This window comes from Serinus canaria, chromosome 3, assembly GCF_022539315.1.
Source record: "Serinus canaria isolate serCan28SL12 chromosome 3, serCan2020, whole genome shotgun sequence".
Lineage (NCBI taxonomy): Eukaryota > Metazoa > Chordata > Aves > Passeriformes > Fringillidae > Serinus > Serinus canaria.
Window position 1 is genome coordinate 71,353,730 of NC_066316.1, and position 144,179 is coordinate 71,497,908.

General features: G+C 38.2%; 1 protein-coding gene across 1 annotated transcript; it reads right to left on the reverse strand.

Annotated features, from left to right (window-relative positions):
• Positions 1–12,601: 12,601 nt before the first annotated feature.
• Positions 12,602–61,806, reverse strand: LOC127059345 (basic proline-rich protein-like). The gene is made up of 4 exons (XM_050971890.1): positions 61,683–61,806; positions 33,198–35,936; positions 20,196–20,332; positions 12,602–12,643 (listed from the first exon to the last, which is right to left on the reverse strand). The coding sequence occupies exons 1-4, from the start codon at positions 61,804–61,806 to the stop codon at positions 12,602–12,604; spliced, it is 3,042 nt and encodes a 1,013-aa protein (XP_050827847.1).
• Between the last annotated feature and the right edge of the window lie 82,373 nt (positions 61,807–144,179).

A 144,179-nucleotide genomic window follows, 5' to 3' on the forward strand; every position in this document is an offset into this window, starting at 1 on the left:
TATTGAGGCCTTAACTCACAGTCCCTTCAATAAACTTTGTTAGTTGATTCTATGAAGCAATTACTCTGATGTAAGCAGATATAATTTATATGCATGTTATTTTGGTTCTTTAGTCCAAAGACATCACCAGAATCCCAATCCTATGTTAGAAAACATGACTCAGATAACCCTTGGAAGACTCCAGGAATATTCCTAATAAAAAATGTTAGATTTCTAGCTAAACACAAATATATCACGCTATGCTTATTCAATAAATACACACCAATTTCCAGTTATTATAATTCTTTTACTTCTAGCTGCAGACCTGAGGGTTTTTTAGGGATTAATGACTTCATTCCAATTCTAAAAGAACTGCTGGTCAAAATGTTCATTTTTGGTAGCAGGGAAAGAAAAGTTTATTTGAAATAGTAATAGATTTGTTTATTGATACATAGAAGCATGGCAATAGGAATCACTTCTTAGATTTTGACTTCCTGAGCACATACTTATCTTGGATATATGTATTCACACCTGGGGGTAATTTTGATGATGCATTACTAGTAGTTTCTATATCTAAGAAAATATCTGACACCTCATGAAAGGACTCTTGATTAGAAGTTTTAAGTGCTGCATTCTGGATTGTCTACCTTCATTTTCACCTGATTATGCGTTCAACCACTTGAAACTTTTTGGTTTTTTGCTTGTTTCCTTTGTGTCTTCTGTTGGTTATTTTGTTGTTGGCTCTAGAGACAGAGAACCTTAGACAACTTACATGACAGAGGGCTTTACACAGAGTTAGAAACTCATGTACAGAAAACCTGTTATCATTACAGGTTAAGTATAATTGCAGAAAATAAAAGGGACTTTGAAAAAGGACTTTGACAACTTTGCAATGCTTTAAAACCTCCTCTTAAGACTGTCTCCAATTATTTGAGAGTTTCTTCAGCTAAAGGAAAATCCTTTAAATTGTGATTCTTATTTGTCTACCACATTGTTCCCAAATAAGGCTTAACTAGCTTGGGTTCACTCCAGCTTACTTCAGCCTTCTAACCAAAGTAGATTATTTGAGAACATATTTAATTAAAACACCTTTTACTTTCAGTAGAGGCAGGCACCTGTGTTATCCTCTGTTTACCAGTTGTAAAGGAAATCAAGAGTAACTTTTGAATCAGCAAATGCCATTTACTGGCTAAGATAATAGAAGTTTATTTCGGCCCTAGATTGTCAATGGCTTAGGTGAAGGTCTGGGAGAGTAGAATTCTATTGTCTTAGTAAACAGTTCAATGAAACAGTTGAATATTCACCAAGAAACTTTTATTTTGTAGTATTGCCTGATCCCCTGCTCAGGTACCCAATAGCTGTGGGAGTGCTTCTGGAGACCATCTTCCGTGTTAACTTGTGCTGAAGAGAATCCAGTTCACATATTCACCCTGGCTGCTACAGAGAAAATATAGGTAGATACAAGTTGAATCACAATAAATGTGATTTATTACCATTCTAGGACTCTGATTCACATTGTGTATGCTGAAATCAAATTCTCAGTAGTTTCCTGACTTAGGCACATACACAGAGAGAATTAATTTTAACTTTCTATCCACAAAAAATAAAATTGCTTTAAGCATATCAGAGGTGCACTCTAGATCACACTGTAAGGCACAAAAAATGGGAGGCAATTTCCAATGGAAAAAAACAAGGCCCTCCCTGAAAAAATTCTGCCTCTCCACAATGGGAGTTGAAAAAAACCCCAATATCCTTCTCGCTAAATTTATAGTGTAGATGTATACAGAGAAGAGTTTATGATGCAAATCTAAGCGCAGGAAGTAGGGATGATCAAGATATCCCCTTCAAAAGATTAACAGTGATTTGAGTTTAAAGAGTAAGGTACATAGCTTTAAATGAGCAAAAACATCTGTCAGAAGGATTGCAGGGCAGCTTTTTAGAAACAGAGCAAACAGAAGAAAAGTGTCAGAAAAGAGCTGAAAGTGAAAGAGCAACTTGAGATGGAAATGAAACAGACCTTTTGTACTTGAAGTATGCAGTAGCATGAAGCATCATCTCATTCTGAGTTTAGAATTGAGCCAGTGCTTCTCCAGAACAGTAATATTTTCGATCCTATGAAGTCACACTGACAAATCTATATCACAGATAGCTTATAAGGCTGTGGCTTAGATAAACAAAACAGAATAAATAGCCTCCTTCAAATCATCTGCAGTGTTTCAAGTTGAGCTTATTGGGACTTAAGCTTATCGGATAAATACAAGTCCATGTTGTTATTACATTTTTGGAGTTGTAAAACAGGTTAATACAATTCAGTTTAAACTAACAAACTGAAAGGAAAATATTTTGAGTGGGAACCAGCAGCTTGTTGTAGCTGCTAGTAATCAGGCTTTGTTGCCTCGGCCACCTTCTTATTTGACTTTGCAAATTTCATTTGAATACCAACTGTTACAAAACATATGGACTGCTACAGTAATCCCATATGCTGGATGATAACTTGCAATTATCTGTGCAGGATTCAGAAAATGATGAGATTACAGAATATTTTAAACTCTGTATCTAGTTTAATGGGCATTTCTGGATGGGAATTTTAAAGGCCAACAGTAGAAGTTTTACTACCTTAAATGCGTCTACTCCTTCTTGTGCTTTCAATTTGGAAACTTCTGTTTTCATACACAGCTCAGGTCTTAACAGATGTGGAAAAGTTCTCTTACAATACAATTTAGGTAGGAAATTGAAGAGGACTTTATGGAGTGGTAACAGTTTCACCTTTTTTCAAGGACAAATATGAGTGCTGGACTCTCATTCAGCATATACATATACACAGTAACAATAAGTTGCCCTGTGAAATATTTTGACCACAAAGAAGAGAAAATGAACTTGGAGGTTCATCATGTCCATGACTATAGATCAGCTGTACAGTTATGTTAGATATTTCCATTTTAACTCTCTAAGTTTTCTTTTTTTAACACAATGCAGCGCCATGCAGACTAACATCTTAGTCTAATATTAAAAAAACCTAATATTATGTTAGTACATTATTGTTGTTAGCAATCAAATTTTAAGAGGCACACTGAGCAAATAGGATATTTGTTTATAATCTGAATACTTATCACAAGTAAATCCTGACTTTTCCACATTTTCCACTCAGGGATAAGCTTCAAAACCAAAATCATAGACATAATCACAAATTATCCTTAATACCAACACATTTATATGGTCCTATTTTGCATTTGTCTCTTTTATTCTGTGTTTTAGGAAACGTACAAAATAGACAAAAGTGATAAGCACCCTGAAACACCCAAAATGTGCTTCATAGAACAGAATATTTCCAACTTACCCAAATTTCTAGGAAGAGACAGACCTCTCTAATTTAGAATGACAAATTCGAGAAGATGTCTATGTTTTATACCAAGACATCAGGTTTCTACATAAATTGAAACAAATTAAAACCAACCAAATAACCCCCACCCAAAAAATGCCAAAACCAAAACTAATTACTAAAAATTTATTTGCCAATGACTTTTTGAAGTCATAATATAAGTTTTAAAAAAATGTTCTTCTCTATTCATCTTCTTTGGAGAAAACAACTAAACACTTCAATTCAAATTGGAAAATAAAGGATTTTGTAAAGAAATCTTCTCTCAGACTCTTTTAGCAGAATTCTGGAGAGTGTTTAAAAACCTATGCTACAGGAAAGGTTCCTGATTACTATGGGATTTGTGTTTTCATATGATAAGTCTTATTGTTCAAAAATATTGGCAATGATAATGTTGTGTTGAGACATGACTTCCTAAATATTCTACTTTAATGTAAAGTTTGTATTCCACACCTCTAGTGATACCCAAATGCTGAAATCAACTGCTCACAGGATTAACCAATCAGCTGAAGTAAGACTTGAGACATCAAAGGAGCACAGATAGGAGTAATCAAATAAAGTGTGACATTTTATTTTAGTATCCTGAGTTTTTATGGAGCTGGAAAACAACAGCATAATTTCAGGGAATTAAGCTCTAAAAAAATCCTGTATGTAAGTAAAATAAATAGTATCAAGTCATGTGTAAAAATACTGAAATTTAAAAAGTGTGCATACGTTGAATGTTAGAACAATCCTCAGCATATCTTTGGGCCAGGCTAAATAGTGCTCTTCCAAGGACAGTGTGGGAACAAGGCACGGAGCAGGTATCCTTCCATACCAATGGTTTTCATGTGAGAACTGTCATGGATGCGAAAGCACATTTAAATGTAACCCACAGAATATAGTCAGTGTGTGCAGCTATGCCCAGGGCTAGAGAGCAAGCCACAAGCAAGTGCTAATAACTTAGATGTCTCCAGAGCTTTCCTGTGAGCAGAACAGGGGCAGGAGGTGACACAGTGAAAGAGCAAGGTACTGCAAAATCCTCTCTCCCCTCATGTTCATTGTTGCCTCTGCATCGAGTTTCTTCTGTTCTGTGCTACAGACAAACAGCTCACGGTACCCTTATACAAATGCTTAGACACTTGAGACAGGAAACTTTAAAATAAAATAGTAGAAGCAGAGTAGAACAGATGAGTCTTAGTGACTTAGTGTGTAGTGGTTATGATCTTTATTATTTTATTTTCTCAAAACAAGTGGTATCATAATTTTGCATGAAGTAGCAAGAATTACTGATGTTATACCTGCTGATAATCATCACAGAGAACAAACTGATTCTAGTCTTCTGTAAACCTTTGTTCATCCAATGTATTTTCTGGATTATTAAAAAAATACAGATTGGTTTAGATCAGGACAAGGCATATGTTTTAAATTTGATAGATTCTAGCATGATCAATTTTTATTTCATATCACATGAGGAGATATTGCTCCATATCTAATGGGTCTGCTTGTGTTATTTATTTCAGCAGTGTATCAGATCAGTGAGAAATATAGGATAGAGATGAACTTAAAGTGTACTTAAAAAACCAAAGCAAAACAAACAAAAAAAGCCCACACAACTAAAAAACCCAAACCAAATCAAATTATTAAAAATTAAAATGTTGATAAATTTCTGAATGTGCACCAAATAATAAATGTGACAAATAAATATACAAATTCTTATTAACTTAAAGTCTGTATGGTAAATTTAGTAAATTTCTTTATTGTAACCTACAGAAAATGTGATCCAACACATGGAAATTTATACTTCCTAAAGTGAGAGACAATCATACTGCAGAAGCACATTAATGGATTGTAAATGTGAAAGTATTTATAGCTGATACCTAGAGAAACACTGTAGAGAAGCAGAATAGGTATCCTAAGCTACATACATATAGACACCAAGCAGATCATTATGATCAATCTTTTAATAAATTAAATCCAAGAATATTCCAAAGTTGTTTTTATACATAAGTGTTACACATTTGTGTCTCTAAAATTCTTCTAGAAAAAAGCTGAGTGGTATTACATTGAACTCAAAAACATCTGATAAAATGAGGTGATCAAATACCCAAGAACATATACATTTTAACTTATTAAATCAAATTCATCATAAAGCCAAAAAAAGTACTAGGATGTAATAAAATTTGCATTCAGAACTACTTTGAAAAATATTTCTCTTTATGAAATTGTGTTTTGGCTGATGGAATCTCACTTAGCATTTTGCTATAGCACTGAGCAGATTCTTCAGCACTCAAGGTGAAACCAAAACCCCAGATTATAACACCTTCTGTAAAATAAGAACAGCTAAATAACTTCTGTCTGAACTTTATCCCTTTAAGTAGCTTATCCCTTCAATTAATGTAGGTTATGCATATTTTGTGTCATTGACTGTTTGCCAGTAATGAATACAGCAGACAAACTTGATTAGCTCAGTGTTCTAGTTTTACCAGAATTAGCTGAGCATTACTTTAATTCAGAATGGATTGAAATAGATTAAAGTGGTTTATTAATTTGTCAAAGACACATAATTAACTGTCAGTGGCCTGTACACTACAGATCAATATCAACAGGGCAACAAATAATGAGTTCCATGCAGACCTCCTAAAAAGGCCAAGAAGGTTACGCTCACAAATGTGCAAACACAGACATGGGCACACACACAGCCCTGCTCTGCTTGACTTCAGAAGGGATTTGTGGCCTCTCTGGGTGGGACCATGCCCTGCTACCTGCTCTGTCTCCCTCTGCTAAAAGTCATCATATATTTCTTCTGTGCTTTTCAAGCTTGTGTTTTTTGTGGTTTTGTAAATCCCTTTTTCTTTCAAGATTTGATGTCCAGTGATATACAGTGATAGTGTGTCTGTGTATCTTTTCGAGGAGCAGCTGAATTTAAAGAATCCAATAGCATTCATTTGATCAGTCTGTTATACTGATGAATTTTCCCATAATAATTTTATAATTATTTTCCTCTTTATGGTAGTTTTTTTCAATGGGTTGCAATTCTGTCTGGTTATATAATACCAATCAGGCAACTTCATTAGAATTTCCAAATTTTGTCTTCATTTAGAAAATATATTAGATTATATTTTGTTAGCTGTCGTAGAAGTATGGACTACATGTATGATAATTTTTTTTTTAAACACACATCATGTTATGTTTTACATAATTAGAAACTCCTGATGTGCTGTTTTCAACTTTGCTAAAACTAACACAAAGCAGAAACTTTCATCCTAACTGCATGTATGTGTTTTTGCAAGAGGGATTTTATGTACTCATATCTATTTTGCTGGCAATTTTATTCATTATAGAATAATTTATGATAATTTAATAAAAGTAGTTTTGAGGAACCTGGTCTAACAGTATTATCACCAATATTCAAATGGTCTTGGGCTCTCCCACTCCCATTGAAGGAAAAAGAGAGCATTTATGTTGTTAGAGTAGCTTGTGTTAGAATTCACAGCTGGTGACAAACTTCCTGATTCCGTGACTTATCATCGTCCAGTGCTCCCAAGGTGTTAATCACCTTGCATCATGATAGATGGTTGCCATTTTGACTTCTAATCCCCTACTTCTAATCTTTTCTTCTAGGGTCCTTTGTCAGTCAGTGGAAAGGTTTCTACAGACATTAAATCATCCAAAGACTTTTCATAAGTGTGTTTATAATGAGTTGATTTATTTTTTGAGATAGTATTTTTTTTCTCCCTATAATTAGTTTAAAACACAGACTTTTATGAGTGGGATGAACCCTTATTTTCTATACAAAGTTCTGGAGGGTTTGTGAAACAAGATATGCGTGAACAATGCATGCGAGAGTATAGGAACTGACACATTTCAATGACCCTGAAATAGAAGTATGGAATACAAACCAATTTTTCAGTAAATACTAAAGGCAATCAGCTTTTTGTGGATGTTGAAAAACCTGTAATGCTTTCTCTGCATGAAATTCATGATGACTCAATATCCATTACCTAGCAAGTATGGTGAATGATTGAGATATGCCAGACTAACAGTCTACAAATCACTGTACTCCCTTGCCTTGATTGTCTGTGCTGTCCAGGGGTGGCCAATCACCAGGTAAACAACTGTTAAACCCAATTGCTCCTCTCCAATCAGGCAATTGTTCTTCATAAACCTGGGACTTGGGTCACAGACAGATGAGCATTATAAAACAGGTTGCATAGGTTGCGACATCATGGACAGTCAGATTTGCATATTTGAAAGTCCATTAGCTGACATTGCAGAGCTTTCACTACTGAGAAACACAAGTCACTCTCCTCATTCCCCCCAGGCATGACCTTTTTACCTGTTTTTTCCAGGAGATACAATTTACTGTGATATCTGTCTGCCTGAGATGGTACTGCTGGAAAATGGCACAACTAGGAACACATCTCTACCTCTGCTAGTCAGTGGAGGCCACTGGATGACTACTTCAGGATTGAGGGGTTTGAGTTCTACATGGTAGAGCAGATACTTCTCCTGGTTGTTCTTCTCAAGCATTTTTCAAGCAAAAATAGGTAACACACTCTTCAAGTTCAGTTTGCATCTTAATTGCCAAGTAGAAATATGGTAATAGCCACAGTTAGTTCCAACTGTCTACAGTTACAGCAAATTTTGAAGGGAACCTTTCAATATTTAACAATTTTAGAACATAATACTAAGATACACATATCTGAAAAAAATGAAGCAAACAAAATCCCTATAAAAGATTAAGATGTTAGAAAGATAAAGGGTGTCCCAACTCCTAAAGTTTCTTTACTTACAGTTAAAAAGAAAAAATTACAAACAATCCTGAAGCATTTAAGAGTGATTGAGACTTTTAAATTTTACAACACAGAAGTCAGTCTCTTAAATAGATTAACTTTTCCTGAGATAGCTGAAAATTCTGTATGAAAAAAATTGTAAGCTAAAGTTAGTGTAAATCTATCTTATTCATAAGCAGCTATGCATTCATCTTCATTCAGTGCTGTGCAGTCTCAATTTCAATGTGCAGCTTTGGACCTCACAATTTAAGACTGTTCAAGTCCTTGAATGCAACCAGAGGAGGGCAGCAAGAACACTGTGGGAGGAAGAGGAGGTGATCCCATTGTTCTACATCTTCCTTAGGAGGGGAAGCAGAGAGGGAGGTACTGAACATTTTTCCCTACAATTCAGGGATGAGACATGTAGGAATGGTTCAAAGCTGTGTCAGGGGAGGTTCAGACTGCACATTAGAAATAATTTCTTTATCAAGAGGGTGTTCAAACATCCTGGAAGAGGCTTCCTAGAGAGGTGGTAAATGGCCCAGGCCTGTCAAAGTTTTCAGAGGCATTTGAACAGTGTCCTTACAACATGTGCTGACCTGATCAGCCCTGAATTGATAAGGCAGTTGGATGATTGTTGTAGGTCCCTTTCAACAGAAATGTTCTATTCTATTCTATTCTATTCTATTCTATTCTATTCTATTCTATTCTATTCTATTCTATTCTATTCTATTCTATTCTATTCTATTCTAATGTAATATGTCAGAATATTTCTGCTTCTATCTACCTAGAAAAAGTATATGCTAAGCTTTTGCTTAAGAGTTAGATTAAAAAAAAAATATGGTCCTGATGATGTGTTGCATCAGTAAGCTGCAAAAGTAGATATTATAAATAAATGCAATTTTGCAAAATTAGTGCAGTGAGAATATCTACCGGTAACACATCTCCCAGTAAAGAGTGTCACAACACCAAGACTTCTTATGTATTGAATACAATAGTGAAGGCTGCTGGAATAAATAAGTTTTAAAGGGTGTGAATAGAGGCAAAATTTCAATCTAGTCTACAAACTGATAAAACTCTCAGAGGCAATTTAGGAATTGATATTCATAAAAACACTTGTTTCTGCTTCTGCTCTGATCCTTGTAGGTTTTATAAGCATGCTCTGCTGACTTTTCATAATTGCCATGCTATATACTCACCTTGATGAGAAGACAGTCAAATGTTTCCCTCAACTTTAAAGTCTTTAATACCTAATTTTTATTTTTCTACATCTCCCTCTCTGGTCTTCCTAATGTTCTTATTTCCAATTACTTGCATAATGTAGAACAACTTCAACAGAAGTTTAATTGTGAAACTATAAAAAAGAATTAAATCAAGTGGGGGAAGGCAAGAAGGCCAATGAAACAAATTGCTTTGGTCTTCTCCTGTCATTAAGACAGATAGATTCTGAACAGAAGTTATTATTTTTACTATTTTCCAACAGAAAAATTCTGTATTGTATATGTCACTATATTTGTGAACTGCCCTGGATACTTAATAATTCCAGGAATTCGGTGAAAATGTTTCTATGCTACACACTATATATCACTTATTCTCTGCAGAATAACATGGTTTTCTGAACAGCATGATTTCAGTCATGATAAATGTGATAAAACCAGGGATAAAACCTGGAAATACAGTGCCACAGATTGTTGTGAAGAAAGAAAATTTTAAATGTGGATATAAGGGTTGAGTTGTTATAAATTCAAAATGCTCCTTTTTGTTCCTGACACTCAGTCTTATTTTTGCAAAATTGTTATCTTTTTCATCCCACTGCAAAGATATGTAATTTCACAGTTAGTGTGTGGACATGCTTGCTTGACTTTATAGACCAAGTTGTTGTGGGATGGATTATCATCTATTTCCTAATTTTCAAACCAACTAGTTCTGATTGTAACACAACTGGAAAACTCTGCCTCTATTCTCTTTGAGTTGCATTTCAGATCATTTATTTGATGAAACAATGTGCCTTTAAAAATCTTTAGACCTAAGAGTGTGAACATTACATAGCTATCATGTTTATAAGGAAACACAAACACTGGTTCTGGATCCATTTTACAATCACTGTATCAAAAACAAAAATGTTTCCCTGGTCATGAATGTTAAATATAGAACTGATGAGAAAGACAACTTTTTCTCTGCTTAGTCTAGTATCCTATGTGTTTGGGGTTTTTTCCTTACATTAAGCTGAATGGCAAAAGTACCTTAAATGGCTCTAAACATTCCTAACCAGTGGTTTCCAACATGCTGATCTTCTACTTCATTCTGACTATTCCTATTTAATGAGTACTCAGCATGAATGAAAATTATATTATTTTCTTAGTTGTCTGAAAAAGGATATAAGAGACTAATTCTGACACTTTCTAAAAAAGAAAGTTTAATTGCTTTGTTTAGTCAAACATTTTAATGTAGGGAAATATGTTTTAAGGGGAAATTTTAGAAAAACACTTCTAAAAAGTTTGTTGATCATTATGAAGTTTTTTTTTTTTTGGTTTTTATTCAACCTACATGTTTTTACATTGATTTTTTTCAAAACTAGAAATTCTTGAAATTTGTAGTTATACTTTGTTACATCCAAAATAAACTCCTCTGTTTTATTTCAGTTGTATTGTCTTTGAAAGCCAAAATACAATACACTGACTATCCCTACATCCAGTACCAAGATATACAAGGTTTACAGAGGGAAAAATATCCAAATATCGTATCCCACAAATGTTCTTTCTGGTCCTAAATTCATTGTCTAAAATACCCCTTAGTATTTAAATCTCTCATGACCAAATGAGACACTAAACTTGCAAATATCATGTGATAGTCTTTGTTTTGTTGCCATATCATGGTTGTATTTGTAGTGGCATAACATGACTTTAAAATAGCTTTAAAGACAGCCCAAATTAAAACATTTATTCCCATTTTTTTAAAATAGCATATTGAATATCTCATTGATTAATACCTAACACTGATTTTCTGTGGAACAACATATAATACTGGTCTTTATTCAGACATTTCTCTAGGGCTTGTACAGAATATTAACTTTTTAAATGGTATATTCTTTTACAAAATATCAAGGCACATAAATTCTGGTACTAATAGTCATTATGGTGTTTTATGCATTTCACTTGTCTCATGATGATAGCCTTTAAGCATTTTCATAAGTTAACCTAGAAAAATCTTAAAAACTGAGTCAAAGTCCTCTTGTTAAGGAGTTTCTTGAAAGATTGATGCAAATGCAGACAGTGTTGTCCTTTTGATGATTTATGTCAAGGATTTGCTGAAGTTCAAGAATGAGCTGTGTGGCTGAAAGATGAAAAGTTTAATGAAGGAGTGTGTATTGCAAGTAAGAGCATCAAGTATGAGAGTTTAGAGGACAGTGCTTCCTGATAAATGTATTTTTATCTGTCACAGTAAAAGGCAAAAGAGGTTAATGCCTTTCACTTTGCTAATAGGTTTTCTTTATTAGATCTATGACCCAAGTTAGATGTATGGGAAAACCTAGGCAAATGTATTTGGAATATTGTAACTCGTTGATTTTATTTGATTGAATTTTTTCATCCTTTTTGCTTTAAATATGGTTGTCTGATTTAGGAAATGATATAGGGATTCATCACATACATAAGAACAATCCAGATATCACATACATAAGAACGATCCAAGCTTTGTTAGTGCTCAGCCAAAAGGGAAAATATCTATTTCTGAGGTGGTAAAATACATGTCTTTTCAATTACTACACTGAAACGTGGTTTTAGCATGCAGAAGGACATAACTCAAAAGCCCTTTTATTTTTCTTTGATGATTACAAAGCTTTTGAGCATTTTCAAACTTTTTTACAGGGTTGACAAATAGCTCACTAGAGCTTATGGCACATCTTCAACAATTTTTTTTTCCTTTGCTCTGAAGTCTTTGTATTTCTCTTCAGTTTGGAGAAGTCTCCCTCTTGCACATTTTGCTGCACAAGGCAGACACAGAGCAGAATTTTATTCTTATTGATCTATTATTTGCAGTAATTGCCTAACACCCAACTTGGTCTATCATTTTTGAATTTTCTATTATATTCAGTATTGAGAGAGAATCTCTAACAACTCTCTTGCATTGAAATTATTGCCATGGCATGCTAGAAATCAAACCTTACTTCTTAATATTAATTCCTAAAATTTGACTCATTCTCTCCTAAATCTGAAGGAACAAACTGGTTCTCCATTTAAAAAAAAAAAACAAACAAAACATCACATGCAATATAAAAATGCCTACAAGCTACTAGGTATGAAAAAGTAACTGTCTTTTGGTCAATATTCATAGTCACTAAGACTAAAATGTTCAAAACTGCCTTACCACACAGTATATTTTAGAGCTAACAAGTAAAATTATACTTTTGGAGAATTTCAAGGCCCTTTTGCTTCCATCTCAAAAATAATAAAATCATGGATCTTTGAAAAGTATTGTTGTTCATATGTATAGTTCAATCATTTTCACATGGTGATTTTACAGATAAAGTTGCATCCTGTATACAAAAAAAAAAATTGAAACAAACACAAAACAAAGAGAAGGCCATAGCTGAGGGAAAGAGACAGAAGAAATAATAAGGAAGAAGAAGGGCACTCTCACTTGTGGGTTTTTTTCCTCCCAGATCTTGTGAGGAAAGGATGGGAATATATTTAGTTTTCTTTTTAAAGTGAAGCTGGACAAACACATTTAGTGTACTAGGCCTGTAATTCCCAATCATTAATCTGTTTTACTGTCACGTTTTAAATGTTCAGCCTTTTGAGTGATTTATGTTTGAAATGTTACGTTAGGTCTTTCTAAATCAATAAAAATATATTTATAAAGCTATTTCAATGCTTCCCATCCGGTTTTGTTATTTGTTTCTTTTCTCCTTAGCTATCTGTGCTTTCTTTCTTGTAATTTTCATCCTAAGTATTCCTGACATTACCTATTTTTAGGGGAACTAGAGATCAAAATATGGAACTTTTTCCCTCATTTATATTCTTAACCTAGAAGCTGAACAGTCCAAAATTGTTACAATGATTTTATAAATTTAAACTCTACTTATTTTCTGTGTCTTTAATGATGCAACAACCCAAACTGTGTACATAATTTCACAGAATTGCAGAACTGGGAAGGCTGGAATGAACCACTGGAAGTCATGTAGTCCAAATTTCCTGCTCAAGCAGGGCCCCCTAGAGCATGGATCACATGATAGCAAAGACATTTTTGAATTATGAGAACTCAGTGAAAAAGAAAATTTGCCCGAAACAACATTTTTTGGTGAGTAAAAAAATAAAACAACTAATTTGTTGCAACACAGGGCAAAGTTTGACATTTGATGTGTCCAAGTAAATGCTGTGAATTCCGAAGAGATAGAGTGCTGTGCAGGTAAACGAAATGTTTTGCTAATCTGATTGGCACCTCTTAGCTGTTTCTCTAGGGATATCGTCAGCATAACTTACCAATAGGATGCATCATTTTAAGATGATATTTATTCTCTTTTGAAAGCTGTAATTATCGAATCAACTAACAGCTTATTTTTTTTCTTATGCAGACCTGATTAGTTTCCTTATTTAAAAACTCTAGCATTTGCTCAAAATAAGACACCATTGAAAACCAGAATAGTTTCGATGAAGTCTGTTGATGGATGTTGACATAATCATCAAGAGTCATTTAATTAAATAGAAAACTGAAATCAATAAATTGAAGCTTGCCAGAAGCTAAATAAATGAGATGAGAAATCCTTTACTAAAAATTAATCTTTAAAAATAACAAAATATATTTTTAGGTAGAAATAAAGATCACACATTCATCCTGATTGAGTAGATTTACAATTCTTTTTTTATTCTATAAGTAGCTAATAGTGTGATGACATTCTAAAAATTTTATTGTACAGAAAATAATGCATAAGATTTAAATTGGAATAAAAATATTTAGGTACTAAATACCAAATTCGATACAGGAAAAAGTTAAGAATAGACTTTGATCTTATGTTTTTTTACAATAATCATGTGCAACTGGAAGTATGAATGTGTGAAGCTACTGTCTCTAAGCTAGCCATGACCACAGCCATAATCTTCATATGCCATTGTCTTTGGAGCCCATGAAAATTATGGTCACTGATCTCTGTGCCAGTCCATCAACATCCTGAATTCACCATCTGATAGATGCTTTGTGGATTACACAAAGCTTAAGTGTGCATGTGTGTTTGCTTTCACTGAAGGAGATAGTATTAAGGAAACTGCTGGCACAATTTCAAAATTTAGGTTAAAAATTGAAAAAGTAAGTCTCATTGGCATTAAAGTATAAATTTGAATTACAGAGCTTACCTTAAAAATGAGAATAATAGGTAAACAGTATCAGATTTTGCTTTAAGAAAGTATTGTATGATGCTGTCATCTCCCAATGGATCTCCCTTTGCTATAAACCTTAAGGTTTGATGCTTTGGGTACTTGAACATTTTTCTGCTATTTCTTAAAGGTTTTCTGTTCATACTTGATGAAAATTATATAAATAGGGAACATTTGAAGGACCCATACTCCAGATTCAAGCTTATAAAGAAATTCTGCTACTCCTAATGAACTGGCACATAAATTCTGTTCCACTGAAATGACTGTATTGTGCCACAAAAAACCAAGATTCTTTGAGATATTACAGGCAGCTTCATAATGGCACAGTTTATTGAGATTAGGTTAAGGGGACATATCATTACTCAATAATTTGAAATTGTTTAGAGTTATAAAAGAAAAAAAAAAAAGAATGTCAGAATGCAAGCTAGAACTGAACAACTTTTCCCGCTCAGTATCCAGTATATCTTCCTGTTGTGTCACATGTTACTTTTTGCTTCTTCGAATTTCTCTTTTGCATTCTGACATTTCTTATGTTATCAAATTGAACTGTACTCTAAAATACAGTTTGTGTAGCCTCTCATCCAGTAGGGAATTTTCAAAATTAATATGGATAACAGTGTTTAGGCAACAGAAATACCCATGGCCTGTTTACAAAAAAAAAAAAAAAAAAAACCAAAAACCAAAAAACCCCCAACCAATTAAGAGTATTAATTGCTTTCCTGAACAGCAGAAAGAACGAAAACAAACCAAGTGGTTATGATTTTATTTGTGCTTTCAAATCTTAATGTGTTTAGATGTTTTTCAAAGTGTTTTGATGAGTCCACTCAATACAGGCTTTACAAAATGAATCATCAAATGAGTATACTTGTCACTACAAGATTAAAATGCTTTGCATTAAATTCCCCTTCTGTTTGCTTTAGAGGCTTCTGAAGAACACTTGCTCTTCCTTTAAGTTCCACATATATTAGTTCTGGGACATCACTTAGCATATTTACTTTACTATAATGTATTGCTTGAAAGACTCAGAGGAGAAAAAGGAAGTAACTTTAAGGATGAAATTAGAAAGAAATAGAAGAACTATTACTAAATAGATTAAATGAATAGTAGAAATACTAAAACTTCATACTATCCTTTAGTTTCCCCAATGCCAATTCTACACATTCAAGTATTGATTGCCATATCAAAATATTTTTATTAGCACCATAATGCAGGAAGACACTTTTATTTATTACATATGACACAGCGACATCAAAAGCAATTTTTTAAAATTAATACAGCTTGTCTTCTCTATGAAAAATATTCCAGTTCTGTTTTTGTCTAGTTCAAGATGTGTTGCCTGAATCACCTGAACAATTTGATTTTGGGAAGAAAATATTTTTAAAAAGTCCTAAAAATGCAGAAGGACAGAGGTCACTGAAAGATAATTTTTGTCCAATATGGATTGTCTTTTACTAGTCACTGACGTTAGTGAGATGGTGAATCCTTCATGGGTATACAAATGGATTGAGAATATGGTAGTTATTTGAGGTGGTTATAAAAAAAGTTTCTCTGGTGAGGATTGCAGATTGGCTTGCTAAAATCAAAATTGTTTTAATGAGTTCATAGTCATTAAGAAGATTTAACATAATGTTAGGGTAGGAATGATTTCCCTTAATCAGTCAGAGAGAAACGACAGTAGAGATACTGCCATAGAAGTAGTGGCAACTATTAAATCAAAGAATAAGATCAAAATTGCCTCCTAAAAACATTAAAAAGGAATTTCTCTCTATTATATCACTCAGAATAGGGACTAAATTAAAAAAAAACCCCAGCACTTTGTTCTTAAGATACTGTTCTATATAGATGTAACACAAGGACATTAAAAGTGAGGTTTTGGCTAAAATGAGGAGAGCCTATCTACAAAATCTATTAAAGAAGCTGCTGGGACCTTTTAGAAGGCTCTTCTTTGGTAAAGTAACAAAAGTATGAAAACTATTAGTTTTCAGCAGCTTCCTCTGTTTTCAAAGAGAAAGGTAATAGTTGTAAAAATGCGTATCTAAGTAGTGGTGGAACTCTCTTGAATAAGAAGTATTAGCTCCATAGTAATCACTGAGCATTTTTAACATACTAATTATTTTTTAACAGTATTGGTTCATATTTGAAATAAAATGTCTTTACTGGAAAAAGGAAAGTTATTCCAGGAAAATTTCAAACAGTGTATCATGGATAATTTCCCTGGATAGGAGAAAATTATTTAAAAACTACCTATGAGCAGAAATTGTTAAGTAAATACCTTGTGTGATGTCTATTAGTTGGTATTTCAGGAGCTCTTTCTCTTTTTACTTCAGTCCATAAAATTATTGTATCTGGAACCCAGATAATTTGATAACTCAATTGTTATAATACTTTTATATATGCATATTTATGGTATAGAAACTTTCTGCTTCAGTAGATATTTTCTATTGTCTACACATGACACAATAAGGTACATGAGTCATAATTCAAGGTTTCCAAAATCATTGGGAGTAAAATAACATCATAATCATTATCTGTCCTTGGAACCAAGCTAGTATAGTGTGTTTTACAGCACTGCACATGGAATTGTAATTATGTAAGACAGTGATAATTGAATTAGTTCAGTGACAATACATCCTCTGTAACTTTTCAGAAAATCTTGACTATATATCAGAGGCAGAAAGTAGTTTCTGTGGTATATGTGTCTGAATAACTGACAGCCTTTTCTCTTAGTTTACTTCAATTTTTTGGATTGTCATAGTGTTTTCACTATCTCTAGGATATGGAAAAAAAACATCAATAAGAAAATAGTAGGACTGTAATCCATCTATGGCTTTTTTCTAAATAAAAATCTGGAGCTATTGATTCCTGGTTTTAGCTATTTGTCTTGGTTACTATTTAGATATTTGAAGAATACACTGAATGAATACCATCCCAGAGAACACCTTTGCTTGTAAATATAAATACCTGTGTGTTACAAAAATTGTACATGCCCCTGTTGGGAATATGGAGGAGCTTCTTAATTCAAATAATTTTTGTGAATTTGCCGCCATCAAGTTTTTCGTATACTACAATCTATCTGCCTCAGGCAAAGAAGAGAAGAGGAGACTTTCCAACAACTATTAGTATTTTCCATCTCTTCCTGGGAAAAAAACAGGTCCAGTTGTTGACATGTAGACCACTAGAACTGGCAAATTATTAAAGAGAAAAAAAAGAGAAGTGCAGAAGTGCTAATTTTAAAAACCAATAAACACACAAGGGAAAAAATAAAAAGAAAAAAAAAAGAACCTGATTTGAAACTCACAATATTGGCACAAGATCATGGAAAAGTATCTGAACAAGCTACATGTAGATGCTCAGGGAATCTGGCTGGCAGTCATTTTAAAATAAAATTCATAGTTGTTGAAAGCAAATATATATTTATCATTTTTGATTTTTAATTGCAGGTCTTCAGTTTCAACTGAAAGAAATGTTTATTATGCATTTTCTCCTGGTAGAATGATAAATATTTTATTTTAATTGTTGAATATCCAGATTTTTAATTTTTTAAAAAATTAAAATAGTTTACTGTCAGACAAAAAGATTTGGATGTAGCACCTAGCTGAGGAGGTAAATAGAAAAACCTCTACAGAGCTGTATAACCAAATTTTAACCCTCATTACATCAAAGGACAACATTGAAATATATGGAGAAACACACCCAAAAGCTTTTTAGAACTTTTCAATCATCATGATGAAATTTGTTTTATTTTTATTTGATAGACTTGTGTCCTGGTTTAGGGCAAATTTGGAGAGAATCCCCAAAAAGAGCTTCTCCAAAAGCAAACCCACAGGCCCCTTCCCCAATTGGTTCAGGAAGAATTCCTCGGAGAGAGGTGGAAAGAACCTGTTTATTTGACAAGCACAGCACCCCCCAGCACACACAATGAACAATACCGGATGACACCACTCTTCCACTGCTCTGAGAAAGATGACAAATTCAGAAAAGTCTCTCCTGGGGGTTTGCTGTTGTCAGTCCCTCCGGTGTTGAGGCAGCTGCTGCAGCCACAAGGTGTAACCTCTCTCTCTCGGTGTTCTGAATCCCAGTCCGGAGCAGTCAGCAGGTCCAACGGGGGGGGGGGGGGGGGGGGGAGAACAGTCCAGAAAGGAATTTGGACTGTTTAGCTAAGGTAACTAATGAGAAGGGGGGAAAGAAGCAAGAGCAAGCAAAGCAGAAGCGAAGCAGAAGCAAGAGCGAGAGCAAAAAGCAGGGCAAAAAGCAGAGAAGCCGCAACATGCTCTGGTGCTATCTGTATGTCCCGCCGAGTAGCTGATAGGAGGCCCAAAACAAAACTCTCACTCTGCCAGTCTTAAAGGCACAGAACATAATATCCAGCATAAATTACATACACACGAATGGGGATAACAGTCACCCTAGGACATTCCACCCCTTATCCCCATATCGTCAAACAATTTCATTCTCACCCCACAATCAGGTCTCCCTGAGGTACACATCGTGTTGTTCCATCTCTCTGCATCACCCACCATGTGCATCCTGGTCCCTGAGCAAAAACAACCCCACGGATGGGTTTGTCTGTACTTGAGGCAGAATTGATCCACACTGTCCTCCCTAACAAACCTTTGACATGTACCACTGGGACTTTATCTCCATCTATTATATTCAGGGACTCAGACTGGGCAGGACCTGCTCGGTTAGTGGAACCTCGAGTGTTAACTAACCAGGTAGCCTTTGCTAAGTGCTGCTCCCAATTTTTGAAGGATCCCCCACCCAAGGCTTTCAGTTGGGTTTTTAGTAGCCCATTGTACCTCTCTACCTTCCCTGCAGCAGGTGCATGGTAGGGGATATGGTACACCCACTCAATACCATGTTCCCTAGCCCAGGTGTTGATGAGGCTGTTCTTGAAATGAGTCCCATTGTCTGACTCAATCCTCTCAGGAGTACCATGCCTCCAAAGGACCTGCTTTTCAAGGCCTAGGATGGTGTTACGGGCAGTGGCATGAGACACAGGGTAGGTTTCCAACCATCCCGTGGTGGCTTCTACCATGGTCAGCACGTAGCGCTTGCCTTGGCGTGTCTGGGGCAGTGTGATGTAGTCGATCTGCCAGGCCTCCCCATACTTGTACTTGGACCACCGCCCACCGTACCACAGGGCTTCACTCGCTTGGCCTGTTTGATGGCAGCACACGTCTCACAGTCATGGATAACCTGAGAAATACTGTCCATGGTTAGATCCACCCCTCGGTCTCGTGCCCACTTATAGGTGGCATCTCTACCCTGGTGACCTGAGGCATCATGGGCCCACCGAGCTAGGAATAACTCTCCCTTGTGTTCCCAATCTAGGTCTATCTTTGACACCCCTATCTTTGCAGCTCGGTCTACTTGCTCATTGTGTTGATGCTCCTCATTGGCTCTACTCTTGGGGACATGGGCATCTACATGGCGGACCTTGACAGGTAGCTTCCCTACCCTAGCAGCGATGTCTTTCCACTCATCAGCAGCCCAAATTGGTTTTCCCCTACGCTGCCAATTGGCCTCTCTCCACCTCTCCAGCCATCCCCACAGAGCATTAGCTACCATCCATGAATCAGTGTAAAGGTAGAGCCTTGGCCATTTCTCTCTCTCAGCAATGTCCAGGGCCAGCTGAACAGCTTTGAGTTCAGCAAGTTGACTTGATCCACCTTCTCCTTCGGTAGCTTGAGCGACCTGTCGTGTGGGGCTCCATACGGCTGCTTTCCACTTCCGGTTCATCCCTACAATGCGACAGGAACCGTCTGTGAAAAGAGCGTAGCGTGTTTCCTCTGGTGGCAGCTGGTTATATGGAGGGGCCTCTTCAGCCCGTGTCACTGGGTCTGGTTCTTCATCTGTGACACCAAAATTTTCACCTTCGGGCCAAGTTGTAATCACCTCCAAAATCCCAGGGCGATTCAGTTTACCTATACGGGCGCGCTGAGTGATAAGGGCAATCCACTTGCTCCATGTAGTGTCAGTGGCATGATGAGTGGAAGGAACCTTGCCTTTGAACATCCACCCCAGCACCGGCAGTCGGGGTGCCAGGAGGAGTTGTGCTTCTGTGCCAATCACCTCTGAGGCAGCTTGGACTCCTTCATAGGCAGCCAAGATTTCTTTCTCCATTGGAGTATAGTTGGCTTCAGAGCCTCTGTAGCTTCGACTCCAAATCCTAGTGGCCGACCCCGAGTCTCCCCAGGCACTTTCTGCTAAAGGCTCTAGGACAAGCTATGGTTCTTGGTTGCAGAGTAGAGCATGTTTTTCACATTTGGTTCTGTCTTGACTGGACTAAGGGCTACTGCATGAGCAATCTCTTGCTTGATCTGGGCAAAAGCTTGTTGTTGCTCAGGGCCTCAGTAGAAATTGTTCTTCTTGCGGGTGACTAGGTAAAGAGGGTTCACGATCTGACTGTATTCAGGAATGTGCATTCTCTAAAAGCTTATGGCACTTAGGAAAGTTTGTGTTTCTTTCTTATTGGTTGGTGGGGACATAGCTGTGATTTTGTTAATGACATCTGTAGGGATTTGACGCCGTCCATCTTGTCACTTCACTCTTAGGAATTGAATCTCACGAGCTGGTCCCTTTACTTTGCTCTTTTTAATGGCGAAACCAGCTCCCAGGAGGATTTGGATGATTTTCTTCCCTTTCTCAAACACTTCCGCAGCTGTGTTCCCCCACACAATGATGTCATCAATATACTGGAGGTGTTCTGGAGCCTCACCCTTTTCCAGTGCAGTCTGGATCAGTCCATGGCAGATGGTGGGACTGTGCTTCCACCCCGGGGGCAGTCGGTTCCAGGTGTACTGCACTCCCCTCCAGGTGAAAGCAAACTGAGGCCTGCATTCTGCTGCCAGAGGAATGGAGAAAAATGCATTGGCAATGTCAATAGTGGCATACCACTTTGCTACCTTGGACTCTAGCTCATACTGGAGCTCTAATATGTCCGGCACAGCAGCGCTCAGCGGCGGAGTCACTTCATTCAATGCACGGTAGTCCACCGTCAATCTCCATTCCCCCTCCGATTTACGCACAGGCCAAATGGGGCTGTTGAAGGGTGAGTGGGTCTTGCTGACCACCCCTTGGCTCTCCAGCTCTCGGATCATCTTATGGATGGGGATCACAGCATCTCGAGTGGTTCTATACTGCGGCGATGCACTTGGAAGTGGCAATTGGCACCTGTTGCTCTTCTCCCTTCAGAAGTCCTACTGCAGATGGGTTTTCGGACAGCCCAGGCAAAGTGTTCAATTGCTGGATGCCCTCAGTCACTACAGCTGCTATCCCAAATGCCCACCTGAGTCCTTTTGGGTCCTTGAAATACCCACTTCGAAGGTAATCTATGCCCAAAATACATGGGGCCTCCGGGCCAGTCACAATGGGGTGTTTCTTCCACTCATTTCCCGTCAGGCTCACATCCGCTTCCACCAAGGTGAAATCCTGGGATCCCCTGTCACACCGGCAATAGACACAGACTCTGTCCCCACATGTCTCGATGGGATTAATGTGCACTGCGCACCAGTGTCAACCAAAGCTTTGTATTCTTGTGGTTCAGATGTGCCAGGCCAACGAATCCACACAGTCCAAAAAACACGGTTTTCCCTAGCCTCTACCTGGCTAGAGGCAGGGCCCTCTAAGCCTGGTCATCCTTCTTTCCCTGGGCATATGTCTTGGATGTTCCTTCAAGGGGATCAGACATATCATCATCATATCTGGCAGTTCGGCTATGGGCAACTGGAGCTGCTTCCCTCTTGGTGGAACTCCCTCTCTGAGTCCTGCCTTCCTTCAATTCACGTACCCGTCGTGCCAGAGCAGCAGTAGATTTCCCATCCCATCTCCTCATGTTCTCTCCACTATCACGCAGGAAGAACCACAGCTCAGCTCGTGGGGTGTACCTTCTCTCTCCATCTGGGGAACGTCTGTATTGGGCACTAGGACGTCTGATCTGTACTGCTGAGATTTGGAGAAGGTCTTCCTTAATTTCCTCCCTGAGCTTCTTGTGATTTTCCTCTATCTTATCCTCTAACTTCTGCAGACGTGTTTCCACTGCTGCGATCCTGGCATGTGTTGGGCCATGCACAGCGTCTGCATATGCTCGGAGCTTCTTCGCCATATCCAGCACGGTCTCATCCCTCTCATCCCGCTTCATTATGGCTAAGGCAGAAGCATATTCGTGTGGCCCGAGTCGTACAAGTTTCCGCCACATCACAGACGTGCATGGTACCAAGTCTGGTTCCTAGTTGTTATGTCATCTGAGAAGATAATCTCTGCCACTGCCATTTCTCTCAAGCGTTGGATCCCTTGCTCTATGGTCTTCCACTGAGTCTGCTGCATATAAAGATCATCTGCACACAGGTATCTTTGTGCAACACTGTCCAAGACCCGTGCCCAGAGGCTGTGAGGATTAACCCCCCTCATCATTCCTTGGTCGATGACAGGATCATGTGACAGGGATCCCAAATGCCTGGCTTCAGTGCCATCCAGGATTGTGGCCTCACCTGCAGCATCCAGAGACGGACTAACCAACTAATTATGGATTCATCGGGTCGCCGGTGTGTAATCCTTCCTTAGGCCACGGAGGTCCTTCAGGGAAAGGACTCCATATGGGCTTCTGGTCTGGCACCTGCTGCTTTGACTTCTGATTTTACATCAGGAGGCGCTGAGGGTCCTTCTCCTGCATCATCATCCTCATCATCATCCACTGGTCGATTGGTCTTGCCCGTGCATTTCCCACTTCTAGTGCTGGTAGCTACAGCCATTGGTTTAGCTGCTGGCTTAGGCTCACTATCTAGCTTGGCTGCTTTGTCTCCCTGCCCCGCTGCCTCTGTCTGCTGGCCAACCGTATCTAGCAATGTGCGATAAGCATATGCCAAGGCCCAGCTCAGTGCAATGATCTTTTTCTCTTTAGGGTCATCCTGGTACTTCTCTTTCAGATATTTCCCACCTCAACTGGGTTCTGAATTTGATCATGGGGAAAGTCCCAGACTATAGGGTCAGAGAATTCCTTCAGGATTTGGCCCATATTCTCCCATTTCCCACACCACTTAGGATTTTCCACACCTGGGTCTATCCTGAGTCAGGGATCTCATCAGCCCGGCTAGAAATCTCAGCCCTCATTCTAGAGATGCAGCAGACATATAGAGCAAGCTTACCAGATTGAGTACTAGAAAGATGGTCTCTTTAACATTCAGGGGAAACTGAACATTCTCCAAAAGCGATGCAACAGATTCAGAGGAGAAGAAGGAAAGCAAAGGCTGAAAAGCCTCACCCCCTGCTCTTCCTCTAACAATCTGGATGCATAACCATAGCCATGAACCATTCACACCTGGAGCAGACCCAGCATGTTTACAAACTTCTTGCAAGCTATACCACCAAGCCCAGCAGGATAGCTACTCTGGTCACTGCCCCTCTGCTGTAAAAGCTACGTATTAGAGACAATACAAGAGCTATTTCTGGATAAGAAAACAAACCAAGGGACCATAGAGGTATTAAGATCTCAAAAAAACCTTAGGGACCAGAAATGCATGCAAGCCTTCCCCCCAATAGACATTATGAATTCAAAAAGCATGTCTATTAACTGCTTTACACTGAAACAGAATAATGGTAACCAAAATGCACTCAAAACAGGGTCTCTCCACTCTCTCTCGAGCCTCACATTGGGCGCCAATATTTGTCCTGGTTTAGGGCAAATTTGGAGAGAATCCCCAAAAAGGGCTTCTCCAAAAGCAAACCCACAGGCCCCTTCCCCAATTGGTTCAGGAAGAATTCCTCGGAGAGAGGTGGAAAGAACCTGTTTATTTGACAAGCACAGCACCCCCCAGCACACACAATGAACAATACCGGATGACACCACTCTTCCACTGCTCTGAGAAAGATGACAAATTCAGAAAAGTCTCTCCTGGGGGTTTGCTGTTGTCAGTCCCTCCGGTGCTGAGGCAGCTGCTGCAGCCACAAGGTGTAACCTCTCTCTCTCGGTGTTCTGAATCCAGTCCGGAGCAGTCAGCAGGTCCAACGGGGTGGGGGGGGGGGGAGAACAGTCCAGAAAGGAATTTGGACTGTTTAGCTAAGGTAACTAATGAGAAGGGGGGAAAGAAGCAAGAGCAAGCAAAGCAGAAAGCGAAGCAGAAGCAAGAGCGAGAGCAAAAAGCAGGGCAAAAAGCAGAGAAGCCGCAACATGCTCTGGTGCTATCTGTATGTCCCGCCGAGTAGCTGATAGGAGGCCCAAAACAAAACTCTCACTCTGCCAGTCTTAAAGGCACAGAACATAATATCCAGCATAAATTACATACACACGAATGGGGATAACAGTCACCCCTAGGACAACTTGAAAGGGAGAATACATGAAAAGCATGATCAAAAGGAATGCAAATTTTTTCTTAAAAGATGTCTTTTTCCTAAAAGATGTCCTTTTTTTTCTTACCTAATATAAAAGGTACTTGAATGCATCCTGATGAGGACAAGAAAGCTGGTGTCAGTGATGGTAGGAATGTTCCCTGGAGAGTGGCTAGGGATTTTGGATTTGTCTGGCTCAGAGACCAGGAGGCTGGGGAACGTTGTCGCTGCTCTCTACATCTTCCTGAGGAGCAGAGGTGTGAGAGGGAGGTGCTGAGCTCTTCTCCTTGGTATCCAGTGATAGGACACATGGAAGTGGTTCATAGCTGCACCACAAGAAGTTCAGACTGCACATTACGAAGCATTTCTTTGCCAAGAAGGTGGTTCATCATTGGAACAGACCTTCTAGAGAGGTGGTTAATGACCCAAAACAGTCCATGTCTAGAGGGATTTGGACAATGTCCTTAAAAGCACACTTATGTTTTGGTCAGTCCTGAGCTTGTCAGGCAGCTGGGTGATAACATATGGTCCCATTCCAACGAATTCTTTTCTCTCTTCTCTTTATCTCCGGGAGATTGGAGAGGAGAGGAGGGAGAGGAGAGGAGAGAGGAAGCGGAGAGGGAAGAGGAGGCATATTCGTAGTGGCTCCGAGTGTCCAAGTTTCGCCACATCACAGACGTGAATTGTACCAAGTCTGGGTCTAGTTGGTATGTCATTGAGAAGATAATCTCTGCCACGCCATTTCTCCAGCGTTGGATCCTTGCCTTATGTGGTCTTCCACTGAGTCGGATGGCATAATAAAGATAATCTGCACCACAGGTATCTTGTGCAACTATGTCCATAGACCCGTGCCAGAGGCTGTGAGGATTACCACCCCCTCATCATTCACTTGGTCGATGACGGATCATGTGACAGGGTATTCCCAAATGCCTGGCTCGTGCCAGCCAGGATTGTGGCCTCACCCTGCAGCATCCAGAGAGGTACTAACAACAATTATGGAGTCATCGGGTCGCCGGGTGTGTAATCCTCGTAGGCCCCGGCGGTCCTTCAGGGGAAAGGACTCCTATGGCTCTGTGGAACCTGTGCTTGACTTCTGATTTTTTTTAAATCCGGAGGCGCTGAGGGTAATCTCCTGGCATCATCTCAATCATCTCCACTGGTCGAGTGTCTTGCCCGTGCATTTCCACTTCTAGTGCTGGTAGCTACAGACATTGGTTTAGCTGCTGTGTCTAGGCTCTTGATCTGATGGTTGCTTTGGTCTCCAGACCCGCATGCCTCATGTCTGCTGGCCACACGTATCTAGCAATGTGCGATAAGCATTGCCAGGCCCGTCAGGTGCTGCAATGATCTTTTTCTCTTTAGGGTAATCTGGTACTTCTATTTCGATATTTCACCCAACTGGGTTCTGAATTTGATAAGGGGAAAGTCCAGACTATAAGGGTCAGAGCATCCTAAGGGATTTGGCCCATATTCTCCATTTCCCACACCACTTAGGGATTTTCCAACCGGGTCATGGAGTCAGGGATCTCATCAGCTGACGGCTAGAATCTCAGCCCTATTCTAGAGATGTTCGCAGACATTATAGAGCAAAGTTACCAGAACTTGAGTACTGAAAGATGGTTCTTTAACATGCAGGGGAAACTGCACATTCTCCAAAAGTCGATGCAACCGAATTCAGGCGGAGAAGAAGGAGCAAACGCTGGACAAGCCTCACCCCCTGCTCTTCCTCTAACAATCTGGATGCATAACAAGCCATGAACCCATTCACACCTGGAGCCCAGGACTCCCGCATGGTTTACACAACTTCTTGCCAGCGCTACCACCCAGCTTTCAGCGGAAGTAATCTGGTCACTGCCCTCGGCTGTAAAAGGCTACGTATTAGAGACAAATACAAGAGCTATTTCTGGATAAGAAAACAAACCAAGGGACATAGAGGTATTAAGATCATCAAAACTTCGGGACCAGAAATGCATGCACGCTTCGCCCCCCAATAGACATTAGAATTCAAAAGCAGTCTATTAACTGCTTGACAATGAAACAGGATAAGGAAACAAAAATGCACTCAAAAACAGGGTCCTCCAATCTCTCTCGAGCCTCAACATTGGGCGCCAATATTGTCTGGTTTAGGGCAAATTTGGAGAGAATCCCCAAAAAGGGCTTGCTCCAAAAGCAAACCCACAGGCCCCTTCCCCCATTGGTTCAAGGAAGAATTCCTCGGAGAGAGGTGGAGGTGAAAGAACTGTTTCTTTGACAAGCACAGCACCCCCCAGCACAACAATGAACAATACCGGATTGACACCACTCTTCCACTGCTCTGAGAAAGATGACAAATTCAGAAAAAGTCTCTCCTGGGGGTTTGGTTTGTCAGTCCCTCCGGTGTGAGGCAGCTGCTGCAGCCACAAGGTGTAACCTCTCTCTCTCGGTGTTCTGAATCCAGTCCGGAGCAGTCAGCAGGTCCAAACGGGGGGGGGGGGGGGGGAGGGGGGGGGGAGGGAACAGTCCAGAAAGGAATTTGGACTGTTTAGCTAAGGTTAACTAATGAGAAGGGGGGGAACAGAAGCAAAAGAGCAAGCAAAGCAGAAGCGAAGAGAGAAGCAAGAGCGAGGCAAAAGCAGGGCAAAAAGCAGAGAAAGCCGCAACATGCTCTGGTGCTATCTGTATGTCCCCGAGTAGCTGATAGGAGGCCCAAAAACAAAACTCTCACTCTGCCAGTCTTAAAGGCACAGAACATAATATCCAGCATAAATTACATTACACACGAATGGGAGCTAACAGTCACACCTAGGACAACTTGAAAGGGAGAATACATGAAAAGCATGATCAAAAGGAATGCAAATTTTTTCTTAAAAGATGTCTTTTTCCTAAAAGATGTCCTTTTTTTTCTTACCTAATATAAAAGGTACTTGAATGCATCCTGATGAGGACAAGAAAGCTGGTGTCAGTGATGGTAGGACTGTTCCCTGGAGAGTGGCTAGGGATTTTGGATTTGTCTGGCTCAGAGACAAGGGAGGCTGGGGAACGTTGTCGCTTCGACTCTCTACATCTTCCTGAGGAGCCGAGGTGGAGAATAGAGGGAGGTGCCTGAGTCTTCTTCTCCTTGGTATCCAGTGATAGGACACATGGAAGTGGTTCATAGCTGCACCACAAAGAAGTTCAGACTGCACATTACGAAGCATTTCTTATGCCAAGAAGGTGCGTTCATCATTGGAACAGACCGTCTAGAGAGGTGGTTAATGACCCAAAACAGTCCATGTTCTAAGAGGGATTTGGACAATGTCCTGAAACGCACACTTATGTTTTGGTTCCAGTCCTGAGCTTGTCAGGCAGCTGGGTGATAACATATGGTCCCATTCCAACGAATTCTTTTCTCTCTTCTCTTTATCTCCGGGAGATTGGAGAGGAGAGGAGGGAGAGGAGAGGAGAGAGGAAGCGGAGAGGGAAGAGGAGCGGAGAGGAGGGGGAAGAGGAGAGGAGGGCGGGAGGAGAGAGCAGAGGAGAGGAGAGGCAGGAGGAGCGGAGCGGCGGGTGAGGCGCGGATAGGCTAGGAGCGGGAGAGCGAGGCGAGCCGAGAGAGGAGGGCGCGGCGCGGATAGGCTAGGCTTAGCGGAGAGTAGATGAGAGGAGCGGCGAGTAGGGAGCGGAGCGGGAGAGGTAGTGAGAGGAGAGGATGAGTTCGCGAGAGTAGCGTGCTAGTTCTCGGAGCGGTCTTCTCTTCTCGTCTCTTTCTTATCCTTCTCTTCTTCGGCTCTTTCTCTTCTCTTCTATTCTCTTCTTTCTCTTCAAAAAAAATATTAAGAGGGAAAACAAGCCCCAAAATGAAACACCACCAGTTTAACAATAATCCCACATGGAATCCATGAAGTGGAACAAGGTAAAGTATGGTAATATTATTTGTGTCAGTTTGGGTTATGAGAAATAAAAACACCATTCAAAACTGAAAATTCTGGATATCTAGATTAGTGTAGGGAGGAGCAGAAAAGAGGGTTGTTTTCAAGAGGAAGGCAGACACTAGTTCAGGCCACAATAACTGAGCCATGGTGTTGTGGTAGTTGTTGTAGTGCCGAAGAGCAAAGGCAGAGGAGTGTGGAACCAAGCTGGTGGTAGCAAGGAGGGACACAAAAAAAAAAATAACAGTGCAGGAACCATAGTTAGGCAAGGTGACGAAGTTGCGTTCAGGTCATTCCAACATCTCAGCATGAGCAGGAAAGGAAGAATCTGAACCAGGTATAGGTGCAGCACATCTCAGCACCAGGGAAAGGAGAGGCAAGACTGACCAGGAATAGGCTCTTCACCCGTGTGGAGGGAAAGGGAAGGGGTCAAGGAAAGTGGAGGACCATATTCACAATCTACTAGGAATTCAGGGACCTAATTAGTGTTAGTGCATAACATCGTTAGTGTTCTCTTTCTCAAAAGATGATAGAATGAGTTGATAAATTTGTTTAGCAGTGCTCGGTGTGTTTGTATATGTTTTCGTTCTCAAAATTTCTACCGACAATAAAAATTTACTATGCACAGTCATTTACTAATTAAAACAGCTGATCTCCTCATTTGTTCAGCACATTCCATTGTTCCACTCTTTTGTGCTGTGTTTTTAAGCTGATGTAGAAAATATTTCTTCAGAAAAAGAATAGCTCAGAATCACCTGGGGAATGGAAAGCAATTTTGAGTACATGCTTATCCCTCCACCCTAAGAACTAACCACGTATTACACCCACAAACTTTCTTAACTTAATTCCATAACATCCGGTAGTCCCAAAGGTATTCTCTTTCTGTCAGAATGTTTTGACACATGAGGGTAAAGGACATGGTGCATGATCTGAATAATAGTTTAACAGCAGAAAACTGAATAACTGCAGTGGGTTTGGTGTTGCATTAAAAAAGGTTTCTTGAGATTATGGTCTGTGACATTGAGAGAATAATAAATAGGTTTCTCTCCAGAAGATGATAACCTATTGCTTAGCGTTAACAGAAAAATCTTTCTTCCAAGAGGAGAGAATTGAGCTACTCCTGAATATTTAATGACAAAAGTCAGAGATTTTATTTTGTTTTTTTCAGCATTGCAAAATTGGAACTAATAAACACTTTCTTTACAGAGTCCTGGACATGCTGATTGAGATATTTGATCAGCCTAGGTGAAAAGATTTTGGATAAAAAAATACATGGTCATTATAAGCCTTTTGATTTCTCAGTTAGGTGGTTTTAAAACCACTGACACATTGCAACTGAAATTTTGAAACTTGCCGTGAAATTGTGTTAATTACAGGCTGCAGAATGTTTCAGGGATTTTTATTTGGGTTTTTTGAGTGGGTTTTTGTTTTTTTTTTTTTTGGTTTTTTTTTTTTTTTTTTTCAGAAAGATTGGTTGGTTTGGGGGGTTTGGTTTGGTGGTGATTTTGAATTTTTTAGTGTGATTTGGTTGGTTCATTTTTGTTTTTCATACAGATGCATGAAACACGAGGCCTAAATTTGTAGAAATAAACAGATGTTTCTCAAAACGAAAAAGTACCTAAAAGAGTGGCTGAATTTTAGAAACATTGTCCTTTCATTGAAATTATCATTTGTGATGAGTTTTCATCCCCACTGACAGAAGAGTGATTTTTTTTTCTTCTATAAAGACCTCAGTACTGAGAGTGAAACCAATTCTATCAGGAATCTTTCTTGGAAAAAAGTTTGCAATACAGGAATTTCTAAACTTAGTTCTTGGTACCCGGTGAGCAGCAGGGTGTAGGTGGAACACCTGTTTAAGAAAAGAAGTTTTCTTCCAGTCCTGGCCACAACAGAAGCATGTGTGTATAAGCTAACTTTTAATGTCTCATTCTGTTCTTTCCACTTAAAACATTCATAAGGACATGCTCTTTTACCCGCATCTGGCATCATGGGCAGAATACCAATGGTAATAAAGACTTGACATATATTCCAAAATGCTGGCTATTTTGAAGCCAAATGTGCAATTGTCTTGATAGCTCAGGGCAAGTAAGTTATGCTCTCTAGCAGGTTTTTTTTTTTTTTCTCTCTAGAAAATCAAAGATAAATTTAATAGGAATTTCACAACTGAATCAGCTGACTTAGGAACTGAAGTGTGAACTCCAAAAGAATCTGTTCTTTGCCACATATTGTATAGTCTCACAATTCTCATGCATCAAAATCTCTTCACCAGGGACAAACCATAAACCTCACAATTTTTTTTTCCTACTGGTCACTATAGAAAGCTTTCTCTATTGCTTCTGTTGATAACAGTCCGGATGGATATTGCATGTTTCAGCATTAATGATGGGCTTAATCCTGCTGTGATAGGGGACAGGGACTCCTTTTGAATACAGCAATTAGTTCATGGCCAAGTGACTGTGTGTGAAAACATGTTCACCAGAAAAGCTATTAAGTCAAAACTTTTTATGAAATATTTATGCTCACTGGGTGTGTCTAGACATAATCAACCAACTTTTTAATGAATGCTTCAGCATAGAAGCAGTCTAATTTATGAGCAAGCAAGAGTGCACAACACACTAAGAAATCCAAATGCCTTGATGAATGAAATACACGTTACAGCACCAGACTAAACCTACTAACTAAAACTAAGCAGTTGGTAAAACCACTTCATCAGCTGGAAATGAAGAGGAGCTGATATCACTGTCAGGTTCCAGACAGAAAAATAAAAGTAAGTGCTCATGGATTGGTGTTGTCAGTCAAATACAAATTTTGATTAGGTCTCTAAACTGCAGGAACTTACTGCCAGTTTAAAATTCTAATGAGGGGAGGCTAAGAATATTACTGACATAGTGGTTTTTTTTTGAAAAAGATGGATTGGTGTCCAAAAATCATTTGAACTAATCGTGTTTATTAAGTTAAGATTTGTCTGTGGCTGAGGTATCACTTCTTACTGGTTAAAAAAATACGCAGTTTTTTCTTTGCAAAAAGTATAAGAACTGCCCAATCTACGTCCTGACTCCAAGGAGTGTGTATTCTCCTAGTGGTGAATGGGGAGAAGAACCCCTGCTTTTCTTTCCTGGAAACATTAATGTTGAAAAGAGAGAAGTGAGGAACACAAGTTATCTGTCTTTTGATTAGAAAGTGAAATATAATACAAAGACAGTAGTTTTATTTGCATATTCTTGATTGCAAAAAATGACAGTATAGTGAATTGTCATGATGATCTGTTCTCTCATTTTGACTATATGAGTATGAAAAAGAATAAAGAGTAGGGAAAAAAAGTTTTTATGTTTAAGCCGATGATACTTGAAGATCTCTTCATGTTCACTGATTTACCTGAGTAGTGGGATGGTCTCTGCTGAACTTGCGAAAAGGGGGGAAAATTCAATAGAGCAATACCTGTTCTTGAAGAATATGGGCAATAGGCAATGAGCTAGGGATTTATATAAATCTGCTTTTTATAACCCCATTCAGTGCTGAGCTACTGTCATGACTAGAATTTCTTAAACAAAAATTGAAGATCTTGCTGAAATCTGTTCCAATATTTCTTGCTCAATGTCACTATGAAAACCAGAAGGCTGGTTGAGAAGATTAATCAGAATAATGATCGTCAAATGAATACTAGAACTGTTCTCAATGTGACATGATTATGTATGCTCTCAGTTATATTCAGCTTGTATTTTCCACATTACATTATATCACATCAAAGATTTATGGTACAAATGATGCCAATGGTATCAATTGAGGTGTGAAGTGTGGATAACACCGAATTAACTAAAGAACATATCTAAACTAATGTGCTATAAAAAGAAGTTTTTTATTTGGACTTACATGTTGTAATGTATAAAAACTGACCAGAAATCCAGTAGTGGAATGTAAATATTACTTACAGGATAGTTGTAGCTTTAATCTCCTTGTTTTGGAGGAAAAGTAAAAATGTTCGGAAAGAAAAAAAAGAGAAGCAACGGAGAGCGTGCAGTGTGAGAGAGATAAGTCGGAATTTGATGAAAATAGACTGTTAAGTAAATCTCAACAGGAGAACTGGTTTGGATTCTGCATTCCCTAAGGAAAAAAAAGACTTAAAGTAAGTAAATTATAAAATTGATATGCTGGCTTTTGTTGCAAAAATATTTATTTACATAAAATTTTCTGGAATAAGTAAAATAAAAAAGTATAGTGAGGAAAAATGGTTAATTTAAATAAACCACATAACATAGTTGGTGATCAGAAAACTCTGCACACTGTTTCACTACCAGACAACCACTTTTCCCGCTGCTGGAAAACGGGTGTGAAATTTGAATAAGAAGTTCTATGAAATGGGGGGGGTGGGGGGGGGGGGGGGGGGGTGGGTTGGTGGGGGTGAGCGGGGGGGGGGGGGGGTGGGTGGGGGGGGGGGTGGGGGGGGGGTGTTTCGTCGGGGGGGGGGTGGGGGGGGGGGGGGGGGGGAGGGGGGGGGGGGGTGTGGGGGGTGGGGGGGGGGGGGGGGGGGGGGGGGGGGGGGGGGGGGGGGGGGGGGGGGGGGGGGGGGGGGGGGGGGGGGGGGGGGGGGGGGGGGGGGGGGGGGGGGGGGGGGGGGGGGGGGGGGGGTGGGGGGGGGGGGGGGGGGGGGGGGGGGGGGGGGGGGGGGGGGGGGGGGGGGGGGGGGGGGGGGGGGGGGGGGGGGGGGGGGGGGGGGGGGGGGGGGGGGGGGGGGGGGGGGGGGGGGGGGGGTGGGGGGGGGGGGGGGGGGGGGGGGGGGGGGGGGGGGGGGGGGGGGGGGGGGGGGGGGGGGGGGGGGGGGGGGGGGGGGGGGGGGGGGGGGGGGGGGGGGGGGGGGGGGGGGGGGGGGGGGGGGGGGGGGGGGGGTGGGGGGGGGGGGGGGGGGGGGGGGGGGGGGGGGGGGGGGGGGGGGGGGGGGGGGGGGGGGGGGGGGGGGGGGGGGGGGGGGGGGGGGGGGGGGGGGGGGGGGGGGGGGGGGGGGGGGGGGGGGGGGGGGGGGGGGGGGGGGGGGGGGGGGGGGGGGGGGGGGGGGGGGGGGGGGGGGGGGGGGGGGGGGGGGGGGGGGGGGGGGGGGGGGGGGGGGGGGGGGGGGGGGGGGGGGGGGGGGGGGGGGGGGGGGGGGGGGGGGGGTGGGGGGGGGGGGGGGGGGGGGGGGGGGGGGGGGGGGGGGGGGGGGGGGGGGGGGGGGGGGGGGGGGGGGGGGGGGGGGGGGGGGGGGGGGGGGGGGGGGGGGGGGGGGGGGGGGGGGGGGGGGTGGGGGGGGGGGGGGGGGGGGGGGGGGGGGGGGGGGGGGGGGGGGGGGGGGGGGGGGGGGGGGGGGGGGGGGGGGGGGGGGGGGGGGGGGGGGGGGGGGGGGGGGGGGGGGGGGGGGGGGGGGGGGGGGGGGGGGGGGGGGGGGGGGGGGGGGGGGGGGGGGGGGGGGGGGGGGGGGGGGGGGGGGGGGGGGGGGGGGGGGGGGGGGGGGGGGGGGGGGGGGGGGGGGGGGGGGGGGGGGTGGGGGGGGGGGGGGGGGGGGGGGGGGGGGGGGGGGGGGGGGGGGGGGGGGGGGGGGGGGGGGGGGGGGGGGGGGGGGGGGGGGGGGGGGGGGGGGGGGGGGGGGGGGGGGGGGGGGGGGGGGGGGGGGGGGGGGGGGGGGGGGGGGGGGGGGGGGGGGGGGGTGGGGGGGGGGGGGGGGGGGGGGGGGGGGGGGGGGGGGGTGGGGGGGGGGGGGGGGGGGGGGGGGGGGGGGGGGGGGGGGGGGGGGGGGGGGGGGGGGGGGGGGGGGGGGGGGGGGGGGGGGGGGGGGGGGGGGGGGGGGGGGGGGGGGGGGGGGGGGGGGGGGGGGGGGGGGGGGGGGGGGGGGGGGGGGGGGGGGGGGGGGGGGGGGGGGGGGGTGGGGGGGGGGGGGGGGGGGGGGGGGGGGGTGGGGGGGGGGGGGGGGGGGGGGGGGGGGGGGGGGGGGGGGGGGGGGGGGGGGGGGGGGGGGGGGGGGGGGGGGGGGGGGGGGGGGGGGGGGGGGGGGGGGGGGGGGGGGGGGGGGGGGGGGGGGTGGGGGGGGGGGGGGGGGGGGGGGGGGGGGGGGGGGGGGGGGGGGGGGGGGGGGGGGGGGGGGGGGGGGGGGGGGGGGGGGGTGGGGGGGGGGGGGGGGGGGGGGGGGGGGGGGGGGGGGGGGGGGGGGGGGGGGGGGGGGGGGGGGGGGGGGGGGGGGGGGGGGGGGGGGGGGGGGGGGGGGGGGGGGGGGGGGGGGGGGGGGGGGGGGGGGGGGGGGGGGGGGGGGGGGGGGGGGGGGGGTGGGGGGGGGGGGGGGGGGGGGGGGGGGGGGGGGGGGGGGGGGGGGGGGGGGGGGGGGGGGGGGGGGGGGGGGGGGGGGGGGGGGGGGGGGGGGGGGGGGGGGGGGGGGGGGGGGGGGGGGGGGGGGGGGGGGGGGGGGGGGGGGGGGGGTGGGGGGGGGGGGGGGGGGGGGGGGGGGGGGGGGGGGGGGGGGGGGGGGGGGGGGGGGGGGGGGGGGGGGGGGGGGGGGGGGGGGGGGGGGGGGGGGGGGGGGGGGGGGGGGGGGGGGGGGGGGGGGGGGGGGGGGGGGGGGGGGGGGGGGGGGGGGGGGGGGGGGTGGGGGGGGGGGGGGGGGGGGGGGGGGGGGGGGGGGGGGGGGGGGGGGGGGGGGGGGGGTGGGGGGGGGGGGGGGGGGGGGGGGGGGGGGGGGGGGGGGGGGGGGGGGGGGGGGGGGGGGGGGGGGGGGGGGGGGGGGGGGGGGGGGGGGGGGGGGGGGGGGGGGGGGGGGGGGGGGGGGGGGGGGGGGGGGGGGGGGGGGGGGGGGGGGGGGGGGGGGGGGGGGGGGGGGGGGGGGGGGGGGGGGGGGGGGGGGGGGGGGGGGGGGGGGGGGGGGGGGGGGGGGGGGGGGGGGGGGGGGGGGGGGGGGGGGGGGGGGGGGGGGGGGGGGGGGGGGGGGGTGGGGGGGGGGGGGGGGGGGGGGGGGGGGGGGGGGGGGGGGGGGGGGGGGGGGGGGGGGGGGGGGGGGGGGGGGGGGGGGGGGGGGGGGGGGGGGGGGGGGGGGGGGGGGGGGGGGGGGGGGGGGGGGGGGGGGGGGGGGGGGGGGGGGGGGGGGGTGGGGGGGGGGGGGGGGGGGGGGGGGGGTGGGGGGGGGGGGGGGGGGGGGGGGGGGGGGGGGGGGGGGGGGGGGGGGGGGGGGGGGGGGGGGGGGGGGGGGGGGGGGGGGGGGGGGGGGGGGGGGGGGGGGGGGGGGGGGGGGGGGGGGGGGGGGGGGGGGGGGGGGGGGGGGGGGGGGGGGGGGGGGGGGGGGGGGGGGGGGGGGGGGGGGGGGGGGGGGGGGGGGGGGGGGGGGGGGGGGGGGGGGGGGGGGGGGGGGGGGGGGGGGGGGGGGGGGGGGGGGGGGGGGGGGGGGGGGGGGGGGGGGGGGGGGGGGGGGGGGGGGGGGGGGGGGGGGGGGGGGGGGGGGGGGGGGGGGGGGGGGGGGGGGGGGTGGGGGGGGGGGGGGGGGGGGGGGGGGGGGGGGGGGGGGGGGGGGGGGGGGGGGGGGTGGGGGGGGGGGGGGGGGGGGGGGGGGGGGGGGGGGGGGTGGGGGGGGGGGGGGGGGGGGGGGGGGGGGGGGGGGGGGGGGGGGGGGGGGGGGGGGGGGGGGGGGGGGGGGGGGGGGGGGGGGGGTGGGGGGGGGGGGGGGGGGGGGGGGGGGGGGGGGGGGGGGGGGGGGGGGGGGGGGGGGGGGGGGGGGGGGGGGGGGGGGGGGGGGGGGGGGGGGGGGGGGGGGGGGGGGGGGGGGGGGGGGGGGGGGGGGGGGGGGGGGGGGGGGGGGGGGGGGGGGGGGGGGGGGGGGGGGGGGGGGGGGGGGGGGGGGGGGGGGGGGGGGGGGGGGGGGGGGGGGGGGGGGGGGGGGGGGGGGGGGGGGGGGGGGGGGGGGGGGGGGGGGGGGGGGGGGGGGGGGGGGGGGGGGGGGGTGGGGGGGGGGGGGGGGGGGGGGGGGGGGGGGGGGGGGGGGGGGGGGGGGGGGGGGGGGGGGGGGGGGGGGGGGGGGGGGGGGGGTGGGGGGGGGGGGGGGGGGGGGGGGGGGGGGGGGGGGGGGGGGGGGGGGGGGGGGGGGGGGGGGGGGGGGGGGGGGGGGGGGGGGGGGGGGGGGGGGGGGGGGGGGGGGGGGGGGGGGGGGGGGGGGGGGGGGGGGGGGGGGGGGGGGGGGGGGGGGGGGGGGGGGGGGGGGGGGGGGGGGGGGGGGGGGGGGGGGGGGGGGGGGGGGGGGGGGGGGGGGGGGGGGGGGGGGGGGGGGGGGGGGGGGGGGGGGGGGGGGGGGGGGGGGGGGGGGGGGGGGGGGGGGGGGGGGGGGGGGGGGGGGGGGGGGGGGGGGGGGGGGGGGGGGGGGGGGGGGGGGGGGGGGGGGGGGGGGGGGGGGGGGGGGGGGGGGGGGGGGGGGGTGGGGGGGGGGGGGGGGGGGGGGGGGGGGGGGGGGGGGGGGGGGGGGGGGGGGGGGGGGGGGGGGGGGGGGGGGGGGGGGGGGGGGGGGGGGGGGGGGGGGGGGGGGGGGGGGGGGGGGGGGGGGGGGGGGGGGGGGGGGGGGGGGGGGGGGGGGGGGGGGGGGGGGGGTGGGGGGGGGGGGGGGGGGGGGGGGGGGGGGGGGGGGGGGGGGGGGGGGGGGGGGGGGGGGGGGGGGGGGGGGGGGGGGGGGGGGGGGGGGGGGGGGGGGGGGGGGGGGGGGGGGGGGGGGGGGGGGGGGTGGGGGGGGGGGGGGGGGGGGGGGGGGGGGGGGGGGGGGGGGGGGGGGGGGGGGGGGGGGGGGGGGGGGGGGGTGGGGGGGGGGGGGGGGGGGGGGGGGGGGGGGGGGGGGGGGGGGGGGGGGGGGGGGGGGGGGGGGGGGGGGGGGGGGGGGGGGGGGGGGGGGGGGGGGGGGGGGGGGGGGGGGGGGGGGGGGGGTGGGGGGGGGGGGGGGGGGGGGGGGGGGGGGGGGGGGGGGGGGGGGGGGGGGGGGGGGGGGGGGGGGGGGGGGGGGGGGGGGGGGGGGGGGTGGGGGGGGGGGGGGGGGGGGGGGGGGGGGGGGGGGGGGGGGGGGGGGGGGGGGGGGGGGGGGGGGGGGGGGGGGGGGGGGGGGGGGGGGGGGGGGGGGGGGGGGGGGGGGGGGGGGGGGGGGGGGGGGGGGGGGGGGGGGGGGGGGGGGGGGGGGGGGGGGGGGGGGGGGGGGGGGGGGGGGGGGGGGGGGGGGGGGGGGGGGGGGGGGGGGGGGGGGGGGGGGGGGGGGGTGGGGGGGGGGGGGGGGGGGGGGGGGGGGGGGGGGGGGGGGGGGGGGGGGGGGGGGGGGGGGGGGGGGGGGGGGGGGGGGGGGGGGGGGGGGGGGGTGGGGGGGGGGGGGGGGGGGGGGGGGGGGGGGGGGGGGGGGGGGGGGGGGGGGGGGGGGGGGGGGGGGGGGGGGGGGGGGGGGGGGGGGGGGGGGGGGGGGGGGGGGGGGGGGGGGGGGGGGGGGGGGGGGGGGGGGGGGGGGGGGGGGGGGGGGGGGGTGGGGGGGGGGGGGGGGGGGGGGGGGGGGGGGGGGGGGGGGGGGGGGGGGGGGGGGGGGGGGGGGGGGGGGGGGGGGGGGGGGGGGGGGGGGGGGGGGGGGGGGGGGGGGGGGGGGGGGGGGCGGGGGGGGCGGTCGGGGATGTGGTGGGGGGTCGGGGTGGGGGGGGGGGGGGGGGGTTGGGTCGGGGGGGGTGGGGGGGGGGGGCGGTGGGGGGGTGCGGAGGGGGGGGGTGAGGGGGGGGGGTGGGGGGGGGGGGGTGGGGGTGGGGGGGGGGGGGCTGGGGGGGGGGGGGGGGGGGGCTGGTGTTTGGGGGGGGGGGGCGGGGGGGGGGGGGGGGGGGTGGGGGGTGGGGTCTGGGGGTGGTCCGTCGGGGGGGGGGGGGGGGGGGGGGGGGGGGGGGGGGTGGGGGGGGGTCGGGGGGGTGTGGGGGTTGGTGTGTGGGGGGAGTGTGGCGGGGGTTTGGGCGGGGGGGGGGGAGTGGGCGGGTGGGGGGGGGGGGGGGGGGGGGGGTGGGGGGGTGGGGGGGGGGGTGGGGGGGGGGGGGTGGGCGGGGGGGGGGCGGGGGGGGGGGGGGGGGTCGGGGGGGGGGGGTGGGGGGGGGGTGGTGGGGGTGGGACAACATTAATTCTCTTAGGTCTTTTTTTGACAATCCTGTTCTAAGAAATAATTGCAGTTGTTAACAGCTGTTGTGCCTGGCTCCACCATCTTCTACAGATTCTCCGAAGGAAAAACTTAACGCTCTCTATGGGCGGATGAGAGCTATTTGCAGCTCCTGAGATACGTTTAGAGTAGATCTAATCAAATCTCTCCTCTAGTCAGGATCATTGCCAGTGAACATTGGTTGAACCAAATAATCTCTTTCTTCGAAGGGAGAGAAAAAGTGGAAGGAAATGAATTCTTTCGGCTAAGCTGTTTCGGTGTTTCTAGGGGTATAAGTTCACAATTCCATTTTGCTTCTATCACGTAGGTTCATCACAATGTTCCTATCATAAATTCAATTTTTTTCTGATGAAAAAGGACATGTGGCGGAAAGTTCCAACTGGCAGTACACTTATAGTTGTACTGCTGATGATTTTTTTTTACTCTGTTCTGCTGGTGAGAAGTCTGACAGTTTAAGACTAAAGAATCTTGAGCCAGAATACTAAAGTGAAGCGCGAGCACAAGGAATACTGATGCTGCCAACACCAGTACTAAGCCCTCTTTAACAGAGCTCGCAAAGAAACTGTAGCTGAGGCATGCTATTCTGCAAAGATAAAGGTTTGATTGGAGGGATTAGACCACAACAGGTCTGGGACTTTTTATTCAAACAAGTTCTGCATAATATGTTTTTGGCATAATAATCTTAGCATATAATTTATATGTCCATAAATGACAGCGGTGCATTACTAAGAGGTAGTGAGAATCAATTTGTGTGTTTTGGGATTAAATTTGGGTTGGTTTGTTTATTTTAAATAATGGCTAACTTATATGTAATTTTCCTTTGATTTTGATCATTATGTACTTTATTTCAACTGAAGGAATTTTTGTTTGTTCCAAATGTTTGAATATTCTGTCCTTATTTGTGTCACTCAGGTCAATCTTATGAAAAAACATGCTGGTTTTGAGGATCAGGACTAAGATTTTTTTTTTGATAATTTGATAGTCTCTGCATTCTTTTTTTGATAGAAAATTGAACCATGAACTTTTGCTAAGTTACAAAAATGAGGATTTAGTAATTAAAACATACAGGAAGCAGATCTCAGAAGGCTACCATATAGAATTATCCTCTGAATCTCAAGAGATCTTCCGGTATTCACGACAAGTTGACAATCTTTATGCAAAGAAATGATTTATTTATGTGCTGTATTTTTCCACTGTCTCTCACCTAAAGAATATTTTTGTTTAACTTAAGGAAATCCTACTCTCTCACCAACAGCAACCATCAAAATGCCAGTCAAATAAACATAATCCCATTAGCCCACTGTGACATAAATAATGGTCTTGGCACTTAGCCTAAGCAAATACTAAGTAGCTTTTGACCATCTAGTAAATACCAATGTAACACATCCACCAAAGTTTAAATCATTTCTTTTAGAATTATTTGAGTGACTTTCGACAAATCTCACAATTTTATTTTTGCTCTCCATCATGAAATTAATCTACATGGCATAAATAAACGCCATCCTGGGGACTTCTCTTTCAGATATGTCCCCACCTCAACTGGGTCTGACTTTGAATCATGGGGGAAAGTCCCAGACTATAGGGTCAGGAATTCCTTCAGGATTTGGCCCATATTCTCCCATTTCCCACACCACTTAGGATTTTCCACACCTGGGTCTATTCCTGAGTCAGGGATCTCATCAGCCCGGCTAGAAATCTCAGCCCTCATTCTAGAGATGCAGCAGACTATATAGAGCAAGCTTACCAGATTGAGTACTAGAAAGATGGTCTCTTTAACATTCAGGGGAAACTGAACATTCTCCAAAAGCGATGCAACAGATTCAGAGGAGAAGAAGGAAAGCAAAGGCTGAAAAGCCTCACCCCCTGCTCTTCCTCTAACAATCTGGATGCATAACCATAGCCATGAACCATTCACACCTGGAGCAGACCCCAGCATGTTTACAAACTTCTTGCAAGCTATTACCACCAAGCCCAGCAGGATAGCTACTCTGGTCACTGCCCCTCTGCTGTAAAAGCTACGTATTAGAGACAATACAAGAGCTATTTCTGGATAAGAAAACAAACCAAGGGACCATAGAGGTATTAAGATCTCAAAAAACCTTAGGGACCAGAAATGCATGCAAGCCTTCCCCCAATAGACATTATGAATTCAAAAAGCATGTCTATTAACTGCTTTACACTGAACAGAATAATGGTAACCAAAATGCACTCAAAACAGGGTCTCTCCACTCTCTCTCGAGCCTCACATTGGGCGCCAATATTGTCCTGGTTTAGGGCCAATTTGGAGAGAATCCCCAAAAAGGGCTTCTCCAAAAGCAAACCCACAGGCCCCTTCCCCAATTGGTTCAGGAAGAATTCCTCGGAGAGAGGTGGAAAGAACCTGTTTATTTGACAAGCACAGCACCCCCCAGCACACACAATGAACAATACCGGATGACACCACTCTTCCACTGCTCTGAGAAAGATGACAAATTCAGAAAAGTCTCTCCTGGGGTTTGCTGTTGTCAGTCCTCCGGTGTTGAGGCAGCTGCTGCAGCCACAAGGTGTAACCTCTCTCTCTCGGTGTTCTGAATCCCAGTCCGGAGCAGTCAGCAGGTCCAACGGGGGGGGGGGGGGGAGAACAGTCCAGAAAGGAATTTGGACTGTTTAGCTAAGGTAACTAATGAGAAGGGGGGAAAGAAGCAAGAGCAAGCAAAGCAGAAGCGAAGCAGAAGCAAGAGCGAGAGCAAAAAGCAGGGCAAAAAGCAGAGAAGCCGCAACATGCTCTGGTGCTATCTGTATGTCCCGCCGAGTAGCTGATAGGAGGCCCAAAACAAACTCTCACTCTGCCAGTCTTAAAGGCACAGAACATAATATCCAGCATAAATTACATACACACGAATGGGGATAACAGTCACCCTAGGACAACTTGAAAGGGAGAATACATGAAAAGCATGATCAAAAGGAATGCAAATTTTTTCTTAAAAGATGTCTTTTTCCTAAAAGATGTCCTTTTTTTTCTTACCTAATATAAAAGGTACTTGAATGCATCCTGATGAGGACAAGAAAGCTGGTGTCAGTGATGGTAGGAATGTTCCCTGGAGAGTGGCTAGGGATTTTGGATTTGTCTGGCTCAGAGACAAGGAGGCTGGGGAACGTTGTCGCTGCTCTCTACATCTTCCTGAGGAGCAGAGGTGGAGAGGGAGGTGCTGAGCTCTTCTCCTTGGTATCCAGTGATAGGACACATGGAAGTGGTTCATAGCTGCACCACAAGAAGTTCAGACTGCACATTAAGAAGCATTTCTTTGCCAAGAAGGTGGTTCATCATTGGAACAGACCTTCTAGAGAGGTGGTTAATGACCCAAAACAGTCCATGTCTAAGAGGGATTTGGACAATGTCCTTAAAAGCACACTTATGTTTTGGTCAGTCCTGAGCTTGTCAGGCAGCTGGGTGATAACATCACTGTGGGTCCCGTCAAAGAACTCTGAAGTTCTGAGGAGAGGAGAGGCGAGGAGCGGAGAGGGAGGGGAGGCTGGGAGAGGAGAGGCGAGAGAGGAGGGGAGAGGAGCGGAGAGGAGGGAGAGAGGAGGCAGGAGAGGAGAGGGAGGAGGGAGGGTGAGAGGAGAGGCGGGAGGGAGGAGAGGAGAGTGCGGAGAGGAGCGGAGATCGTATGCTCTCTCTTCTCTGTCTCTCTCTTCTTTATTTCGTTCTCTATTCTCTAGTCGTCTTCTCGTTCTTCTCTATCTCTCTCTTCTTTCTCTTGTCTTCTCTTCGCTCTCTGTCCTCTTCTCCCTTCTCTTCTATCTCTTCTCTTCTCGGCTCTTCTCTCTCTCTCTCTCTTTCTGCTTCTCTTCTCTTCTCTCTCTTCTCTTCAAAAAATATTAAGAGGAAAACCAAGCCCCAAAATGAAACACCACCAGTTTAACAATAATCCCACATGGAATCCATGAAGTGAACAAGGTTTAAATTATGGTAATATTATTTGTGTCAGTTTGAGGTATGAGAAATAAAAACACAATCTCAAACTGAAAATTTCTTGATATCTAGATATGTGTCAGGGAGGAGCAGAAAGAGGGTTGTTTCAAGAGGGAAGGCAGCACTAGTTCAGCCACAGATAACCTGAGCCATGGTGTAGTGCCGCAGCAAAGGCAGAGAGTGTGGAACCAAGCTGGTGGTAGCAAGAGGGCACAAAAAAACAGTGCAGGAACCATCAGCTTAGGCAAGGTGCGAAGTCTGGTTCAGGTCATTCCAACCATCTCAGCATGAGCAGGAAAGACATCTGAACACAGGTATAGGTGCAGCACATCTCAGACCAGGACAGGAGGCATAGACTTGACCAGGAATAGTGCTCTTCACCCGTGTGGAGTGAAAGGGAAGGGGTCCTAGGAAAGGTGGTTAGGACCATTACAATCTACTAGGATATTCAGGGCCCTAACATTAGTGTTAGTGCACTAACATCAGTTAGTGTTCTCCTTTATCAAAAGAATGATAGAATGAGTTGATCAATTTGTTTAGCAGTGCTCTGTGTTGTTTGTATAATTTTCCTTTCTCACAAATTTCTACCACAATAGAAAAATTTAATATGCACAGTCATACTAATTAATAACAGCTGATCTTCCTCATTTGTTCAGCACATTCCTGTCCCACTCTTTTGTGCTGTGTTTTAATAGCTTGATGGTAGAAATATTTCTTCAGAAAAGAATAAGCTCAGAATCACCTGGAAAGCAAATTTTGAGTACATGCTTATCCCTCCACCCTAAGAACATAACAAGTATACACCCACCAACCTTTCTTTAACTAATTCCATAACATCAGGTATGTCCCAAAGGTATTCTCTTTCTGTCAGAATGTTTTGACAAAATGAGGGTAAAGACAGGTGACATGATCTGAATAAATAGTTTAACAGCAGAAACTGGAATTAAATGCAGTGGTTTTGGTTTGTTTTCATTAAAAATGTTTCTTGAGATTTATGTCTTTGACATTGAGAGAATAATAAATAGGTTTCTCTCCAGAAGATATAACCTATTGCTTAGAGTTAACAGAAAATCTTTCTTCCAAGAGGAGATAATTGAGCTACCTCCTGGAATTTAATGCAAAATGTCAGAGATTTTTATTTTGTTTTTCTTCAGCATCTGCAAAATTTGGAACTGATAAAACATTTCTTTACAGAGTCCTGACATGCTGATTGAGATATTTTGATCAGCCTAGGCTGAAAAGTATTTTTGGGATAAAAAATACATGGTCATTATAAGCCTTTGCTTTCTCAGTTAGGTGGTTTTAAAACCACTGACACATTGCAACTGAAATTTTGAAACTTGCCTTGAAACTTGTGTCATACAGGCTGCAGCATGTTTAGGGATTTTTTATTTGGGTTTTTGGAGTGGGTTTTTTGGTTTTTTTTTTTTTTGGTTTTTTTTTTTTTTTTTTTTCAGAAAGATGGTTTGGTTTGGGGGGTTTTGTTTGGTTGGTTGATTTTGAATTTTTTAGTTTGATTTGGTTTGGTTCATTTTTTTTTTTTCATACAGATGCATGAAACCACGAGGCCTAAATCTTGTAGAAATAAACAGATGTTTCTCAAAACCGAAAAAGTTACCTAAAAGAGTGGCCTGAATTTTAGAAAATTGTCCTTTCATTGAAATTATCAATTTGCTGATGAGTTTTCATCCCCCTACTGACAGAAGAGTGATTTTTTTTTTTCTTTCTATAAGACCTCAGCTACTGAGAGTGAACCAATTCTCTCAGGAATCTTTTCTTGGAAACAGTTGCAATACAGGAATTTCTAAACTTAGTTCTGGTACCCTGTGAGCAGCAGCGGTGTCTGGTGGAACACCTGTTGTAAGAAAAGAAGTTTCTATCCAGCTCCTTGGCCACACACAGAGCATGTGTGTATAGCTAAATTTTAATGTCCTCATTCTGTTCTTTCCACTTAAAACATTCATAAGGCTCATGCTTTGTTACCCAGACATCTGGCATCATTGTCAGAACTACCACATGGTAATAACGAATTGACATATATTCCAAAATGCTGGCTATTTTTGAAGCAAATGTGCAAATTGTCTTGATAGCTCAGGGCAAGTAAGTTTAATGCTCTCTAGAAGGTTTTTTTTTCTTTTTTTCTCTCTAGAAAATCCAAAGATAAATTTAATAGGAATTCTCACAACTGAATCAGCTGACTTCAGGAACTGAAGTGTGAACTCCAAACAGAATCTGTCCTTTGCCACATATTTTAGTCTCACAATTCTCATGCATCAAAATCTCTTTAACCAGGTACAACCCAAAACCCTCACAATTTTTTTTTTCCTACTGGTCACCATAGAAATTTCTTTCTCCTATTTGCTTCTGTTGATACACAGTCAGATGGATATGCATGTTTCAGATTAATTGATGGGCTTCACATTCCTGCTGTGTCTAGGACAGGGACTCCTTTTTAATACAGCAATTAGTTCATGGCCAAGTGACTGTGAAAACATTTTCACCAGAAAGCTATTAAGTCAAAACTTTTTCTGAAATCATTTTATGCTTCACTGGCTGTGGTTCAGTCTAGACATAATCAAACCAACTTTAAATGAATTCTCTCAGGCATAGACAGCAGTCTAATTTCATGAGCAGAGCAAGTTGCACAACCCACTAGAGAAATACAAATGCCTCTGCTGAAATACATGTTACCAGCACCAGACTAAACCTACTAACTCAACTAAGCAGTTAAACACCACTCATTCAGCTGGAAATGAAGAGGAGCTGATATCACTGTCAGTGTTCCAGATCAGAAAAATAAAATTAATTGCTCATGGATTGGTGTTGTCATGTCAAATACAAATTTTGATTAGGTTCTCTAAACTGCATGAGAATTACTGCAGTTTAAAATTCTACTGAGGAGGCTAAGAAATTACCTGACATAGTGGTTTTTTTTTGAAAAAGACTGGAATTGGTGGTCCAAAATCATTCTGACTAATCAGTGTTATTAAGTAGAGATTGTGTGGCTGAGGTATCACTTCTTACTGGTTAAAAATACGAGTTTTTTCCTCTTGCAAAAGTATAAGACTGCAATCTAATGCTCCTGCTCCAAGGAGTTGTGTATTCTCCTTCAGTGGTGAATGGGGAGAAGAATCCCCATGCTTTTTCTTTCCTGGAAACATTAAATGTTGAAAAGAGAGAAACACGTCTATCTGTCTTTTGATTAGAAAGTGAAAATATAACTACAAAGACAGTTTTATTTGCATATCTTGAATTGCAAAATTGACAGTCTAGGAATTGTCATGATGATCTGTTCTCTCAATTTTGACTATGACGTGAAAAAGAACTGAAAGAGTAGGAAAAAAGTTTTCATAGTTTAAGTGATGATACTTGAAGTCTTTTCATGTATTCCTGATTTACCTGCAGTAGTGGGAGGTCTCTGCTGAACTTGCAGAAACTTCAATAGAGCAATACCTGTTCTTTGAAGGAATAGGGCAATAGGAATGAGCTTAGGATTTACATAAATCTTGCCTTTTTATAACCCCATTCAGTGCTGAAGCTACTTGTCATGACTAGAATTTCCTTATAAACAAAATGGAAGCATCTTGCTGAAATCTGTTCCAATAGTTTCTTGCTCAATGTCACTGAAAACCCAAAGGATGTTTTCAGAAGATTAAGTCAGAAATTACTGATCTTCAAATGAATACTAGAACTGTTCTCACTGTGACATGATTATGTATGCTCTCAGTATATTCAGACTGTATTTCCAAATTACATTATATCTACATCAAAGATACTGGTACTAAATGATGCCACTGGTATCAATTGATGTGTGAAGTTTGGATAACACCTAATTAACTAAAGAACCTATTCCTAAAACTAATTTTGCTAAAAAAAAGCTTTTTTCTTTTGGACTACATGTTTGTATATGTATAAAAACTGACCAGAAATCCAATTAGTGGAATTTATATTACTTTCACAGGATAGTGTAGCTTTTATCTCCTTTGTTTTTGGAGGAAAAGTAAAAATGTTAGGAAGAAAAAAAAGAGCAAGCAAAGGAGAGCGTGCATGTGAGAGAGATAAGTTCGGAATTGAAAATAGCTGTTTAAAGTAAATCTCAACAGGAGAACTGGTTTGGATTTCTGCATTCCCTTAAGGAAAAAAAAGAATTAAAGTAAATTATAAAATTTGATATGCTGGCTTTTGTTGCAAAATATTTATTTACATAACATTTTCTGGAATAAGTAAAAAAGTATAGTGAGGAGAAAATGTTAATTTAAATTAAACCAACATAACATAGTTGGTGATCAGAAAACTCTGCACACTGTTTTACACATACCAAGACAACCACTTTTCCCCTGCTGAAAACTGGGTGTGAAATTTTGAATAAGAAGTTCTATTTAAATGGACAAAATTAATTCTCTTAGGTCTTTTTTTGACAATCCTTTTCTAAGAAATAATGCAGTTGTCAACAAGCTGTGGCCTGCTCCACCATCTTCTACATATTCTCCCAGAAGAAAAAGCTTAACGCTCTCTATGGGCGTATGAGAGACTATTGCAGCTCCTGAGAATAGAGTTTAGAGTAGATCTAATCCAAACTTCTCCTCTAGTCAGGATCATGCCAAGTGAACATTTTGGTTTGAACCAAATAATCTCTTTCTTCGAAGGGAGAGAAAAAGCTGGAAATGAATTCTTTCTGCCTAAGCTGTTTCAGTTTTTCCTAGGTGTATAAGTTCACACTTCCATTTTCTTCTATCACGTAGATTTCATGCACAATTTTCCCTATCATAATTATATTTTTTTCTGCTGAAAGACACTGTGGCAGGAAATTTCCAACTGCAGTACACTATTTAGTGTACTGCTGATTGATTTTTACTCTGTTCTGCTTGAGAAGTCTGACTAGTTTAAGACTAAAGAATCTTGAGCAGAATATCTAAGTGACAGCGCGAGCACAAGGAATACTGACTGCTGCCAACACCAGTAATAGCCCTCTTTAAAACAGAGCTCTGCAAAAGAACATGTAGCTGAGGCATGCTCTTCTGCAAAGATAAAGGTTTTGATTGGGATGTGATTATACCACAACAGGTCTGGTACTTTTTATTCAAACAAGTTCTGCATCAATATGTTTTTGCATCAATAATCTTCTGCATATAATTATATGTCCATAAAATGACAGCAGTGTGCATTACTAAGAGGTAGTGAGAATCCAATTTTGTTGTTGTTTTGGGGATTAATTTGGGTTTTGTTTATTTTAATATAATGGCTAACTTATATTTAATTTTCCTTTGATTTTTATCATCTATGTACTTTTATTTCAACTGAAGGAATTTTTTTTTGTTTCCAAATGTTTTGAATATTCTTTCCTTATTTTGTGTCACTCATGTCAATCCTATGAAAAACATGCTGGTTTTGATGATCAGGAAGATTTTTTTTTGATAATTTGATAGTCTCTGCATCTTTTTTTGATAGAAAATTGAACATGAACTTATATGCCTAAGTACCAAAATTAGATTTATGTAATTAAAACATACAGGAAGCAGTTATCTCCTCAAGGCTACCATTATAGACATCTCCTCTGAAATCTCAAGAGATCTTCAGGTCTTTCACTGCTCAGTTGACAATCTTTATGCAAAGAACTGTTTCTTTCAGTGCTGTATTTTTCCACTGTCTCTCCACTAAAGATATTTTGCTTTACTTAAGGAATCCTACTCCTCTCACCAACAGCAACCATCAAAATGCCAGTCAAATAAAATAATCCCATTTATCCTCACCTGTGACCTAAAATACTGTTGTCTTTGGTCACATTAGCCTAAGCAATACATAAGTAGCTTTTAGCACCATCTAGCTAAATCCCAATGTAACACACTCCACCAAAGTTTCATCATTTCTTTTGGAAATTATTTGAGTTACTTTCTACAAATCTCACATTTTATTTTTTGCTCTCCATATGAAATTAATCTCATGCATAAAAGCAGAAAACTTTCTCTGATGTGGCTCTGGACTCAATTTATTTGTGATAAATTGATAGAAAGTAGAAAACAGTCTGAAGGGCATTAGGAGGGTTACACACTGGTTTTGCTCTGTGCTGTAGGTACCCTGTGGTGGGTGCAGCAATGCAGTCCTTGGAGTACTGGCTGACATTCCTCTGTAGCTGATATGAATGAGACAGTTCTTTAATATGAAATTGATTGTCAGTTGCGTTCCTATGATTATGCTGACAGTATGATATTTTTTTCAATTAAAGTAATTGAAAGTTAAAAGAATTATATGTGGAATTGTATTAAAAGTGTTGCCTACATCCCATGGCAATAGAAAACAATAACAGCAAAGAGGTTCTCTTTTTAAGCAGTGAATAAACCAGCAGGTATTAATTTTTCAGGTATTTTTATACATGTTATGTATTTTTCAGGCATTTCCCTTTCCTTTCCTTTCAAGACTCTTTACACTGTCTTGAATTTCATAAAAGATTCTAGTTCAACCCTCTACACCAGAGACTTGCAGAAGTTTTGTGCTCCCAAAGTTAAAAAAACCACTGTATTTTTAAACAAACTGACTCTTTCAGTCTCAAAATCATCCACCACCATCAAGCAACATGCAACTGGAGGACTTAATAGCTTCTTAGCTTAAGAAGTAAGAGAAAGATGATTGTAGCAAAATGCATGCTAGTACCTAGCAGTAACAATTAGATTTAATATTTACTCTGAGTTGATGTAGGATTTGTAGTTTTACAGGAATTCAACTGGCACTGCATTATGAAAGTAATGTTGTGACCTCATCTGTTTTTCCTGTTGCATTAAATTATCAAAACACATTAAATAATACAAGAAAAAAAAATATGATACTGATGTAAGAGATCTTTTTCTTCTGTTCACCAGGATTTACACAGAAAAATAAAATTTAGAAAAAGGACAAAACTTAAAATATTAGACTCAAAATTTAATGGATTTTCCCAGAAAAATTATTTATATACTCAAAAAGTAAGAATTTTTTCAGTTATTTAAAATATGTTTAAAGTTATTTAATAGTGCTTAAAACATTCCAACTTGCTTCTCTTGGAAAAAGTAGAAAATCTAAATGAAGTTATTTTGACTTATTATGGTAGCTCACTCAGATGCAGATCTCAATTTTCAATAACATGGTTAAACAGTCAAGATCAATACAATTGATGTTCTTTTATTGTAATATATAAATTGGCTTGGTTTTTTTCAGAGTGTGATGTTGCTCTAAAAGGACTCGGATGAGGTTCTCTGTTTTCTTTAAAATATAAATTTCTTTCACTGGTTCACTTAGAGATATTTCAGGATTTCGCTTAGAGCCACAGATGACTTCATTACTGACTTCTATACATTAAAAGCTAAATTAAGGCTGACATTAATTACCAGAAATAAGGAATTTGTCCACATTCAGTAAGTTTAGGGCAGTGCCTTCCCCTAGAACACACCAAACAAGCTTCACCTGCAAGACATCGAATGCCACCACAGAGTACATCTCTAGAATTCTAGTTGCTTTGGATTGGTCAACCTAACATGGAGAAAAAGCAATCTGCTCTTTTATTTTTTGGTTCCATACCTACTTTTCCCATTACAGGGATCATTTCCTCCCAGTGGGAGAAATTAATTTCATAATTCAATTCATTACAATGCATTAACTAATTGTCTCCATTCTCTTGCAGTTAATTAAAATAAATTAAGTCAATTATACTTTTCTATCTCTGTCTTTTCTTTTCTTAATCTGAATTAGAGAAAGGGAGCCTTAGCTGGAAAATAGAGAAAAGAAAGCATTCCCTACAGGAAAAGTGGAGGCCCTAATAGCACAGTGTGAAAAGAGTTTAAAGATAGAGTGGTTTAAAAGACTTTAGTTTCATTTACTTATGATAAAAAACAATTGGCCAGTGGGGGTTGTTGTTGTGGGGGTCCTTTTTGTTTAGTTAGCCATGTGTTTTTTTCTTCATAACGTAGTAACATTTTTTCAAGAAATGGACATTGATGTTCACTTCACTTAGGAATTTTTATATAAGAAAGCCATGATATAAAGGTGTAAGAAATATAGTACTCATTTTAGCAACTATAATTTAGAAGTCAAACAATCACTGGATTTCTGTTGAAATGGGAAACAAACAATCAAACAAAAAACCCACAATTTTTTCATACATTTTTTAAAGAATGGACTATGTAAAATTTTCATATTTGATTAATTACTGGGAAATAATAAAATTAATCCTTTAAGTTAGTCATATTCCTACAATGCCCCTCTTTTTAAAATATATTTCTTACTCCTTATGCTTCTTTTGGTTGTTTTTTTTTTTTTTTTATGCCACTACACAGATGTCAGAAAAGTAAATTTGAGATGTTCATGACAATAAAATTAAATGTTTCCAGAAGTAGTGCCACCCCAGTTAAAAACAAAAGAGTGCTTCTGATTTGTGAGTACCATTGAGGATGGCAACAGGAAGTAAAAACCTTTTCTTTAGCTTATTTTTCTTTCTTCTTTTTTATTTATTCACACAAGCATTTAGAAGGAGCAACACTTGGTTTACTTCAGATTAGTCCAATTAGTCCCCAGATGTGAATTCTGTGTTTATTTTCCCTTGGTACCACATACAGCAAGAGAAGACCAAAAACCTAGCAGTACAAACATAAGAAACACTTTCTATTACACATTTGAATAAAATGCTCTCATTTTCAGCCCAGAGCAATTTGCAGTCTGTAGAAATTAATCTGATCATGACACAGTTTTAGAATTTCACAGACATTTAAAATTTTCTCTTTACTAGCATTCTGCCACTTTTTCATTCCCTACCAAAAGGAAACTGAACCTTCTCTGCCTTGAAGCTGTACCTTTTGGAAGAGGCATAATAGTCACCAATTAAAACATTTCTTATGCCTTTCACACTCTCCACGTGGAATCAGCTGTGAGAATGTACTTGTGAGGAAGATCACTGTCACTGAAGAAGTGATTCCAGAATGCTGATTTAGGCAGGTCTCTCTTCTTTTTCACATTTCTTATGTTGCTTTGGCATTTGTTTTTCTCCTAAAGTGGAACTCCTTTCTTTATATGGATGATACTTTATTTCAGTTCTTCTGAAGGTGCCTTGCTATGGGAGTTATTACTTTATCATCTGTGTATCTGTCTATCTCTACGTTTAGATCTACGTCAATATATATCTCAGCCTCAAAGGATCTACAGTTCTGTGCCATTATAATAATACTCATCATATTATAATAATAACTTATCAGAATTTAAATATTTTCAACATATTTCTAGACCCAAGTTTCTAAAAGTGTTTTTGATCAAGTGAAATAGTCTCAGAAACTTTTTCAATTAATTCCTTTTTTCACTGTCCCTCTAATTTACCTAAGCTGACCTCTTGAAACCTGGGACGTGAGAAGATCAATGACTAAACTAATTAAGAAATATTGTTCCAATAAAATCTGCAAGAGTGTATTTTTTATATAATTTCCATTTTGATCTTTATCCTTTTTCTTTCAGCTAAAACTTCAAACTGTACATCAATATCCAGACCATGTCAGGTAGATGAGAAAGCATGAACTTGTACAACTAATAGGACAAAGAATGTACTTCACCCTTCTATCAGACAGACACTACCGCATTAAATGCTAATCATAGATTTCTACTTCTTAATTTGAGGATTTGATACTTATCTGCTATTGTGTGTAGTCAGAAAAGATCTGCCTACCAATATTTTTAAGTTTCCTTTTGGCTCATTAGGACTTTGCCCATGAATTAGAATATATATTCAAGAGGAAATATTGGTGGTTTTGGTGTATTTCTGTATCTTCTTTCTTCGAACACTTCATTACTCTTCTGTATATGAGTTAACCTCTCATTATACACTCCTGAGTTTATCCTACATTTGCTAAAACCAGCAATAACTGACCAGTCTCATTACTGATTTTAACACATATGTTGCATATCTATATGTATTTATATATAGATATGTTTATCTGTGCTGGAGAGAATGAGCTGAAATCAAAGGATGGTGAGACTAACTTGTGTTTATCAAAGCAACCATGTTACAGTAGCTGAGTTACTAGCTGGTCAAGATAAGGTTATTCCGTGGAATAGGATAGTTGCTCTGATGTTAAAACATTGATTTGCATAGGAAATGAAGCATTTCTCATTCAGTGGTATTGTGTATTGAAACCTTCTGAAAGGCAGTAACAGTGTGGGAAAAATAATAGCTCCAGGCTGTCTTTGCTCCTGCATCTGGGACTCCTTCTGACTGTAATTTTAATTTTACTTTACATCAGAGAGCTGGAATAACCTCTTATTCAGGCAGAAGGTTTCTCTGCAGGTGCACTCTGTGTTCCAGTACTCCAAAAGATATGTTCAATTTGTAAAATACATCATTTTTAAACAGCACACAAGCTTACCAGGCATGTTGTTTGTAAAAGCAAGCTGCAAACAATTTATAGTCCCACAAGATATCTCATTCCATTTAGGTCTTAATAATTTTTTTCTCTTTAAACAAATACAGATGCAAAAGTTCACACTGACTTTAAGCGGTGCTTTCAAACCTCAAGTGTTTTATTTTCTATCAGATAGTTCTACATCTCAGAGAAAATAAATGTGAATAAAGAGATGGGAAAATCTGAAAATTAACTTTGGTTCTAGCCATGACTATATCATAATTTGATAGATACAATGGTGTTTGAGGAAAGCAAAAATTAGGGAGTATATAGATAAATGAACAGGAGTAATTATATACTGACCTGGCTACACTAATAATATAAATTACCAGAAATCATATAAATAACAGTTTTAGTATGACATGGATATAAAATTATCATTAAATGTAAAAATCTCAAATACTGTGTAAAACCCAAATAAAACTCTTGGTTTATTTGCTTAATTTTATGAGTATGTTGATTTCCATTGTGTATTTCTAAATACAAGTCAGAAAAATACCCTTCCTTGAGCAATGTTTGAGGTAAATTATATCACTTGTAAAGAATATCTTTGGGATATGATTACTTCATAGAATCCATTCTTGAATTTTTTACTCTGTGGCAAAACTCTGGGGCTTATTCCTCTTTACAGAACCTGTAATCCTCTTCCAAAACTCATATAATTAACTCTATATGTCTGAAGTGAAGCTTTTATGATCAAGGTCCTTTTATAGTTAACTGCAGAATGAAGAACATCTATGAACTTACTGAATTCAATTTTCCTCTTTCTTTTCCTTTTTTTTCCTCAGCTTTTTTCTTTTTCTTTTTTCTTTTTTTTTTCAATTTTTCTTCTTTCTACTATTGTCTTTCTATTCTCTTTAGAAAAACCATTAAAAACAAATCCAGATGTCCTTCCACCAATCAGACAGAGAACTTAGTGATAGAATAAAATTTTATTGGACTGTCTTCTTTAGTCAGAAATATATTTTTCATATTAGATGCCTTGACCTAATATAAAAAGGGGCTATTCTTTTGATTTTATATTGTTGGGGTTTTCACCTAATAAGGACATGGGCACAGGGAAATAGTAGTCTAATATTTAGCTAAAGTAACTAAATGATAAAAAGTCTGTGATTTCAAAGTATAAAGTATAAAAAGTTAAGAAACTAAAAATGTCAGTGGTTGCAATTACATAAATATATAAGCACAATCTGAAGTAGCTCCCTTTCACAAAGAAACTTCATTTAGTAATCTGATTGCTCTTCAGTGCTCTTCTTTTGGGGTTTTTTGTTATATTTTTTTTTTCCTGGTCAAGTAGACTTGAGGGTAGACCTGGTTGAAAAATGTTACAAAATTAGGAAAACACCCAAACAACAACAACCACAACAAAACACCCAAAAAACAAAAACAAAAGAAGAAAAAAAAACAAAAGCCCCAAAACAAGCAAAACAAAACAAAAAAAAACCCTCAAAACCCTCAAAACAACAAACTACAAACAATGCTTATTTCTGCATATCTACAAAACATGAAAGGCTTGCAGGTCTACATTACAAATTACTGAAACATGAATTATATTTCTAAACACTGTATACCGGGAAAGAAAACAGCAACAAAACCAGACAATGGACTGTTTCACCCAGCATTCTTGATATCACAGTTGAAATGTCCTTGGACAGTAATAAAAGTCTTTTTTTTGATCATTGTGATGTTTTTATACTGCTCTAAGACCAAGTCATATCATGAACTGCATGCTAAAGCACAGGCTCAACTGTTTATTAATCTCCATCTCAAAAGAGCAAATAGACTTCTGCTATAGTGTTTTGTGAGAGATCCTGGAGGAAGATACTGTCAGAGCAGCCATGTACAGGAATGGAAGTGCTATGTTCTGGTTCCTGGTTTTGGTAATAAAGCAAAACTAGAAGGAGTTTTCTGAATCTTGTAAACCCTGTGAAATCTGCTCTGCTTACTGAAGGCATTGACAGTATCCATGTATAGAAATAGCTCATGGGATGTACAGGGCCAGACTATTTCTTTCAAACATTAGATTCCTGAGAACTAAAATATCCTAGATCAGTTTACCCTATATTTAATTATTGTGCCACACAATAGGTTTACTATCTTAAGAAGATTGTAAAAAAATGCCACTAGACATAGTACTTTCCACCTACATTAATTTAGCAAATTAATGACTTTGAAATACCCCCAAAAACAGAAACACAGAGCTCTCAGAGACATTATTAAAACATGGATTTTTTTTGTAGTTGCTTAAAAAAAAATAAAAGAGAAATTAAGTTTGTTGGTGCAGAACATAGAGAAAACAAACAGTGCTGGAAAGTAATGAAAAAGTGTAGATTAATCAGAGACACTACAGACTTTTTAATCATCCTGCTTATTAAGGACATTAAAAAAGGAGGCTGCAGCACTAGTGTAAAAGAAGAAATATTAACTATTACAGAAATTAAAGTAACTTTGACTGCTTGGCAGCTGCATTCTGGGTGACAGTAGTTACCATGGAGTTTTGACCACTATCTGAGTAAAGGTAGCAATCGCACAAGTTAGTAGCTGGAATTAATTAAATTCAGACTTGACTGTTGGAGGTAAGTAATAGTTCTCTCACCCACAGCTCACAGATAAAATACTGTGAACCTGAAAATTTTAGGTGTTTAGAATATTTGCTTAAGTTGATGGGAAAAGAGTGTGTTTTATTTTTGAGATTTATGCAAATTTAATTTATGTAATTGTTCTCCTGGTGCAAATTCCCTTCCAGTTTAGGAGAAATTGACTTTCTCTGCCAGTATCCTTAAATGTCAGAAAGGGATGCATAATTTCTTAAAGGACATGAGGGAAGCAGACAGAGAGAAACTACACTTTGGCTTACATGTTCAGATTTGTTATGGTATCTAAAATGAAAAGTAGCTAAGACCAACAAATTTTTTTTTGCCAGTAAAATCATCAATTTTATGAAATTTCAAGTCAACACAGGATAAAGCCCAAACCCCAAAAAATGTGTTTTGGCAGGGAATGGTCTAAACCTTTAAATATATATACCATTAAAGAAGTATTAGCTTTAAATACTCAGTACTTTAATACTCAAATAGAGTAGAATAACCATAGAATGGCTTGGGTTAAAAGGACCTTCAGATATCATCTGCTTACAACCCTTCTGTCATGGGCACAGAGCCATTCCACTAGATGACATTGTGCAGAGCTTCAGCACTCCAAAGGATGGGGCATCTACCACTTGTCTAAGCAACCTGTTCCAGTGTCTCACCACACTCAAAGTGAAGATTTTCTTCCTAATATCTAATCCAAATCCTTCAGTTTAAAGCCATTATGGCTTGTTCCATTACTACACTAGCTGACAAAAAGTCCCTTCCTACCTGCCACAGTAGCTGTTTTGGGGCTGTGGTTTGGATTTGTGTGGGTAACAGTGCTTGTAACACAGGGATATTTTCACTCTTATTGAGCAGTGCTTGCACAAAGCCATTCCATCCCCACAACAATGGGGCTGGGCATGCCCATGGAAAGCAGTGAGTTAATTCTTTCTTTTTCTTCCATGTATGCCTTTTCTTTACCTGCTAAAATATCCACTTTGAGTTTTCTCATTTTTTCACTCCCCATTTTCTCCTCTGTCTCACTGGAGGCTGTTTGAGGCTCAGTTGTTGGCCAAGGTAAAACCACAATATTATAAAAAGTAATTTAATCAAAACAGTCTTGCATTTATCTCAGTGCCTTCCAGCGGACCAAAATACAGGCATGGTAAAACTAGCTTAGGTTAAACAAGATAATTTATTGTTTCACCAAGGAGTTTCTTTTACACAGCAAATCCCTCAATGTTTAGAAAAAAAGAAAAAGCTGCCTTAAAATATTTCTCAGTTCTCTTGTGAATTTGCAAATAATTTTTCTGCCTATGGTTCTTGTTTTGCTTTTCTCCATTTATGTCTAAAAGATTTAATCCCCAGTGTACCAATTTACTGTTACCTGCTGGGGCAAACTGTGGAGTGCCTGAGGGTTGCAGTTTCCTAATCAACCATGTCAGGGGATCTCTTGGACCACTTCACTCCTTCACTTCAGTCTGTGGTGTCTGATTTTTTTTGCATGGAAGGCAAGGGAAGAAGAGGAAGGGAACAAAAAGAGGAGAAGGAAAGCAATGAAGGGAAACTGGTTGCTGCTAGGATACATTCATATTCAGAAAGTGCTCCAGGGAACAGGTGCCAAGAAATGTTCACAGCCATAATCCAAGAATTTCTGAAGCTTTTGTCCTGGGTGGTCTTTAGTGGGGAGAGGCAGTTTGATGCTTCGTTGGTTTGCTGAATTTTCAGCTGTTCTATTGGCTTTGTTAGTTTTCTTATCAGATTATTTTTCACTATACTTATGTAAACTTTGGGACTGGATTCTTACTTTATCTTTCTTTCTAGCACTATGTAAATAAAGTTATCTGCTCAGAAAAGATAACATAGAAATCAGGAATAAAAGCAGAGAATATTATAATTTTGAATCTTAATAATAATGTTCATGAGTTTCCATTCATTCATACTACATCTCTGCTAGATCTCTCGCTGTTGTGTTACACATATCTGAAGTTTAAGAAGGTACACTAAGGACAGAATCTGAGAAATTTTCAATATAAAATAAATAAGCTTTTGGCAGATGACCATAAAACAGGATAAGACAATCTGTGCAGAGACTGGCAGTTTAGGTTTTGTACCTCAAATTCACAGCTCTATTTTATTCCAGCCTACTTCTTTTATGTGCAAGATGTAGATGTCCAAAACAAGCACCAAACACTTGAATAATGCTTTAAAGCATGATGTTTCATTCTTACATAGCTGCAAATTTACAAACAAGGTAAATGGAATTTCTCTAAACTTTAGCAGACAAATTTGCCTTTAGGCAATAGGAAATTTAATCTTATACAGCTAGTTTTTCCCAATATCACACAGGATTTTATCAAAGATGTGCTTTCCCAACCATACATACTGGTTTATGTGATTCTACAATAAATAGAAATTATTGAATTGTTTTTGAATAAGGATTTTTACATGGTGTTGCATAGCATTTGAATTAGACCTGGTTTTAATTAGGAAAGCCTCTTAGGAAAGAAAGGTATCTTCATAACATTACTAGGATTAGTAGGACCTAATAATAATAATAGTATAATTAAAAAAGAATCTGTAATTTAATTAAACCCCTTAAGCACCTCTAAAATTGGACACTGCCACCAAATATCAGAAGAAAAGTTTGGAGTGGTGAAACTAAAACAACTTTACAGTTTCCACTTTCTATTCTTTGAGATACTCTGACTATTACTCAGCCTCTTCTATGGCCAGGTGAAAAGCAAATGACATTCCAGGGAAAACAGGGTGTATGCACCTCAGTATTGTGTACAATATTGTGCACAATATCATGCATCTTATATGAGTATGTATGCTATAGTATAGATTTTGTCCTTCCTTCAGCGGGTATATTCCCAAATTTACCTTTACCACTGCTGTATGGACACCCCCATTCAGGCAAGGGTCCAGTTGCAACAGTCTGGAACTAAAAATATGCTATTTCATCTTACTTCCCAGATAATTTACCAAGACAACTAGCAGAGTTTAAACTTGCTCAGGTTTCTGTATCAGTGAACAGATGGTGTAAATTCACCCTGAGATGCAGAACCTGCATCGTCCCTCTTTCTCAGAGAGCTTATTGCATATTAGTTTCTATGGAAGGAGACTCTATAGCTAAGGACACACTGTGATAGGCACTGTACAAGCATCACAAATTGAGAGTGTTTGTCCAGGGAGCTTAAATTTAAGTTTGAAATGAGAGACAGCAGGTGGATAAGACAGATGGAGAGGAAACAGAGAAATAGCAGTAAGACAGCTGTAACCAGAGCAATGAGCAGTGGTCACACCAGCTGGCTAATCACTGACAAGTGGTTTCTATCATTGCCACAAAGACAAGCTCGAAGGAAGGATTTAAAGTAGAAGTGAGGATTTTTGAAAGTTGTTTCCGCACAGAAGTGGGAACAGGAAAAAAATGACATTGTTTGTGTGAAAAACGCAATAAACAGGCAATCAGAAGTCAGGATTCCAACCAGCATAGCAGTGGAAATCTTCACCCTTAATGTGTATACGCAACTGCAGATGAGGTGGGAATAATCCTTGGAGGTTTTAAAAGTGACAGCATCTTGCTTAAAATGAGAGCTCCAATAAAGAAGATTAGTGAGTTTGCTCTTTGTAGCAATGAACACCGCAGTGACGTGTATAAACCCACGTAGAAATTAGATTTGTTGAAGAAAGACAAGTTTAAATATGACTAAGAAAGAGGAGGCAAAATTTCCTTGCTTACGTATACATAAAGACCTCAGCAGCACCAATTTCAATAGCAGTGATTGGGAGTCTGAATGGGACTTGGAAATGGATGTTGATGATTGGCATGTCTGCATTTTCATCCTCAAAAATAAAAGTCAGAAGGCTTTTCCTGTTACAACTTTTGGATCTCTGAGAACTTCCAGTTTTCCCCATACAGAGGATTTGTGTTGAGTCCTGATATCTGATGTCCTGCAGAGATGGATGGCTCTGTCACTAGGGAAACTTCACCCTCTCTTTCTATCAGCATCCAAAAATTATCAATAATTAAGAACTCATTTGGAGCAGGTTTTCTATTTAAGAGCACAGCTTTTCAGTTTTGGTACTTTATGCTCATCTTTGAATCTTGCATCTCTCTCTGTGCATCTCTCTCCTCTCCACAGATGGTTCCAACAGCTTGAGCTCTCCCCTTTGCAGATGATGCCAGATGCTCCCTCTCTAACAGGCAGCTTAATTCCCTTTCACCCACGTACACAAAAACAGGTGATATCAGATGCCCGCTCAATTCCAGGTCCCAGCAAATTGAGTGCCAACACACACACACACACACACACACACAGACACAAGCAAGATCTGCATATAGATCTGCACATAGTAAACAAATGAAGCCAGATATGTTTTCAGGAGTTACAACTTGCTGGAAGAACTTCATCTTTTGGTGGCACCTCCAATGTCTAATCAATATTTACTCTTCTCTCAGGAACTATTTATTCCCCTTTGTAAATCAACTGTAAATCAATTAAAATTTAATACCTGAGATTTAAGGGGCTGGTATAAGGTAGTTTGGTTTATATATATGAGGCAGATTTTCAATGCGGTCATTTGTAAGGTAAACATTTATCCCATTTATCTCTGTATCTCAACAAGTTCTGGATTCAACAGTTACTGGAACACTAATGAAGCAACCTTTTGTTTTGATGGAACAAATTGTGTAGATACAATATTTTCTCTGGGGGAAAAAAAAGTGTGTATATATGTGTGTGTTTGTGTGTATGTGTGTGTGTGTATATATCTATATCTATATCTATATCTATATCTATATCTATATCTATATCTATATCATCTATATCTATATCTATATATATATATATAGATATAGATATATAGATATATAGATATATAGATATATAGATATATAGATATATAGATATATAGATATATATCTAAAACCCCCAAAAACTGTAAAAAATTGTATGGTCTACTTCAGGATTGCTACAAAGTTAAATATTCTATTTCTAACTGGCATTTAGTGCCCCTTAAAACCTATCTCCATCACATCTATTCTTATTATTAAAAAAAAAGTATGACAATAAGTGAAGGGTGCTAAGGAATGATTTTGTCCTCTGCTGACAGTTAGTTTATTTTATATCCTTAAAACGTTTTGCAGATGTCAAACTGTTGATGATACTTTTCCTCAAACTTGTAGGCAGAGACAAGTGATACTCTGAAGCATGTTAAATGACAACATTGGTTATTTTCTCATCTTTTCCCACCTTGTACTGTAGGTGATCCTATTTCTTCTTGGGTTTAGCTATACAGAAAAATGCAAAGAGTTAGATCTGGAGATCAGAAGAAACCTACTAGGTTCTACACTGTAAGGGTCTAAGCATGAACTTAAGATTGCAGGACTGAGGATATTATGTTCTGTTATTAAAAGCTCTAAGTGACCAAAATCTATGGCTGGGATGGTTGACTAAATGACTCAGATGGCACTCACAGAATACACAAAGTTCTAGAAGTCTATATGAAACTAGTTTAAATTTTTTGAGTTACTGTGTTTTTAAAGGCAATTCCTGGATACAAAACTTGCTATGGTCTATAATGAGTAATTATCTCTTTATTAGTATCCCAAAAAACAGAAATTAGTCAAATAAAACCAGACAAATATTATATCAAATTCTTCCAAAAATATGCTAATCTTCTGTGAAACTTCTTGAAGATAATACTATAATTCAATATGGAGAGATATGAGCAAGATGTTTAATATTCTCTGGCTTTGGTAAAAAAGTATTTTTTGAAGTCTTGCCAGCATTCAAGACCATCTGTAATATTATGAGAGGGTTAGTCTTAGAAGAGCATTAGGTGACCCACTCCTTCCATGGGTCAACAGATCCTGCCAGAAGACTGCTCCAGCACAGACTTCCCACAGGGTCACAGTCCTCTTTGAGCATCTGCTTGTTCTGGTGTGGGGTGTTCCACAGGCTGGAGGTGGATCTCTGCTCCCCCTGGACCTCCATGGGCTGCAGGGGCATAACTGATCTCATCGTGGTCTTGGCCACAGGCTGCAGGGCAGTCTCTGCTCCAGCACCTGGATCACCCCCTCTACCTCTGTCTTCACGGACCTTGCTGCCTGCAGAGCTATTTCTCTCACATATTCTGACTCTTCTCTTCTCCAGCTGCAACTGCTGCTGCAAAGAGGGTTTTTTTTCTACAGAATCTAGGTCTGTATACCTCTAACTACTGAAACATTTCCACGTAAACACGTTATGATCTGTAAAAGTTGCTAGTAAGAAGTGCCTTTGGAATACAAAAAGTAATACTGAGGCAGATTAAATAAAATTATAGAAAAAGAAATAGTATTACAGTGGCAAAGAACAGATAAAAACTTAAGGCTGGTCAAAATCAAAAGAGTACATTCCTAATATGACTGCCCAAATGATTGGTGGTTTTCAGTCTGTGTCCTTCTTGCTTTATGGAAGCAGTCATTTCAATATTATACCTCTGCATATGGAGTAAAAGTACCCAGTGCAGGAAAGTGGTATTCTCAGATGTTTTGCTAGGCCATGAAAAGAGCTGTCTGGAATACATGTAATTGGTACTCTTGAACTTAGATAAAAAGATATCTAAAGTTACACAATGTTTGAATTAGGTCTGCCTCTTTCAGGGGAAAGTATTGATTTAGAAATTGTCCTAGGGCTTTCTTGAATGCTTTGGAAGGTCCAAGAACACAGCTGGTTAGGCATATCATCAGAGACTTTATGCTATATCTAATATATTTTGAATGCATAGGGAATGCCTACCTCTAGAGTTGATGTGCAGACCACTTGAAGATATGCAATAGTTTCACCATGTCAGACCTTTAACATGCAGTTTATGGGATATCTTTGGGAGCTTTTTTGTTCTAGCTATTTTGATCTATACAGTAAGGTTGTTGTGAGCACAGAAACACTGCAAGTCCTGGTCTTAGCACTGAGATATTCAGAACAGAGTATCTTCTTGACAGAGATGATAGACTCCACTAAGTCTTTTTTAACAAAATAGCATCTTCAATAGCAAATATTAACTCATCTCTAAATTCTTCACATTAGATTCCAGGACCAAAGGATTCAGATTACAGTTTAAATGTCTGGATTCTTCTTTAATTTATTGTACAAACATCATATTCAGAAATATTACACAGAATCACCTCTCCTTGGATGAGTGAAACTTAGCAGTGCTGCTCCCCATGAGGTTTTGAAAATAGCTGTTTCACTGCCTGATAGCATGAAAGTCTCCAGAAATGATCTGAAAGGTAATCATTAACTTAATGGCAAAAATAAAGACCCTTGATCACTGGATATTTTAGAGCAGGCTGGATAGTTGACTTTGTTTCTTGTTCCAAAATAGCTTAGATCTCAAGTTAATAAATTCACATCCAGCAACTGAACCTGCTTCTCAAAATGCTAAAACTGTATCAGTATAACTCAGTAAAATTTTGTTACTGTTGATGAAGATTTTATTTGTAAATCACCAACCTGGGGATATTGTAGCTCAATATAGACTGAATTTATTTTCTCAGGTTTTTTGACGTTTTTTCAATTACTAGAATATCAGACATGGTAGTGGTTTGTCATAACTACTCTTTATACTCACAGCTGAAGAATATATTCAGTACAGGAAGCTCCATGTGCAAACTGAAACTTGAGCTCTGAGTGGACAGGAGCCCCAGGAAGAGGCCAGGAACTTTCCTGTGCTTAGACAGTTAGGGCATAAAAGCCCAGGAATTACTTTGTTCTGGGTCCCTCCCTGCAGGCACCATCCTGAGCTGTTGTTCTTTTATTAAATTATTGCAAGATGATTAAATTACTTTAAGGATCTGGACATCTGAGACTGCTGTGGGAAAGCTGGGGTCGAGCTGGTGAGGAAATCTGGTCTGACTGTGTGAGTGGGGGGGGTGTGGCTGCAGAGGGGCTTCTGTCCCAGCTCAGGTGGTGGGAATGTGACTGCCAGAGTGGCTCCTGGATGGTCAGGCATGGAAGTTTCCTTAACACATATGACACTACTTGGATATTTAGAAAAATTATACAAGATGTGAATCTTCTTGGAAGCTGTGGGTGTATAAGACCTCGTTCTTAGTTACTCATTATGTGAGATAAATATCTTTAACCAGCAGTAAATCCAAGCAAACTTAATAGCACAGATGTTGGTAATTTCGTAAAAACTGTAGAAAAATATTCAAGGACTCACAATCACCATCCTGTAACTACTAAAACTTGGAAATGAGGATATACAGAAGAAAGAGGAAGAATGGGAAGTAATTATAATAACCTATGAGAACATGGCCAGTGGAGAAATGTTGCAAAGGTGGGCTGCTGTCCACAAAAAGGATACAGATAAAATCCAGTGGATAAACAATTATGTTGTTGTCCCAGAGATATTATCATGGGGTAGGAAAGAGAACTGTATCTATATCCCTTGGGTTGATGATTCAGTCTGATACATTTGAAATGAGATGGTGTTGCTGACTTTACTGAAATTCAGTGTATATAAATACAGAAAAAGTAATGTTTCTCAATGACCTTTACATTATTTGCTCTCAAGTGTTTTCTTTCTTTTAGACTAAGTCCATTTTGGAGTAGTTTTGCTCAGCCTTTAGTTCTTAGCAGACTTGCGCCAGAGTCAGAGCCTGTCCAGAGAGGAAAATCAGCAAAGTACTTAGAACAATGACAATGTCTAGAATCTGTTTATGAGTATGACAGTGCAACTTCCTTTGAATTATGCTCTTCTTGGTCAACAGGTTGGCTGAAAAGCTCTAAATTGAAATATTGACTTATTGAAATTGGAGCAACTGACTAAGGTTTGTGTCAAAAGGTAACACTGCAAAAGAAAGCTCAGTTCTCTGTACAACTTTTTTTCTAACCTATTTCCTTAGGAACTCTGGCTAAAACTTGATGAAATGTCAAATCTTCACAGGTTTGCCCTTAATGAGCAAAACTTCAATTATACTTCAAGGCATTCTACTTCTTTGAGGCTTTTTTTCCCCCTTTCTTGAAACTCTCAGTCTCCAGCTGTTAAAGTGCTTCAGAGACCAGGGAGGTATTATTGATTTTCCTTTTCAAAAAAAAAAAAGAAAAAGAAAAAAAGAAAAAGAAAAAAAGGAAAAGAACCCCAAAACAAAAATAAAAAGTAAAAGAAAGAAAAAGAAAAAAAACCCCAAACCACTAACTCCAGCCACAGTATGAATACTGGACTGTTGCATTTTTTTGCATCCAGCTTCTAAACTCTTTATGTTCTAAATCCAGATGACTCTTACTAATGTATTTTCAGTACAAATATTTAAAATTTATAGATCCTCCCTTCCTTTCAATGTCACAGTTATATTTTATAAATAGCAGTAATGAAACTGAGGGGCCCGTCCAGGTTTATACTCATACAGAGGAGAAGAGAGCTTGTCCATGGTCCAGTTCACTGATTGCACAGATTTAAATATCTGTTTAATATATTTTCTCAAACTTGAAATTTCCTGATGACAGTAATTAGGCAAATGCAAACTGTTCTTTTATTCAATATAGTGCAGCATTATTATTACCTTCTTATTATGTGACACATATAACTGTTAGCTATAAAAAGTTGCACGGTTTTTTAGAAGGTTTATTTTTTTTATCAATTTCAAAAATTAATATGTCAATATAATATACTGAATATATGAATATGTAAATATGATATATTTTATCACGCATAAGAAAATCTCAAGGAAATAATAAATGCAATACAATTACAGTAACTTTTCTTTCCACATTGACTATATCTGTTTTTAAGGAAGAGTTTTAACTGGCTTCTTAAAGTACTTCAAATTATTATCCCTCATCTTGGGATATGCACAGTAACATTGACATTTGGTCTTATAGTTTTACAGTGATTAAAAAATTCAAATGTTAAAATGTATCTGAATTAAATTCATATCAACTTTTAGTGTTAGAAGTATAAAGATGGGAAGATATGATCTGGGACATGTTTCTCACTAGAGCTGCTTCTAAGGGAAGAAATATAATGAAAACCACAACACAGCACTAAATCAGAAAAGATTGCTTAAGATTTAGTTGCATTACACAGACTATTTATATCCCACCAGTGAAAGAGAGTAAAGGACTCAAAAAAGATGGAATTCCAAACATCTTTTCCATCAGAGTTAACTGGTGACATATTTAATTACTGGTGAAGTGTCTCAAAAACATTGTATTCGCAGTATTAAATGTGAAATTTATTTAATGGCATCTGTGATTATAATCTACATTGTTAATACACCAGATAAGCTGGCTAGGGGGAAAGGACTATTCTTATCCTCCAGATAAGGAACATATAAATAGTCCACCCTCTTAGTGGTTGCAGTGTGACATGAGGTGTGCAAGTCCTTTTAGCTCTAATTGGATTTAGAGACTTAGAGAAAAGCAAAGCAACTAGAAAAATACATTCCTAATTATCAGTTTTAGAAGATGATAGTTGTCAAGAAATGGCTTTTATGGGCTTTATAGGGAGAGTATGGACACTTATATAATTATTTCCTCACTTTCTGCGGACATGCTGTAAAAATATTAATTTACCCATTTCAGAAAGGTGTTGAAAGAAGAAAATAAAAGGACTGTCATTGTGCACAGCATGATGTTCAGCTCTAAATGTAACAAGGCATTGTCCAGCAAAACTGCTGTGGTTATAGAGCAAACAATCCCATCTAGAAAGTGTTTTCATCCCAAAGTAAACTCAAACCTGTCAATTGAGAGGATTTAAATGACAACACATTCTACTTTTGATGTTGATTTTGATTTAAAAGCTCATTACGAATTTTTGAAATGGTTCTCTTTCTTATTAAAAAAAAAAGAAAGGAAACCTTCCAGCTATTGTCTAAAAAATTAGAATATTGATTCTCTTTTTGTAAAATATGCTATAAACAAAAGAAAGACACTTTTAATAATTCTTATCTAGCTTTATATAAGTCTCAAAATTACAGTGGTTATTCTTTCAATATTACAGTACTCAAGTTGTTTTCAGATTAATATTTATTACTCTTAACAAGCTTTACATATAAAAAAATGTTTCATTTTTAAACTTCCAGACCTCTACTCCTATTTTTATGTCCTCTCACCAGACTGCTAGACAAGAGAAGACAAATCTCACCCTTAAAGTAAAGCAGCCAGACACAAAATTCAGGTGCTGTTCAGCGGTCTGTCATTTCAATAGGCAGTTTTACCGTGTCAATTAGTCTAATGCAAGCTAGGTAGCTCTAAGTTTACTATCAATATTATGTCTCTATGGGCTTTTTAAGTTAAAAGGCACTAACTGCAGACATCAAAAAGAAGAAAAAAAATCACTTCCATGCCACAAAAAACTAGAGAAACTTCTTCAGCGTCTCAGCTGGTATTTGATTTCTCAGAGTTGGATACGAGCATGCTACACAAGGTAGGATTTTCTAGGACTTTTTTCTTAGACATGATGCAGAAGTATCCTGACTGGTAGAAACTGTTACATATTTTGCTCTTTAGATTGCTAGGTCATTTATGAAGTTTCTGTCTATATATTCTAATCTCTATCAACTATTATCAGAAAAAAAGAGTGTGTTCAATAGAATAAGATACAAAGAGAAATAGCATTCCATAAATAGCAAGAGTTTTTCTGATAAAAAATGAAGAGGCTTCTAACTCTAAGGCATATTACAAACCTTGGCTTATCAGGGTTGGAAATGAGACATTCCTAAAACTAAAGATAAAAAGCTCCTCAGGAGAAAAAGGAACCAAAAGTTTGGACAAAATAAGAGGAGATGCAAGATTCCCAGAACATTGCTTGACTTGACCTTTACGTACTACCTTGCTATAAAATTTGCTTGAAATAGAGCTAAGATAATGAGTTTTTCAGGAAATGTGGAGTCTAGAAGACTTCTCTTGTGTCTTCCAAAACTCCTGTCAGGCTAAATATTTTTCAAAGAGGAAAGAAACAGTAGTTTTGAGTTTGGGCTTTTAAAATTATTATTATTATTGTTGTTTGTGGGTTTTGTTTGTTTGTTTGTTGGTTTTTGTTGGTTTTTGGTAGTTTTTATGGTCTGAGGTTTTGGGGAAGCTTTTTATTTTTTGTAGCTTAATAAACATATATACAACCTTCAACTTCTGTAATTTAAGCAGTTGGAAGGTAATTACAAAAGCAAAGCCCAAGGAATAATTCCTCACATTTATATCTGCTTTGTTAATTAAATTCCCAGAAAATCCTGTGTAAAGGTGAAACCTCACTGATTTCAGGTTCTAATTTTTTTGGTGATTTTCAAATAATTAAACCAGCTGGAAATGTAAATTAAGCATTAGGTTAACATTAATATAAATTTCTCAGTCACATTTAGGCTAATTGATATTCAACTAATAATGAGTTATAGCAACTTTGGTGCCAATTATTGTAAGAAATTAACACACTGAGTTAGTCTTACAAAAGAGGTAATTTTTCATGACTTCTGTTGAGCATAAGCAAAGCAATGTGTTTAGTCAATTTTTAACATCTTCATTCATTATCTGGAAGAAAACAGAAGCAGAATGTTGATTAAACTTATGTACATGCTTAAGCCTATTGTTAACATTTAGAAGGAAATTAAGGGAATAAAAAGTGACACAAAAATATAAGATACTGGTTTATAAAAAATAATTGCTAATGTTAATATTCTTTCTAAATAATTTGAAGAATTAGTGAAAAATCAACTGTTATTGTAGAAGAGGTAACAGACGGATGTAAAAAAGACCTGTCTTCATAGAAGAATTTAGAGAGGAAGTGACCTCAGGATATTTCTAGTTCAGCTCCCTGTTTAAATTAGGGTCAAATCTGAGAGCAAAACAGACTGATTAGAGTTGTGTCTAGTCAAACCTTGCTAATCAACAAAGACAGAAACAGCACAGCCTCTTTGAGAAAACCTTTAGTCACTCGTCATGATGAGAAGATTTATCCTTAATTTCAATCTGACGCCCTCTTTTTCACAGTTGCTCTCGTAGTTTCTTACTGTCAAAGTCTCCATCTCTCAAATCTCAAGGTTCAAGTCTCATCAAAGCAGTTTCTGAAGTCTTCATCAATTGTAAATTGGCTCTGGGAAACATTGTCTTGTGACAGGAGGTAGACTTTGGTCAAGAGTAGAAGTTCCTGAGCTGCTGCTCTTCCTAGCAATGGTAATGGCTGAACTTCTGCATCTAGGGCTAAGAATTTGCTTCATTTGAGGGGCATTGCTACTTCATTTCCACTTTCTGTGGTGTTGGAGGAAAGAGCCGTGAACCTCACTTGCTACAAGCACGTCCTACCCCGTACTATGCAGCAGGGTTTGACATTTCTTAAAACTCTGTCATGCTTGTGAGCACTAGATTATAAACCAAAGTTAATCACAGTTGTTATGATCCTTCAGCTGCTCATCTGTTTGACCAAGCATTTCCTTTGCTCCTTAAAAGTAGGCTGTTTGGCAGTCACCTCTACCTGCTTCTGCAATGAGGTAGAAAATAGAATACTTTTAACTGTCTCTCATTATTGGCATAGATTCTGCTGAAATTCCTGCTTCACACCTAAAGAAACAGATCCAATAAAAGAAATTACTTGTGTCAAGTCAACAGTGTCCCCTATATTCCTCCAAAACATGGTGGGACATAAAGTAGACATTCAACCTTGATTATTTATGCACAAATATTACATATTCTATTCTTAATCAACAGAAAATTTTCACTAATTCACTCCAAGTTATATGAACATCAAAATTCAAGATGCTTTGCTTTCCCCCCAGTAAATTCTGTATTCATTTCCCCCCTGCCCACTCAAATACCTTTAATTGTATTAAACAAGAAATAATCCCACAACTTTATAGTTGAACTATACTGACATGTGTGTCAGATATGAGTGTTGCTCATGCTCTCTTAATTATTAGATTTCATTCTTTCTCTAGATGCAAAAGAACAATTCTGGTACAATATTACTAACAAAAGTATATCTTCGTTCAGTGATTCTATTGGAGAATGATTGTACCTGGAGAGACTGCAGTACACCAGTAGAAATTCTGTGGAACTTCAGTGGAAATCTGTGAAAGTTGTGCTAATTTTAGCATTAAAGGGTGTGAAAGATGTTTTACACCCAGATAAATGAACAATTGATTAAGCAAGTAACTCACTCTCATCTGGTTTATTAATGTATTCAGAATAACACATAGAATTCAAATTTAACCAGAAGGTTATGATTAGTAAAATGGAAAGAAGGGATTACAAGCTCAGGGAAAAATATTTGCTTTAAAGGATAGAGAATATGTGAATAGCAAGCAAGAGATTACAGAGTGCAGAAACAAGTACCTAATATATATTAATATATCTTAAAAGAGATGATCTGTAATATATTTTTGAGAAGTAGTACTGCTACAAAGCTATATATTAGGAAGTTCAGCACAGTATGAATAATTTTATGCAACTTAAGCCAGTTAAGGCTTCTTTGACATAGGAATAGATTGGATATGATTTCTCCAGCTTTCTGCCTCAAATTTCTGATGCATGTGTTAATCAGTTTTGCTTAAATAAGGGTGTCATGACATTGTCCATAGATATCATGTAGTGACCAATTCATTCAAACAACTTTGTTTTCTGAGATTTCCCTGAGAAATATAAATAACCATCAAAAGAACAGCATCATTTCCATCTGCCTTTCTTCCTCTTAGGAGTATTGGAATTGGGTTATTCCAACGTCATTTCAATTCTTCTTTCTTTGTTAAACAACTATCCCAAACAACTTACTTAGAAAGTGAAATCTTCTTATTTCATTAAATTGTCTTTCCACATTATGTTGCTGTCCAAAAATGCTGATGTATATAAGCCATCAAACATGGCAAATTTGTTTTCATTAGGAAGCTTTTCAATTGTGTCTGTGTGTTGTTTCATAATCTTCTTATACGTAACCTCTAGGAATCGCAGGGAGATGAGAGGAGCACAGATCGCCTGCTTGCTTTTTATTTCTCCTCCTGAGATTTCACTGCTGCTTCCAGCACATTTAACATAATCTTTACAAAAACAAATCTCTTTTGTCTTACTAAGCCTTATCTACCAAGCTCCTTTTTAGAGTCTGGATATGAATAATATAATGATATGAATTTTAAGATTTTATAGACTGTATGCAGAAGAAGAATACTAATGTGTCTTATTGGACACATTAGAAAACCAGTGCCATATTGATATTTCATATTCCAATGCCAAGATGGTTTATTGATTTTCCTAAACTTATGCCCAGAATGTATTAGAACCATAAAGGATCACAAATATGAATAAATTGGTTTTATACAGTCAGAATTATAAAATAGTATAAGGAGAAAATAAGCAAGCAGAAATTTAAAATGACTTAGTGTTAAGAAAATGCATTATGAATGGTTTAACACTTTCAATATTATTGTTTTAAAAAAATATTAATGTTTATTTGTGAGCTTATAAATATTTTAGTGTATACAGTGCTCAGAATAATAGCTGTATTTTATGAATAATAAAAAGCCAAAACATGTAAGAAAAATATGTAAATTGCTAAATATGAAAATAGTAAATGTAGGGGATTTTTTAAACAATATGCTTTCTGTGAAAAACTTCAGAGAAAAAAAAATTATGATATTATTATACAGGTCATTAATCTATCCAGTTTCTAAATCTTACTGATTTTGTGTTCATATAAAGTAAGATATTTTTCTTCCCTTTTATGTACTATTCTGATTTTGTTTTTATTAGCAGATATCTAAAGAAAACATGCCCTTAGGAGTGGTAAAGTAAATTTACCTGTACTTTATAATGGAGATGCTCAAGGGGACTACAAAGATTTTCAGAACCAGTACACTATATTACAAATACCTTACGAAATGGTTTATGTTCATATTTTAGTCTGTCTTCTTTTTTTGTTGTTTTTAATTCCAAAAAGGCCTTTTATATATATCTTAGTTACCCTTTACTCAGCTCTCAGCAGGTTTAAAAGTGCCCTACAAAAAGCACATGTATATTCATAAGAAATAAACAGCATTTAGAACAGGGGCAATATTTTTTAATTGCATTTATATTTCTTGGTAAGTTTGGGGTGTTTTATTGTTCAAGGAAATGAGAGGTTTATAGTGCAGGCTGGGTCAAGGCAGAGTGCTGAAAGGCTCTGTGCATTAACATCTCTTTACAACTCTGCAAAAGGCACTCCACTGCTGACTTACAGCACCTCTGCTGCTCTCACACTGCTTGTGTACCCATTTTCACAGTGCCAAGGCTGTCAGATTTGTGTTGAGCTGCATGGTGGGTCTTGAGCTAGTGAGCTTTCCACTGAAGACTACAAAAAGATCACCAAAATAAATCCATGCTTTCTCTAACCTGGATGTAAAAGGAATGTAAACCAAACAGTCCTTTCTTTGACTACTTCAGTAATCCTAACACTTACTCTCATTCTGATAACAAAGATGTGACTTCTGTACTTTCACACCTTCCTAAATGTCAGTCAAGCAGCTTCTGAATGAAGCTCCTAAATTTATTGTAAATGATATAGGACTTGGGAGTTCCAGAAAAAAGCTTTTTTGTTGAATTACAGTGAGAAATCCCTGCTTCATAGAGGATGTTTAAGTGCTGTTACAAGACTGAGAGTAGAGTTATCTGCCGTTGAATGTGATAAGCAAGAGGAACTGGGAGAACTTGGCAATTCCAGGGTCATGAAAGCCTTTGACACTGAAACTTAGGTATAATCACTGATTATTCATATAATCACTATGTGACAGAGAAAAGTTTCATAGCAGGTAAAAAGACAATCAGTTTTCATGTCCTCTTGTCCCACTTCAGCTTGTACTGAAGACATTTGTGGGAGATGGAACTCTTCTTTTGTAACAATCTCTTTAGAATCTGATTTCTGAATCTACTTGGTATCTGAACCACATAGACTAAAATGACAGCCAGTATTTAACTATTCCAGTTGAGAGGTTTCAGTTAATCAGAACAATACAACTTTTGCAGAATTTATAAACCATTCATACACAGATTAGAAAATTCCTTCTACCCAAAGCATCCTACAATTTAGCTACACAGATTAGAAAATTCATTCTACTCAAAACATCCTACAATTTAGCTACTTAATATCCTTGCTTTACACCAAATTACAGTGAATCATACTGAGAAGACACATGGATAGGTGGAAAAAAAACCCATGTAAATGTTTTTTATCCATATCTTCATAATTTGATTTCTAGAGGAAAAAAAAAGGAAAAGAGATATGCATCCATGCAATAAACTCAGCAAAGTGGAATTATAACCTCCCCTTCCAAATTTAAATATGCAGGTTAAAACTTTGTGTATGGGTTGCATATATATGACTCGTATTCTTTTTATTTGTCTGCTCACCAACGCTCTATTTGACTACTTCTTTTGACAATAGAATTAAATTTCCTGATTCCTCTTGTTTTAGAAGACTCTAAGGGAGCCAATTGCAGACCTCTGACTCAAACTCTCCTCAAGACATGCAGCAGTTTATTTCTAGAAATCACTATAAAGGTTTCTCTGACACCTTAAATTACATTCAGTTTAGTTCTCTCAGAAACCTTTCAATTTTAATTGGTTCATCAGAACAGTTTCGTTCATTTTATTGTGCTGTGTCATAACTCTTTTGTTGCTCCTAAGATTCAGCTTTACTAGAGGGGAGAGGGGAGGGAGAAATTTATTCATTCCAGATTATTTTGAGGGAAAGTCTCTTCACTCTTATTTGTTGGTGAGTCGACAGACTAAGTTTTTGTCATTTAAAGCTAAAATAATCTTGTCTTTAGGGCTCTGTTCAGACAGTTTCCTGACACCAACTTGAGATTTGACATTTTGCTGGCACTCCAAGCTGCACACCAAGCCTGCGTGTTTGAGAGTTCCTGGCACTTCACTGTATGGATCAGTTCCTGTGCAATCTAACAGCATGGTGTAATCTTTTATGAAGTATTTCTGGTAGACAAAATAATTGATTTACAGCAATAGATGCATTTTTCCTGCTTCTTCTTTCCTGTGGGGTCTGAATGTCAAAGGCACTAATAAGACTGTTATGGATATTAATAATATCTTAATAGAGATGAACTAGAGTGTCTTTAGTGCATTGTGTTTTCATCTGTGACATTTAGAACCATAACTTAAAAGTAGATTGTTAAAAATAAATTTATAACTGTTCATTGTTAAAAAGTAAAAAACGAAATCTATAATGACAAGAAATTCTAGATTCCAAGATTTACTAAAAAGCATTCTTTCAAGTAAATTAATTTTAAAACCACCGAATCTCTTCCTGCTTTTAAGAAAAGGGGTGAAAAATGCATCCTCAGATGTTGTTCTATTTGAGAGGTATTGCATTTAGCCAATTAAACTCCGTAAAAGATATTTTATTGATTTTAAGGCAACTCTTGACACTATGAAAGCTATTAAAAGCTTAACAGGGTAACACATAATTCAATAAATTTTCACTTAAATAAAAACCCAATTAAGTATTACACTTGTATACAAATATTGAAAGATTGAAGTTTGAAAATGAGGGATTTTTCTCTAGCCTCCTAACCTGTAATGTCAATACCTCAGGTACTGAAAGCTACTTGAAAATATCTACAAAGTTAATTTTTTAAAATATATAATTAAAAATTTTTCTTTAACTTATTCCCAGTATTAAATGAGAAACATATAATTCAACTTCACAAATTCTGTCTTTTTCTTAAACTGCTGCCAGTGATGAATTTGCCATGGATGAATTTCCTCATGATTTTGGTGCTGAGACTCCATGTAAAAAGAACTTTACAATGTTCCAATTACAGACTTTTTTCAGACTACGTCACACACTGAATTATTATTACTCGGACAGAGGCAGATTTTCAAGAACAGGGGTAATACCATGATGCAGACTATGTTGATGCCACTGCTACTTGAAAGGACAAATATGTAATAGAAAAAATTAGTTAAGCTCTTGATACAATCTAATAAATCAGTCATTTTGAAAATATTTAAATAGAATTGTTTTGCAGAGCTGTTTTTCAGTAAACATACTGACAACATAATTTTGAAATCCACACGAGAAATAGAAAAAGGCCACAATACTTTCTCATAAATATATGTGGTTTTTCCCTATGGATTACAGAGATTATTATTAATTTTTTTCCATCTTTTTCCTATGTGCAAAAGAATTCTATGTTTTACTAGATACATAGTGTATTTTTCATAAAATCTGTGAAGGAAGTATTGTGCTTATGGGACACTCAAAGTGACAATCATACTAGATCTAATTTATCCATTCAAAATCCCAATGCTTCCTATACTAATCTCTTTCCAACACAATATATAGGATAGAAAAACTTTTTTTAATGATTCAAGCAACAAGCCTATTGAATATACCACCTGAGACACAGTAAGATCATATTAAGAGCTCATATGCTGGTGTACAGTCATATGCACTGTTAAACAGCAAAAACAGAATTTAATTTAGTAGCATGGACATATACAGGCTTTTCAAACAAACCAAGATTCTGAGTAAATCTATTATTGTATCACCCTGTTTCTGAGGTATTTTGTGTTTGAGAAATGTCCTTAAATTAATGCATCCTTTTCATTTTACAAGGAACTGTATGGGGGATTGGACTAAATGATCTGCAGAGGTCCCCTCCTAATTTCAATGACTCGATGATCCTGATTCTGTGGTACTTTGGATATCCTGTAGTCCTCAGAGCTGCCAATAGCCTCTGCAAGCACTTATATGGTAATCTCTTCTAAGAGACTTCTGGCAAGATTCAACTGTGTATTCAGATAATCAACTAGCCACCTATAACATAAGTGTCTGAAAATAAGATGGGTATCTAAGCTTCTATTATATTAAATAATGATTGAATAGATGACATTGAGGAAACCTACAAAACAGCTTTGCTGTCTTTAAATTAGACAAGTAGTGGAAAGTACCATTATTGTATACACAGGAGTGTAGTGCCATTTGAAATACCCTAAGCTGTCTGCTGGTTGGTATGTCAAAATATAAACAGGAGACCACTGTTTTGTGGACTGATAGCTAGAGGACAAACTTAAATGTACCCAGCACTCGGGACACTGAACCCCTTCACCGAGAAATTCAGATGTGTGAAAATAGGCATTTAGTGCTATTTGCATTGCCATATTTGCTTCAGTCTTCTACTGAAGCTAGTTTCAGATATCTCTTGCCTTTGATATTTGTTATCCCTTTATACATGACCTGGGTTTCTTAGGGAGACTGGGTTCTCATGCATGGGCAAGTAATTGCATTAGCTGAGTCAGTCCCTAGATTCCTTTAAATGCCTTGTTTAAATCCTCTGCCTATAAAGGCAGCGTAAGTATTTAGAACATATTCAGACACATCAGCATAAAAATGTAGGTGTCTGTCTCCCTAACAGAGAGGGAGAAACCCAGTGCAGTTTAAACCCTGCACACACCTAGATGTGATAAACTCACCTCAATATGTTGACGTGTGGAACACAGTGCTCCAAACTTCCACCTGTCTTTCACAACCACCTCCTATGGATGGCCTTGGCAATGTTTCAATGACTCAGCTAAGCCAGATACACTGTAGAACACATATTTGCTACATGGAAGTCTTTATAACTAAGGAAAAAAAAAAAGATCCATTCATATGTTTTCCAGAATACAAAAGAAATTGCGCATATTTAACTGGAACATGATCTTCATTCATAGCTATCCAAAAAGTCTTGAAGGTTCACAAACACTAAGAAGTCAAAGCTTAAACCTGTAGGGCTAGAATTTAAAATCTGTACAAGACATAAGTATTTCCATTAAGAAAAAAAATCTGAGCAAGTGATTTCTGCGGCTCATGCTACAGTTCTGGCAATTTCTGTGATAAGGTATGTATCAGTAAAAAACCAAAGTAATCAAGCATATCATCAACAAAGAATAATCTTTATTTAATTTTCTTGAAGAAGCTTTCTCATTTAAAAATGTAAATGGGTATTATCTTCATTATTTATTATTCCTAAAACAACAATAGTAAATAATCAATAAAGTTATAGGCCTAGGGATGAAATGCTTTTGGTGTTTTGACAAATATGAAGAATTTACGTTGCACAATGTTTTCTACCAACACAAGGAAAACCATCTAAATAAGTAAAAAGGAAACAAAAGAAATAGAGACCATAAACTCCTCTGTCACCTGTATTACCATTTTTATTGTCTAATAGTTATCACATTAGAGGAGTATGTTTATCTAATGAAACAACATGCACCAGTGAAATAAATATAAGCATTCCCAAATTGAAGGAACTTGCATGGTATGTTCATATATAGTTCAAATTTTTCATCCTATTGTGACAACTTCAAATGGAATCCTAAGCATTACTGCATGGGAATTTTGAGTATCTTATGCACATGGAAAGAGAGATAAGAAATACTCAGACAAGTACACTGATTTTCCTTTTATTTTTAATTTTTTTTTTGTTTGTTTTGGGTTTTAACTTTATTTTACCAGGTTAATGGCATTTAGAGCATGTCTATTTTAGGTATCCGATCCTCACTTCACAGTTACTGCCTTAGCCCATTTGGGCTCTTGAAAGATTTTCTTTTCCACCAAGGAAATATTCAAAATACTGCCCTAAATTCACTAATTCACTAATTATCAGAATTACTCTGAGATGATTGAAAATATAAATGATTTAAATTAAAAAATCAAAACAAACAGAAAAACATTCAAAAACCAAAGCAAAACATAAAAACCAAGTCAAACCAAAGAAAACCATAAGGATACTTTGCTCCATAGACATCCAGAATGAAAATGCTGTTGGCTTCAAAGTGGCCTTTTGCTTCATTGGAGGTTCTAAGTTACTTTCTCTAAAAGAGCTGAGATGGACAAGACTGGCTTTCTGTTCAGGTGAGAATAGGATTATCCATTAGGGGTTCCTAAGGCGGCTGAGAGATCCTTTACCTTCATTAAATGAAGTTTTTTCAATTGTGTTTGTTTACTAGATTTCTTTAAATAAATAAAAATGAATAGGCATCTGTTTCTTCATCTTGTGAACTGGTTCTGTAAAGTTTTTTTTCCATTGACTTAAAAAACTGGCACCAAAAGGATACATCATAAGTGAATAAAGTAAACAGAAACTCATCTGTGCAGGAGACTACCAAAATGCATGTTTTTTTTAAATTATGGGAATTACAGGATGTATTTTTAAGAGTTGTGTCAGTTTTACTAACTGTTATGAATCACTTGCTTCTTCTTTAAACTACTTTATTCTCTATTTCATATAGTTGTTTGGTTTGCTTGGAATTTTTTATTTATTTGCTTGGTTTTTTTGCCTTTTTTTCCCCCAAGATTTTAGCAATGTGTTAATTATAATCTGGAATGCAAAATACTCATATGTGGCAGAATTTCGTTGTGGTACTAATTAAAATGTTCTAAATTATGAATAAACCCCCATACTCATGGACCCTTTTATTTTTGTTAATCAGCACCTTAAAGCCTAGATGAGCTTGTCTCCTGTCAAAGATCAGATGTGTGAACTCTTTTAAGTTTTACTTAGAGCTGCGCAATGTCATTTTGGATCTGTTTGAAGTCTGGTTTTTAAATGATCCACAGTTCGGTGTGTCAGCTTTTTGTGGCACAAGAAAATCTTGCTAAAGGTTGCATAGCCTTAAAAATAGGATAGTTAATTGGACTGAGTTTCTCCAAATGACTTCTACTTTTAAAGCTTCCAATTAACATATGATTTTGTTTTCCTTCACAGAATAAACTAGAGGAAGCAGGAGGGATTTAATCTGGTTTCTTAAGATACTCAGGCTAAATATTGAGTTGCTACCAACAACCACCTTTGCAGAGAACTCTGATGCATTTCCAATTCAGAACAACTCAGGTTTTCATCCCAATGTGTTTATATGAACTGATATTTATGCTTCTGTGTGATGCAGTGTAAAGCCACAGAGATTTTGCCATCCAGCTCCCACGACTAAATGCATCCTTCTCAGCAAAACTGAAAAGCACTTGGTATTTAAACCCATGAAATACAGTATATGAAAAGAACCTTGATTATTAATGCCAAATACTTAGTTGCTTACAATTAATTAGCACAGCTAATTAACAGACCATAATGAAACAGGCAGGGTAGGTCCTTTCCTTTCTCAGTGTGAAGGCCATGTAGTGAAGAGAAACTTAACACCTACAGCTTTAAATCTTCTATTCTCTTTTTTCTCTGCTGCTCTGCTGAAGCACAGGCTTCAAATCTATTCCTGGCATCTCACCATAGTTTATCTCTTTTTCTCCACTCACTCCATTATAGTGAGTGTTACTGAGGAGTTTCACAGGAGCCATAGGTGACCTAGCCTAAGAAAATGAGTGATTTCATTGGCACAGCAGTAAAGTAAAAGATAAACCCATGATAGTTCTGACAAATCTGTCCTTTACAGGAGCAAACTGTTATAAAAGTACAAAAAAATATTTTATGCCTACGAATTTTTCCTAATAATAGGTGAATATCTACATGCTGCAGAGCCAGTAGAGTACTAGATACCATTTTTGTAGTTGCTTGGGAAGGCAAATGCCATTGTCACAAGTATTGATCCTTTCTTCTCTCCCTCTGATTTTTCATTGCAAAACACAATATCATATGTCAAGGAATATCCCTTTGTTCAGGTATGGCCAACTGTCCAGGTTTCATTCCTTCCAAAAGTCTAACCCCATGCCTACTTACTTTTGGATTGGGAAGGGAGAAAATGGCTTCAGGTTGTGCAAGAATAATTCATCAAAAATGCAAAACAAATCATACTGTCAACAGCAATTTAGCCACAAACACAAAACACAGCAATGTATGGGCTTCTAGGAAGAAAAGTGTCTTAATCCAAGCCAATCTCAACACATTTACTAAATTAGAGCTTTAGCAAAGCCATATAGGAACAAGGGCTGACTATATCCTCATCCACAAATGGAAATTTTACTTGTAGCACCGAGAAGAAACAAAGCCATTTGTTTTACCCATTTTAACAAGAAGATATATTCAAAGTTTCCATTTGCAGTTTAATTTTATCTAATGCATCATCTTGCAGAAAAATTTCTTGATTTCTGGATTATTGGAAGTAAATATTTGTCAGGAACAAATTATACCAAATTGAATAAATGCCATGCTCTTTTAAAAGTTATGGAAACATTTCAAAATCACACAAATCAGGAAATTTGGGAAAAAAAATAGCTTTAATTAATGTAAAAAACTATGTTCTGGTTATAGATATAGAAATAAATGCTTCATTACATAAATAACCTTAAACTTGGACCATGATGGATATTGTAACTAATTAAACTGTATGTTGAGGTAATATATTGCATTGGAAATGGCAACATTTAGATGAAAAGGTTGGAAATGGATTGGGTAATAGGTAATGTAGTCCATCTTTTGAAAGAATGATAATGAAAAGAACTCATTGAGACAGATGAGGTTGTTGTGCAGAGTTTAGTATTTATATACATACCACTATAAATTTTTTAGATAGCTTTTTCTTTCGATTTCTTTCAGTGACTTGAATGATGTTACTCAGAAAAGCATGTAGGTGTATTTTTTACAGAAATATTTCTTAAAAATTTTTTGAGTCTATTCATTTTTTAAACAATTTTTAAAATGTCATTAAAATAAAATTTGAAAAAACAACCTATAATCTTTATATATTAAATCCCATTTCTTTACACCAACTTCTTTCAGTCTCCATTTTCCCTCTGAATACATTGCAATCTCACCTATTTTTTGTTTTTTCACTTTTCTGTTTTTTCTTTGAAATAGCATTTAATTACAGAATCCTTAATTTTTTGAGAAAGATCTGTTGAATTTATTTTTAATTAAAATAGAAAAGTGGAAATATTTAAGAGATATGCAGCCAAAGATAAAAGAATCTTAAATATTACACCTTTTTCTACTCAGGTTGACAGGTGATTGATGCAGATTAAGAAAACAAAGAACTAACAAGGAAAAATAAAAGAAAGATAAAAGGAAAAGTAGAAAATTAAAAAAATATATTTATTATTCATCAAATGCACCACAAGCTGCAAATGCATTGAGTATGCATTTGATCTCACTTTAGAATTATATATCATTTCCATAGGCTCTTTTCACAATCAAAATATATACAGTGGAAAGTGTTTATAACCTCTGAATATTGTACCTTTTTCATCTAGATAAATAAATAGCTAAACAAGCATTTGTATTAAATAACCTCCATTTTTTAGTGCAAATTGCCTAATCAGGGAGTAATTATGACAAATTTTTGATCCTTAACCTGGTCCAAGACATCTAGCATGACTGAATATCTGAATAGACTTAGATGAATCACTGTATAGTGTATGCAAGAACGTTAGAACCTAGAACAACAGAAAAATTTAAATAAAGTTCAACCTAGTTACTGAACAATTATCAAGGAGATCTGCAGGCATCCAGGAAAATGAAGAATTAGGAAACTGAAAACTATATGTTTTTAAATCATGTTAGGACCACAAGAAATGCCAGAAATACCATAGTCTTAAAATAAGAGAGATGGGGCAATATTTTATACAATTATTAGGAAAGTGTAGAAATTAGAAGAACTAGAAATTTTCAATAAATAATTTATGTATTTTGAAGGAAACAGGAATAAATCACAAAGAAATGATGGAGCACTTTATTTTCGTTTAGTAAAGGAGTGTAATATTCTGTTGGGAATGTACAGGAGATAAACAATTTTAAATCATCAGGTTTTGTTAACTTGCATATGGGACTTAAAACAAAAGCTGAAGGAGAAGGTATGTGCTTCCTAAAATGTGTTTTTAATCAATGTTGATGTGTTGGAACCTACTGAGAGAATAGTTGGGTTCTTCTTTGTTCCTTCTCATGGAATTGAAGTACTTTAGGCCCCTCTTAAAAAATTCACCAAGCGAGTATGGAAGTACAGAAGGTAAAGGAAGGACTTAACAATCATATGGAAGAAATGGAGTCAACCTAAGTGAACAGCAGTTTAATGGAGGTAAAAAGTATTTACTCATCTAGGAAAAGGAATTAAGGGTCATGTGGATGAAATGGTGATGATGTGTTTTAGAAAGGGGAAATGGAGGAGGATTGGATAAAATAATACTGTCACCAGTGCAATATGATCACATAAAAGAGAACTAATATTGGCTAAGGAAGTAGTAAGTAGGCTGAGGAAATAACACTGATCATGCTACAAAAATTATTGTGGAAAGTGTTTTCAATTCCTAAAATGTCAGTAATATGCCTTGAAATCCTAATGGAAAATACCATTTAAATGACACCATTAAATGTTATTCCTCTTAACATTAAAGGTCATTCCTCTTTGGTTTGGGGGAATTATACCTTTTAAGTGCAATATATTTTACAATAAATGAAAGGAATATTCTTGGTAGATCACTAATAATTATACAAAGTGAAGTACTGTTTTCTTAAAATATGTGAATGATAAGCCGATGCTTATTAATATCATTTAGCAAATACATGAAAAATATTGGTGTTATGTATTCTTCTTTGCTTAAAATATTATTGGTAGATAGCTACATATATATATCTCTGAAAAGAAAAGAGAATTCTTAAAGGGCTAATTCTTACACGGGTATTGACTGTTCTTCAGTTGCACTGACAATATGAGTTGACTTACATCAAGATAAAAGTAATAGCAACATGAAAAAAAAGATTAATTTCAAGGTACTGGTCTCTGTCATCTTACTTTTGTTCAATGACATCTGAAGGCAGTTTCTAAGATGAAATTAAATGACACTATATGGCCAGACAAGCAGCTAAACATTCTCACGCTTCTGGTCCCCTGCTAGTCATCAGCCATTGAAGATATTGATTACAAAGGAGAATGATGCATATTGCTAGCAAACCTGACAGCAGCATTTGAACACATCATTCAGTATGGAATAACACACAGCAACTTGTCAAAGCAGAAAATGTTTCTGCCCACAAGCTCTTGACAATTATTATCTTTTTCATGAATTTTAAGAGTAGTGAATATCTTAAAGCTCTGTCAGAAATACTTGGTGATACAAAACATGTTTAAGGATTCCTTATGTTTCTGACCACAGCAGCTTTCAGATAACATTAAGAATTGATTAAAAAAAATTTTCAGTCATCATTATGCCATATTAATTTGTCTTTTGTAAGCCAACATAAAGGAAACTACTTAGAAATAGCCTTATTTAATGTCCAGTGGGTGTGTAATCCAATTAATGTTAGTCCCTGTCCTTTTCATAATGAAATGAGTTTTGCTTTCAATATAAGCAATAGCTTATTTCTTCAGAAGGTTTTTTAATATCAGTTTCTTAATTGCCATTTACTCTTCCTATTATTCTATTATCAGGAGACTTAAATAAAACAAACTGCTCTCTCCATTGTTTCACTCTGAGGCAAAAAAGAAAGCATTCAAGACACAGAATGTGGCACTCAGAGCATTGTAGAACTACTCGACCCTGCAAATCATCTTAGCATTATTTCAGATACTATTATATCAGGGTAAGGTTAGCAGGTTAAAAATACATCACCATTACTTCAGTTTTCAGTGAACAGAAAAACACTTTCCAACATCTAATGGAGCTCTTTCTTTCCTATTTCCAAAACATGAAATTCATGATCACTTTGACCATTGACTTATTTACTGCATTAAAAAAAAAAGTGAAACTAACCTCTCAGCATCCTGATTTTTTTTGCAAAACCTTCTCATTTTAAAGGAGAGAAAAGAGCTTTATTTCTATTGCATGAAAATTTTGTTCAAAAAGAGTCTTGCATCAAACAAATTTTTATTAAACTCCTTAAGTAGGTAAATTTTCCATGCCTTCTGCTTTACAAAACAGAGATGAAGGTAGAGAAAAATATGTTATTTGTTGAACATTTTTTTTTAAATATTTTTGTGATGGAAATTTGTCCACCCAGACAAAAAGAAATAAGGTAAAAATTAGTTAATTGTTTGAAAAATAGACATTGTATGTCCCCTACTATAATGCAATATTCAGAAATTAATTAATGAAGCTAAATTAAAAAAAAAAAGAAAAAAAAAGAAAAAAAAGTAAAAAAAAAAAATTTAGGAGTCTGGCAAAACTTCAAGTAGTAGAAATAAATGTTATATAAGTTAACACAGTGATTATGCTGGGTATTTTCCTCAAGTCAGTAGCTTGTTTCATTAGACCAGAATAGATAATGACAACTTCACAACATAGGAGTCAGTCATCAATCTATTGATTAATAATATCAATGCCACAAAAATTATTCCTTTTTCTTCCCTTTCACTCATCAAGCAACCAGAGCATGTCCCAGAGAAAAACAGGTGAAAAACAACATCAGAAACAATCTAGTATGAAGGTGGTTTAGTACTAATAACATAGACATTTAATTTTCTGTAAAAATGAAGAATCCAGTAGTTATTGGAAAATTTGTCTTTTTAATGAGTCACACACGATGTGTACCTTGGAGAAATTAATTCAGATATATTAAGTTCAAAATATTTCTGACATTGTTATAGCAAGCCTGTATTTGCCTTCTTTCTTGAAGTAATTTGTGGAAAGGATCTACAGTTGTGTCTCTTCAGAATAAAAGATACACTGATCAGACTGTGTTATGTTTCATAATAAGGTATTGACTCTAACATCTCAAAGAGATAAGTATAAAAAAGCTAATGAAACATAACTACTTCTACTACCAAAATTTCAAATGCATAAGAAGACTTCCTTCTTCAGATTGACTTTTTTTTTCTCAAGGTAATTAGTAGTTGGGAAGCCACAAAACGTATCTATCTTATATTTATTATATAATTTGTTGTTTACATAGTGAAATGAATGTAAAATCTTTGCTGGACTTACCTTATTTGAGTGATCTAAACATTGGGCACAAAGATAAAAAAATTCTTGGTGTAGTTTATTTAGCTTCAGAAAACAACCAGAAGTGTCCTGCTCAAAAGGTAAAATTACCTTCTTTAAAATAATATTGTGTGTTGTTTTCCCAAAGCTAACAGAGATATTAACCTTATTTAAAGTTCAAAACAAGTCCTTGTAAACTAAAAAATGGACAATGTGCTCCTGAAATTTTAATAATAAAAATAATATGGTTTACATCATGAGAGCTTTACTTAATATTGTTATAGATAGTAGGGGAGGTGATAAAAGAAAAGTAGACATGGACAGATTCATCATATACTATGGTTTTTTCTTCTGATGTATCATTATCATAAGAAAAATAATTGTATAAGTTGTCTACCAGATGAATTAATATGTAAAGAGCCAATTTAATAAAAGCTCCCAGTGGTTCAAGAATTAAATCAAATAAATGAATTTTTTCAACGTAAAAGTAAATTTATGAATAACACCTATTGGAGGCAATGAAATGCATTATTAACTTTAATGTTGTGAGTGCAAAATAACTACCCATTGAAATACAAGTCACTTTGAAACAGACTAGTTACAAATTTGAAATTTTGGTAGGAAACGTAGTTCAATACCATAGATATGTTCTTGCAGTAGCCGTATTAATGGTTCAAGGCAGAGAAAGTTACTGTTTTATCATGTCTGGATCTTTTCTGATTGTTGAAGACTATGGATGGAGGGCCAACAGAAGCAGTGTCTCCTAAGAAGATGTAGTGATGACGAGCTCTGGATGTGCTCAATTGTCTCAACATCCTTCCCAAACTGAGGGCCCGGCACTGGACACAGCACTCAAGGTGTGCCCTCACCAGTGCTGAGTACAGGGGACAGTGATCTCCCTGCTCCTGCTGGCAACTCTATTCCTGATACAGGCCAGGACACAATTGGCCTTCTTGGCCACCAGGGCACACTGCTGGCTCATGTTCAGCTGGCTGTCAGCCAGCACCTTCTGCCTGGGCACTGCCCAGCCACACCGTCCCCAGCCTATAATGCTGCAGGGGGTTATTGTGACCAAAATGCAGGACTAGCACTTGAACTTTTTAAACTGCATCCTATTGGACTCTGCCCATGCTTCCAACCATTCCAAGTCTCTCTGCAGAGCTCTGTGACCTTCCAACAGGTCGACACACACCATGCTGAAGCAGCTATGGCCCTGCAGCCCATGAAGGTCCACAGTGGAGCAGAGTTTCACCTGCTGCCTTAGGACCCACACCAGAGGGTCCATGAGGAAGACCATGCTATGCCAGGCTCCAGGTAGAACTGGTGGACCCTGGGAGAGAGGACCCCACTCTGGAGCAGCTGTGCAGGCAGGACTTGTGACCCACAGGAGGCTCACACTGGAGCAGCCTGTCCCTGCAGGACTGGATCCCATGGAATGTACCCACACCAGAGAAGTTTGTGAAGGAACCACATTGGAGAAGCTCATTAAGCTTCCTTTTTAAGTGAGGAGCAGAGGAAAAGTGTGACAAGCCCTCCTCCTGAAAAGGAAGGAGAGGAATAGAAAACATGTGATGAACTGACCACAGCCCTCATTCCTCATCCCCTGGGCCACTCAGGGGAGGAAGAGAATTTGAGAGTAAAGTAAAGCCCAGAAAAAAGGGAAAGGCGGATTAAAGGTTTTTAAAATTTGTTTTTAGTTCTTGTTATCCTACTCTGATTTGATTGGTAATAAATTAAACTAATTTCCCCAATTCAAGTCTGTTTTGGTTGTGATGGTATTTTGTGAGTGATCTCTCCAAGTTCCTACCTCAGCCCATGAGACTTTCTTTGTATTTTCTTTCCCTTGTCTGGCTGAGAAGTGGAGTGATAGAACATGTTTGGTGGGTGGCCTGGTGTCCAGCCAGGGTCACCCTACCCCAGTGCAATACACAAGTAGATTTACAACACTGTGCACAACTATGCCTATTGGTAAGTTGAAGATATTTCTGACCTGTTCTAATCCTCCAAATAATGCAGTGAAACCAAGCTTATTTTGCAATATGTCTAGGTAAACCTTGTGTTGTTTGAGTTTTATGAGAGCATTGTACCATTGTTTTTTATTGACAACATTTTTATCACATTTAGAAAATTATGTGGTTTTTCATCACAATTAATTACTATTAATTTAACAGCTTTACACGCTTTGATAATTTTATTTTTTTATCAAGAGTACACTGAGTCCTTAAAAAGGCTGTAGAACTTATCTGCCATAGAATTAAAGACATTTGAATCAACAAATTTTCAAGTTCATTGAACTGATATAATCAGGCTATGTTTCATGGAAAATACTTTCACACCATTGAAAAAAAGCAAAGGTAAATATTGATTTTAAAAGGTTTTGTTCTGTCTTCTACACCATGAAACTATGAGATTACACTGTCAACAAATAAATATAAATGTAGACTTCTCTGTTGCTGTTCAGGGATATAACATCACTGGTTTACTAGATTATGAGATATAAAATATAATTTTCTCTGATCTTGTGAATTATTTGAAGTGGAAGATTGCAATTTTTCACAGAGGCCTTTGGCAAAAAACAGTGATAAAAGTCAAGTCTCTATTTATCTTGTATTAACAGTGGCAAACTGTTAAGGAGTTAATTCACAGGAATTCATTTCCTGGAAATGTTATTGCCTTTTATTCTGGATTTCTAAGTACTCAATCTAAGTACTGGTTCTTGAAGTTCAATGTTGTTTTAGAGATGTAGAATCAAATGTATTGCAACATCTTACACTTTAGTATCTAAGTGTGTTTGCATGTAGGTATGTCTTTAGTTCAGAGTAAGGGTATGGAAAGATGTGGAACATATCACACATCAGATGATGGCTCAGTTTGGCTGCTGTTGCTTCTAACAATGAGGACAATGACAGAATGCACTGACATTTATTCACCTTTAGCACTTCTGGTACTTTCATGTATTTGCCTTCCAGGAAAATTCTTCCAAATAAAAAAGGATGTTATTTTAAAGGTGCTAATGACTCAGATATTCCACTCTTCAAGATTATATTCCCCCCCCCACCATGTATAAATTGTTCTTCCACCCTTTACATTAATGTGTGTGTTTTCCCTACAGAAAAATCAAATAATTTTCAATTGTTATAGGAACTGTGAAGGAATGCTAGAGAGAATCTCAACATGTAAGTGCAGTATAATCCCTCTTCCCGTGTGCTGCAGTGCTGGGCTTGGTGATGGCACGATGGGGAAATAAGATTCAGTGATATTTCCCCAGGATTTTAGTATTTTGGTAGGGACAGACTACACTGTCCCTAAAGACCTTGTGACATGAAAGAGTAATATTATGAAAGAGTTGAGTGAGATGAGTGAAAGATTGTGATAATCAAGATTTACTCACTCAACAAGATTTTATTTGGAAAAAAGTTGCGTACACAAGATCACTTGTAGGTTTAATTTTTGCACTTTGAGTGAAGAAGTATTACTGGAAGTCTATGCAGAAATATTGTGTTAGGCATGATTTGTTGCAAGGCATTCTATCTTCAACCCCAGTGAGCACCTAGAAAGTTCATGTAATCATGTGAAATAATAATGAAAATGCATCGCTGTGTTGTGTGGCTCAACTAATGCCATGACAACCAATGAGACCATGAAAGCAGTGTCTTAAAAAATTTTACAAAACAGGAAAACATTTTGTTTTCTTCTCAATTTTAAGCTCAGTTATCCATAACCCTGCACTCTCTCTATAAAGACAAACTGAAGCTCTAACCTTCTTATTTGAGTAAAGACCTAACAGATTTTAGGGAAAATAGCTAACATTGCATTGTCAGGATTTGATGTAATTTTGATAAATATGACATGTGGAGAAACTAGAACAAAGTAGAAAATTAAAAAAATAACAGTGAAGCATTATTAAATTTATGATGTAGAAAGCTAGTATTCTTTGAACTTTTTAATCTCAATATTTAGCTATCCCATTGGAAAATCATACTATTATTTTATGTGTCAGTTAATATTGCATAGTAAATATTAACTGAATTGGTAGAGAAAGAATTATACTTAAAGACATTCAACAATATCAATTAATTGTAGTTTTTCTGGAAATAGAGATGAAAATCATGCAGGTTTAGATAGATTTTTGAAGGATAAAATATGACTTTCTGATTAATTTTAACTTTTGAAACAAACAGTAGTGTTCAAAAACTGTGTTTAAGGCAAATGAAACTCTGCAAAAATAAATTGTGCTCATTTTTTCCTTGAGGTTCTCAGGGTAGATATTTGACATCATGTAATGAGGTCTGTATACAGTTCAGATAATAGAATCACTGCACCTTTTTAGACCTGAAAGAAAAAAAGCCCTGAGGGCCACACTTTTAATAACAGGAATTCCAGTTAGTAGAGGTAAGAGGAAAATGCAGTCCAGAAAGAAACAGATCCTTCTCTTCTGAAGTGACACAACTGAGCAATCAGAGACAGCACTTGAATGAAACTCCTCTAGGCAAAAAAAATGAAGCTCTTGAAGAAATACTAATGTTTCTCAATTATATTTCTGCAAAAACCATCCAGTGGAAATGGATTGCAGAATAATACAGAGTGAATCTGCTAACTGGAAATATTTCTTTTTTTTTTTGTAAGGGGCAGTACCAGTGTTTAGACCTAATGGTAATTTACTTTAAAATAAGATATTTTTTCTTATTTTTGTACATGTTTTTTCCCTTGAATGCAAAATTCGTATAGTGAAGGGGAAATTTTTGACTCAAATTGTGTCTATTCATATCAATAATTCAAAACCTGTAAATAACTCAAACTTAAGTGCTTCTCCATTGGATTTAGAAAAAAAAGCCATTTTCACACTTCAACTGAGAATGAATATAGAGTCATCTTCCTCCCAGAGGTGCCTTTTTCAAATTAAAAACACATGAAACAAGAATAGGGACATGACAGGGGAGACTTTGCCCATCATGTTTACCTGTGCAAATTTAGTGATTAATAATAGATTGGAATGCTTTGACTTTATTACTTTTGCTCTTCCAAATGAAATTAGATTTGCAGCATAAAGAAAGAAGCAGTGGCTTTTAACTTCAGCTAACATTGTTTGCAGACATTTTTCATAAAATAACCTGAGAGAATAAAACTGAATTTAGATGAAGAACAGGTGTGTTAATAGAAACTCTGAATTCCTCTAAATTTTGCTGAAACATTTGCATAAGCCTAAGAAGAAATAGATCCCTCCTGCTCCTGTGCAGGCTACTTGGCATAGCAGAAAACCCTCTGAGCTCTGAAGCCTTGCACTTCAGTCCCTAATGTGTAGCAGTGTGATGCCTCTGCAAAAGCCTGAGCAGCATGAATTTTGAACTAGCTGAGCCAGTGTCTGAGCTTATTTGAGCTCAGAGATTGCTGTGAGAACAACCAGCAAAGCCTGCAGATACCATGGCTACCAGCAGACAGTCAGCAGGTATAATTGGCTACTCTGAACTGTAGAGGCTTATATGTTAGCTCATGTCAGTACAATATAGAATAAGCTCCAGGGCTCTGGCTGTATTAATTAGAGGGGGAAGGGAATTTCCAGCAGCTTCTAGATACATACAGTAGACCCTTCTCCCCCATTACAGGTGAAATAATGTATGCTAAAGTATTAGACCCTTTTCACAGGAATGACATTTAAATGAGGAGGACTATATTTAATATGAGCTGAGAAAGCAAGGCCTAAAACACAATCACCAACATGCTCTGAAAAAAAATTGTCTTTGACACCTCAGTTTGGTTTTAAAATAAGAAATACTGAAAATACTCCTTCTAAGTTTTTCTTTTCAGTTCTTCATTTTTTTTTCAGTTTCAATACATTGCTCAAACTTGACTTCCATCACCCTCAAAAAAAAAAAAAATCAAGCAAATCAAGCTGCTTTTTTTCTCCTTCCAGACTTGTTTGTTGGGTGTTTTTGTTCATTTTGGATTTTCTGTGGCATTTTTTAAAAGAAATAAACAAAACCTTTTACTTCCATTGGTATTATGCTTTTATCTGGGCTTTTTTTTTCCCCCTTTCACTTCATCCTTGTATCTTGTTTTTCTTATTTTTCACTATACTTATTTGAAGCCGTTTCAAAATTTGTGACAAGGAACAGTAAGAGAAATGTACTTCTATTTTTTTCATATATCAAATTGATGACAGCATTCTTGACTAAATAGTCTAAAAAAATCCATCTATCAAATTACTAATAAGAATATTTATGTTTTGAAAAAACTATCTGTATCTGCCATTATAGGAATCACTTAATATATACTGATCTTGCATTCTAATTCAGCCCTGTCTCCATGAAAAAAATAAACTGAGAGTTACTTCATATTTACTATAAGAATAGAATATGATATAATAAATATGATATGATATGATATTATATGATTTATATAAATATATGAAGTAACATTTTTGCCTTCATAAAATTTAAAAAGCTACAATTAAAACTCATTATCAAAATTAGCCTCAACATTTCTCCTTTCTCTTGCCTGGAAGTGTGATCACTGGTAAAAATGCTGTGCAATTTTTAATACCAATACATCTCAGAAATAAAAATTTCCATTCTGTAAGAAAGTTATTTGATTTTACTTTAATTCCACTTGGATAAGCTGTAACTCAGAATCTTTCTGCAGAGCAAGTTGATAAATTATTTAAAACCTAAATTCTCATTGTTTGACCATCTTTTTAAGGATAAAAATCAACATTCTCACTGAATACTTTTCTCTCTGATAAGAAAAAAATATAAAAAAGAGGAAATATACATGGATGCCAGTTATTCTTCAGAGAATGGCTCTTAAGAGAAATGCACCCTGAGAACTCTTTACTTGTGTGTATTTATACAGGATCCTTTTATATTCTTTTGAAACTGTTGAAGTTTTCCTCTGAAGTCTTACTTTGATTAGCAGTCTTCTGGTTTATGGTTCCCTCTGCAATAAAAACTCATGGGAAATTTTTTTTAAAAATGGGGTTAAGTTCAGAAGGTTAAAAATCCTTTCTACATTTGTCTTATAAGCAGGAGCTCAGTTTTGTTCCTTGTCACAACTCTGCAGAGTGTTGGTCTGTTTGCACCAGAAGACACTTGTTTTTAGCAGCCTCCTCCCATGGGTTTGTCAGTCTCTCATATTCAGTGTTTTAGAAGGAGGAGGTTTTCATTTACCATAAAGCTTTTTATAGTACAGGATAATTCAATTTTTTATTAAAAATTCAAACACATTAGAATACTGTATCTCCCAAAGAGATAGTAAGTGTGTCTCTTTGGGAGATACACTGCTAAGTAGTATTTTAGTGCAACCATTGAACTAGTTGTTTGCAACCAGGTGAGATTCTTACCCAGATGAGTGGTGGTGTTGATACACCTGAGGGACAGGATGCCATCCCAAGGGATCATGGCAAGCTCAATAAATAGCCAATGAAGTTTAATATGACCAAGTTCCTGGTGCTGGACCAGGGTCAGGACAACCCCCATTAGCAACACAAGCTGGGGATGAACGGATCGAGAGCAGCCCTGCTGAGAAGGACTTGGGGGGGTTGGTCAGTGAGAAGCTGGTCAGTGAGAGGCTGGACATGAGCTGGTAAAGTGAACTTGGAGCCCACTGACCCAACTGTGTCCTGAGCTGCATCCAAAGCAGCGTGTCCAGCAGGGTGAGGGAGGGGATTCCGCCCCTCTGCTCAGCTCTGATGAGACCCCACCTGCAGTGGTGCATCCAGCTCTGGGGTCCCAGGAATGACATGGACCTGTTGGAGCAAGTCCAGAGATGGCCTTGGATGATCTCTTGCAGAAGGAAAGGTTGAGAGAATTGGTTTTGTTCAACCTGGAAAAGAAAAGGATTCAGGGTGACATCATCACAGCCTTCCAGTACCTCAAGGGGGCACAAAAGAAAGAAAGGGACATTTTAGAAGACCATATAGTGACAGAACAAGAGACAATGGATTTGAACGAAAAGACAGTAGGTTTAGATTAGATATTAGGAAGAAGTTCTTCACTGGGAGGGTGGTGAGGCACTGGAACAGGCTGCCCAGAGATGTTGTGGCTGTCCCACAACATCTTAATAATCCCTAGGGTTATTAAGAGTCAGGCTGGAAGGACATGTAGGCAGCCTGGTCTACTTAAAGGGGGTCTATTCACAGCAGGTTGGAAATAAATCTTTAAAGTCTTTTCCAACCTGAACCATTCTTTGAGTCTGTGATTCTATGATAAATACACTGCTGTAAAGTTTTCAGGCTGTCTACAGATTATCTGTAAAATATAATTTGGCTCTCTATTTCTGATGGTTATACAATTACCACCAGTAGCATGAGGAAAAAATTACCTAAATTTTCAATTTTACTATTCCTTCTCAGTTCTGTGTTACTGTTTCTACATATTTTCTTCCTCTATTACATCAGTTTGTTTGATAGTGCAAACTATCTTGGTTTGTTAACCTAGAAGTAAAGGGGATCTAAGGCAATTCATAGAGATGTGACTGAATGCTCAGCTCGCTGCATACAAATAGGGTCAAGAAAGCATTGTGTCTTTGGCTGCTTTTCTTCCTACAGTTCCTCTACTACATCAGCATGCAAATTCATTTTACCTGCAGGCAATTGATTTGGCATTGGTTTATAGCACATGTTTATCTATAAACCTGGGCAGTGTATACCAAATGCTACAGCAAAACAAGCTGCCAAATCCAATCAGTTAGCACTGGATAATGCTTGGCGGTCTCTGTTATAGTTCTTCTACAGGCTTTGTGTCGATAGATGTTGTGGGGCACATGGAACCATGCTGGTAGGATGGCTCCTGTGGAGTACTCCCATCCCATTGTCCAGCATAATGTTTTGCACACATAAACTGCCTGGGCAGTAAGAACGACTGTCAGTGAATATTTCTTCTTAGGTATTCTTTTCCTTCTATTTATTTATTTTCCTTATTGTCACTTTTTTTTTACTGAGCACTTTTCTAACATGCTTTTCTACTAGCATGGCTTTTCCCTGAAAATAACAGCGTCTTTGACCTCTGCATTAGTGTCATGGGGATTAAATAAAATCACTGAAATGTTTAAATTTGTAAATTCTTGCTTAAATGCTCTGGAGTGTGAACATTTTATTAACTAAACCCCTGAGTGTATTATTATATTTACTTCCTTCACACACTGTTACCCTCCACTGATGGAAGAGTAATTTTGCATACATTAAATATAAAATAAAAGACCATTGCCATCACTGAAATTCAACAGACTGTATGAAAAAAATGCTAGAAATTTTTGTGGGTTTTGTCAGTGACTTTACTTCATTTTATTGTTATGCAATGGAGAGATAAAGTTCTCTACAATACCGTATGATAACACACATCTTTTAAATTTCTGACAGTTCTATTCTTACTTCCACTCTTAAAAGTATGAATATTAATAATAACAGAAGGACAGAAGAAAGCTCAAAACAGAATCAGTATTTCAAACCACAAAATTATTAATTTAAGGTGTACTTGAAGAAGTCTAAGACAAAGGTAATGTGCAGACTAATCACCTAAAATGATCTATAATAGGAAATTTTCTGTCTCTGTATTCTAATCAAAGAAGAACCAAAACCATGAAAAGTGAAATAGGTTCAATTTTCTTAAGGAAAATTTCTGTTTATTTACTCTCATGAAGAAGTATCTTAAGTGAAAGTTACATCGAAAACTGGAACAGAATTAGACTGGATTTTAATAGCCTTTAGCCTATACATTTCATTAAACTTTTATGTTTATTACTAACTTAACTAACCTATCCACTTTCACTCCTCCTTATCTTCATAAATTGTAAAGAAATTGGCTCTCCCTGGTTCTTATGTTTTCTCTGGCTCTCAAATTGAAAAGGAAAGTAGAAATTGGTAGAATGGCTACAGTGAAGTTTCAGTCAGCAGAGAAGGAAACCATTACAATGTAAAAGTGTCTATTGTCATTTGAGAGATCTCTCTTTTTTAAAGTCTAATTTTTAGAATTTTATGTAACTCTTAATATCTTTTTTGTGATGTGGTTTTGGATTTTTTTATTTGTTTTTTGTTTTTGTTTTCATTCAGCTGGAGATGCAGTGCTCTGAGTTTGTTATGATTTCTTCAGTGCATAAGTATAGTGTCTTTGATATTAAAGAAAAAGAAGTCCAGAAAGCCTCAATATTTGAATGCACACCACCCTCTTTATTGAGTTGATCAAGTATCTCTCTTCTTTAGCCAATTAATTTTGGGTTTTGAGCTCCAAGCTTTAGCAATGTCATTTGAACACAATCAAACAATGACTAGTCAGTACAAGATTTTTCAGAGTGACTAGATTGTCCATAAAATTTACAACCACCTCATCTAAAATACTCTAAAGTACTTTCTAAAATAAGTTCAAAAGACTTTTAGCTTAATTCTGTGACAGTTTTGACTACCTCATTCAGTAATATCTGGAATACAATCAGTGTTATTATTTGGCTTCTAATTGATAGCTGAGAATGCCAATTATAGCACAGTATCAACAGCATTTATGTCTCTAACACTTTTGCTTTTTTTAACAGATACAAATCTGACTATATCTAAATGATTCCTTTGAATTTGTGGTGAAATCTCTAGAAATGCAGCAGTTTACATTATCTTTTTTTTCCTAAACTGATTTTGATACAAGTTAGTTCTACTGTAGTCCTTTTCTCATATCAGAAATTATGACAATAATTCTAGTTTAAATGGCTAACCCTCACTTTTTCTTCCTTTGCTATTTTTTTAGCAGCTCATAGTTTTGCTGCACTGCCATGATTCTGTTATCTCCAAAATTTCTACATTTTCTTGCCTCTGAAACTTGATTTCCATGTGCAACTTCATAGTTATTCCTAAATGAACTCTCAGCTCAAGTGGTAGAGCACTCACTCAGCATCTGAGAGGCAGTGGGATTGACACCTGCATTTTCTGTGGTTATTTGACCCTGAGACTAGCCCTGTTGGTTAGAATGTGATGCTAAAAATGTCATTGTCAAGGGTTTGGTCCCTGTATGGGCCATTCACATAAGAGCTGGACTTGCTGATCTTTGTGATTCCCCTCCAATGCAGGCTATCTTGGTATTTGTTTCATTAAACTAGAAACATTTTTTAATTAAATTAATCATATCTTTAACTTTATTCACAAATCAGTGATTTTTTTTTTTTTTAATTGCTGTCATCCCTGTCTAGAAGCTCTGATGTCTTTTCCCCCCTTTCTTTATTTTTTAATAAGGAAAATGTTTGCTCCTCTCACCAAACATTTTATGCTGAGACACAATGATGTTATTCTGTACATACCATAGAGTTTCTGTGAGGTGCAAAAATGAAGCAAAATACAAAATACAAACCCAAAGAAGTAGAAATTACATCATTCAAAGCATACAGGAGGACAAAAATAGATTCTCTTTATCAGAAGTATTCAAAGTCTTGTTCTCAAAATTAAAAAAATCTCACAAAGGCTGCCCTGCTTTCTTCTTTCTGGTCTCTAGATGTCTGCTTTCAGGTACCTTTCACTTAATTATGTGCTTGAGTAAGTCACAGAACACTTTAAATAAAACTAAAAGTGCCATTATTATTAAAATAATCTGCAGGAAGAAAGCACTGCAAGTCAGGCTTCTTTAACCTTCTTATTCTAAACATAAAACTAGCTTAAATTCTTCTAAAATTACTATCCAAAATGGTTGAATATATGTAAGTTGAACAGGACTGTGCTCTGAATATAAAACAGAAGCCATTTGAGAACATTACACTATCACTTGCTTTCCCGTGACATTTCAAAAAAAATTATTTATTGTACAGGAACTTTCTATTTTCAAGGACTTTTTTTTTAACTTTCTCTTGGTGCTTTTTAATTGGTTTTCACTTCACATATTCTTCTTTTTATTCCATTCAGATTGCTACAGAAGCACTCTGCTGTTAAAGGTATGAAATATTTTTATTCATATAAACAGCAAGTTTTGTCTTCAGTTTTTGTGTCCAGTGTTATTCTCGATACAAAATATGAAAGAAGAAATGAAAAATTATCTCTGTTTTGCTGCTACAACTGTTTGGTAGAGGAAGCCTATAGAAAAAAAGAGTTTGGAATACATTTTTTGGGATGAAAGGAAAAAATTAGAAGGCTAGAGGGAGGACATAGGACTGGCATAAAAAGGAGACAAGCACTGAAATTCAGGACAGTGAAGAAAATATAGAAAATATTTACTGTAAAGCAAATATTTGGAGCATTAAAGGCCTCATGTTTGGTTAAAGCCTAAAATTGTAGCAGAATTAGGCTAGGGATAATGTGGTTGTGACTATGTGACAGCAAATGAAGTATTGTTTTAGAGACTGATCAGGATATATTCAAAATGATTCTAGAATATACTTGGGAGTCTGGATGGCATACTTTTTTCCACTTTTCTGAATATCCACGAAAGTAATTGATAAACCTGTTTCAAGTATGACATAAGCAGAATAAATCTGTTTTGTATCATGCTAATTATATGCTATGATTATATTATAGAAGCTGCTATAATCCAGCTGCTCACTCCTGGATTCCAAAGTCAGACGTAGAGGGGATTGAAGTACAGAATTAAAAGACAGCAGAAATTGCTCTGTATCTAGGTTAAAAAAATAAGTAGTTTTTGGCCTTGATCCTGAGATACTCTGTGTAAAATTTCTGCTTTAAGGAACAATGTCAAGTGCTTTCTTCTCAGCACAGGGATGAAATGCTTTTAAAATAGTACCTATATGGTGGGTAATTATCTGCTTTCTGATTTAAGGCACATAGCAGTGGTTCATTATTTCCATGAAACTGTGGAACTGAAGATGTTTCATCATTTCCTTATATTACTTATTTTCCTTCATCTTTTTCTGTACCAAATAATATCTGCCAGGCATCTTCATTGAATGAATATAATAATTAATATTTTCAGAGCAAGAGGTTTACTCATCAGCTCTATTATAAGACCAAAGAAAGAATAAGAAAATTTCAAAGTAATATATTATTTCAGGTTACTACTCAAGGCATAAATATTTTTGTTCTGTACAAATCTATTTAAAATTATGTTTCAATTTATTAATCAGGCAAAACCAGATTTTGGTTTAAAGTAGTGGAGTATGTAGGGCCACTGAATTCTTCCACACTTGGTCCCAAAGGACTTTCAGGCAGCTCACAAAGAGGTTGTCCATCACACAATGTCCTTTCCAAAGGAGATGTGAAAAGGGATTTAGTGAAGAGTCAAGTTTCTTTCAGAAGAGACTTATTAAATTCAAAGGGACTAAGGATCCATGAAGAACATCTGTGTCATGTGGAGGAAATTGCCACTTTTCACATAACAAAAGAAGCAACCACCACAGACAAAGAAAATAGGGAAACATGGACTCCAGGCTGTTGGCTGCTCCTCAGCAATTGAATAGGAAGGACAAGAGGACCAGAGCAGTAATAACACAATCAGCAGGCCTGTAACATGAGACCTATGGCATCTTTCCTGCACAAATCACAAAGAATAAAAGTTGTAACAGAGAATAACAGGCACTACTTGTAACACACTGTGAAGTGGTTCCAATGTCTCTACTCTAGGTTACTTAATCCAGAAAGTCTGGTAACTCTTAGAGAAAACTCTTAACTCTAATCAAGAGTATAATAGGAAAGGATGAATGCTCACAGATCTCATAGGTCTCACAAGGTCTTGTTATTTCTTCAGTACACATCAGACACAAAATATGCTTTTTAACACAGAACAGATGGAAAAATATCTGTTTTCCTTGGTACCACAAAAAGAAAACATAAGTACACCAAACTTCCTGCATGATACATTTAGCTTTTGATCCCAGCATGATTTCAGAAGTTAAATTTAGCATAATAATGTTATTCTCTACCAGATATCTTGGGCTTCTGAGTATTCTTGAATTAGAAATTGTTACTTGGCTAATAATTTTTCGAAAAAGAACCCCTCTGCTTTTTTTTTTTTGCAAGTGAGCAAGCCATGGGATTGGATATTTCAAATTGACATAATTAAACATCAGAGAACTTCAGACAGGTGTATGGCCACTGACTGCTCAACATTAATAAATCACTTGTGTCTGGGTGTGAGGGAATAGCCAAACTGCCCTGAAAGGAGAACAACCTTGAGCTGAGAAGGACCCCAGAGCAGACCCTGCACTCATGATGCAGTCTCACAGAGTCTGACAATTGTGGGCACCACTAGGAGCTGGCAAAGGTGTATAATAACAGCACTAGGAAAGGCAAAGGAACAGACCAGGACCAAAGGCCATTTTGCTCAAGGAGGAAGGTGCAAGCAGAAGTAAAATGAGACAGAACTTCTGTCCAGATGGAGTCCAGATCTAGTCAGGAAAAGAAAAAGCCTGCAGAACAGTGCAACTACTAAATAATCATAGCCAGGATTGAAAGATAGGATTGAAACATCCTATCTTACCTTAGATGGAGCCCTGGGCCCATGAAAGGATAGAGAAAACACTCAGGTGAGGCTGGTCATTTATATTAAGTTCCTCAGGATCCTGACACACAGATGCTTTGCTCCACAATCAGATTAAAATGGAAAGATCCGGGGTTAATAATTATCACTGTCATTTCTTAGGAATGTCTGAATGGTTTAGCCCTTTTGAAAAGTTATGAAAAATATTTTCCTTCCCAGTTCCTTCAGAATTGAGTGCCTTTCTTGAAAGGTTGCTCAGGAAATAAAGAACCAAAACTTGATTTAACAAGACCAAATTCTGAAACATGGCTAGTCAATTAATACCTATGATATTGCTCAACTACTGCTGGTGTATCATGATTAAAAAAGTAGAGAGAAAGCTTATGAAAAAGCAGTAAGATGTTAGAAGGGAACTGTATATCTATGACTGCAATCCAAAAGATCAAAGTTGAGATATTTTCAATCAACCATGAGATCTTTATGATTCAATTTGCCTAATGAAGTGTGTTATTGCTTTCTTGAGTGGCAGAAGAACAATTTCTATTTGTGTGACACCTTCTTTATAGCAGCAATTTGGGTACAATACCTATAATTGCCATGATAAAATGAACCAGAGCAGTCAAATCCTTCTACTTCAAGCTGGCAGCACAGTTCATTCCAGGGATTTGTTAGCACTATCTACAAACAATTGTAGGAAAAACCTAAGTATCCTTACCCAAGGCAAAATGTTGATCAGATTACCTACTGAAATTTCTTTCTAGGGAATACATTTTATGCTCCACGATACTTTTCTCTTAGTGCTTGTTCAAACAGATTTTGGGCACTAATGGTTCCTCATCAAAATTGTATGTAAAGAGCAAAAAAATGATGATGCAAGGTAGAGTTGTAGCTGACTCATGGTTTTGCAATCTCAGATGTAAGTAAGTTACTTGAAAAATTTGGATAGTCTGGGAATTCTGCTGGAGATACTGACAAGCAAGTATCAAAGCAAGGAAGTGAGCAGAATGGGGAGAGAACAGGTCATGACTTCAGTTTTTCTATCATATTAAGGACAACACTCTAACAACCTGACACTTCTGGTAGAATCCATTTGAATTAATTTAAATACATTATTAAAGCACTCCATGCAATCTGAGGTAGTGAATTATCTGTCATTAGTTTGCCTGAAAACAAAAACTGGAGTTGTTGGAAGGACTGCAACTGCAAGTCACCTCTCTTGACTTGCTAAAGAGAAGAGACTTATAAGTGTTCTGGAGCTAGCTCAAGTATAAGACAGAGAAAATACTGCAGAATTCTGATCTTTAGGATCATGTATAAAGCTTTATTCAAGGATAGTAGATTTACTGTGAAGCCAATGTTTACATTGCCTTTAAAAGTGAGTAGATTATAATTTGGATATTTCCTCAACTGTAGTTAATCACACCAGCACCCATGGTGTGATTAACACTCCCTAAAATGCCTTATTTCTGGATTTGACATGCTCTATGCATGCATTTGGATCAACATAGGCTTGCAAATGTTGGTAAGAGAAGAACCAGGGATGATAGTTAGTGTAAGAAGGTAGTTTTGGGGCCTCTGCATTGCTGAGTTACAGCACAGCATTGAGGAAGATTTAAGAGACAGGGTGCAGACCATAAACACTCTTCTTCGTGGAAAAAAAATTGGTGTAATGCAGATTTAGCACGGTATCTGATTGACACAAAAGGAATGTGTCAATCCAAGCTTTGAAAAATGTTACTGGTACAAAATTGTGAAGCTAGGTGCTTGGGACGGATTGCCTTAATTCCTACAGAGACCTGACATGGCTAGGAGGGCAAAATTTACTGGGGAAAAGCCCAAAGAGGTTTACCTGAAGATTGAAGACTGTTCTGAACAATTTATGTAATTTTTGAGGAAACCTCACTGTGTCAGCTCCTAAGATCAGAACTTGCTTTTAGATCTTGGTTTGGAGAAGGTTCACTGGTCGGATGAATGACTATTTATTTGGTCCAGGCACCTGGTCTTCATACCAGGCTGTGATGAAATAGGGTATTATAACTTAATAATGTATTTTTCACTTGAGAAAAATTTCTTTGTAATCTCAACTAATCTTATTTGATTTATGTTTATATTAAACCTTTCCAACACCTTCAATTGTTATTTAAAGGTTTCTAGTTCTGAATATTGTTATATCCATAAACATTGCTGTGTAGAATCCAGATAAATTCTATTCTTCAACTGTACACTGTACAAACTGCTTGCACAAACTAACTATTCTTAATGTGAAACAAGATTATCTTTGCTATTCCAAAATATGGAATGACAATTTTTCTTGTACAGTGAAAGGAAAGAAGTTAATGCTTCTCTTTCACCCCTATACAAAACATAATGCAGTTTGACAACTTAAAAGGAAATGCTATAAATAATGATATTTTCAGAATCTGAATCTCTGAAGAAAACTACTAAATGCCACGAATAACTCAGCTGAGATTGATCATTCCTTTTATTTGGTGCACTCATATTTGAATTTTTAAGTTAAATTTAAAAAATTATCAACATTTTTATTTTGGCTTTAATTAACTGGACTAAATAGAGGAACACATTCTCAATATGTTTTTTGAAAAAATAATCAATGAATATTGAATTATTATTATTAATAAGCTAATATAACCATCATCATCATCATCACAAAACACCTCCCCAAAAGAAACCCTCAGCACCAAATTATTAAAAAACCCCAAAAAATCCAGGGCTTGGACGTGAAGAAATTTTGAGATACCTGGTGAGAAATGTTATATTAAATGTGTTGCTTGATTTATCAGTATCCAATATTCTTGTGAAAAGGTTATAATTAGTCAATAAAATTTAAAAAATATAGGTACAAGTCTTAAGAGATGCTGACAAATTACTCTGCATCTCGTGTTTCAATTACTGTCACTGAAAAAAAAGAGATTATGAAGATAATCATATCATTTGTAACCAGTGTGAGATCTGCAAGTAAAGAACAATAAAAAAATGTGAAATGTTACTGTCAACATCAATGGCAATTAGATTTGATCTCAAGAAATGTAAATTAGGAGCAGCTCTTCTGATTTTAATGGAATTACACTAGTTTGTAGTTACCTGCATTCAGAAAAGATTGAAGAAGAAGCTATGGAGATTGAAATGCACAGAGAAATAGGTTCATTATTAAATGCAGACAAACAATTGCTTCACAGATTACCTGGAACACTCATGATAGAGTGCCTTGCTAATACCTCTCTCAGTCTCTCTTCCTGTGAAATGCACTAGATTAAGAAGCACAAAAGAAAAGACTGAAGTTACCTAATCTGGTGTGCACATGTTATTTTGATTTCTAGTAAAATGAAGAGAACATAAGAATCACTTTCAATGGAAAGAGAAACTCTCAATGGAAAGAAAGAGGAATTAAAATGACCACAAAGACTAAAAATGTTTCTTGATATTCCTCTAGCTCAGATTTGAGCTTCATGGATTTATATAATATGTTAAGTAAGCTGGTTTTATTACACTCTACAATACTTTTTTTTAAGTGTGACTATAAAATTAAAATCATATAATGCTATCAGTATTTTTCTGGAAATAGTGGCGTGAATATACTTTCTGCAATTTCAAAGTATTAAATAGCTTCCTTTTTTGTTGTTTTAAAAAAACTTTCAAATTAGTTCAACTACAGAAGTTCACAAGTAGTTGTCTTACCTATAACATGAGATTTATGATAACATGAGTCAGAAATAAGATATTACTTGTGTTCCTATGAAGTCTTTCCTTATATCTAAGAGCATCAGAGACAGGTAGTCAGGAAGCTCTCTAGTATATGGCTAACTTACAAAAGTAAATTTTTATTCACCAGTAAGAAGTTTTGTTGCTCTTTCTAGGTTTTCTAGCAGATTTTATGTAACTTTTTTGTAACTATTTTGACTCAATAAACTTACTTGGACCAAGCCATGATTCACCTGACATTAAGTCTGTACTTTTTAATGAAGAGCCTTTAATATGACATTGAGGAGAAAAACAGTATTTTTATAGCAAATTGTGCTAACCTTTTAAACAGACCTTGCTTGGTGCTGCTGGTTTTCACAAATGATAGCGATCACGTCATGCCTTTAAATAGATTACTTGAAAATTTCCAGCTATAGAAACTACTAAAGTCAGCAACACAGATGAACAATTTTGTGTCTCAGAAAGGTGACAGTACTGAAATCAGTCCAGTGATTAGCATATACCACAATTATAAACACACACAGAACCCCCTAAACACACAGAGAATTATGATCCTAATGAAAAAATTTTTACAAGAGCTTCATGAAACCTTAGGAAAGTTCTCAAAATTTCCATCAAGAATACTTCAGTTGCAAATAATATAGAGCACAATTTTCATCAATTCAATCAATAGCCACTTTACTCCTGAATCTGTAAATGGGAATTCAGATGCATCTCATTAAAATGGATAGTTACCTATGACATACATTGTGCCACAGAACTTCAGTACAAGACTTTTAGGCTGCAGTTTTGTTGATTAAATTACTTAATACTTTCTCCTTTTGATATCAAAGTTTTTCCATTGGAATGATCATGAAGTCTTCTGAGATGAATACTTTTTGTTTTCCATTAGGTAAGGAAAATAGCTTTCTTTTCTCAAGAGGTTTTTTGGTGGGGTTTTTTTTGGTGGATTTTTTTGGTGGTTTGTTTGTTTTTTTGTTGTTTTCATTTTTTAAAACAAGCAAAAGTTGTTTTAGAAGTTAATAAGCCAACTATGTTGGGCTAAAGTGAGCCAGTATAATAGCTTTACTGATAATTAAGTCAAGCTGCTTTGAAGAAAATCCCTGTGCGCAGTTTTTTATTTTGGTAATACAAAATAATGAACTCTTCAAATTCTATTTAGATGTAAATACTAGCAATAAGTTAATACCAAACACTAGCAAAATGTTCTAATGATTTTTTGTAAGAATTACATACATTCATTAAGAGACTATATCCCTTGTACCTTTTTATATTTACACTTCACCAGAAAGACAAAAACATTCTAATTTGGTTTTGGTTGTTTGTATTTTTGGAAAAATTTTACAAGACTTCATTGTGTGGCCTAACAGTCCATTTAGATCTGTGAGCAGAGGTTGTGACTCTAATAAACATGCTAACTAGGGCCACTTTAAAGATATCCCCTAAGCTATAATTGCTCTGGGTATTACAGAGCCATTTCAGGTCAGGTTGCTCTGGTTTCCAGAATGATCAACTTTCTCATAGTCACTGATATATAATTTTGACTCCCATTAGATCTACTTTCCTTTTTTGAAATACTTAAACTTGTTGTAGATTAAGTCACTAAACCCAATTCATTTGGATAAAAATTTCGGGTGTATTGTGGTCTCTAAACACTCCATTTTATTTCAATACTGGTAGCTTTATAATTTCACAGAGCCTTTATGCCATATTCCTTTCTTTATGGGTTCGGATGCTTTTTCATTCCTTGAAACCAATGATAGTTTAGTACCATTAATCTTGAATCAACTTGCTTTAGGCTCCTTGCATCAGATAAACTTCATTAAATGAAAACACCCAAAATGTATTTCCAGTCTAACTCCCCCTGATCAAGGCAAGGTCTCTTAGGTCTTATTGCTTTCCACCACATCCTGGTGAATTTTTAGTATCTCTAACAGTGGAGACTTCACAATGTCTTTGTGTAACCTCTTCCTGTCTCTAACCATCCTCCAGGTAAAAGGCATTCTCTCATTTTTAAATCTAATTTCTCGTGTTTTAGTTTGGGCCCTTAGTCTCTTGTCCACTTGCTGGGCACTGCTCAGAAGAGTTTATTCCTTCTACTTTGGACCATCACACATTTTAATGTGTTGTTCAGATGCCCCTAACCCTGATTGTCTCCAGGCTAAAAAATTGCAGCTCTCTCAAGATTTCCTTGTATGCCAGGTGATCCAGTCCCTTTATCACCTTTGTGACTTTGTTGAACTTGCTCCAGTATGTGTCCATCTGTCTGGTACTGGGGTAGCCAAAGCAGGACACAGCATTCCAGATGTGTCTCACCAGGCTGAGAATGAGGGAAGGATCTCCTCCCTCAACCTGCCAACCGTGCTCTTCCCAATGTAGCCACAAGTAATGTTAGTACATGTTGTCACAAGAGGCACATTGCTGGCTCATGTTCAACTTCTTGTCCACTAGAACAGTGAAGCAAATCTGTTTCATTGGGTCCCCAGCATGTGCTGGCATATGGGATTATTCATTCCTAGGAATGATACTTTGCATTTGATGAGATTCCTGTTTGTCTATTTCTGCAGTTTGTTGATGTCCTTCTGAATGACAGTTAAACCATCTGGTCTGTGAAACAGTTCCCTAAGGTTGATATTGTCTGCATACTAAAGGTCACATTGCCCAGGTCATTCCTGACTGTTTTATGCAGTACTGGACCCAGAATCAGCCTCCCAGAGCACCACTATTGACTGTCCACCAGCAGGACTTCATGCCACCAACTATTGCAATTTAGGCAGTTTTCAGTCTGCTCTGTTGATCAATTGTGTTGTCAATTTTTAATAATTTTTTTCTAGGAAGATAACTTCCCCTTCAGAAACCCATGTAAACTGTTACCTTCTTTTCCTTAATAAATTTACAGGTCTAAATGATTTTTAAGATTATTTGCTCCATCACCTTCCCAGAAAATGACGGCTGACCGGACTGGAGTTCCCAGAGTAGCCTAAGTAACAGCCAGCAGAAAAAGCCACTTAAGCAAGGCATGAAAACCACAATTTTTGGGGTTGTCCAGAAGTAATTTATCACATCACATCACATCATATCACATCAAATCAGTTGTTGGGCTTAATTATATTTGAAGATGCTCAGAAAATGAAATATGATAACAGCTTTAACAGCATTAAACTAGGTTGCTTAAAACCAAACACTATTTATACTTTATCATTTAAACCTCAATCATTTGCTTGGTTGGAATGTGTTCAATATCAAGTATCATTATTGCATGTCTGTTGAGCAAAAGTCTTGCATAATTTAATGCTGAAATACTCAGATGGTACAAATCAATGCAGTGCTGGTATCTAGTTTGAAAAAAAGTTAATCATTAGACAGGATATTAATATATTTGAGTTTTATTACAATATTGCAATGCTGGTTTTGTATTTGGTCTATGTTTTTAAATTTGATAAAGCTTTCCTAGATATTTAGTTAAAGACTTGGTCTTTTGTCTTGTATAATCCTACTAAGAAGAATGAAATGTTGTTTAAGATGAAAAATAGCAGAATCGATATTTTACAAGAAACATAAAGGCTATTTTTTGTTTTGTGTTTTTGATAGCAAATTCCTACTTAGTCTAGTAATTATCATGAATGGAAAATAAGAAAAAATAGGAAAAGAAAAGAAAGAAAACCCTTTAGAAGGCAATGGTTATCAACACTCAAGAAACTTTTTATTATTGAGGTTCAATTTTCCACAATTTTAGTTCTATTTTAGTACAAGCAATATGAATTTTCTCCAAGCTAAGTTAGTCTTATAAGTCGTGAACTGCACACCTCCTTTGACATAATTGACTCTGCCTGAGTGTATGAACACCCTAATGTCATGCAGTCCTGCATCCTGATGGTGCATGCTAAAAACCCAAAAAATATATAAGCAAAAATAACAATGGCATCCCTAATAAAGCTTTATTTCTAGGAAGATCTAAGTTAACAACTGCCTTTCAAGTCTACTTACTGTCATGATTTATGTTCTTTATCACTTCAAACTGACTTATTGCCAACCTTCTAAATGCAGGATATAAATACCTGCTGAGGAGGAATAAGACAAAGACCATTCTCACTCTTTGGTCTCTACAGTACTCTGGTTTGGTTACAATAAATGAATAAAATAAATGTGAATTCAACACAAATATTGACTTCAATGTGTTGAAGAATATCACTGTCACAATTTTCTTTTCCTTATACTAGATCTTTGTGAAGTGGAAGTAAAATACTCAGTCTTAAAACCGTGAAATCAGTCTGAATAAAAAGTTAAATCCTATAATCAACTTGTTCTCCTCCTGATTAAGACTCAGTCAAATGTAGTCTTAATAAAAACCTGAAGAAAAAGAGATAGAATTTTACATAACTTTATGACAGGTTTATATGTAAGCAATGCATGAGATATGTATTCACATCTTCAGGAGAGAAGAAGAAGAAGAAAGAAGAAGAAAGAAGAAAGAAAGAAGAGAAAGAAGAAAGAAAGAAAGAAAGAAAGAAAGAAAGAAAAGAAGAAGAAAGAAAGAAAGGAAAAAGGGAAGAAGAGAAGAAAAAGAAAGCTTCTACTCAACAGTAAGCTATGCCTAAAATTCAAGCCTAATTTTTCTGTTTAGATAGAGCTGGTAAGATTCACAACAAATACCTTTCCTTATGAAGTGGAAAAATATGGATTGAAATCAGTGTATGTTTTTCTAAATTCTAACTACATTTGGTGGGAGTTATTCAGATGTTTGGTTCTCTGTTAGTAGTGAGTAAATTATTTGAAAGGCATAAAATAGAACACTTTCCAGTGCCTAAAGGGTGTCTACAAGAACGGTGTTGGGACTTTTTATCAGGGAGAATAGTGATAGGATACATTTCTCAATTTCAGTATGCCTTTGTGCAGCTCTTTTCTCCTATAACAGCATCTTTGAAGAAGGAAAAGTTGTATTGCATATAAGAGGGTTTTAGGAATTCCCCTTTCTCCTCATCACCTCAAGCTACAACTCCTTATAATATCCCACTGCTTCTGTCTGATAACTCTGCTTACATCAAGAGATTCACAGACCTCTGCCTCGTGATTTTCTTTCTAAAGTCAAGTTTCTCTTATCTCATACAACACTGATGCTTTTCCCTAACCAATTCCTCTTTTATTACAGGAGAATTTTGTAGACTGGGATGTTGAATACAGGATGTTCTCTGTTCAATAGCCCTCACTTATTAGGACTGTATTACTGTTGGATTCAAAGCTAGAACTGAAATTGAAAAGAGCACAGATTCACAGAATACTCTGAGTTGGAAGAGACCCACAAGGAACATCCCATTTGACTCAACTGAATGGCCCATACAGGTGTTGAATCCACAGTCTTGGTGTTAGCACCAGCTCTAACCACCTGAGATAATCTCAGGGTCTGTGAAGAGAAAGGTTTATATACGTATATATCTACAGTTAATCTACCTGAACTGACACAGCAAACTTCCACATACAAATCAGCCCTTCTTTAATGGAATTTAAGTTTTCTTACTTCAATTAAAAAACTAATACAAATATTTATAGTGCTTGACCCTCACTTACAAGACTTTCTATACATTTTATTGACAACATATATGATCCTTAAATCCCTACAAAATGCAGGCTAAAGAGCTGAAAAAAATACAGAAATTTATGTGATACTCGGATTTGGCATATTTTAGCTTTTGCAAACTCTAATTTTTTTTTCAATAAATGGTATTATTTTCTCTATTTCCTTTCTTATTATTTAAGATCAATGTGAGGTTTATGTCTTTTCCCACTACATGTAAGGTATAGTCCATTACAAATAAGGGGACAGGTAAGTAAAGCCAGTAAGATTTTGCATGAAAATTTTAAAAATATAGAAGTGGTTTGGCTTAGTAGAGTGGAGGATGATATAAGTTCAAGTGGCTTTCAGCCTTTTAGAGCTGTAGCTAAGTTGTATATTTTTAATAGCGACAGCATGTTCATTTCATTGAATGATGACATCCTTTAGAAAAAGTGATAGGAAGAGTCATGGAACATTAGAGTAAGCACTGCTGATTTGTGGTTGCAGCTCTCGATGCCTGCAGTGTAACTGCCAAGCAGAATTACTGTATCTGCTGTTTATTACACTCAAATGATTGACCTATGTGAGTCCTCCTTACCTTGAGCACAACAAACTGCTGACTTAGTTCTATCTTCAAGCAAGTAAAACAGTGACTTTGGAGCCAGCTCAACACTGTTAGTCAAACTTGCATCAAATACATTCCCTGCTTCCATTAGGACTGTCACTTGAAAGCAACTGACTGGAACATAAAATAATTGTCTTTTCTTGCTTTCTCCACAAATTGTCCAATCACTTTTTTTTTTTTCCTACAATAGAACGATGATGGAGTAAATTTGCACACACTGACTCCAAAGATATTTTAAAACATTGACCAAAGCACATTTTTGTCATGGGAGCATTAATTAATAACACTGGAGATTCCATTATTCATTTAAAGTGGATTTAGAAATGACTGATTGCTAATAAGAGTGTATTTTTTATCTGCAAAAGCATCAATGTTTTCACTTCATGTAACTCACAAGAAGTTCTAATTTGAAAGAAAGAACTGGACAGAAGAAAAGAAAAAGAAAAAGAGATGAAGGAAATAAAACCTTTAAAAATATGAATATCCTTGTATCATTGAGATTCGCAGTAGTAAATTTCAGAAGATCTAAAATTTTGCTGAATCTGTTGTCATTTGCATACAATATTAGTGAGTGCATTCAGTACACTACATTATGAATTTAGAAGTTATGATATTGTAGTAGATAAAACTATATTTACCCAGGAAAAGTCAGAAAATTGTAAGCAATGTAAAGTTTGGAAACTGCACTTTTAAATGGGAAAGCTATTGTAACTTACCCTGAATTATTAGTAAAAAAATGAGATTCAAAATAAGTTTTCTAAGAACAAACAGATTTGTAAGTACCCATTGATGGATTTAAGCTACACAGACATTGGAGTGCTGAATTTCTTTCAGAAAAGTGAAGCAGGAAGTTGATGGGGTATTTCCCATGTTCCCATCCCTCCAGAATAATCTGGTGATCCTATGGCTCATGGAAGACACAGACATGAATCTGACATTTTGAAGAGTTTTATTGTGAAAAATAAAAAGGAATTGTATGGAAACACATAGAAATTAAGTCACCAAAAGTGAAAGAAGAAAGTTGAGCCAATCACACCATTTTAATGTCCAGACCATTTTACTGATCATGTCTGAATTTTTGTGATGTATTGCTATTAATGACCAAATTATTATGGTCTAAGAAAATTGTCTTATCATTAGAAAGATTATCTATAAATTTTACCAAATATTTTGGGGAAAAAAAAGTTACCTAGAGTTTCATATAGTTGTCTAAAACAATAGATAACTATATGGGCTTTTCCTTACTTACACAAGATGACTGATGCTGTTATGACTATTAAATCACCTAGGAAAAGGCAATATTTGACCATCCATTGTTCTAGTCTTTGCAGAGACCTCTCTTTTTTCAGCAAGACTCTGTGGGTTCCTAAAATCCCAGCCATTTTCCCTGTGAAACAATATCTATAATAGGTTGAGTTTTTCCAAAATTCCCAACCATTTTTTTTTTATATGCAAAAGACTTTCTATATCAATGAAATTATTTTTCTGGAATTAAACCTACAGATGCTAGGCTGTAAATTTCTCTGCAATCAGGAAAAAGACGAAACTAAACCAAAACCCTTAAAATTTTGCTCTGCTCTTCGAAAGAATAATAGGTAGGAAAAGAGGCCAAATACAAAAAACTCCCAAAACCTACTCTCTTAAGAAACCATGCAGAATGATATCAAGATAAGTGTGCCACAGTCACCTGTGGAATTTACTCCTAGTCCACTTTGAATTTTACAGTGAGGAAACTAATGATCCCTGTCTGGATCTTCCTCAAAATTTCAAATTTTTTAGCAAAGTATCCAATGGAAAAAAAAAGCACACTACTAACCTTTTATTAACTTCACAAACTTTCATTTTCTCTGTGGTCACTTCTTTTCCTTTGAATCAGATTTCACCCCTAATAATATCACATGAATTTATTGGTGTGCATCATTATCAGGATAACTATATGACAGAATTCTGAAACACTGCTGTAGGCCATCTTTTTTTGTTGTTTAATTTTTTTTTTAATATACTCATAAGTAACATAATTGAATTTAAGGATCATGTAACAGTAATTCATGATATTTTGGTTTGCTGACACCAGAAAAAAAAAGTGTTGGTTGGAAACTTATAAAAGTACAACTGGAAATTCAGCATTTGGTTTCCAACTTATGTATTCAAATCTCACATAGACACAAGGAAATAGCTGTATCACCCTACTTAGTGAGGTGGCTTTGGAAAGAAAGTCTGGTCTGTATTCTTCACACACTCATTCTTGAGTATTCTGGCTCATTCAATCAAAATAAGTTTTATATTTCCTGATGATGATATGATTTTGAAGAAAAGAAAAAATGAGGAGCAGTATTTTCCTACTTTTTAATTATGCTGGCAAAATCAAGGTACACAGTATGCACTGTAGTCTTTAGTGAAGGCAAAATGTTGTCACAGATGGTAGGTCGGTTCCAATAGATCATAAATGAAACTGTTTAACCTGGCAGTTTAAAGCTGATCACTGTGCATGGATTACTTCTGCAGTTAGAGGAGTAAGACAACTAAGAAAATATTTACAAATTATGAAGGAAATTTTAAAAAAAATAATAAGTGTGAAATCATTATTTTAACCCACAAAACCAAATGCATCTGAATTCCTTGCTAATAAAGTGCAAAAGTGTTACTATGAGCAAACAAGCAAATACACATCATCATTAATACAAAGGCAAAAGGAAGCATTCAGGTTCTGATCAAAACAGGGAGAAAAATTTCCTCTTATAATGTGTGCTTGGATGAGAAGTGTGCCATAGAAAAGGAAAGGGAGCAGTTAGATTCTCCCTTGAAGTACTAAAGCATACTTCCTACTGATTACAATGGGAACTAAAGCAGTTTTTATACTACCAAAGCATCATGGGAGGGTTCTGTGTGTGAAAATTCTTTAAAAAACAAAGTAAAATTCTTTAAATGTTCTCAAAAGACAAGAGAGAATAATGCAACCTAAAACTTGGAGAGTAAAAGCAATAAATGACTTTTCTTATATGCTATTTAGGGTTTATGATCTGTAAATATTATTATATATTATTTAAACTCTATGATCAAAATCCACATTTCCAGAAACAAAGATTTTGCATAATTGAGGTAATTTCCAGCCCCATTGGGCTTTGTAACTTCTGTGCCTTTTCTGCTGCCTTATCTATTGCACTGGGCTCCTGGGATGAAAGCCAGCTGTGTCTCTTATATGCTCCAACCAGTCACTGGGGGAAATGGGTATCTTAACTGCTGGAGGTCTTAATGACTCCTGGTTGCACAGTACTTTTTATCTGCCATCCAACAGCTTCAAAATTGCTTTCATGGCCTGATAGGTAGGATCTCAGGATAAATTTTGCAGCAGTAAGCTTGCAAAAGCTGTTCTTCAGGCAATGATTAGAAATTGTCAGCAAATCAATGTATAATGCGCAGATCATGATTATTCTTAATTTGTCGCCTTTCAATACTAGATCAGGAACAAAGTAATAACAACTAATCTGAAAGGCAACTAGCAGGCATTTAGAGATAAAGGAAGGATAGAAGGTAGGGTGGGCAGATGGAGAGAAGGGAAGAGGTACAGGAAGGAAGGAAGGAGGAAGGAAGGAAGGAAGGAAGGAAGGAAGCGGAAGGAAGGAAGGAAGGAGGAAGGCAGGAGGAAGGAAGGAAGGAAGGAGGAAGGAAACCTATAATAATGGACACTTTATTGTTCCAAATACTCCAAATATGGACTTCTTCCTTAAAGAAAAAAAACAATTAAATATATACTATTTTCAATTGTTTGGAAAAATAGTTTAAGTATTCTAATGTATTTTAAAGAAATATCCTTAAATGTCATGCTTGGCTTGTTCATGTCTTTCAAAATATCTGGCACCCAACCAAACAATCTGTTGTTATGGAGGTGGACTGAGTTAGGTCTTTTAGTCAAGGTGCAAGGAAATTAAAGCTGCTTCTATAATTTTTTTTTTCTTAAAAATGATACTTCATTGCTTCCCCAAATTCACTGCATAACATTATAGGCTTTTATTATACTGTGAAATGTGCTGATATTAAAAAATATAGATTGTGTTTGCACAGTAATAAAGACACCTTCATTAGTATTCAGATGAGTTTTATAATTAAAGTCAATATCCTTTCTGTGAATGTCCAAATGATAAGTGCAATTATAAAGATTGCATTAATTTTATGAACATCTGTGCAAAATTCATAACATCATGCCAATTCTGATGTTTTGCCAGCTTCTTGCTTTTGAGAGTGATTAAAAGATAAAAATAGGAAAATACTTTGTTTTGGTAAATATATGTGTCTTTTAAAATACTCAAAAGGGATGGGAAGTGTGGCTCAGTTTGGAAATGGGTAAACTTATCCAGATCTGAAAGTGCTGAAATCGATCCCTTGAAATGTGCTTTGTGCTACAGAATGAGATAATAATTCATTATAGGAGATTATTGCTCTGTATAAGACAGACAAACATGGTAGACTGCACAAAGTAATTTACAGTCTTGGAACGAATCCTGTTTTGTTTAGATTGTTACTGAATGAGCTTTTGAGAATATTGAAAAGACTGATTCTTTCCACAGTCTGCAAATAGGGAAAAAGATGCAATATATTTAGTCCACAGAGTCACCTGCGGACTGAAATCTGCAACTACCCGGAATTGTAAATTTGGCCTTGATAAACTGTAAGATTGTTGCTTTATACAATACCTCTTAACTTCCAGACCCATACATGAAAAATTTGTCCTGCAGCTATTGTTAGGAATGTTTCCTTTTCTGTTTATGCTTAGGTAGTTGCTGCTCTTAGGTATTTTGTAGGCTCTGGAACTTGAAGAGCCCCTGCACAGTACCAAAACACATGGCATGGGACACCAAAAGGAAGCCAATACTCCTGTGGCAGGCAGAAGCCAGATGGGATTCTTGAGGGAATCTCAGGTTAAGTTAATAACTTATTTTTGCAACGTTAAATTCTTTGACTCATTACTCAGAGGCAGAATTTGGTCCCTTAACTTCAGCATGGTAGCTTAGATTGTTAGAAATAACTTAACACAGATCTACCTTCCATTGCAAATCCAAAGTTTCTAGGTCCTGTACTTTACTGGAATGAGGCACCCTGAAATATCAATATTAGTTGAATATGAAGACCTTAAAGCAAATGGATAACTAAGTTTGCCTTTACCTATTTTGTTGTCTGCTTAAGTAAAACCACTCCAAAACATTGCTACAATCAAAATGTGTGTTTCCTGACAGCATAACTGTCAAAAGTAGAACTCAGAAAGAGCTCAAAAGAAATATTTATGGAAAAGGTATGGAAGATCTTCCTTAGAAATATTCTCCTAAAGAATGTTTTTTGTGAAGTCACTTCCCTAGTTTCCAAGAATGCTCTTCAGCAATGATATCTTACGAGTGAATTTACAGGAACTATGGTTTTAATCACAGGGATAAAGAACTGTATATAATTTTTTTTTTCATTTGATGTGTCGTTCAAATGATCTAGTCATTGTCTTATATTAAATTTTATTAAATGTATTGCAGTATTTTAAACAACTTTGTTACATGTTAATACTTTTTTTTTCTCTTTCACATATTTTTTTAATTTCTCTTTCTCTGAAGTAATAACACTGACAGAATAAAGTGTGTATTAGCCCTGTCTATCATGAAACCTGTTAGTGTAGATTGTAAACTCAAAGACAGCAATGGATCCTCTGAAGCTTTATAGTGTCAGAATCTTACTGCATATGCAAATTAAATTCATGTGCTGAAATGCATTGTGATTTTATGTTGAATAATATCGCTATTCATATGCAGTAGCTGTTTTTCTTAACAAGATGGCTTTTGTACTTTTCCTACTAAGACTTATGTTTTAAGTGCATCTATGAGTTATAAGGGTATAGAAGATAATTTGAAACAGCTAATTTCTAATTTTGTTTCTGTTAAAGCAGCTTACCAACCAGCAGCTGCATTGGATTTAACTTCTTGAAAGATCACACTTCTTTTACATTAAAATAATTATTCAAGCTATGTCCAAATTAAAACAGTTTAATGCAACAGTAACAGACTATCTAAACTATGCAGCTTACAGAGTTTTTTCAGATGTTCTCTACCTCATTCTTGCTGTAGTGCAGATGTTTAATGTTTAAAAAAACAGATAGGTACAAAACAAAACCCTGTACTTCTGACTGCAACACATTCCAACCATCTGGTGGAATACATCAAACATTTAAGGAGGCATAGCAATATCACACAATGTGACAGAAAGAAAAAAAAAGGGTATAAGAATGCCATTCCTTTGAAAATACCTTTCTATATGGTATAATTCAACTGTCATTGAAGTAAGTGATAAAGCCAGTATTGAATTTTATATGACTTGAGTTTCTCATAGAGCAGATTTTCTTGACAATGCACTTTAGAAATGTTGAAAAGGAAACTTCAGGAGAAAATACTTCTAGTTTTTATACATTCACAACTGCATAAATCACTGAAGATACTGAGGACCTATTATAAAAAATACAGCTCTATGTAGCTAAACAGCACAAATCTTTAAATTGAAAGATACATCATTGTTCATCACACTAACTTTCTTTTCTGCATCCTTAGCATATTCCTGTCCTTTCACAAATGCAAAGATTATTCTGGAAAGCATCTCCAGCACCACACTACCCACTTGTGACATGGGTCTCAGATGTCAGTACTTGCACATTTGAATCATTTCTGTAATATTCAGTTCCCTTAAAAATTAGAGGAGTATTCACAAAAGTTGACTTTCATTCTGGGTAAGTGTTGTGATATTGTTATTGAAATTCTTAAAGAGATGCCTCTGCCTGAATTAAGGTACAAATGAGACCATATAATGAAGTCAATAGAAATGGATTTTATTTTACAGTGAGCTGGAGAGAGAGAGACAGAGAGAGAGATAGAGAGAGAGGGAGTGAGAGAAACAGAAAATAAGGCAGGGGAGGGGAGAGGGAGAGGGGGCAGAGAGAAAGAGAGTGACAGAGAGAAAGTATCACTATTAACCATGTTTTGCATCTATGAGCTAATGGACTGGGTTGAGACAATGGACCAGAATAAAAATGGGTGAATAACTGGACCTTCACATTTTAGTATTTGGTTGCCTATTAAAGGTGGGAATCCCAAATATCTTTAGAAGTTTCCTCTTGCTATATCTTAACCAGCTGATATTTCTTAATGTGTTGATCAGCATAAACAGTTGCAGTGTGTTCCAAAGTGTCTCTGATTCAGAACTGATCAGTTTATGCATATATGACATATATTCATAAACTGATCACTTCTCATTTACTAATTTTTTTACTCATTTACTCACCTTTATAGAGATCAATTAAAGCTGCTTCTGCAGAAAATATCACACAAATCTTTTGTATGTAGTTAAGTTTTTAAGAGATGTTTCACATGTAGTTTTGTTATACCAATAACAAGAAGCTATGCACGTGTGGTTGATAGCTTGATTACAAAAAGTAAACAAAAATAGTGACTCAAGCAAAACAAAGACACAAATAGTTTCTGCTGCTATAGCTCAAAATGACACTGGGAAGATTCTTGCAATAGAGGTTTCCTTTACTGCCAAATGGATACCCACTATTGGTCAAGTGAGATTTAAGTCCCTATGCATGTGCTAACCTATTCCAAGATCCCAATATTTTCTCCCACCTTTATCAAATATTTTCTCTGTGTGTTTTCAGAAAAAATGATGATCTCATAAATGATAATTTCCACCCTTAAGCATGGACTTTGACAATTTGCTTAGCCTGCTTTGATACTGGACCTATACTACATAATGATATTTGGTTCTGTTGCTTTGAAAGAGCTGTCTGTGTTCTCATGGAACTTTTCGTTCGTTTTCAGAGGTTGCATAGGACCTGCACATGTCATACAATCCTCTCTGATCATGACTTTTGTTTTCTTACATTCAGAATATTAAAGTGTAAAGGAGTTAAAATTGGTAGCACATTTGTCATGTTACCTCAAATCCTTCTCATATGTAAGGACCTGTTGAACAATGAATGTAAGGAAGGCAGAAAGTTCATACATACTTCTGACTGCCAGTGAGATGGATTTATTATAGAAAGCTCCTGAGAGACCAATTAATATCACCAGGTTGTCAAAATAATACGTGTACCATGAAAAATACAGGCAGCCCATCGACGCACAGTGAAAGTAAGGTCACTGAACACAAAAGCACTAGGGGACAAATTTAGTCAGGATGGAGTAAAACCTGAGCACTAATTAAGTGAAATTGTGAAACACTCAAAATAACAAAATACTGCCTAATCTAGAACTGCATTTTCTAAAGATGCACTCTTTTTGTTAAAGAAGAACCACAGTTAAACACTGTGAAAAGGCAAGATTAAATATTATTTTAACAAAGCTTGATACTTCCTATCTGTGAGAGTGGTCAAAGTTCAGAAATAAAGATGATAAGTTTTAGCTTAGATGATTCAAGTAAGGATTCAAGTAAGACTTCATCATTTTGTATTACAAAAGAAGATGGAGTCAAATGCAGACATCTCCAACATTTAATTTTGATCCCCAGGGTTCTCTGCACAGGCAATGCCATTCAACTGTGAATTGTATTTATCTGTGTCCTAGGATTATAAACTAGTTAAGTGAGATTTGAGATTGGGGAAGGGGGTAAAAGATTGCCTGACATAATGATAGCAAAATCATATGTGACTTAAATAATTTTGCTTTGGTCATTGTCTAAATTATTTGAAGTAAAGACATTGGAATAGTACCTATCCTGTGTTTAACCTACTGAAACAGTAGATGGCAAAGTTAACTGTGTTCTTTTATTTACCTTCCCAAACCTGTGATAACATCTGTAGAATATCCATGACTAGTGCTCATACAGTGTGCTGTATGAGTGCAGATGACTTAAGCTGCATACAGACTCCAACTGACTACAGTCCAGAGATACTTCTGGACTGTAGTCAGTTGGAACAAACCTAAATAGTCTCCTCGACCATCTACCTGAAATTGGCATGCACATATCCAGTCATATATTACAAGGATGAGCAGAAGCTCATACTTTGATGTGTGCTTTCCAATCACATCTGCGAAAAAAAACCCAACAAAAATTAAAAGTGTACACACACAGAGTATCTCCCATGGAAAATAAAAATCCAGCAGTAAAGCTGACCTAGGTAGCTGCCATCTGTGAAGAAAAAAAACCTTTCCAAACTGTTTGCATGGTTTAAAGATTTGACATAACTTTAACTTAAAATTCTACTTGTAGTACTTTAGCTATCATTTTTCTGCCCCTTAATTCATAATGGAAGTTTTTAACAGATTGGAATGTTGTAAGAACAAACACAATTAATTATTGGGGGCATATTTTACTTTAGCAACATTCTGTATATATATATGCATAAGTAAATGTAAGTTTTCAGGATGGAAGATGGTTTTTTACTTCTTTTTTATCATATTGGATATTAACTTTCAGCATTATACATTTAAACACTGTGAAACAAAATTAGGTATGGTACCAGTGTGATCTTCAGATGGGCATCTGTATGAGAGAGGCAGTTTTGTCACACCCTATCCCTTTTTGAGAAGTAAAGTTCATTGAAGCAAAACCAAATAGGAGTAGAATATGTGAAGAGCTGTAATGAATGTAAACATCCTCTCCTTGAGTAACTGGTAGCTGATGTGGATATAATAGCACTTACAGTTGTCAGAGACATTCATTAACCTTTGCAATGAAGAGTCAGCACTCCCCAAAATATTTAGGTATCACTGTATACACAGGCAAGTAACTTCATGTCTCTGTCTGGAAATCAATTTTTTTTCAAGTTTCCTCTCTATATTAACCCTGAAATATTTTTTTGAGGGTGTTTGTTTTGAGAACATAGAGTCAGCTATCGTGTGAAAATGTCTGTGACTCTGGAAACTGAGATAACTACATACCAATGACTTGTGATTCAGGGTAATTTATTTTCCACTTTGATATAAAGGAAAAAATTGCTAGTTGGCTGTATATATAAACTATAGCTGGGGAAAGGAAGATGGCTTTTATAAAAAGATGTGTTTTCTCACAACTCTTGAGCTTTCTAGAATGCATATCAAATATATGAGTAAGGATAATATGGTTAATAAAGTTGGTTTCCAGGCAGATTTTGACAAAGTTCCTAACCAAAGACTTTTAAGAAGGCATTCAAGATAAATAAGAATGGCAATTGGTTGCTCAAAGAGTTGGTTTAGAAAAGCAGAATCTCATAAATGGTCAGTTTTTGCTGTAAAAGAAGATTACCCATTGAGTTCTGCAGCAAACTGGGCTGCAATCTTTATCATTCAACATGCAAATGACAAGAAAATTGAAGTGAAAAAACTGTTGATGACATAGAGGAATGAGAGCTGATTCTGAACAACTTCAGAAGGACTAAAGACTGAGTACTTGGGTGATAGAATTATGCCTAGACTAATATAAAGTGACACTTCCAAAAAATAATATTAATTAAAAAATCATATGGAGGACTTTGAACTAAGTTCTGCTGTTAAGAATAAAAAACTTAGTAGTATGAAACTGTTAACATAATATGCAGTACCAGTCAAAATCTGCAAAATTGTTAAGAAAGGAATTCTGTAAAAAATGGAAAATACTGTGATGTAGATTAGTATATCCTTGGTTTAGTCCTATCTTGAATACAGACTTTATTTCAGGCTCTGTATATTAAAAAATATATAGGAGAATTTGAAGAAATTTAGGAAAAAATAATTATGATTTTCAGATATATGAATTGTTATTTATGAAAAAAATATGTTATATTCTTACCATAAAGTTGTCTTTAGTCTGGAAAAAATGAAACAATAAAATGGGATTATTACAGAGGCCTACAAATTTAGATATAGTAAGAAAAAAATAGATATGGATTAAATATTCACCATCTTTTACAGTACAGGAAGAAGAAGTGAAGACAGTAAGAGCTTGGTTTATGAAAGAAAAAACCAGCCAGAATTTCACAATCCAGGTAGATGTCCTGGGGCATTCTTAGCCCTCTGAGTGCTGAAGTATGGGCTAAAAGATCTCAAAGACCAGAGTCTTCCCTAGTCATCCATTTATAACTACTTTTTTTAATGGTTGTCACCTTAGACATAATTCTGTCCTTAACATAATTGAAGGATCTTCTTGATGGGAGCAGACATAAAGGTGACTTTGTTATAATGCAAAAATCACTGACAGAAAATATCTGCTAAAACAGTGACAGAGGATGTCTGCCAGCCTGGAAACTGCCAGAGAGATGTTAGACTGAGAATCTGGCCCGGTAACCACATGCATCTTTAAGAACTGTAGCTCATTTCTTTTAAAACAAGATACTATCATTAAGAGAAAATACAAAAAATTGCACCAGGAAGTTATAGAATCCCAGAATACTCTGGATTGGAAGGGATATTTAAAGGCCATCTAGTCCAACTTCTCTCAAAATGAGCAGGGACATCTGCAACCAGTGATTCAGAGCCCCATCAAACATGGCCTTGAATGTTTCTAGGGATGAGGCATTCAACACTCCTCTGGGAAACTATTCCTGTGTTTTACTGTCCTCATTGTGAAAAACTTCTTCCTTACAACTAGTTTGAAGATATTTTCTTTTATTACCTCTTTCCCTATCACTACAGACCCTGTTAGTTATCGTCTGAAAAGGCAGTAAATTATAATAGAATATAGAATATAGTGAAATCTTTGAATAGAACAAATGAAACAAGACAGAAGGCAATAAAACTGATCTATCATTGTCAGATGATATATTAGATATTTTTATTTTTATAATGCTGAGTTAATTTTTATTTGACACAAATTACTGATATTGTTAAGAATTTTTACTAGAAGATAATAATGATTTTAAAGTTCTTTGAAATCAGTGGAGGGTTTTCTACTGTCTTCAGTGAAATTTAGAATAGACTTATCTTGATGAAAACATCAGTTTGCTTTTTAAATGAAAAATTATTTTAATAATATTGGTGCTTTTTTGGTTTAATTTCTATTTTACTCTGGTCTCAAACTTCAAAAAAAACATATGTTCTTTATTCATATGACAATGAATTAATTCCTGTTTTAGGCACAAAAAACTTTTTGATACACGGGCCTGATCAGAAACTGACATTTGAACTGTTAATAAACTGAAACGCTGGCCTGCTTTTATAGATTAACTTGCACTAGTGTTCTCTTTTTATTTTGTTTCTTGGTGAAGATTTGCTGTTCATCTGATTTATATTTTTCTCCCTGCAAAAGAAGCAGCCACAAATTAGTGATGAAAGAATTAGAAGAAATTATGGCAATATCTATTCATATTCCTCTTCCCCTGAAAATTCCCCTTTCCTAAAGCACAACCTTTAAAGGGATCTCTCAAGTTTCTGATTTAAGAGAGAACTGTAAAAAGTTAAAACTAACCAAAGTTTACAATTGAAAAAACATTCTGGCATCTTCTATTTCTTGTAACTAGAGATTATTATGTGAGGAAAGGGAATCTGAATTTGTGGTTAGACCGAGATGAACCCCAGCAGTAGATCACATAAAATGTAAGTTATTTGTCTCAACTTCCAAAAGGGAGCTGATCTTGGTTACCAGTAGAGATAGGAAGACTTGGTAAGGTGTTGTACAACTAGAACCTCTTTAGGATTGTATTTTATCAAAATAAGTGAAGGAACTAATAAAAACATCTTTGTTTTAATCAACTTGCTCTGGACTGCCTTCAGTCCTGTTTCTTAAAAGGAAACTCTGGCAGTACAATCCAGTGGGTTATGACTGAAGCCCTCTCCGAAGAAAAGCAAACAGGAGACTGCAGTCCCTGGAAAGTGAGCTCATATGGCCTCAAAAGTCAGCAATGATACCTCTGTTTAGATTGTTACTATACCTGTTCCTTTGTCTGGATAGTCATGACACCTGGTCCATCTCCATTGTCACATCTACTTTCTGTTTTATTGTCTACTCAGTTATTTCTAATTACTTTCTTCCATTTTCTTGTAATGTATTTTACCCACAATCCTCCTTTCCCCCTTTCCTTCTTTTTTTATTACTGTTTTACCTATCTGTTATGATTATTTCTAAAAGAAGTACTTTGAAATGCTGTTTTATCTCAGCAGATGAAAGTCATGGTAACGTTTCAGATTCAATAGTGTTTAAACAGTGGTATAAAATTCTTCAGGAATACTATGCCTTGTTCTTAATTCAAATTCAAGCTTCCATCTATCTTTCTGAAAATTAGATGCCTGCAGTCACCCTGTCTACAAATAATTTTTGTAACTAATGGAATAAGTTTGAAATTGTATGAAAAATGGTGTACCTCTATTCCTCAAAATTCAGTCAGGTAAAATATTTTATGTTAGGTTATATGTCAAAAGCTCGTCCACAAAAGAGAACAGAGAGAGAATGACAGATGCAGGAGTTCTGATTGCAGGGTCATCTCAGGGGCTCATTTAAGGCCCATCACCACAAACCCAGGAATGCACAGGAGCAAAAACTAAGGTGGAAAACACAATCTGAGGACTCAGATGAAAGGATATCCTATTAAGACTCCTATCAAAGTGGCGTCCAAGGCAATGGAAGAATAGGAGTATTGATTGATTTGAATAATTCCAAGAGTTAATACTTTTTTTAATGGAATTAATCAATCATTTATTCCAATTTGAAACTGGAAAAACAAACTTAAGGGCTTTGTGCCTCTACTTTGAATTTTATGTGTATCTCATTGTGGAAAAAAAAATAATTATTGGGCCATTTACAGTCTCTGTTCAGCTTATTAGACCATTAATCAAAAGTTTGACAGTTCACTGATTCTACACTTGTGTGAAGTTCAAGAACAGCTTTATATAAGATGCACTAAAACATACAGAGGAAAACCTTCACTGAAAAATTCTCCTAAGTAAAGACTTCCTACAAATGACATAATCTAAGCCTTAAAATAAATTGGGTTTCTCTCTGACTTATGACAGAGGATGAGGTAAACATGACAGAGGTTCTTTTCAAAACTTATTGCACTTTAGTACATTTTTAAAAGAAGATGACCTATTTTCTCATTTAATTAATAAAAGGAGTTATTTGCTAATTCCTTGAAAATCACACCTTAGTTGAAGGATAAATTTAAAGAGCTCATAGCATTATAAATGTTTCTGAAATTATGAATGTTCTCTTTTGTTCTGCAATTTAGAATCTCCACCAAAAAGAATCATTAATAATTCTAACATTGTTACAAAAAGTGGGAGACAAATGATCTTTCTACAGCCTGATTTGGTACAGCACTTCGTGTACATCTTGAAAAACTCTTCATTTTCACAGGCTCTTCAACTAATTTATCTAATAGAAAAAGATTGGATGTCCTTCGTTATACTTCTGCACTTCTAGTTATTTATATTATTAATCAGATTACTATTACATTAAAATGATCATTCAAAAAATGTAAAGCTTTTTCTCCTATTTGATTTTCCTTTTACTGTATGGTTTTAGCTGCATACTTCTCTTCCAAAATTCTTTTACTTTTTCTTATCAAAAGAAAATCCTAGAATTTTCTAAAAGTTCTAGAATTATGGGTGCTCTTCTGAGCGATATTGTGTACTGTCATTATTCCGTTGTGCATATGCATAGATGGAAATAATCCACTCTTTTTCCTGAATCGAGAGTCATGCTGGAATGGAACTTAATGGAAGAATGGCTAATATTCTGTATGGCTCCTACAAAGACTCTTCCAGGCCTCTGATGGCCTCCTGTATTAAAAAACAAATGAATAAACACACACACACACCACACGCACACACAAAATTTTCTTGTTTCAAGGATTTCACCATTTAAAATAGTAATGAATGCAACTCTGAGGAAAAAGAATGGCAAAAAGGAAGGAAAGTGTTTTGATGCTTGGAATGGAGCATTAAATCTTAGTTAATCAGAAATAGAATTTATATTTGTTATACCCTAGTTGAACATTCATGGCTTAATCCATGTTCTATTGCTCCCATCCTCAGTATAAATGGTGTAGAGGACAGAGAGATATATGTCACTCTAGCAACTAGAAATGTATGAAGCAGGACAGGCAGAACACCCATCTTTTCTAAACACAGGTTTTATATTGTATTATAAATTCCAGGATATTAAGTATATGAAAATTTAAAAATATCATTTTTATCATTTCAGTACTCCCCATGATACTATTGTAATTTTTTTTAGGTCTGAAGAAGGGTAGGAACTAATGTGCATTAGGTAAGTTCATTCAAATGTCTCTTTTATAATGATCCACTGGTAGCAAAACAACCAAGTTACCATTTGTGTAATTCTGTAACCAGCTACTTTATCTATTCAATGGAAAAAAAAACCCTGCCTCTGTCAAAACCCCCATTACTCCTGGGTCGCCTAATCCGTACTTTAAAAAGTCTCTCTGATTCTGAGGCTTTCATTCTCATCTTATCTTCTTTGCTGCATGTCTCATTCACAAGTATTGATGTATTCTCACAAAATATTGACGGGGAAACACAGCAAACAACTCAAAATCAGCCAATCCCTTGACGGTAATTAAGATCATTATAGCAAAGGACATGTCACGTTCATCTTCCTCTAAGCAATAGCCAGTACAAATGAATTTTTGGAGATGTTATTTCATTTTTATGAGATTTCTTGAGTTTCCTGACCACTGAATTAAGTCAATCCTGTCCATTTAATTGATTAATGAACCAGGACTCCTTCTGCTTCAGTATAAAAAGTCATATAACTGATGGAATATGTCCAGATAAGGCCACAAAATTGGTCAAAGGGTTGGAACATCTCTCCCACAAAGACAGGTTGACAGTGCTGTGGTTGCTAAGCCTGGACGAGAAAAGGCTTCAGGAAGACCATGCAGCACCTTTCCAGTACCTAAAGGGGGCCTATAAGAAAGCTGGAAAAAGACTTTTTACAAAAGTTTGTAAAGTAGGACAAGGGAGAATGGCCTAAGCTGAAAAAGGGTAGGTTTAGACTACGCGTTAGGAAGAAATTCTCTCTTGTGAGAGTGGTGAGGCACAGGAATGAGGTGTTCAGAGAAGTTGTGGATGCCCCATCCCTCAAAGTGTTCAAGTCAAGGTTGGATGGGGCTTTGAGCAACCTGGTCTAGTGGAAGGTGTCTCTGCCCATGGCAGAGGAATGGGAACTAGGTGATTTTAAAAGGTTATATGATTCAATGATTCTATGACTTTGTTTTCTGAACATTCATCTGGCAGACTTAAAAGAGGAAAATCAAATGAGGTCATGAGGAAGAAGAATTTCTTCATTAACAAATATGTGTTTGAATTAAGATTTCCTTTCTAAAATTATTTTTCCACCTGTTATATACATTGGAACAAGTTTATGGCCTTCATGACTGAATATATTACACTATTATTAATTTCCAAATTACACTTAAACTCTGGTGGCTTGGTTCTTAAAGATATCATAAGACTTCAAGATGGATTATGAAAAATCCACATATAATTATCTAAATAAGTATCTTCTAAAAAATAGTCTTATAGTAACATGCAGACGCTAATGAGCATTTGAAAATTTATGCTGAAATAAAATTCAGGCTGACTTTAGACATTCCTTTCCAAATATTTCCCTTTTAAATCTTACCTACCACTGTCCTTCTCCTCCACTCTTCCTACACTTGATCAGTCCCTGTCTAACAGTGGAGGAAATGTATTAGCAACTGTTCTGACTGAATAGTGAGCTCTGCAAGACATACAATTTATAACAAAATTCAGGTGAAAATAAAGCTTTGGTCACTTCAAAGGGGAAGAAAAATAGAAAAAGGAGAATTACAAAATTAAAGTTGGGCTTTACGTTAGGTATCTAATCTTTCTTTGAAAATCACCCTGCATAAGTACATGCAATTTTTCAGATTATGAAGACTTTACAAAGTCCTTTTAAAGGACATTCAGTTTTCATTTAGGATTTCTCCATATTATATGGCATTTATTTTCTTTACAGCTATAGATCTTTACAGCTGTATAGCTCTCCAAAAAGATGATTCAACAGTTAACCCAAAGTGCTGAATTGTAATTGTATCTGTTGAACTATTTTATCCAATGCAGAAAATTCAGTCTGTTCTTAAATATTTCCCTCTAGAGAGGTGAATAAAATTTTTGCTTCTGCTTCTATAAAAAAGCTCAAGTGATGCTATAATTACACTAATAATAAAAATGGTGAATGATAAATGTAATTAAATTGTGAGAATTTATGTAATTGTGACTAAACATCACAATACTTTCAATTTTTTGTCAGATGACCAATAAATAAACAAAAATTCTGTAATACCACTAAATAGTTCTGAAAATAAATACATTGACACAAATTTAATTGTAGAGTTTATATCAGACAGTAAATTAATGTTTCAATGTAACTAGAAAATACGGCAGATTTGAGTGTATCAGTCTGACTCATTTAACTGGGCTAATTTATGACATTAATTTGAAAAAAGAATCTCATCTTTGCTCAGAAACATCTTTTAAATATGCCACCCTTCTAAATACATCAAAATTAATGTTTTTGTCTTTTCATATGCAATTTTCAAAGTTTTCGCTTACTCACAAAAGGATCTAGAAGCGGCAGTTTGTTTTTCAGATGAAAATTTTCCCTGTGTTAACAACCATGTCTGTATCATTTGCCAAGCAGGACATTTGTAATCCAACAGTTAGATATCCTGTAAGCAGACCACTAATTAAAGCCTCCTGTGCACATATCAAAAATTACCTGATAGTATGATAATGTAGATTGGATATCTCTTAAAAAGTAACATAGTATCCTATTTTAAATTCTAATCTTTTCTATTTCTTTCTTTTTTTCTTCTGTTAGTGTTCCAGATTGCAAGGCAAGACATATTCTATTACCATCTGAATGAGAGTTGTCTTTTACCAAGTGGGCAAGTTTCCTTATCTCTCTCTCTGAGTGATCATAATCACTCCTCCCTCGGTAGGAGACATCTGCTGATAACAGGCTATTGAATGTCACTGCAGGACTGATAAGAACTATAACATCCCATTGTGAGATGCTCCTCCCAGTGGGAGGAGCCAAGCATTGCTACCCAGATATAATCTGGAGATTCTAGAATAACTCCACAACTTCTCCACTGGATTCCCCAAAGGAGCAGCAGCTGCCTCTTTTTCCACTGGATCTTTGGAGGAAGAATACATCCTTTTCTATAGGACCCCCTGCTCCAACAAAACCACACCTGACACTTCAAGAGGACTGCAGCCACATTTCCAATTGGACTGCTACCAACACCTTGACCAATAGGGTGTCAGGTTGAGTTCTGACTCTGTCAGTGTTGTTCAAGTGCACTGTACTGTTTATTTTATCCTTTTATTTTTCTTCCCTATCAAAGAACTGTTATTTCTGCTCCCATACTTTAGTGCCTGAGAGCCCCTTAATTTAAAATTTATAGCAATTCAGAGGGGTGGGAAGGGTTTACATTCTCCATTTCAGGGGAGGCTCCTGCCTTCCTTAGCAGCCTCCTGTCTTTCCAAACCAAGACAGTTAGTAAAAAACAGTCACCTTATAGCTTCAGCTAATGTTTTTTCTTCTACAGGTGATTTAGACTTCAGCATATAAGGATGTGTGCTCTTATTCCCTCTATTACTAAAATTGGATACAATATTTTCTCCATTCTCCATTCCTTTTCTCCAGGACAAAAATTTTGCTTTAAGTGCATGTAGTGGGTTTGGTTTGAAAACCAGGAAGAAACACCAATGAAGTGTATTGGTGTGGTAATTTGGCCAATGCACCAATTAACATAGTGGGTTAAACACCGGCCAAACTCCAGTGCACCTACTAAAATTATTTATTACTTTTCTGCCATGCGATAAGGATTAGGAGAAGGGCAAAAGCAGGCTCAAAACTTTAAAGAGATAAGAGGAAAACTATATTAACAGAACTAAAAGAAGACTAATAAGAATCAGACTAAGCCTTCAAAACACTTCTCCTCCCCATACCTCATCTTTCTAGTCCCACTGACAACGTAAAGAGACAAATCCTGGGACCAGTCATTTTACCACCTCTAAAATGGTGGTAAAATGACTGTCTTTCTTTTAGTTCACCTGGGGAGAGGAGTCTCTCCTACCATGCCATAGGGACTTTTCCACGAGAAACATTTCTCTCATGGCTTCAATGTCACAGTGAAACAGCCACCCAGGAGATGAAAATTTGTTGCTACGTGAAAGTCCCTTCCCTCCACTTACAGCTTTTCTCAAAATTGTTTTCGAGGCCTTAATCTTTAGCTAACAGGGTAGAAGTATAAGAATAAGCTGTTCAGAAGCAAAGGTTCTCTTCATCTATCTCTGAGATTATCTTCATCTCTGGAAATGAAGATCTTCCTCTTCTCTTTTGGGGGCAAAGAGTCTTCGTCACTCATCTCTCTGTTCAAGTTTCTCACTGGATCACATCTATTTCAACATTTGCTTGCTTCAGCACAGGTGCCTTTGCTCATGTTTATGGTTTGAATGCTTCATCCATCCATGCTTTTCCTGAATTATAGGGAGATTTTAGTGTATTATAGTCCATCACCATAGTTTTACAAGAGAATTTCATCCTAAGACTAAGGCATCTCCTCACCTCCTGTCTAAGATTTGGCTCTTCTTTCCTTACTCATGTTGGTGTCTCTATGCTGTTCTCTTCTCATGCCTTCACCTTTCCTTTTCTCTCACTCGAAAGAAGATCAACGTTTGTAAGTTTCATTTATGCACTGAAAAATTGTTAATATTTTGTCCCTGCCTTGCATAAGGAAATGGCTTTTTGCTGTTGGACACATGATCTCTGCTGGGCAGTGGCCAGACCTGTTCACAGTGGAGGATTTTTCAGCAGCAGCACTGGGGGATGAGTGGCTAGGATCTCAGCAGCCAGGCTAGGACTCAACGGCAGCACGCCATGGGCCAGTTGCTTCTCCTTCTCCTGCCCAGCAGTTGTGGGCAAAACTGAGCAGAGGCAGAATTTCAGCCTCACTGCACCATGCTCAGCACAGTGGCAGAGCCAGCCTAGTCCAGAGCCCAGCACACCTAGCCTGGCCCAGTGGCTGCTGGCAGGGCTCAGCTCAAGCCGACAACCCTCCCTTCCCCTCTCCATACCAGAGGCCAGGCCACAGGGGCCTGGCACAGGCTGGCCTTACTTTGGGGTTTTCTCCTCTCTTAAATATCACTTATAGAGGTGGTTCTAGCTTCTCTAATTGGTTGATTGGTATATTAGCTCTTAAGGCCAGTTTGCAATTGGTTCCGCCAAGTACGGAAGAAATTGTAATGCTTTCCACTGGAAAGGTCACTTCCATGGTTGACCTTTTCTTCCTTACCAAAAAATTCAATCAAGGCAAACCCAGGACAGTGCAAAATTCTAGTTGGTAGTACAGTAAATATCGTCTTTATACTAAAATTTTTGAAATAATATTGATCTATAAATGTTAAGAAAATTTCTATAATATAGAAGTTGACTCAATCTCACATTTCCATTACTTAATTTTAAATACACTAGTAGAGTTTTTCTACTCGTGCTTTTCATTATCACATAAGCTATCTAATGATCTTCAGGAAAAGCAGCTACCTCATTTCAATTGTCTGAATCTAATATTGACATCTTCCATGAAAAAGTCTTTCAGTGGTTGTTTGGGTTATTAAGTAGAAAGCTTATTACTTTGAGAAATTCTTCAATGTGATAAAAAGTTAGAGGCTTTTGACCTACCATAAAAACTTACTGCAATTCACTGAAATGTAATTAAAAAACATGAGAAAAAAATGCATGTTTTAGAAGTACTGGTAACAAAACAAAAAAAGTCTCTGGCTTGATATTTTCTTTCTTGTAGGATTTCACTAGCGAAAGACCTAATATTAGCCCAATGGAGGAAGAACCTTACTTTTGTTAATATCCATTTGGAATTTAAACCCTGAGGTGATACCATGCTGTTTTAATGAATATGAATATTTATTTATTGTTTGTCTTCAAAAATTAAAAGTAATAACAGATGTGTTAAGTTAGTGTATAAAAAAATGGCTACTCACTCTGTTAAAATATTAACAAGGGGTAAAAAAATACCCAGCTATAAAATTATTTACAAGATTATGAGCAAGTTTTGTGCACTCTTTTAACCTTAATACATATATTAAATTTCTCATACAATTTTTAGCAATAAGAATATATATTTTCAAAGCTATAAGATAAAGCAGTAATACTCGTCAACAGACTTGTCAAGACCAAACTATTTTATTTTTTCCTGCCAGACTGGATACCATGGCAACATCTGGTTAGGAGAAGCTGAAGAGATATTTGAAGGTTTGCAATTGTTAAAGTTATTGGTCTGTAACAGACATGTATTAATTGCAAGTGAATATGACAGCCCAGACCAGATTTCTGAACAGGAAGAAAACATCAGCTTCATTGGAGACTAAGGAACTGAACAAGAGATGAATAAAATACTGTGGTGTCTGACTTCAAATCTGGTGTCATGCTTGTGTACTCATCACTTACAAGGGCTGGGGAAAAGGTGGAATTTTATTACTGTAAAAATATTTCCAGACAGAATTCTTTAAGTCGTCAAAAAAACCCCCATTGCTTGACAGCTCTAAGAGGGCAAAAATTATACATTTCAAAATATCTCTAAAACCAGTTGAGAGTTCCAATCAAGTGCAATCACAGTGATTTCATATGAAAAAAAAAATTGTGGCATTATGAAAGTTTTCCTTGGATACTGCTGTCAAATTAGCTTCCAGAAAGAGTAATTACTTAAACCGGGTATGTACTTGTAGGGGAGTTATGACAGACAACTTTTTTCCATGCATATGTAATCAGAAAAGCTGTTAAATATGTTCAAATGGACAGCAAACATTTTAATACAGATCCTAAATTCTGTACCTATTGTAAAGGCAGGCTGTAAACTACAATCTTCAGTCATGTAGGAGTGCTACCTGCTGCCTTTATGTCAGTATTTAAAAATGAAAACGTTTTCATGCTTTATTGAAATGACAGTATACAGGAAGCAGGTATCATTGACAACAGTTTGACTGCTTTTTCAAGTCAAAGAAAATGCTTTTGGTTCTCTGAGCAAGCTGTTTATGCTGTGCTATGCCTTCTGTTATATGACAAATGCCAATTTTACTTCTGTTTACACAATAAACAGAATATGAACTGAATTAGATAACATTAATTCTGGTGAAGAGAATCTGTGAAGAGTTTCCATGCTTCCTAATTGTATGTTAAGAGGAAATGTGCCTGCTTGAAGGCATTGTGGTTTAACCCCAGCTGACAACTATGTACCACACAGCTGTTCACTCACTCCACCCCACCCACAGTGGCATGGACAGGAGAGTCTGAAGAAACCCAGGAGGGCTTTCAAACCTGTGGGTTGAAATAAGAACAGTTTAATAATTTAAATAAAATTTAAAAAATATTAATAACAGTAGTGGAAAGAAAAAGAATCACAAACCAGGACAGATGAATGATGCACAATACAGTTGTTCACCACCCACTGACAGATGTCCAACCCTTTCCCAAGCAGTGATCAATCCCTCTTTGCCAATCCCCTCAGTTTATACACTGAATGTGCCATTTGGTAATATGGAATATCCCTTTGGCCATTTCAGGTTAGCTGTCCTGACCATGCTCCCTCATAGCTTCTTGTGCACCTGCTCACTGGCACAGCACAGGCCACTAAAAAGTCCTTGATTGAGAGTAAGCACTACCTAGCAACACTAAACCATCAGGGCTTTATCAGCATTAATTTCATACTGAATACAAAACATAGACCCATTTCAACTAACATGAAGAAGATTAACTCTATCCCAGCCAAAACCAGGACACTGTAATAGGAGAGAAGTTCAGTGTTGCAGCAAGAGGGAAGCTAGGTTGGAATTTGAGAAACAGGTAGAGGTTCTGTTCTGTTCCTGTGAGAAATGCAAACAATTCTGTAATGGTATATCTGCCAGTGCCAAGACCAAAGATTAGGCTCCTGGCCATCACAACAGAATCCACAGCCCTAGGCAGTTCAGTCTGTAGACAGAGTGAGAGCTGAAGAATTTCTTCCAACATATCTGAGCAGTTGTTTAGAGGACCTAAATATAAGGGCTAGCAATGATTCCAGATCACAGGCTCAGTTTTAAGTGAATTCTAGAGTCCTGATGGGTTTGATATTTATATTTTTTTTATAAAAGCCAGTCCAGAAAAAGGTTTTCTGGTATGTTACTTAAGGTATTACTCCTACAAATGTGATGTTTTAAAAGGCACTTAGAGTTCTGAAGTAAAAGCCTTTTGAGGGCTAGGGATCCCAGATGCAGGCCTTATATATTTGAATAGCCTTTACAGTGGAATTAAATGACCAGAATTAAGTTACATAAGAAGCATAAACTTCAAATTTCCTGTTTCTTCAAAACACACATTTAATACCAGACATTTTAGGTGAAGAAAGTTATAGCAAGTTTTTATTTAAACAGAAAACAAAGTACTTGACTGCAAACCTAAGGAGAAAAAAAAAGGCAATAAAAACTGTTCTAGATTATATTCGGTTCTGAAATGTTCTTACCCAAGTGTTACATGAGTCCATTCCCTTAATTTGATTTACTACCTGCTATCCTAATGATATATGGATTTCTTTCTTTCTTGTTTTTTGCAATGCACTTCTTTTAATGTCAATTCAGTTGATCAGTATGGTAAAAACAGATGGTCAGAGATTACTTAGCAGCAGCCAGGTGCCATTACTGATCCTCTTCTGTGTCTGCTTCTTCAGAAATCTTTAACTGAGCAAGCAGTATAAATACACATTCAAAGTATGAAGCAAATGCTTCTGGCTTAGGCAGACAATAGGCAGCTGGGGTTTAGCTGTCAGGATAGGAACCTGCAGGGTCACCAGCCCTGAGGCAGCTCTCAGAGAGTCATGGTTGGACAGGCAGGATGAATCAGCAGGATGAGGATCAGGCTCTACATCCTGGCAGAGGAATCTCCACCTTTCAGTGCTGCTTTTGTTGACAGCTCTATTGACACTTTTGGCTGGTGCAATAACATTGAACACAGAGTCAGTTAAAGTTGCACACATTGGGGATTGAGTAATTTGCAAAGGATCTGAGTCAATTAAATTGCAATTACATCACATGAAATTGAGGTGGATAGAATTCAGATACTCATGCTGGAATAGGACTTACTCATTACTCTCAAATGTCTGATATACAGAACTGTTTGTTAAATGAGTATACTTCACTTCTTTGCAGAAGTAAGTGGGTGTACCAAAAACATTCTGAATATTTTATTTGTTGATGTTCCTAGAAAAACATCATCATTGTTCTTTTAATGGCAGATAGAGCTGAGGATAAGATTTCTCAGTTTCAGAGATAATAAGAATAACTTTGTCACTGACAAACATAAAAAGTTTAAATTGGTTTTGGAATGCAGTCCAACTTCTTTGTATTTTCATGTTATTCATCTTATTTATGAGACAAAATTTGCATTCCAATGATGCCAAATGTATGTATGAAATGTATGTATGAAAGTTAGGAATACCATTTTAAATTGAAATAAATTTTTAAAAAGTGAAACAAGAACAGATATTTTAAAATGCACTTAAATTCAGTTTCATACCTTTATTTCACATATTTAGTCACTGAAGCATACCACGGTATTTATAAAAATGCAATATATCTCAACTACAGGATGTTTTTAAATACATTTTGGGCCTTGTTTCAAGACACTTTTACAGGAAGAAATAAACTAATATAATCTGATGAGCTTTTAAATAAACAAACTAGAGCTTGTCTGTTATTTCCATCCTTACTGTTTTGCCAAAAATAAAATTAGAAATTTTAATTAGCTAAACCAACTTAATTTTACTTTTTTTTTTACTTTTAGCATCTCCTGGCTATTTATTCATATCTGTAATAACCACTACTAAAAGATGTGTTGCAAATCTTGAAGCCATTTTGTAAAAGGACATGAAAGACCATTCAGGGACTTACTACCCAGTCTGCTTCACCTCAATCCCTGGGAAACACATGGCAAAAATCCTTTTCCTAACTATTTCTGGGCCAGTGATAAAGAAGAAAGTGACTGCGAGGAGCCAGCTTGGATTTACTGAGGGTAAGAAAAGCAAATATCATCTACAGAAGATTTGCTACAGCAGAATTTTTGTCACAGTCTCCCACAGTATCCTTGTATCTCACTTTTGACCTTATTATCAAGATAATGGGAAAGTAGATGGACTACTAAATGGAAGAAAACTGGATCAGAGAATAGTGGTTAACTTTTAATATTCTGCGTGAAATTTGTCTCCAAGTGCAGTTCCTCTATCATGTAGGGTAAGGAGGTCTACACTGTAACCTATCCTATTCATCAGGGACCTGGAGAAGGAGATAGAACATGCCCTCACCAAGGTTGCAGATGATGTCAAACTGGACAGGGAATGGTCATGTTGGACATGCTGGAGATCAGAGAGCATTTTAAAGGCTCCTACAGGTGGTGCAGAAGTGATCCAGCAGAATCTTGATGTGATTCAAAAGGTGGAACATATGAGGAACAGACTAACTGCTCTTTGAACTATAGTGTCTAGGGACTCATTGAAGCATGGCCAAGAGATTAAGGGAAGCTATTGGTCCCCTTATTAGATGATATCTGGAATCCTGGGACCAGCTCTGTGCTGCTCAGTTCCAGAAAGATGCTGATAGAAAGGAATGAATTTAGCTGGGGACCACCAAGACAGTCAGAGGCTAGAGTACTCTGTATCTGAGAGGAGGGACTGTGGGAACAGGGATTAGTAGTGTGAAGACAAGAAATACTTGTGAAGAAGGCTTAATAGCTAAATCTAGCACTTTGGAGCAGGTTGCCACAAGAAAGCATAGCCAGACTTTTTACAGAAGCTGTACAGCATGCAAATAAGATGCAACTCTTGACAGACCATGAATTGAAATGGGAATTTCCTACTGGATACAAGGAGAAAATTTTAAAAAAACAAAACAGCAATCATATGAGATAATTAGGAAATAATTAAACACTGACACAGGATATCCAGTAAGGCTGTGGAATATCTTCCTGGGAGGTTTTCAGCACCCAGGCAGACAAAAGCCTATGTGATCTGATCTGAGTTCAATTTAAACTCCTTTGAGAATTTGACTAGATGTCATGATGTCTCTTCCAACCTGAATAATCATACAGTTGTGTGGAAATATTGCAATTCAATGAAAAAAAAAATTGAAAGCTTAGAATGTAAAGGAAATACAAATTCTATTTCTATAGGTCATTTAGGTTTATTATCTGTTTGGAAATGTGAAATGTGAAGTCAATTATATTCCTATAGACATCAAAAACTTAGCAAAATTTTAAATGTTTCTCTACTTATCATATAGTCCTCTTTTTTGTCCCTAACATCTTCAATGTTGCCACTAAATCTATTTGAAACACCACATTTGGGTTCACATTTACCATTTTTCAAGCTATCAAACATGCACATCTGTGAATTCTGCCACTGGTTCTTTTCCATTTTATAATGTTCATGTTTGTTTCAGATACTTTCAGAATTAATTACATCTCTTAACAAAAACTTCAAAATCGTCTGGTAACAAGAGAAATTAAATTACAATCGATGCCTTCCTAAGATATTATGAAGAAAAGCCCAAAACACAACAAATTACCATGTATACCTGGTGAAAACAATATTCCAATCTCAACATCAACTAAAACTCAAAAAAGAAAGAGCAGAGAGAGTGAAAGAGAACTTTGCCCTTACAGAAAAATTACCTAACAGCTTTGCAAATGAGATAACTGAGAGGAGAACTTGGAAGGCCTTTGTGGCCTTATAAAATTACAAACAGCATTTGCCAGATGGCTTTACAACACATTTTAATAAAAATGTATATAAATTACTCTGGCAACTCCTAACCGACATATAAAAGGTCTCTGTACAATAAGCTTCCTCCTCATTACACTTTAACCTGTCCCAGATTTACCTAATAAGTACTGCAGAAAAAAAATCCACAAAAAATGTTCTTAAAAAGGTGAACAGTTATGCCTAATGATGACCTTTATAAGTAGTGAAAAAAAGTTAATAAATTAATTTCTCATCAGCCCTTAAAAAATTTATTTCTACTCGAAAGTCCTTATCTCCCAAAGGATCAGAATCTTATCCCAACTGTTTCTTGAGGTTCAAGCCAATTATTTTCTGATGAATGGAATATGTATCTATATTTGTTGTACTTTATATTACTAAATACCAATGAATTTTTGCCACCAGAACAGCATGTTTATAAAATAAAGATCAGAACAGAAGCTGCACACGATAAATAAAAAAAGCTGTATTAATATTGATCTGATTTTTTTCCCAACAATATTTCTACTCCCTGTTAAATGAAGCAACCACATACATGATCAAAGGAAAAAGACACTTGAGAATGAAAAACTTAAATCTGGTTAGATATATGCCTAAAAATTCTTGTAATTTTATTTCCTAAATTAAACAGAACAAACGGAAAACTAAATGCATAGAAGAATCAAAAAATAACATCAACAAAGAAACATCCAAACAAAGAAAACCTCTCAATTTCAGTGGAATTACACTCTTTTTAATTTTGAAAACATTTACTTCTGAAGAAAAGAAAAACTTATAAAGTGCTATGCCATTCATAATGTAGTTCAAGAACAACTAAGAATGTATACAGAACATTAATTCCTCTAAGAGAGTAAAAAATTGAAATAATTATGAGGGGAGAAAAGAAACAAAACACAAACACACAAAAGAAACCTGAACCAAGTCAACAACAACAAAATAAAAACTCCCCAATGTCATGGACAAAAGAAGAGTGTTACCCTCAAAATGAACTTGGATCATTAGGCCTTTCTTCATTTTTTGTGTTCAATATGCTTCAGCAACTTTTATTCTGTCTAAATATCATGAAGCTAATATACTTTCCTTCTTAGTAATATCAGGTGGCTTAGTGAATTTAAACCACCCTCTAAATTGGGTCCCTGATATTTGATGTGCTAACATTGCCAAACAGAATTGTTCAAAATATTACTTTGTGGACTTTCTTTTATGCTTATTTCTGTCTTTCACATAATTTGTTTTATTCATTCTCTCCTCTCCTCTCTCTTTTTTCCCTTCAAAAACAAACAAACAAAAAATCTGTTCATTCAACAAATTATTAATGACAAAAGTAATTTTTAGTCATTATTTAACATTCCCATTTTTGGCTGTTTTGTTAGTTCTGTAACCATAACAAACCAACAAAAAAATTGTAAAGTATCAGCTTTCTCATCCGTAAGGAGAATAAAAACAAACAAAAAAACCAATGTAGCCACTTCATGACATGTACACTCTGGCTGTAACTCCAAGAGCCCTAAATTGCAAGAATTTTCTAAAGGAATTTACTAAGCTCAGCACTCGGTGTAAATGTCCTTGTGTTAAAGATCTTGATGATATGCATTACATAAGTAAACAATCACATAAGTAAGCATCACAAAATAATATGGTTTGAAAATGAAACACAAATATTTACAATGTTGTGTGGCTATCTCTATTAAGACATCATTAAAAAAACAACTTGGCTTTTCATCTGAGTTTTTCTGGGCTTCACAGTCAATCTTTGCCTGAATGCATGGCTTACACAAAAAACTTTAAATAGTCTGCTGTCCTTCTCTTCTGCCTATTGTTAATAATTATCCACGTAAATAACTGCTTAAAACTAGCAATATTATTTCTGATCTTATTCATACAAGGAGCAAGTTCTATTCTGAGGGTAGTAACACAGTACTTTTAACTGATACATATGTTCAAAGCCACAATTGATTAAGTGCTCTGAAAACAGAAAAATTACTACAAAAAAGATAGACTGGAATCTTAATACAACAGAGTATTTTAGGAAAAAATAATAAGGACATTTCGGACAGGAAGGGCTGACATTCACAATTTCTTAGTAATAAACAAGGAACAGTCAAAAGCAATAATTCAAAAATGGTTTTAGCAAAGAGTGAGAAAAAATAGTTCCTAATAGAACAAAATTCTGAATAAATGTAATACAATTTTTATGTGTGTGTACACATAATATACTCACATATATCCATAATACACAGCAACACACAATTTGGTCCAGGATGAGTGTGTGAATGCTATGGTTTAGTCTGCAATGGGCTTCAACACTGCTCAACCGCTTGTTGAGCAAGACAAGGAAGGCAGGTATTATGATGGAATTGGTTGTGAGACCAACATTGCTGAGAGGGCATCTAACATATCATGCATTTGTTCCTTCACAGAGAAAAAAATATGAAAACAAAAAACATAACTATAATATATGCAGAGGAAGAATTATGAGATTTTTTTTTAAAGGAAGGCATCATAATAAGAATAAAAAGAGGAATGGAAAAGGAACAAATGGAAATAGAAGTCAAAGCAAATAAAAGAGAAAGACATGTATGGAGAAGGAATTTTTTCCTGTAGAAAATAAACTTTTCCATTAAATTTCATTTATTTTTATTTCAAGCTCTCAGTGAAATTACTTAGATTAGATCCCAGTCACTAATCTCTAGTAAAAACTTTATCCTTTTCTATCACAGGTGAGATGCTTCACAACCATACTTTGCCTGTGGTTTATCTTACCTTCCTACAGCAAAGGCTTGTATGGGAACATAGGATACTACTTGTTGAGTTCTGCAATGGCATTGTTTACCTGGAATATGCCACAGCATTGTTCTAGAACAGTTAAAAAAATATAAAATAAGAAGAATTTTGAGAACATGCTTCATGGCTGAAATCACATCCTTTTCTTTCCTTCACTTACTCTGGAGATTCCTTTGCTCAGTTCTAACACTTGTGCTTGTAAATAACTATACTGTCTCACAGGGAAAGTGCCTATATTGTCAAAGATCATTACAGCAATGACCTTGTTAGCCCCAATGGGGCTGTGATGTGATGATGAGGTTCTTTCTTGTCATGAGGGAAAATAAATTAGGCCCAATTTTGAAATTATAATATATTTCTAAATGCCTCAATATCTGGTTACAGATAGTACTTCCAACACATCCTTCTAACCCAATATAATTTCTATAAGTCTTGGTCCTGATTTGTCACTGCCTTCTGTCTGCTTTTCCTCTTCTTTATCAATATTCTCTGACTTTCCTTTGCCTTTTTCTTTATGTATTTCAAAGTTATTTTTGCCACTTTGAGTAGAAAAAAATTTATAGGAAGACAAAAGAGTGCAAATATTTCTACTAAATTCAAGTATGGAAGCAGATCACTAAGTAGTCCAGTGGTGGACAAAGTTGGTGCAAGGAAGAAGATAATGTTGATGAGAGAGGCAGAATCTACCTGATGATGATGAACAAAAAAATTTTGAAATTCCTCAAAGCACAAATAGGGTGCAGAATTTATTGTATTTATAAAAAATATTTTAAATAATATTTTTGAATATGCTTCAAAATATTAATTTTGAATTATTATTCAAAATAATAATTTTCATTCTTCAGTATGAATGTCAACTACTTATAAGTTTGGACTTGGACGATGATCTTATTTTCTTATTTTGACCAGAGGAGTGCTCATCATCTTTTAATTGCTATTTGTTATGCTTCTTCCAAAGCAATGAGCAATGATCTTTGACAGAGTATGCATCTAGTTGGACTTGCTATATGATCCATTACAACTACCTCTTCTTCCCTGTCCTTTTTCCCAAATCCCAGAGCAGGGATATCTAGGTTTCCTAGATATTCATAAAAAAACAAATACAATTACTAAGATATTTAAAGGCAGACATAAGTTCTTTATCTTTCCCTTTTTTTCTCATACTGACCATACAAGTGACAGTGAATTAAAAAGATTCACTATGCCTTTCTGAACACTTTTGATTTGCAGCTTCTGCAATATTTTCATAAATGTCAGTCAATCATTTTTGTTTCAATCAAAATGTATACTGAGCTCAGAGCAGGACAAGATTGCTTTTATTTATGGAATATAGCATAGGAGAGTTTTTAGTTTCTAAATATAATATTCCAAGTGCATAACCAATTTCAGCAAACTGGCCCTTATTATTATTATATATTGAACTAAATTCAAGGAAAAATAGCAAGTTAAATGGTGTCTGAAGTTCTTCAGGTAGCACTTGCCACAGAAGAAAATAGACAGATACATTGCGTTGTTTCATTTGATTAATGCATTCAGTAGTAGATACATCTATCTTGAAGCCAGAACAGTTCCCAGAGAGCAAATATTCTGATTTGGTGTTTTATGACTTGAATGAGTTTTGTTTTTCCACACAACACTATTTTTCTGTATTTTAAGCTATCAACATATAAAATATTTCCATAAGAGCTGAGATGCCTTTAGAAATATTGCATTCACAAATATTATACAACATTTATAAACTTAGTCATATCATTATTTGCAGAAAAGTGTTGCGAAATTCCCAGACTTTCAATGGTCTGCTGACTCTAGTTCAAATTGTTACAATGTATAATTATAATACTCTATATTGATCAATACTGTTTGTTTTATTTACCAATTAGAATAAAGTTAATTTTGAAATAAACATACTATTAAAAATAAATTGTGTCATAATACAATTGAAATTCAGGATGAAGTAAATAATAATTCAATTTTAGTGGAACCAGGAAAACCTTATACCTGTCCTAATAATGCAATGTGGTATGTACTTATTCATATATGCCCAGAGATGGACTGTGCCATTTCTAAATTGCTTATCACTTCTGGAACATAACCCATATCTTAGGCAAAGCTCTTAAGAAGTACTTGGTAAACAAAACACAAAGCTTTTTTTAGCAGGGGGTTTGGTTTAGTTTTTATTTCATATAAATTATTTAATTTCTGGTTGTGTGTTTGCTTGTTTAGGTTTTTCTTTCATTTTTCTAAAATAAGCTAAAACCTAAAGCAACCAAAAATTAAATCAGAGAGAAAGACTTTGTGTACATAAGTAGGATGATAAAAACCCTGAAAATACCAGTAAAAACCACAAAATATACCAGTCCAGTGAGTAAAATAGTGTGATACATGAGAAAATGCATCAGGAGAACATAACATTAAGTTTATTTTTCTTGAACCATGGAATAGTAAAAAGGAGGACAGAAATTAAAGGAAAAGATCCATACAGAAACCTAACACAAATGCTAAGGGCTCTGAAACTAACAGGAGGACAGGAAATTGCGAGAGTAGTTTAAAAGGAATTGTTTGCAATGGATATGTCTATGTGTAGATAGTAACAACAAAAGTCTAAATAATAGAATTTATTCAGCAATTCGAGTGTGTTATGAAGTTTCAGGTAGAGTGGAATATATATTTTTACCAAAAAAAAAAGAAAATCCCACAATAAAGACACTGGGTGTTATCTTCCAAAACAGACATATCCTTTTATATGATTGTTATTCCTTAGAGTGTGGGTTGGATGTGTGTGGTTCTCAGAGAAATTCTGAATTATCTACTTTAAGGATGATTATTTTTTTCTGTAAGAAGAGTGGAACAATATGGCCGATAATTATTTAGGATACATTAACACAAATTCTGTTTTAAAACTTTGTCAAAAGAGACTGAAAGATCAACCTATACTTCTAATGCATATATCAGGAGGGAATAGCAAAAACAACATACTCTTGGAGACATGTCAGGTTACCAAACTCTTTTAATGTATGTTTAGTCATTTTAATCAGTCAGAATACTTAAACATCTAATATCATTCAAATCACTTAAAATTAAACAAGTGCTTAAGTGCATTGGTTAATTGAGGCTATAGGACTAAATTAATTCCCTGGGAATCCCTATTCAGGGAATTGATTTGGTAAAATATTACTAATTACTTTGAACTTCTGTAACCTGATGGACTCATGAGGTCCATTGTAATCTTCATTAGATAGATGAGAAAATATCTTTTACCTGAGTAAACACCAACAGATTGATTGACCAAGATCATATAAAGAATTTGTAAATATGACCTCATAAAAGAACATAATACCTATTCGGGATGTTAAACTTTTAATCTACTGCTTATTTGTTCTCATGTGGAGTTGTAAACACTGTCTTGTAGGTTTCGCACTTTTAGATGAGAACATGACAATCATCACAATGTGATATACTGCAGGAAAGAATTTATTAAACTTGATGTTTATTTTTGTTGAACATGATTTGTATGTACAAAGTTTTTTGGGAAGTTTTGCTTGCACAGCATCCCCAGTATAGAGGTTGGTATCTTCTTACATGCATCCATCTTTCATTATCTGCAGTAACAAAGCCTTACTTGGTAGGCACTGTGGTGACCTCCGCCAGCTGTCAAACATCCAAGCAGCCTCCCACTCACACCACTGTCCCATGGAAGGAGGAGAAAAATGGAAAGCAAAGAAGCTGATGGATAGAGGTAATGACAATTTAATAACAAAAGCAAAGATCACATGTACAAATCAAGCAAAGGAAAAATTCATTGTTTACTTCCTATCAGCAGAGCAGATGTTTCCTGACTTCAGGAAAGCAGGGTCTCAGTACATACAGCAATTGCTTGCAATGACAAACAACATAACTTACAACCATTCCACTCTTCCTTCTAGAAGACAACTCTACAACCTCTCTGGGCAATCTGTTTTAGTTCTATTTCAACTTCAAAGCAAAAAATCTTTTTCCCCATTTAGATGGAATTTTCTGTGTTTTTCAGTTTGTGACCATTTCCTCTTGCCCTGACACTAGGTATCACTGAAAAGAATCTGGCTCCATTTTCTTCATATCTACCCTTATGATACTTCAATACAGTGATAAGATCCCTTCTCAGCCTTCTCAGGGTTAATCAGGGCCACTTCCCTCAGCCCTTGCTCATAAGAGAGATGCTTCAGTCCCTTGATCAGCTTTGTAGCCCTTTGGACCCACTCCAGCAGTTGCCTTTTTTGAGCTGGGCAGCGCAGGAGCTGACACAGTGCCCCACATACAGCCACACCAGGGCTGAGTAGAGGGGCTGGCAACGACCTGCTGGCATTGCTCTTCCTAATGCATCCAAAGATACTGCTGGCTCTTTCAGCCACAAAGGCACACTGCTGGCTTCTTGTTGGCTGCCAGGACTCCCAGGTCTTTCAGTGCAGGTGCTGGAATATGCACTTGCCTTTGTTGAAGTTCCTCTCTGCCCAACTGTCCAGCCACTCTGGGTCTTGGTGAATGGCTTTGCTGCCTTCTGGTGTATCAGCCACACCTTTCAGTGTTGTATCATTAACAGAGAAAGGGAAAAAAAAATTAAGATTATAGAAGTTACTTTGAAAACTGAAAAGAGAGGGTCAATGTTTTATCAAAATTTTGTACTGTCTTGAGCATATATAGTTAGCAATAGTAGTGATTCTTTCCACTTCTTAGTAGACTACATCTAATTATTTTTTCTCCACTGTCAAATCAAGTCTAATAAATGTTTTGTCTAAAAATAAATTAATTATTGTTGGTATTATCGGATTTTTAGCGTTTTTACAAGTAAGCTATTTTAAATAAAAAAGAAAATTTCAGTCCATTGCAGAAAAAAAATCTATTTTCTGAAATGTCTGTATTTTGATAAAACTTATGTAGGGTTTTGTTTTCTTCTTAACTGGATTTTATACAATTTTTACTGTTTCAAGTCTAGAAGCTGAGGCAGACTAGAGGCAGAGAGAAACAAAGAAAGATCCTAATGGTCCAGAAAATGTGTATAGAATACATGGGAGCGGAACTTTGGTATTTTAGATCAAATAGGGTAGAGTGTAAGTGACACATTTATACTCCTGATTTATTCGGGAAGGAGAAAGTCCAACAAAACCAAACCACCACTGTGTCTGAGCCCCAAAAAAGACTGCTGAAATCACATTTCCTTTTTTTTAGCCAATTCAAGTTATTATTTAAAGGTGTCCAGATAAAAATAGCAAACATAGCAAATAAAGCATCATACTTTTCAATACAACCTACCAAAAAACGGGCAAAACTTATTTTGAATTAATTGCAATAAATGTCATAGCTGAAGCACCTCCGTTCTTGATTGTCACAGATCATTCTTTCTCTTGCTGGTCACCTGGCTGAGCTGTTGAGATCAGAGGTGACAGACCTGTTTATTTTGGTATTTGTGAATAATCTGTGATTATGATTTACCCTACTGTTTGACATTAGTGAATGGTTAATCTCTCTGTCTGCTCAGAGTTTAATGCATGCATCAGTTGTGTACACAACTTTGTAACTTCTGTGTTTTAGATCAGGAAGACCAAATAAAACAGGTTTGAATTGAATATGAGAAAGTTTCTCTCTGGATAGAGCTCTATACACCGTACCAGCAAGGGAGCAGTAATTGAAATATGAAGCAAACACGATAAAAATATTTCACTAGCATAATTAGGGAAATTTTTTTGTATGAAATAAAAAACACGAACTCTTCTGTCTAATGAAAATAGAGATCT

Coding starts and splice junctions, on each gene's coding strand:
- LOC127059345 (XM_050971890.1), bottom strand. CDS start 61,806: ATGAGATCAGTTATGCCCCTGCAGCCCATGGAGGTCCAGGGGGAGCAG. Junction 35,937..61,682: donor GGACTGTGACCCTGTGGGAA/GTCTGTGCTGGA, acceptor CCCCCCCCCCCC/CCCCCCCCCCCCCCCCCCCC. Junction 12,644..20,195: donor ACCGGAAGTGGAAAGCAGCC/GTATGGAGCCCC, acceptor TTTTGTATACAG/GATGCAACTTTATCTGTAAA.